The 144,179-nt window shown below is 36.2% G+C and overlaps 1 long non-coding RNA gene across 1 annotated transcript; it reads left to right on the forward strand.

The window, feature by feature from the left end:
• The first annotated feature begins 7,012 nt into the window (after window positions 1-7,012).
• On the forward strand, window positions 7,013-69,678 carry LOC137774996 (uncharacterized). The gene is made up of 6 exons (XR_011075962.1): window positions 7,013-7,179; window positions 7,270-7,343; window positions 42,954-43,028; window positions 47,481-47,605; window positions 48,106-48,211; window positions 69,226-69,678. It is a non-coding gene; the product is annotated as an uncharacterized lncRNA (long non-coding RNA).
• The last annotated feature ends 74,501 nt before the right edge of the window (window positions 69,679-144,179 follow it).

Here is a 144,179-nt window from a genome sequence, read left to right on the forward strand (position 1 = left end):
GGTGAAAGTGGGGTGTTAGACTCCTCTACTATGATTGTGTTACTGTCGATTTCCCCTTTTATGGTTGTTAGTATTTGCCTTATGTATTGAGGTGCTCCTATGTTGCATAAATATTTACAATTGTTATATCTTCTTCTTGGATTGATCACTTGATCATTATGCAGTGTCCTTCTTTGTCTCTTGTAATAGTCTTTGTTTTAAAGTCTATTTTGTCTGATAGGAGAATTGCTACTCCAGCATTCTTTTGGTTTTCATTTGCATGGAATATCTTTTTCCATCCCCTCACTTTCAGTCTGTATGTGTCCCTAGGTCTGAAGTGGGTCTCTTGTAGACAGCATATATACGGGTCTTGTTTTTGTATGCATTCAGCCAGTCTGTGTCTTTTGGTTGGAGCATTTAATCCATTTACATTTAAGGTAATTATCAATATGTATGCTCCTATTACCATTTTCTTAAGTGTTTTCGGGTTATTCTTGTAGGTCTTTTCCTTCTCTTGTGTTTCCTGCCTAGAGAAGTTCCTTTAGCATTTGTTGCAAAGCTGGTTTGGTAGTGCCGAATTCTCTTAGCTTTTGCTTGTCTGTAAAGGTTTTAATTTCTCCCTCAAATCTGAATGAGATCCTTGCGGGTTGAGTAATCTTGGTTGTAGGTTTTTGTCTTTCATCACTTTAAATATGTCCTGTCACTTCCTTCTGGCTTGCAGAGTTTCTGCTGAAAGATAAGCTGTTAACCTTATGGGGATTCCCTTATGTGTTATTTGTTGTTTTTCCCTTGCTTCTTTTAATATTTGTTCTTTGTATTTAATTTTTGATAGTTTGATTAATATGTGTTTTGGTGTGTTTCTCATTGGATTTATCCTGTATGGGACTCTCTGTGCTTCCTGGACTTGATTAACTATTTCCTTTCCCATGTTAGGGAAGTTTTCAACTATAATCTCTTCAGATATTTTCTCAGTCCCTTTCTTTTTCTCTTCTTCTTCTGGGACCCCTATAATTCGAATGTTGGTGCGTTTAATGTTGTCCCAAATGTCTCTGAGACTGTCCTCAATTCTTTTCATTCTTTTTTCTTTATTCTGCTCTGCAGTAGTAATTTCCTTCCAGGTCACTTATTTTGTCTTCCAGGTCACTTATCCTTTCTTCTGCCTCAGTTATTCTGCTATTGATCTCTTGTATAGAATTTTAAATTTCATTTATTGTTTTGTTCATCACTGTTTGTTTGCTCTTTAGTTCTTTTAGGTCCTTGTTAAATGTTTCTTGTATTTTCTCCATTCTATTTCCAAGATTTTGGATCATCTTTACTATCATTATTCTGAATTCTTTTTCAGGTAGACTGCCTATTTCCTCTTCATTTGTTAGGTCTGGTGGGTTTTTGCCTTCCTCCTTCATCTGCTGTGTCCTTCTCTGTCTTCTCATTTTGCTTAACTTACTGTGTTTGGGGTCTCCTTTTCACAGGCTGCAGGTTCGTAGTTCCCATTGTTTTTGGTGTCTGTCCCCAGTGGCTAAGGTTTGTTCAGTGGGTTGTGTAGGCTTCCTGGTGGAGGGGACTAGGGCCTGTGTTCTGGTGAATGAGGCTGGATTTTGTCTTTCTGGTGGGCAGGTTCCTGTGTGGTGGTGTGTTTTGGGGTGTCTGTGGCCTTATTATGGGTTTAGGCAGCCTCTGTGCTAATGGGTAGGGTTGTGTTCCTGTCTTGCTAGTTGTTTGGCATAGGGTGTCCAGCACTGTAGCTTGCTGGTCGTTGAGTGAAGCTGGGTCTTGGTGTTGAGATGGAGATCTCTCGGAGATTTTCGCTGTTTGGTATTACGTGGAGCTGGGAGGTCTCTTGTGGACCAGCGTCCTGAACTTGGCTCTCCCACCTCAGAGGCACAGCCCTGATGCCTGGCTTGAGCACCAAGAGCCTGTCCTCCACACGGCTCAGAATAAAAGGGAGGAAAGAAAGAAAGAAAGAAGATAAAATAAAATAAAGTAAAGTAAAGTAAAATAAAATAAAGTTATTAAAATAAAAATAAAAAATAATTATTAAGAAAAAAATTTTTTAATAAGAAAGAAAAAAGAAAAAAACAACAGACAGACAGAACCCAGGACAAATGGTAAAAGCATAGCTATACAGACAAAATCTCACACAGAAGCATACACATACACACTCACAAAAAGAGAAAAAGGGAAAAATATATATATATCATTGCTCCCAAAGTCCACTTCCTCAGTTTAGGATGATTCGTTGTCTATTCAGGTATTCCACAGATGCAGGCACATCAAGTTGATTGTGGAGATTTAATCCGCTGCTCCTGAGGCTGCTGGGAGAGATTTCCCTTTCTCTTCTTTGTTCGCACAGCTCCTGGGGTTCAGCTTTGGATTTGGACCCGCCTCTGCGTGTAGGTTGCCTGAGGGCGTCTGTTCTTCTTTCAGACAGGATGGGGTTAAAGGAGCAGCTGACTCGGGGGCTCTGGCTCACTCAGGCCGGGGGTGGGAGGGTGGGGTACGGATGCGGGGTGAGCCTGCGGCGGCAGAGGCCGGCGTGACGTTGCACCAGCCTGAGGCACGCCGTGCATTCTCCCAGGGAAGTTGTCCCTGGATCACGGGACCGTGGCAGCGGCGGGTTGCAAAGGCTCCCAGGAGGGGAGGTGTGGAGAGTGACCTGTGCTGCACACAGGCTTCTTGGTGGCGGCAGCAGCAGCCTTAGCATCTCACACCCGTCTCTGGGGTCCACGCTGATAGCCGTGGCTCGCGCCTGTCTCTGGAGCTCGTTTAGGCGGCGCTCTGAATCCCCTCTCCTTGCGCGCCGCGAAACGAAGAGGCAAGAAAAAGTCTCTTGCCTCTTCGGCAGCTCCAGACTTTTTCCCAGACTCCCTCCCGGCTAGCTGTGGTGAGCTAACCCCTTCAGGCTGTGTTCACGCCGCCAACCCCAGTCCTCTCCCTGTGATCCGACCTCCGAAGCCCGAGCTCCCAGCCCCCGCCCGCCCCGGCGGGTGAGCAGACAAGCCTCTCGGGCTGGTGAGTGCTGGTCGGCACTGATCCTCTGTGCGGGAATCTCTCCGCTTTGCCCTCCGCGCCCCTGTGGCTGCGCTCTCCTCCGTGGCTCTGAAGCTTCCCCCTCTGCTACCTGCAGTCTCTGCCCGCGAAGGGGCTTCCTAGTATGTGGAAACCTTTCCTCCTTCATGGCTCCCTCCCACTGGTGCAGGTCCTGTCCCTATTCTTTTGTCTCTGTTTTTCTTTTTTCTTTTGCCCTACCCAGGTATGTGGGGAGTTTCTTGCCTTTTGGGAGGTCTGAGGTCTTCTGCCAGTGTTCAGTGGGTGTTCTGTAGGAGTTGTTTCACATGTATTTCTGATGTATTTGTGGGGAGGAAGGTGATCTCCACGTCTTACTCTTCTGCCATCTTGAAGCTCTCCCCCCCATCTATTTTTTGAATGACCCATGAAGAAGGAATTTTTTTTACATTTTTATATGGTTGAAAAAAAATGAAGAGAAGAATATTTCATGGCACATGAAAATTATATAAAATTCAAATTTCAGTGTTCATAAGTAAAGTTTTATTGGAACACAACCATGCCCATTCATTTGCTGTTGTCAGTGCCTGCTTTCCTTCTGTAATGGCAGAGTTGAGTAATTGAAACAGAGACCATATGGCCACAAAACCTAAAATATTTACTATCTGGGCCTTCACAAGTAAAGTTTGCCAACTCCTGCTCTACAGTAGCATTGTCCAGTAGAAACATAACATGAGCCACTTTGTAGTTTTAAATTTTCTGATAGCCACATTAAAAAAAAGTAAGAAAACGAAAAAGACCTAGGTGAAATTAATTTCAAATATATATTTTATTGAGCCTAATATATCCCAATGATTATTTCAATATGTAATCCATCTTAAAAATTATTAATAAGATATTTTGCATTCCTTTTTTGTACTGAGTCTTCAAAGTCCATTGTGCAGTTTACATTTACAGCACACCTCCATTCAAACATGCCACATTTCAAGTGCTAATAGGCACATGTGGCTAGTGGCTACCATATTAGCCAGTGAAGTTTTAGAGGATGTAGCTAAAAGTTGAGTAATTTATCTTAATTGTAAGTATGGATATAAAGTTATTATAATATTAAAATTCAATAATATCCATGATAAGAATATGGCAGAAGGAAATTATACCTCATAGCTTATAGCACCCCCATTCTCATGTATCAAGGAGGCAAAACATCATGGGCACATGGGAAGTAACATCATAAAAGCTAAGTGTCCAAAGTTCTTGGTCTTCAAGTTTGCATTACAGAGAAATTTTTTTCTAATTTTCTGGAGAGAGCAGCAAAACCTTGATGGGATAGAATTTATTTGCCAGGGGAAAAAAGATGGATTTAGTCTGTGGATTTGATTTTTTTTTTTTTTGAATGCTCTATAGAAATGAATTAAAGGAAAAAAATGAGAGATACAGAGAAACTTCATCTAAAAAGTGCAATTGTAGCTTATTGCGCAGGGTAATCCATTTTAAACAGACCACTGAGGTGACCACCCACTATTAAAAATAACTTGTTTGAATTAGACTCCTTGAAAATAGGACACTGAGGACATTTTTAATATGGGCCACCCTTTCCAATGAGAACTATTTTTACGGTCTCATATAAGGCAGTATGGCTGGCTCTCAAAGTCTGGAATTTCTTTCGTATTTAGCATGCAGAATAGCACCTGACAGCCTTCCAAGTTACTAAAGGAAGGCCTCTGTCTTAGTCCTTGCCTTCACTTACCATCTGTTCTTTTTCAAAACCCCAGTGCCTCAGCTGTGCTGTGGAAATTGACAAAGTTAATGACTTCTAGCTTTGGCTCCTATTTCTGAGCATTAGGTAGCTCCAGTTATCTTCCACTCTCTCAATTTCCCCACCGGTTAAATGGGGATAATGATGATCAAATGATGTGCACAATGTAAGCAGGGGTTAGAAGTGTTCTGTTTTGTCTGTCTGCTTAGATGGAAAGAACATGGTGTTGTTTTAGTGCTGTAGAAAAACCAGAAAATGCCCTTTGCTATTTAGCAAGTCATATGCTTCTCCTGGTTTAAAAGATCCAACTTTCCTTAATTAAGTTTGGCAACAAATGGGCATCTCCTTCAGGTAGAACCTGCTTCATAACAAAAATAAAAGGATTTGACAAGGCATTGGGACAGTTCCCAGTTCAGTGCAGGGCATAGAGGATAATTCAATGATAGGGATATAAGGTCTGAGAAGGCAACGGATGACTCCTAGTTTTAGGAAGCAACAAAGCATGTTTGCAGCAGACAAAAGTGAGCCTCAAACAAGAGGATTCTCCTGAGGAAAAAGCACTCACACCCGGAGAGGGTTCTAAGGTTTAGTGTTTGTTTGAAGTGGCCCTACCCTGTGCTGACAAAAAGCATTTTTGTGTGTGTGTGTTATTCCTTGTGATTCTTCGCTCTTTATGGCCCTGAGCCCTGTAATGATGCATCATTTCTACAGAGGGCAGGGTGTGCATTATGATGAATGAGAGCGCCCACAGTGAGGGAGATTAATCATCTATTACAGTTGAGTTAATTGAAGTGACTCTGCCTGTGGCCAGTTGCCTGAAAGTACCCTTTAAAAAAGAGTCTGGATATGACCTGACATGCACTTTATTTCTGGAATGTGGCTGGCCCTGCCGCAAGAACCTTAGGTAAAAACCTCTAACCAAGTGGTCAACTAAAATGAGAAGCAAAACTATGAGAAGATGACCTGTGACAATTTGGATGGTTGACTCCCTTTAGGAAAAGAGTAAAATGTGAGTCCTAAGAGTGCCCGTTACTACTAACCAGGCTGGAGAGCAGCTGAATACGTCATCAAGAGCCCCATTTGGAAATATCTGAGTTTTATGGCATTATCAATGAGTTTGTCTTCATAGGTCTGAAATATTAGATAATAACAAAGGATATCCCTCAAAGTGTTCTACTTTAGTATGTAAGATGTAAACTTATCTCTTCAACAAAACTTAACAATATTGTAAGCCTAGAAAAAAAGCCTCTAGTTGAACGTTGCATTACTCTATAGCTAGGAAGCCTGGAGAAGTTCATTAGCCTGATCTGGGCCTTTCTTTCCTAAACTTTTATGTGAACGTACATTGAACCTAAAGAGTTCGAAGGCTGCATGGTCCAGTATGGGAGCCACGAGTCATGTGTGGCTATTGAGCTCTTGAAATGTAGTTTTTGCACCTGAAACTAACCTTCAAATTTAATTTTAATTCATTTAAATTCAAATTTCAAACAAATGCAGTATAAATTTAATATTGATTACTTACTGAAATGAAATTAGTTCAATGTTTGCCAACTTTGTGTCATTTGAGGAGAATACATTTTCTAGATTTTGAAAGAATTGAGATATTTGCTTTTTCTTCATCAGCGGGGGAATCTGGGTGTTGCTAGATCTTTAAGAGCAGTGTCTCAACCTTTCCTGCACAGTCCCTGACATTTAAAGGCCAGGGCAATCAAGCCTATCTCAGAGGTGAAAACTGCCAGTTCAAGGTTTCATCTGCCAGCTTCTCGTAGATGCCATATCCGTGGCTAGGGATTTAAGATCAGCAGGCCATAATTCCTGGAAAGACAGCACAAAAGAAAATGCACTTAGATGGTTCCATGTGGGCTGTATCTTTCCTGAACAGCTAAGATTGATACCTAGGCTGACATTGGGCATGCTTGCAAATGGCTATACTTATCAATTCAGATATTATTGAAAATAATATTGCCATATGAAAATACTTTTTGGCTACATAGTAGTTTGCCTTAGGAAAACATCTTTATTGCAGACATCTTGTATTTGATCATCCAGATGGGAAGCTTGTCTCCTGTAGTTCAGAATAATACACTACATTTTTGAGGGTTGAGATGACTTATTTTCTTTGGTATTTTTTCCATGTTTACAAAAACTGGGACTTTAAGTTTTTGTGGCTGCCCTGAACACTGTCTAATCAGCATCCCTCAAATTTCTCTGTTTAGTTTTTTTATCTGGTCTTTGAGTGAGAGAAGTCTGGCTTCTTTTCTGCATACATTTCTTACTTCTAATCATTGTAATTTCAACTAATTTCCTGAAGATCAAGAAATTTCCTTTACCCTAACTGCTTTTGAAGAGCTTCTGAAGGCTTATCACTCAACAGTGAAACAGCATTGTTATAAGTGACTGCTTATATTCATGAATATTTCACTTTTCTGGAAAGAGAAAAGGTAGAAATGGTTCACTGAACTGAGAGTGCTTTCAAACTCCTTTTTCTCCCCTTTCTTAGAATGATAATCACTAAAAATATCTTTTCCTAGGACAAGATGTTTGTGTTTTCCTGGCGTTATGACTCTCCTCCATTTGCTGTCCTGGCTGATGACTTGTGGCTGAGGTACGTGAGCACAGACTATCTCTTCAAGGGGAAATCATTTCTCACAGGCAAGTCAGAACGACAGACCTTGCAAATAAAGATATTGTTTTGGTACGGATGTGAAAACAAAGCATATCCATAGTCGCACTTTAGTTGCCCAGTGTAGCAGGGCATCTACCACGGTCTTCTTGAAGACTAATCATCTGCTAAATAAAGATAGAATGTGAAGATTACGGGTGGCCCAGACCATCTTTTTAAACATAGCATGCAATTAAGGCCTCCACAGTGCAGCACAATTAGAGAAAATATCTCGATATTTTTATTTTCTTAATCTGGTCCAGTTTGCTCTTTTGTTGCCTGGCGTTTTATAAAACCTATTGAGCTGGGAATATCCATCCGTATTTTAGTGTGAAAGAAGATTTCTCTAATTGTAAATCATTCTCAGAAAGTAGATTCTGAAGTTCTTTGTAATATTTTTAAGAGGAAAGGTGATAAAATAAAACATGTTAATTCCCTTCCGAGGCTACCAAGCAGCTTATTGGTATGGCTGTTATCTCTCCTTTCCCTCTCTTCCTCTCTCCCTCTCTCCCTCTCCCTTGCCCCTCCCTTCCTCTCTGTTTTTCAGGATTTCTGATGCTAGTATCATTTCTTGTCCTCATGAATGACTGGGCATATGAAAGGGTTTAAAATTTTAACACCATTAATGCCATGGCACCTAGCACCTCCGTTTAGTTTGGATATGATCTATCAGACATGTTATGTGGCAGAAAATAGAACAAATAATTCTTATAAGTCACAATAAAAGGTCATTAGCAACTACCAGAAACGAAGGGAATACTGAGCTGTTTACACTGTAATATCACTTCTTAGTACCAGCATTTCAAGGACAAAATGAGAAGTGAAGTGGGAAATTTGGGCTTTGGACCAAAGAACATTTCCCTGTGTTTGATTTTTCTCGTTGGACCAGGGAGCAGTGCTTTTTTGTTGTTGTTAGAGAAAAAAAAAAAAAATTAAATGTATGTGCTTCTTACAGAAATGGGAATAATTATATGTGGCTTCACCAGTTATGTTCTTCACTCTTGCTTCTCTGTATGAAAATATTCTAAAAGATGAAAGCTCACATTATTGCAAAGTCATGGATTAAACTTGGGTGTGATAATTTTATTTCATAGAGTTGGATCAAATCAGGTTATCAAAGGGAATTTTTAAAGCAAAACTATCTCTATGTCCTGTTACCACAGTACCAATGATTTGTTCATCTTAAATTAATTCCTTATGATAAATGATCCTATTGAATAAAATTTTTTTGAGGTTCTGATATGTGAATAATGGCGAGTCACTCTGTCAAGACAAATCATCACCTATTTGCAAGGCGTATTGAAGAAGGTATATCAGACAGAATAGTCTAGGTAATTCTGTGGCAACAACAACTATAAAATTTTAGTGGTTTACTAGGAAAAAAAAAGATTTCTTTCTTTTTCATGCTACATGTCCATTTCAAGGCGGCTATGGTTTTACTTCAGACATTATCTTTATTCTAGGGTCCATGATCAAGTTGCCATTTTCTGGAACACAGCCAATTGATTGAGTTGACAAAGGCAATAAAGAAAATGCAAACCATGCACTCACTGTTCAGAAGTGCTGCCTGTCACCCCACTCACATTTCATTGGTCCAAACAAGTCACATGGTCAAATTTGTTAAATAGATGTGGCATCCTCCCACAAAGATAAGCTGTGAAAGGAGGCACCACATACGTGTGAACATAATAAAATCTACATAGAGACTATATATCTTGCTCAGATAGGGAGATAAGAACTAAAACAAGAGTTAATGCCTTTATAGTTTTCCAAACCAATTTCTTTTACTAGTTTTCACCTTAAATACATAATTGCCTCAGCTACACATACCAAAAGGAAATCACCATGTTTCTGTTTTGAAAACCTAAGTCAGAATAAAAGAGTAAGTTATATCTAAATGCTTAGAGTAAGGGAAAATGCAAGTTGAAGTGTGAAGGGAGGGACAGAATCTGATTGTCCCTCCATTAGGATTAAAATTAGGATCAAGTTGTTATTGGCCAATTTACCAAATAAAATCTTGGTACATTTCTGTTCCAGATCAACTAAAAACTAGGTACAACTATTTATTATAACAGAATTTTACTATAGTCCAATATATTTCGAGGTTAAAATAGATTGTTTATTTAATAACATTTATTTTGAAGATAAATACATAGGGAGACAATTTCACAAGAGTTTCTGATACTTTGCCATAAATATTTGGTATAATAATTGTGAAAGGGGCTGGGAAGAATTTACACACTTTTATAGACATTTCTTAATCAGTCACCAGTGTATTTTTACACAGCTATGCCCAACGTTGGGGAAATTTTGGAGAAATTTAATCACATTTGGAGGAACGTCTTCTCATACTTCTCTGTTTCCTTATCTGGAAATCACTTCATGTAATTTGGCATTAATATTCTAGTCCCAAGTAACCTCTATGACTGCTCTCTGGGAAAACGCTCTCTCCAGTTCTGTATTCATAAGTTTTCCTCGTTTCCTTATCTTCATCGGATTGCGCATAATGTTAAAGTTGATCAATTTAGCTCCAATAATATGTTTTTTTTTTACTACTTGGTGGAGTAGGGAGCTTTGTTGTATTTCAAAAATTCAACACTAACAGTAGCTACTATTTTATAATACTTGGTAAATATTAGTGTTTGTAAATACTGGACTTGAAGGTAAGTCAATCCTTAGGTACATGGAAAGAGCTACTGATTGGGGAGAATCTCAGAGGTCCTGAGAATTTGAATCAGAGCCAAAAGATATTGAGGGGCACATGGGAATTGAGACGCTGAGTCACTGTGACTTCATTTTTTTGCTGTGATGTTTGTGTTCCTCTTTATCTTACTATATATTTATGGAGCATGGCTAGCGTGTTTGGTGATTTATAACAACATATATGAAACATGAATCTGTACTCTCAAGAGCTCAGAAACTGAAAATGAATAAATAAGTAAATAAAAAGAATGGCAGGCCTGCAAATAAACAATGTAGTATGAGGAAAAGTGTGCCTCTTTTTATTTACATTTAATTTTTCAAGTCTCTATTAAATCATCCCTGTGCAAAATATACATTGTCATGCTCTCTTTCTGGCTTATCTTAACTGTAGTGTTGTGGAAAGGACAGGTAACTATTTCCTTTCTCCACAGTGTTCAAGGTTATCAAAGCAGGGCTTTGTCTTATTATCCTCAATTTTAGATTTAGAAGTTGACTCTCATTAGACAGTTGTTTCCTACTTTGCATGAAATAAAACTATGATTTTTAAGCCGTGACTGGTTCACAACATTTAATCTGCAATGGCTAATTTGTCTTTAATATAATGGGTGAACATTTTGTGATCTTAAATGTTTTGGTTTAGATTATGTTATTTTATTTATTTATAAACATAAAATCAGATGAGATATCACAGTTGAGGCTTAGGTTTGTTTATTTATTTATTTATTTTTAAATAAATTTATTTATTTTATTTATTTTTGGCTGGCTGTGTTGGGTCTTCGTTGCTGTGCGCGGGCTTTCTCTAGTTGCGGTGAGTGGAGGCTACTCTTCGTTGCAATGCACAGGCTTCTCATTGCAGTGGCTTCTCTTGTTGCAGAGCACAGGCTCTAGGTGCTCAGGCTTCAGTAGTTGTGGCACACGGGCTCAGCAGTTGTGGCTTGCGGGCTCTAGAGCGCAGTCTCAGTAGTTGTGGCACACGGGCTTAGTTGCTCCCCGGCTAGTGGGATCTTCCTGGACCGGGGCTTGAACCCGTGTCCCCTGCATTGACAGGCGGATTCTTAACCACTGTGCCAGCAGGGAAACCTGAGGCTTAGGTTTAAATAATCAAAACAGACTATGTTAAGAGGGAGACTTCACAGCTGAGGATGAGGTGTGGATTTTGGGTTATAAAGCCCAACAAATATTGTGAATATGACTCTAAGTATACAAGAGAGACTTAGAATTTTTATCCCATGGATATTACTATTTTGCTTATCTGTTTGAAACCAAAATTTAATATCAAATTCAGGAAATTAAAGTAAATATCACTGAGTAAGCATGTGAAGCATAATGTGGTATGGACACGGTATAATTTTTTTTTGAAGTACAGTGTATTTATAATATTATATTAGTTCAGGTGTGCAACATAGTGTTTTACATATTTTTATAAATAATACTTCATTTAAAGTTATAAAATATTGGCTATATTCCCTGTGCTGTACAATATATCCTTGTAGTTTATTTACTTTATACATAGTAATTTATACCTCTCAATCCCCTTCCCCTGTCTTGCTCCTCCCCACTCCCCTCTCCTCATTGGTAACTACTAGTATCTGTGAGTCTCTTTCTGTTTTGTTATATTCATTCATTTGTTTTATTTTTTAGATTCCACAGATAGTATTTATCTTTCTCTGTCTGACTTATTTCACTATGCATAGCACACTCCAGGTCCATCTATGTTGTTGCAGATAGTAAAGTTTCATTTTTTTATAGCTGAGTAATAATCTATTGTGTATATATATATACCATACTTCTTTTTATTTTTGGCTGCACCACACAGCATGTGGGATCTTAGCCCCTGACCAGGGATCGAACCTGTACCCCCTGCACTGGAAACGCAGAGTTCCAACCCCTGGACCACCAGGGAAGTCTCACCATGCTTCTTTATCCATTCATCTGTTGAAGGATGCTTAGGTTGCTTCCATATCTTGGCTATTGTAAAGAACGCTGCTATGAGCATTGGGGTGCATGTATCTTTTCGAATTAGTGTTTTAATTTTCTTCAGATAAATACCTAGGAGTAGAATTACTGGATCATAGAGTAATTTTAGGTGTTTTTTTTTTTGAGGAAACTCCATACTCTTTTCCACAGTGGCTGCACCCACTTACATTCTCACCAACAGTATACAAGGGATCCCTTTCCTCCACATCCTTGCTGACATTTGTTATTTGTGGTCTTTTTGATGATAGCCATTCAGACAGATGTGAGTTTAGATATTCCATTATAGTTTTGATTTGCATTTCTCCGATGATTAGCAACGTTGAGCATCTTTTTATGTACCTGTGGGTCATCTGTATGTCTTCTTTGGAAAAATGTTTATTCAGTTCTTCTGTCCATTTTTTAATTGGGTTGTTTGTTTTTTTGATATTGAGTTGTATGAGCTGTATATATATTTTGGATATTAACCCCTTATCAGTCATATCCTTTGCAAATATTTTCTCCCATTCAGTAGGTTATATTTTCATTTTGTCCATAGCTTCCTTTGCTGTGCAAAAGTTTTAAGTTTAAATAGGTCCTATTTGTTTATTTTGCTTTTGTTTCCTTTGCCTTGGGAGACAGATCTAAGAAAATATTGCTACAGTTTATGTCAAAGAATGTTCTTCCTATATTTTCTTCTAGGAGTTTTATGGTTTCCAGGAGTACATTTAGGTCTTTAACAAATTTTTATTAAAAAAATAAATATTCAAATATTTATTATGGGTTCAGTTTTGGGCTCTCTATTCTGTTACATTGATCTGTGTGTCTCTTTTTGTACCAGTACCATGCTGTTTTGATTACTGTAGCTTTGCAGTATGGTCTGCAGAAAGGGAAGGATATACCTCCAGCCTGTTTTTTTTTTCTCAGGGTTGTTTTGGGAATTTGAGGTCTTTTGAGGTTCCATGTAAATTTTAGGATTATTTGTTCTAGTTCTGTGAAAAATGTCATGGTTATTTTGATAAGGATTGCATTAAATCTGTAGGTTCCTTTGGGTAGTATGTCCATTTTAAAAATTTGAATTCTTCCAATCCATGAACATGGAATATCTTTCCATTTCTTTGCATCATCTTTAATTTACTTTATCAGTGTCTTATAGTTTTCAGAGTATAGGTCTTTCAACTCCCTGGTTAATTTTATTCCTAGGTATTTTATTCTTTTTGATGTGATTTTAAATGGGATTATTTTCTTGCTTTTTCTTTCTGATGGTTCATTATTAGTGCATAGAAAATCAACACATTTTTGCATATTAATCTGGTATCCTGCAACTTTACTGAATTCATTTCTTAGTTCTAATAGTTTTTTTGATGGTGACTTTAGAGTTTTCTATATATAGTATGTCATCTGCAAATAGTGACAGTTTTACTTCTTCCCTTCTAATGTGTATGCTTTTATTTCTTTTTTTTTTTGTCTGATTGCTGTGGCTAGGTTGTCCATTACTGTGTTAAATAGAAGTTGTGAGAGTGGGCATCCTTGTCTTGTTCCTGGTTTTAAGAGGAAAAGCTTGCAGCTTTTCACCATTGAGTGTGATGTTGGCTGTGGTTTTGTCATAAATGGCCTTTATTATGTTGAGATATGCTCCCTGTATACCAACTTTGATGAGAGTTTTTATTATGAATGGATGTTGCATTTTGTTGAATGCTTTTTCTGTATCTTTTGAGATGATCATGTGATGTTTATCCTTTGTTTTGTTAATGTGGTGTATCATGTTGATTGATTTGTGGATATTTAACCATCCTTGCATCCCTGGAATAAATCCCACTTGATCATGGCTTATGATCCTTTTTATATATTGTTGAATTTGGTTTGCTAATATTTTGTTGAGGATTTTTACATCTATATTCATCAGAGATATTGGCCTATAATTTTCTTTTTTTGTAGTGTCTTTGTCAGGTTTTGGTAGTATGGTAATCATGGCCTCAGAATAAATTTGGGAGTCTATCCTCCTCATCAGTTTTTTGGAATAGTTTGAGAAGGATAGGTATTAGCTCTTTTTTACATATTTGGTAGAATTCCCCCTTTGAAGCTGTCCTATCCTGGACTTCTGATTGCTGGGAGATTTTTGATTACTAATTCAATATCACTGCTAGTGATCAGTCTGTTCAGATTGTCTATTTCTTCCTGATTCAGTCTTGGAAGATTCTGTGTTTCTAGAAATTTATCCATTTGTACTAGGTTGTGCAATTTGGTGGCATAGAACTGTTCTTAGTATTCTATTATGATTTTTTTGTATCTCTGTGAGATTGGTTGTGTTTTCTCCTTTTTCATTTCTTCTTTTGTTTACTTGGGTTCTCTCTCTTTTTTTCTTGGTGAGCCTAGGTTAAAGCCTGACCCTCAGGGCTTAAAACCCGACCCTCAGGGCTTCTGCTTCAGCACCCTGAGACCTGACCCCACTGCTGATAGGACTGTGGCAGCCACTGAGCACAGGAGAAGCCCCAGCTCACACCTGGCTCTGACTCTAGCCACTCCATCTGCAGTCTCCCCTCCCACCAAGGTGATACCTGCCAGCACACCTATCTGCAGAAACTGACAGAAATATTTTGATTCAGGAAAATATAGCAAAGATTTGACTTTATGCAGATTCAAATGCTTTCTACCCCATAGAAATGTCCAGATGTGTAAATACAGGCATTTACTTTTATATTGCTAATAGAGTGTATATACATTTTCTTGATGAATGTGCTAAAATAATGCAATCACTTCATGATAAATAAAAGAGAAAAAAATTTCCCCAGAGATAAAATTTTAAAAATCTGAAAAAATTAAGTTTTTAATCAAGGAAAAGAAATTAACATGAGTTGACGACTGCCGAGAACTGTTGACTGTTCCCTTGTATTCGGAATAATGGAATTTCATACTCTAGAAAAAAACTGAATTCACATTTGTCTTGTTGTTTTATAAACATCATTTATATGGTCTGTTTTGTCTGATATCTGAATTTCAGACAAGTGCAAATATTTCTCCATATAACTGAAAAGGTATTGTACTTTTACAACCATATATATGGACCAGTAAGTAGCATTTAAGCCAAGATACAGTATTTCTCTTCTGCTTACATAAGATTTTTATTCTGAAGCTTAAGCACTGTTCCATGGGCTAATGTGTTATATGAGAATGGGAAGTTGCTGTTTTACATTGAGAATCACTTCGGTAATAAGCCTTGCTATTATTAGCTAGAAAACACCTCCCAGAAGGCTCCGCTCAAGCATTACCTCTTCATTGCAGTACTCCAGGCCTCTCAGTCATTGTTTCTTCATCTGTGTCTGTGTCTTCCTAGCATTTTATATATGTCTTTATTATATAACTTAACTGTTTATTATGTGTCTTTCTCTTTCATGATACTGGTAGCTCTTATTTTTAACACTTTCCTTTTTAAAATGATTTGTTTGCTTCCCAAATTTAATGCTATGAAGACAGGTTCTTTAAAATGTTTAATGAATCAAATAGTGAATACTGTTTCTATCATTTAGAAATGATAGAAGGAGGGTAATTATTATCCCCATTTTAAGGAAGAAGAATCGGAGAGATTTTTATGAGTTTATTGGAGGTGTGGTTTATCCAGGTTCATACGGTGAGTAAGTATAGATTTGGGACTCAGATTTACATATTTTGTCCCTAAGGCCTTGTCCTCTAAATAGCAGAAACATGAGAATTGATACAAATGTTGATATTTGAATTGGAAGATGTGGGTAAAGGTAAAACAAGAGAGCTTTAGCTAAAACATTAAGACAAATAGAGCAAAAGCTAATGAAACATTCAAGGGACTGAAATGATTGTGGGGTGGTATGGATTAAGATCAAGCTATTGTTTTTATTTTATAAAAGGAACATTTCAAAATTTGGGATGAGATTATTACATTGTTTAGTTAATCATTTAATGTACATACCCCCTTCATAATTCTGTAATAAGAAAAAATAATGACCTTTTTCAATAACTTACTTCCTCAACATTCTCTGATATGTTCTCATTTTGAAATATTACTGGATCATAGAATTAGAAGAAAATGCATTCCTACACTGGGTGATATCTTTGGATAGTGCAAGAGTTTCTAACAGGCAATGAAAATGAGAGTTAGTGAAGACCCTGAAAGTGTAAGAAAGATTTTATACATGTATATGTTTGCATACACATTTTTCTGGGAAGAAGTTTATAGATTTGATGAAATTTTCAAAGTTGTTCATGACCATGTAGAGGAAAGAGCTTTGGAATAAGAATTGCTTGAATCCCATTTACAGACTCCTGTATATAAATTGCTTACCTTATGGGGCTGATGGGGAAATTTAATGATATAGCATAAAAACTGGTTTTGGAAGGTATAAAAATGCATGCAATATATAGTAGTTCTTATCCTCATTCATTGCTTGAGGAATAAAATCCAAATTTTTGGCTTGGCGTTCAAGAACATGGATGAATTTTATCAAGCTGCCTTTTCTGTCTTCTTTTTCCCGTACTCTGTTCTCTAGTCAGACTGTATTATTCACTCTCACAGGATACCCACATTCTCACTCCTCTGGGTTCTTGCTAATGTTATTCACTCTGTCCAAATCCCTACCTGCCAATTCATCTCATCTAAATTTTGCCCAAATGTCAAGGCCCATTTCAACAGCTACTACCCCAATTAAACCTTTGTTAATTTCTCCAGGAAGAACTTTTTCAAAAAACTCCTCTCAATTCATTGCACTTTGTAACCTCTAATGATTTTTAATATATTTTGTTTAACAAAAAGGGTATGTGTGTATCCTATAATTTCTCTCTTAGCCTACATGCTCCTCGAATCAAAGACCACATTTTCCTCAACTTTATATGTGCCTGAAACTCAGAATAAGAACTTACAATAAGTTCTCTGGCATGAATGATACAGAAATTCAAATTCAAGAAATAAAATATTTCCCTTTCTTTCAGAAGAAAATCCAATGGACCTTGCATAGCACCTACGTCAGTGCCTGAGCCTACACATGCACAGTGTCTTAAAATAATTTAAATTTGTGTTTTGTTTTTTTTTAAAGAAAGACATTATAGTATGTTTTATAAAGGTAGTTAACCTTGGCATCAAAGTAATGAAACTTCCACTAATGTCAACTATAGAACCTATAATGTTTTCCTCTGTTTTACTTTTGGCCATTAAAGTGATTCTTTTGTGAAATTACTTTTGTTTCAGAACTGGCTGTCCAGACTGCCTAATCAGATTACCACCCACTCGCTTCCTCACAAAGTACAGCTCCCTGATCTGCTCTGATTTCCAACTCTCTTTGTTTTTCAGTAGCTGAATATTTCAAAAGAAAATGTTCCAGGGAGCACTACTGTAGAATATTAGAAGAAATATCTTGCCAGTGGGAAGTCATTGCTCTTCTACCCCCTCATAATTCCACAGAGAAAGAATGAAAGTTCAAGAATTTTTTTCCCAGTAAAACAGGGGTCTGTAAAAGTATACCCTGTTAACAATCAGTGTTAACAGTGTGTATTGGTTGATGATTTGATACTCTATAGATGCAACAACTTAGGTGTTGACCTTTCACTTCTATAAAGGTCTTCACTCTGTGTAGCTGGAAACTCAACTTTAAGTACATCCCTACTTTCCAGAGGTCAACATTTGGCAAAGAAGCACCTATCACAGTTCTTAATTACCTTTAGTGTAGTTTTTTCTCCTTTCACCTAAAATGTTTCTTGAAGGAGAGAGAGAGATAGAAAGAGAGAGAGAGCCCAAACTATGTTGGGGATAGCACTCAATGAACTTAGGTAGAATAAATTTCTTGCCTGTAATGAAACCAATCAATCTCAGGAACATTGAGAAACTTATTTATCGATCATAAAGAACATTGCAAGGGAAAAGATATGAGGAGAGATTACAGTTATCACAAAATGGCTCTAGAAATTGGCTTCCCTCTCCCAGTGAGTTGCTGCACATTGTCTTTATCTGTTTATCAAAACACTACACTTGCAACAACAGATGAAACTACAGGAAACAGAAAACAAACAGATACACACACACACACACACACACACACACACTACAAGAAAAAATCCCCAACAACCTTTTAGTGGGAAATAAAACATTTTGATGAGAATTCCTACAAATCTTTAGGTTAAAACAAGATTTGTTTAAAAGCAATGAGATTTTAATAGACCTTGATAAAACTTGATTTCACCTGCATTAATCAAGTTGCCTCTGCCTGAGAATGTGACGGCTGCACTAAGGTATTTTTAGAACCGTTTTATTACACATTTCATGCCTTTACAGCATGTAGTTGCTAATTTTCTTAATAAGGTCACCTTTCAGTAAATGGCGTGTGTTTTCAAATTCATGTGGGGTACTTGCCTAAAAATTGGGCCAATTTATGTGAGCTGAGGATCCTTATTTTATCCCTTGTGTCTTTCTCATTAGAGTATACCCAAATCTGAAGAAGAAAATGACATTGGCAGCACTAATTCTTATTCATTTCTGTCTTTCTCCTTACAGTCCAATAAAAGAATGAGTCATGTAGGCATTAACTTCTTCCCTAGGTTCTTCATATTTGGAGATCTTCAAAAGCAGGGATAACTTCCCCCTTTCTTTTGTGCTGATACACAGCACAACAGCACAGTTTCTCCATAGAAAAGAGGCTCAATACACCTTGTTGACTGGGGGCTGGAGTCCCATAATCAAGTGGGGAAAGATGAAAGAAATGTTCAGACGTTCTCACCTCAAGGGAGCGGCAGAGTGAGAAAGTAGATCCTGTAACCCTAGGTGATGAGGGGTTAGGCTTAGGAAGCAAAGGCTCTCTCATTTGGAGAGCTGGCCAAGTGCATTCCTAGCATTTTAACATCAGCTCTGCCCGAATGTATGGACTTGGTTATTTCTCTAAAAAAGCAGGAGGGACTGATGATCACTTCCTCTGAATGTCTTGGCCCAGGTTTTCCTCCACTTGTAATTTTCATCCCCATGTGAGTCCCTTAATAAAAATCCTAAACCTTTTGCCTCTGAACTGTCAAAAAACACATTTCAAGCTGAAGGGTGTTACGATTTCAAAGATAGTTTCCACTAAAGATAATGAGTGTTCTAGAGTGCTAATTGAAACAGCAGGAGAGACTGGTTACTTTCCAGATATCCCAGGGGAGCCCTATGTGCCAAGGTGATGGTATACATAAGCTAGACTAATGGATTTTGGTTTCTTAAGACACAGACCAAATGCAGAAATTTTAAGAAGAAAACTTTTTTATGCCATGAAAATTTGATCAACACCATTTATAAATTAATATAAAAAATCTTTTTAACACAGAAGAAAGGACTCTACCATGTATTAGTACTTCATTTGTTTAGAATCTGTCTGAGGTATAAATACTCTTATTTTGATGTGCAAGTTTTCTTTGATATTAAATCATTACTTAGTGGATTATTTTGATTTAATTCACATCTTTAATATCTGAGTGATACACAGAAACTATTTTGCTTTTAATTAGTTCATTCATGAATTAAATATTTATTGGAAACCTACAAAGAAGACAAAGTGCGGTTGCAAAGGTGAATTATACATGAATCCTGCTCTCAAGAATTTACAAATCAGTCGAGGGTAAAACACATGTATATAAAACTATAGTGAAAGTAGAAAGTGCTAAATACCATATAACAATACAAAGTGCTATTAATTTCAATGTTTTTGGTCAAAAATTTAATGAAAACTCATATCTCCATTTTTTTGACTTGTAAATAAAGCTCGCTAGATATAATTGGCTATTTGAAGTTAGAAAGTCTGCAATTCCCTCATCCTAAATATCAATTCTTATTACACAACAACATAAAAAATAGCAAAAATTGAAATGAGTTAGTTGTAACCTCATAACAATAAACGTAGCAATAATCATCCTGAGAGTAACTGAGCTCTGCTTAGATAACTGAGGTATCTCTGTATTATATGTCGGGTGTTCTAAAATAGTGAATAATACATTTTGCCATTCGATTTTAAGACATAGATTACAACCCACAAGGCTGAGTGATCTTAGTGTTTTGGGGAACTGAATTAATTGTCATTATAAGAACAAAATTATTAATTTTAAATTATTAGAAATAAAAAAGAACTTGCCTGTTATACCACAGATTGCTAGTATTTCCATTGCTTACAAGGAACATGGTCTTTACCAAGGTTAAAAGAAATTGAATTTCCTTCACTAAAGACAATTAACACAGAAGAAATTCAACCCAAATGGAACTGGCACACAGAGGTGACATTGTGATTGAATAGGATTTATGGTTAGGGGGCCTGGGTTCAGCTCCCAGCTCTGTGGATTGGACAAGCCAACCAACAGACTGAAATCTACAAACCCACTTCACAAGGTTGATAACATTAAACAAAAGGGTGTTGGTAAAAGTACATTACAAACATTAGTTGTTTTGTATTTATCATTGTTTTTTCTCTGAAATTCTTGTATCTTACATTTAATATTTATCTTTATACCTAAATGGAGACTTTTTTTTCCACAAACATAATGCCCTCTGATTACTGCTGTCTTTATAGGAGGAGAAATCACCTGTCCTCCTACAGTTTGGTTTATCTTCATTAATTAATTCCAGAAGAGAAAGTATTTTGGGTTCTTATGTATTTTATTAATTTGTTAGGTATATCATAACAAATTACCACAGACCGCATAGCTTAAAAACCAGAAATGTTATTTTCTTCCAGTTCCAGAGGCTGGAAATCCAAGTTATATGCTTTCACTATTTTTGTTTTTCTTACCAGAAACATTGAAATTTTTATATGGCATTTGCCACTTTATAATTTCACTATGGTTTTGTATGTGCATGTGTTACCCTCTGTTGACTTGTAGATTCCTCGAGATCAAGATTCATGTCTACATATAAATGTATGTAAAATACTGGAAAGTATTTCTTACTTGAAGATATTCTGTTTTGTTCTATCTTTTAAAGTGGAATTATTGCCCCAAAGCACAATTTCTTTCAATAAGTCAAGAAAAAGAAGGCATCTATTCAAATAGCAAACAAATCAGCTGGCATCTAATGCCAGTCTAGTGCCCTCTGGAGATGCTCTATATTGGCTAGCAGTCTATTTTCTTCTAACCATATGGTTTCGTGCAGATGATTTAGCACGAAAATAGCCTTCTTCAGTGAATAGTGGTGCCGTGTGCAGAAAGCTTGCCCTTCCTTTTTTAACCTCTCACAGAGGTGTAACCCCGCAGGAAAGGCACCGTCCTCTAGCAGTAGTCAAAAACTGGATGCTATAGATTTGACAACTCACTGAAATGTCACGAAGAATCATTTTCTAAATAGAAATCTGGCATTCCTCTGTATTAAGGTTCAGAACTTCAGCAATGAAACACAAGCTCTCTCTAGATATGTGGGGTTATTATTTCAACACTTTTTAGCATTTTAATATTTGATTCTGCTGGTCCATTAAACCAAGGCAAATGATGTAGCTTGCTATTTTTTTCTCCTTTTTCTTATCTGTTGTTTGTTTAAAGAACGGAGGCTTGTGGCGGATAAATACTGGAAGTATTTATTCACTGTATTGCCACAGAAAGGATACATATAATGCTATACGGTCCTAAATCTCCTTCTGGTTTTATCGCATATTCCTGTGAGACTGGGAGAAAATGAAATCTTTTCAAACCGTAGAATTTATGTTTATAAAATGGAGGCAGGTATAGGAAATTATAGTCAACAGCTAATAAGGAGATTAAATGTTAGAGCCAATGCTAAAAACTATGTCAACTTACAGTGGGCTGATTTCTAAATAGCAGGTCAAAGATCCTGATTAATATGTGTCATAGTATTATTCATTCATCCATTCACCAAATATGTTTTGTGAGGCATTATTCTACACTCTTGGGATAGGGATATACCAATGAATAAAATAAAAACCTTTGCCCTCATAGATTTTATATTTAAATAAGAGGAGATCTGCAACAAAAAAATAAATACAAATACATAAATGCTATAGTTATGTTAGAATGACAAAAAGGAAAGAGGAGAGCCAGTTAAGGTAAATTGGGCATTAATTGGGCCTTGGGCATTGAGCAAGTTAATGCATTGGACATTTGGACTTGAATTTTAAATGAATGGTCAGATAGGGCCTCAAAGGCAGTCGTAGGCCATACCATTTTAATAATAGAATAAATAATGCCTAAAATGAATCATTTTCTTTTTTTTTTTTAAATAATTATGGTTTTTCCATTTCTTTTTTCCAGGGATTGTTTTTTGTTGTTGTTGTTGTTGTTTTTTGGTTTTAAAAAATTAATTAATTAATTAATTAATTAATTTATGGCTGTATTGGGTCTTCGTTTCTGTGCGAGGGCTTTCTCTAGTTGTGGCGAGCGGGGACCACTCTTCATCGCGGTGCGCGGGCCTCTCACTATCGCGGCCTCTCTTGTTGCGGAGCACAGGCTCCAGACGCGCAGGCTCAGTAGTTGTGGCTCACGGGCCTAGTTGCTCCGCGGCATGTGGGATCTTCCCAGACCAGGGCTCGAACCCGTGTCCCCTGCATTGGCAGGCAGACTCTCAACCACTGCGCCACCAGGGAAGCCCAAAATCATTTTCTTATTAATTCTTCTTCCTTAAAAATAAAATCAGTTTTCAGAATCGGGTATGAAAAGTTTAGCAAAACACAGTTAGCATTTAAGATATTTGATTCCATAGCATATTTCTTTGTACATGTGTTTAATAAATGGTGGTGCTTTACTACTGTAGTTTTCCTTTGTCCCTGTCTGAGAAACCTGATTTGAACTAGCTAACTAGTTTCCCATCTCTCTCTCCTAACTTTAAACCTGCCCCTCACAGTTCAGTTCTACATCTTTAGACATGAGAATGTCAGATACTGCAAAAATAAAACAAGACATTTCTTTTTTCTTCCAGGCAACTCTCTGTTGTCTTTGTTCATTTCTGTCTAGATGTCATGTGACATAAAAGGAAAAGAAGGCCAAACTTCAAAATAAAAATTATCAATAGTAATGTGCTATCGAATAATCCCAAGGTGCATATTCTTCCAGGTTAATTTGCTCTTAGCAATGCTGGTGCCACCAATTCAAGTTTTTGTGGCCAGGTCTTAAAAGAAAATCCCTAAGCCTAGGAAATGTTAGCAAAAGGGCAGAATTGTATTTTTAACGAGAGAGGCAAAGCAAGATAAAAAAGCACAAAGGCAGAGAGGGTACTTTGCAAATACATAGTGCTCTATGAAGCTGGCAAAACATTATGAGACATCTAATTTCAGCTGTCAAAGGGGCTCACATTGATTTTTGTGTTCATTGTGTGTACTCTTAGGGTCCTCTAAATGGAGTCTTATTTATTTGGCTCTTCTATAACCTATCTTTCTCAGGGGAAAGTTAATAGTACTTTCTAGTAGGAAAATAGGAGCTTAGTTTAGACTGGAATAGTTGAGAGTCCATTTTGCTTCTGTTTAGAGTCAAGAAAATGAAAAGGCTTAGACTTTGTCAAGGTAAAGAAATCAACAGAAATCCAGGAACCCTAAATCACTGCTCTAAATGCACACGTTTTTGTCCTCCTGCTACATGCTTTTGTTAGTATCTGATCCATCTCTTTTCAGCCTCCCCAACCCCTGATTGCACAAAACTACTTCTGAGAATGAAAGGAATATCATGACTCAGTTAAAAATAGTTCTTTTGTAAGAAAGCATTTAAAAGCTGGCCAAAAATTAAACCCAGACCCTGACCAAAAGAATCTGTTTAGAAAATATAATCTGTACTAGGGATGACTCAGCTCTGTTGTCACAAAATATTCCTTTCCTAAAATACCTTGGCACTAGCTTATTAAAACAAACCATTTTACTATCTTACTTTTACAGTATGACTTAGTTATTCTAATGGTACTTATAAATAGAAAATGTAATTGTTTTCCTTTGGGCATTATATTTTCTTTTGTCATTTTATATTAAGTCTGTTTGTTGCAGACTGCAGGGTTTTGTCTTTAGAGCTCTTGTAATGGGTTTAATGAGTTATTTCAACTTCTGATTTGTGTACAGTGTAATCCCAAATATTACACTTTAGAATCTAATCATGCTTCCACTGGTCTAATTGTCTAAAGATAAGACATGTCAAGTGATATTTTACAGTTTAACTACACCAGGAGGAGAATAATTTTGTAAAGCTCCAAAAATGATTGCTTTTCTGCAATCAACCAAACCTTCAGATTGGTGGGAGTATGAGTAACCATTGTGTTTACTAAGTCAAAATGTTCAATCTGTGAGTACTGATACATATACATATCTGGAACAGGGCAGTTTGGGAGTTTGCATTACATCATTCAGATCCCCAAATGTCTGTTTCACATGCTCTGTAGTATAACCCACTTGAGTGGATTCAGAACAAATTTCATGATGATAGACAATGTAGAGAAATCTCTCAGAATTCCTTCATTGGGTATCCCAGAAATCTTAAAAGGCTGCTAATTTGGGGGAAACATTCCCAATTTCACAGATACAGTAGGACCTGTTTTAAATGCATAACAATTCTAGAATGTCAGAAGAGACATCTTGGGGATGACATGTTGGCCCTTTGAACGCAGCAACTCCTAGGACAAGGGTGATATGCAGAAATCTTGGGAAAGGGAGATAAAATAGATAGTGTGGAAGAAGTAGTAAGTGAAGTCCAGTACTTGATGACTGAAAAAATAAGCCTACTTTTTCCTTAATGAGGCAAACTTCTGCAATCTTTACCTCAAAAACCATACCATACCAGTAGCCAGGCCTAGGAGAGGACAAAGAACTATCAGTAGCATCCAGATGGCTGGACCAATATAAGATATCTTATTCCTTCCTAGCATTTAAAACTGTGAAACTTTGTCATGACAATAAGGATCATTTCATTTGTGCTTTGCAGAGACATTTAAGGAAGAAGGTATGGGAACTGATGCACCTACAATGCATGAGTGCTTTTATATGCATTAACTAATTTCATCCTTAGATTAACTCCCTGAGCTAAGTACGGTTTCCTTTAGGTTAGAAATGAGGAATATGACGCTCAAGATCATGTAAATTGACCAGTGACAGGCCTAAAAACTGCTGCAGCTAATCATAACCCTGGTTATAAAAGCGTACTCCTACCTCAAAATGCTGTACTGTGCTCAGAACTTGGTTTAGATTAAGTTATTTATGTCACACAGCAAGCTGTAACAAAGATATCATGTCTTATTACTCTCCTGTATTAGCCTCATTTTATAGAAGAAGAAACAATTAGAGGTTTAAAGGAGTGGTTCCCCAAACTCACTCACCATCAGAATCGCATGAAAAGTTTTAAAAAATCTTGACTCAAGGGATCTGTGTCTATTCTTTTCTAATCAGTCTTTACCAAAGTCCAGGGGTTTTTAGTTTTGTACAATTCTTCAGGTGACTCTAACATACCATTAGGGTTCAGAAATACTGATCGGTGGACACTTTTAATAGTTGGAAGAGCGGGGGCTTGAACCCTCATCTGTCTATTTTTTCCTACTATGTGAAGCGGGGACATAGGTTAGATTTACATGTTACTATCAATCTATTGACACTAACTTAACTCTTACAATAATGCTCAGTGGTAAATATTTACCTGCTGGTGCTTAATGGCCACACATACAATTACATGTTGTATTATTTATTGTTGCATAACAATTTTACTGCAAACTTATCAGCTTAAAATAACACACATAGGGGCTTTCTACTTCCAGGAAGATAGAGTAGTTGTATATTTTTTCCTATCCCTTCTGCTAAGTAAAAGTAAAATACCTGGACATTTTTATATAAAGCAAACATCAGACTGAAAGGTAGAAGACAGACCAGCTTGGGAACTCAGGTCCTAAAGAATGACATGGTTGTGTGTTTTCTGGGTTTCCTTTTGTTTGTGTGTTTGTTTTTTTAAGATGTCATTGTTTATTTCCCAACATGATAGTTTATAATTTAATCATGTTCTCTTTTTAAAAACAGCTTTATGGAGATATAGTTCACTTGCCATACAATTAACCCATTTAAAATGTGCAATTCAGTAGTTTTTATTATACTCACAGATACGTGCAGCTATCACCACAGTGAATTTTAGAATACTTTCATTGCTACAAAGAGAAACCCCATATCATCTAGCTATTATCCCCTACTTCCTTATCCCCTGAGCCCTAAGAAACCACTATTTTACTTTCCTTCTCTATAGACTTGCCTATTCTGGATATTTCATATGAATGAAATAATATATGTTTTTTGTGACTGGCTTCTTTCACATAGCATAATGTTTCATTCATAGTGTGGCATGTATCAGTACTTCACTCTTTTTTTTTTTTTTTAAATGATTGAAGTGTATTCCCTTGTATAGATACATATGTTTATCCATTCATTTCTTGATTAACATTTAGTTTGTTTACACCTTTGACTAATATGAACAATGCTGCTAGGAAAATTCATGTGCAAGTTTTTGTTGGAACACAATTCTGGTTTCAGTTCTTTGGAGTATATACCTAGGAGTGGAATTACTGGCTCATACGGTAATTCTATTTTTGATTTTTTTTGAGGAACTACCAAATGTTTTCCATGTCACCTGAACCACTTTACATTCTAACTAGCAATGTATGACATTTCCACTTCTCCATATCATCACCAACACTTGTTTTTGTCTATTACTGCTACTACTACTGCTACTACTACTACTACTACTACTACTACTATCCTAGTGGGTGTGAAGTGGTATCTCACTGTGGTTTTGATTTGTATTTCCCTGATGATTAATGATGTTGAGCATTGTTTCATGTGTTTTGTTGGCCATTTGTATATATTTGGAAAACTGTTTATCCAAGTCCTTTACCCATTTTTAAATTGGGTTGTCTGTATTTTTGTTGTTGAGTTGTAAGAGCTCTTCATGTATTTTGAATACTAGCAGTATCTTATGAGACATATAGTTTGGAATCAAACTAGGAATTGATAGGAAAAAATAGGAAAATTCCCAAGTACCTGAAAAACTAAACAGTGCATTTCTAAATAATTTATAGATAAAGGAGAACATCTTAAGAGGAATTTTAAAATATACATTGAGCTGAATGAAATGAAAATACTGCATACTAAAATTTGTGGGATACAGCTAAATCAGTGCTGAGAGGGACATTTGTAGCACTAAATGAATATGTTAGAAAAGAGTAAAAGTCTCATCTATAATCTAACCTTCCCCCCAAAGAACCTAGAAAAAGAGGAGCAAAATAAACCCTAAAGTAAGCATAAGGAAAGAAACAGAGATGAGAGCAAAAATCAGTAAAATTTATTGAAAACAAAAACAATAGAAAAAAAATCTGTTACCCAATTATGCAAAGAACTCTTAAAAATCAACAATAAGAAAACAATCCGGGCTTCCCTGGTGGCGCAGTGGTTGAGAATCTGCCTGCCAATGCAGGGGACACGGGTTCGAGCCCTGGTCTGGGAAGATCCCACATGCCGCGGAGCAACTAGGCCCGTGAGCCACAGCTACTGAGCCTGCGCGTCTGGAGCCTGTGCCTCGCAACAAGAGAGGCCGCGATAGTGAGAGGCCCGCGCCCCGCGATGAAGAGCGGCCCCCGCTTGCCGCAACTAGAGAAAGCCCTCGCACAGAAACGAAGACCAAACACAGCCATAAATAAATAAATAATAAAAAAAAAAAAAAAAAAAAAAAAAGAAAACAATCCAATTACAAATGAGCCAAAGACCCTAAGAGACAGCTCATCAAAGAGGATATACAGATTGCAAATAAGCATATGAAAAGATGTCCAACATCATTTGTTACCAGGGAAATACAAATTAAAACAACATTGAGATACCACCACAAACCTATTAGAATGGTCAAACTCCAGAACACTGGCAATACCCAATGCTGGCAAGGATGTGGAGCAGCATGAACCCTCGTTCATTGCTGGTGGGAAAGCAAAATTGTACAGACTCTTTGGAAGACAGTTCGGCAGTTTCTCATAAATCTAAACATACTCTTACTATGTAATCTAGCAACTGTGTCCCTTGGTATGTACCCAAAGGAGCTGAAAATTTAGGACCACACAGAAACCTGCATATGAATGGTTATGGCAACTTTCTTTACAATTGCAAAAACTTGAAAGCAAACAAGATGTCCTTCAGAAGGTGAAAGGATAAATAAATTGTGGTACATCCAGACAGTGGAATATTATTCAGCACTGAAAAGAAATGAGCTATCAAGCCATGAGGAGACATGGTGGAAACTTAAATGCATATTACTAAGTGAAAGAAGCCAATATGCAAAGGTTGGCTTTTCATATACGGTATGATTCCAACTATATGACATCTGGAAAACTATGATGACAGACAGTAAAAAAGATCAGTAATTGCCAAGAGTTGTCGGGGCGCTGGGGAGTTAATAGGTGGGACACTAAGGATTTTTAGGGAAGTGAAAATACTTTGTATTATACCATAAGGATTGGGAAGTGAAAATACTTTGTATTATACCATAATGATTGATGCATGTCATTAGACATTTGTCCAAATCCATAGAATGCACAATACCAAGACTGAACAGTAATGTATACTATGAATTTTGCATGATTATGACATGTCATTGTAGGTTCAGCAGTTCTAACAGCTGGTGGGGGATGTTGGTAGTGGTGGAGGCTATGCATGAGTGGCAGCAGGGACTATATGGGAAAGCTCTGTACCTTCCCCTCAATTTTGCTGTGAACCTCAAACTGTTCTAAAAAAGGCTTAAAAGAAATGAACCTTGACCTAAGTCTCACACCATCTACAAGATTAACTCAAAATGGATCGTGGGTTTAAAGAAACATAAAACTATATCACTTTGAGAAAAAAACATACGAGGGGATCTTCAGGATACAGGGTTAGGCAGATCATTTTTAGACTTGACACCAAAAGCACAATCCATAAAATGAAAAATAGATAATTTGGACTTCTTCGAAATGAAAAATGCTGTTCTGGGTAAGACTCCATGGCTTGGATTTTCATCCTCTTAAGAGATTGGGAGAAAATATTACGAAACCGTATATCTGACAAAGGCATAGCATCCGGAATATATAAAGAACAATCGACATTCAAACAAGCAAGCAAATTAACCCATAGAAAATTGACAATGGGCAACTGCAAAATGGAAATAAAGAGATATTTCACTGAAGTGGATATACAGATGACAAGGAAGTACATGACAAAATGTTCAACATCATTAGACATTAGGGAAGTAAAACCAAAAAGAAATACCGCTGTTCACCAATCAGACTTTAAAAAAAAATGACCATATTAAACGCTGGTAGGGATGCAGAAAAACCGGATCATGCATACATTGCTGGTGGGAATGTAAAATAGTACAGCCACTCTGGAAAACAATTTGGCAGTTTATTTTTTTAAAAAAACACTAAATATGCAGCTACTATACAACCTAGCAATTGTACTTCTGGGCATCTATCCCCCAAAAATGAAAACTTACGTCCACCAAAGCCTGTGCTGAATGTTTATAGACTCTTTATTTGTAATAGCCAAAAACTGGAAACAATCCAGATGTCCTTCAAGGAGGGATGGTTAAACAAATTGTGGTACTTTCATACCATGAAATCAAGACATGAAACAACCTGAGTGAATCCCCAGGGAATTATGCTGAGTGGAAAAATACAATCCAAAAAGTTTACATAATGTGTGATTCCATTTACATAACATTTTTAAATGACAAAATTATACAAATGGAAAATGTATTAGTGGTTGCCAAGGGTTAAGTAGGGGTTGAAGGTGGAAGGGAAGTGACCGTGGCTGTAATCGGGCAGCATGAGGATTCTACGGTGATGGACAGTTTTGGTACCTTGACTGTGTCATTGTCAGTTTTCTGGTTGAGATACTATACTAGAGCTTTGCAGAAATGTTTACATTAGGGAAAACTGGGCAAAGGGTACAGAGGATCTCTCAGCAGTATTTCATACAACTATAAGGGAATCTATAATTATCTCAACATAAAATTTTAAGTAAATACTCACATTTATTAGCTCACATTTTCTGTGGGTTAGGGGTCCAGGAATAGCTAGCTCAGTCCTCTGCAGGAGGACGAAGTGTCAGGCAGGACTGGGTTCTCATCTCAAAGCCTGACTTGGCATGAATGTGCTTCAAACTCAGGTAGTTACGGCCAGCATCTGCTTTTTGTGAATTGTTAGACTAAGGGCTTCAATTTTTGCTGGCTGTCAGTCAGAGACCACCTTCAGTACCTTGCCAGGTGGGTTTCCCCAACATGGCCATTTGCTTCATCAAAACCAGCAAAGGAGAGAGACTCTTAGCTGGACCGATGTCATAGTCTTACGTAGTCATATAATCATGGGAGTGACATCGCATCACATTTTCCATGTTCTATCGGGTAGTCCCATCACACTCAAGGGGAGGGGTTTCACAAGGTCATGAGTACCAGGAGGCAGGAATGATTGGGACTTTCTGAGTCCTGAACATGTGCTGATACACATTCCTTTCAAAAATCATTGGTTTTTGTTTAATCGGGAGTATGTTTACTGCTTTCTTAAATACTTGGCAGCTGTATAACATGATTTAAAATATTATCAGCTATGTTCTACATTTATAATAGAAATAGAACTGAAAGACGCTAGAACATTTTTACCATAGGAAGTAAGATGTGTTCAAACAGGCTGGGAAATATTACGTCTTATTTACATTAGATATTTTTAGACTATATGTTAAATCTTTTGGACATCTAGAGAACTAGTTATATTGCTGTGCTTGTAACTTAGTAACCTGAAGAGTTAATGTAATATCCCAAAAGGCAACATTATTATTTATGCTTTGGATGAAACTTTTATTGTCTTTTCAGGAAACTTCTTAGTTGCCTTGAAAAGCATAGAAATCTTTTCAAAATAGAAAAAAATATTCCACATGACATCTTTTGTAGAGTGAATCCATTCAAGTTCCCAGTGACCCAGTAAATATATTCAAAGTACAAATCACTAATTAATACTTTTCAGATTTTTTGTAAAAATTTGCATTGTTGACCTCTTTTTATATACTAGAATATTTATTAGAAATATTAAAATATTTCCTTTTTAGAAAATTAGGATATGACACTTTCATTCTTCTTGTACTTCTTTTGTGCCCCAGGGTTTCTTAAATATTCCTTATGGTACTTCTGAAAATAATTTTCAGATTAATGCCGAAATAATGTAGATCATCTGGAAGTAATAATGATGATAAAACCATCATCACCATTATCATCGCATGAATAATATCTGGGTAGCTCTAATCTCTGTAACAAAAAAATATGTGAGATCAGAAATGAACAACTCCCTCTGCTTTCCTGCTCCTCGAAAAAGAAGAAAAAAAATGTTCTCCTCCCTCTAGCATATTTGGAGAGAAAGAGATTTGTCTTATATCTCTGATGAGTCATTCCCCATATGGTCCTTGCTTTCCTGGTCTAACCATGCACACTGAAGCTCAGGCTGCTTTGCTCTGAGCCAAACACTGGCCCCTTTTGCATCATCCCTCATGGCACCACTCAACCAAGACTGCTGATGGGAACCGTCTTGTACTAAAATTTGGGAGATAATAGGGGCATTTGTCACACATTAGTGAACAAAGAATGACTTATAATTGTGATAGTCAGGGTTCTTAAAAGATTTTTAGCTTTCTCTGAGTTGGAGAATGTGTCTTTGACCAGTATTCTTATCTGACCTCTGCCTTTGTCTGACCTATCTATCTCCTGTTCCAGCTGCCTGGAGGAAACTCCCAGATGTGTTTCTTTATTCTTCAGAGCACTCTACTATCCTCCTAGGTCACATCCGTAAGGCCTTGGCTTTCATAATTCTGAAAGCGCCTATCTAGATGTTTTACTGAGTAAGAATAGTTCTCTGTTTAAAAATAATTCTGGTATCTTCCCAAGGCATCTAACTCAAACTCTTGGTAGGTTTAAAAAGAACAACTTTCCATCCAGCTTCGTAATAATAACCACTACCATTCACTGAGACATAAAATACTCATAATTATCATTTATCAAGCTCTTCCAACATGCTATGGACCTTGACCATCCTATGTGTTTTACACTTTACATATTTTGAGTCATTTAATTCTCAAAATAACTCCATTATTGTTCCATTTTACAATATAGTGATTGTGAGAAGAGGCTGTATGTTTTAAAAGCATGTGTATGCTAACAATACTACCAGATAAAAACTTTAATATCCCAAGGTTTCAAGAGTAAGGAACTCCCATATATGGAGTTTTGATAATTTTCCAGCTAAGTGGGAGAGTCAGGTGTTTCTGGCTACAGAATCTCCCAAATTAATCACAAATTAATATACAAATCTGGATTCCTTTGAAGAAAGCTGTACACTTTTGTGATATTATCTGTTGTGGTAGCTAGAATAATGCCCCCACCCCCCGCCCACATATCTACCTCTTAATTCCAGCAGGAACCTATGAGTAAGTTAGATTACACGACAAAGGGAAATTAAGATCATAGATGGAGTTAAGGTTGCTAATCAACTGATCTTAAAATAAGAAGATTATCCTTGATTATTCAATGGGCCCAATGTCATTACAAGGGTCTTTTAAATGTGGAAGAGGGAGAGAGAAGAGTCAGTGTCAGAGTGATTTCATGTAAGCAAGACTTGACTGGCCATTACTGGCTTTGAAGATGGGAGGAGAACTTGAGTCAAGGAACACAGGCAGCCTCAAGAAAGTGGAAAAGGTGAGAAAATAGAATCTTTCCTAGAGCCTCCAGAAAGGAAGACCACCCTGCTGACACCTTAATTTAACCCTATGAGATACAGTTTTGGACTTCAGACTTCCAGAAATATAAGATAATTCATTTGTATTGCTTTAAGCTACTAAATCTGTAATTGATTACAGCAGCAATAGGAAACTAATTCATCTGTTTTGACTTTTTATTATCTCTTAGTCCACTGTTCCCAGCTTGAAAATGATTATGTTTGATTGATGTGTCAGTTGACACATGATACGACACTATCTCTGTTTGACAGTTTTCCTTCCCCTTGACACTTCCAAGTAGCAGAACTTGTATTTTTGTTCCTTCTTGATCCTAACAAATTTCAATGTCCATTTTATTTGTCATTAAAAAACCCAACTCATTCTTCTTTGGAATTTAGGCTTCCATAATTTATTTTAGCCAAGGGAAAAGAAGGTATGGCAACAAGAGGTTCTTTAGATGGACGAAGCCCAGAGGAAGTGAAACATAAAAATTGAGTGAGAGTTTTTTTAGGTAGAAGTTGTCTAAGTAAAGGAGAGGGAGTGGGGGTATAGTCAAGGCAGCCAAGTGCAATAACATGGTCCAAAAAACAAGCACTCAGAGTGGAAGATTACTGGAACAGACACTGTAAATGAGGCAGGGGTGAGAGATGAGATTGGAAAGGATCGTAAGCTAGATTATCAAGGGGTTTGAATATCCTTCTAGGAAATTTGGATTTTCTCTTGGAGGCTGTGGGGGATCTGGGAGAATATTTAACCAGAAAGGAACTTGATCATTGTTGAGTTTGGAAAGTAAAGGGTAGAGACAAGGTAGTGAATGGAATTATGATGCAAGACAAGCCTAGAGGCAGGGAAAGGAGTCAAGAGGATTTGGGGTACACTAGGGAAAGGGTAACAGTAGTTACAACACATAGTGGTGGCCCTGGGGATTGAAAGACGTAGAGAGATTGGAAAGATATCAAGAAGACAGAAACAGTAGTACCTGTTGACTAAATATGGGCTGTGAGAATGCAAAAGAAATTATGTTGGTGCCATAGACAACAAGATGTATGATAAGTATGTTCACCAATCTAGTGAATATAACAGATTTATAGAGATAAAGGTGTCGTGTCTGGTTTTGGTTGAATTTGAGTTGCTCTGAATCATTGTGTTAGAAATGTGAATCACTATCACTTTTTCCTGGATTTTTACTCTGTGTTCCTGTTGGGTCCTGCTGAGTTTTCAGGACCTAGTTCTTGCAAGCTGTTAAATGATCAAAGTCTTCCTTTGGCATGTGTTGTCCTAGCCTCTGCCAAGTGATCTGTGACCATGTGCAGACCTCTTTTATTATTTCAAGTCCACTTTTGTGACTCGTTAGCAAATTAATTAAACAAAATAATTAAACATTGAAACATCATAAAGACATAGTGGGGAACCACTTGGAGACTTGATATTTAATAAAGAAGTAGAGGTACAAAATGAAAGTTTAAGAAATAACAAAATGATACAGCTGAAGCAAATATGATATACAGTGACATCACAAAGGCTGTAAGAGGTCAATTTGACATTTGGGACAATTGCTGAAAAGATTTTATTGACTGCTTCAATATTGTGCTTCAGTCATAACAAAAATCTGTGAACGATTTAATAATGTCAGATCAATGACAATAGAACCTGTTAACCTACTGTTCTGTTTATTGAGTTGAATGGGGCAATTCTTTGCACCTCATAAAGTAAAAATAAATTGTAATTGGAATTGTTCTAGTATTAAAGGCTTCTTGTTAATATTTATTGAGGATTACCTACTAACATCTAGTTCTGTGCTGAATGTGGTGGAAAAATTAAGAAAAGTATAATATGGGATCCCTGTGCCCAGTGAGCTGATATATCTCTTAGGAGAGACTAGATTAACAAGTATAAGAAACCATTAAAATTATTTAAAAAATTAAATAAAATCAATTATCTATGTTTTATATATGAAGAAATCAATAAATGCTAGCTAAATTCACCTCTAGTATTTTTTTGTATTATTATGACAATTCCAGAGAGCAAAATATTATTTACTCTATGGAAATGGTATAACTCCTTGAAAAAATATTTCCTATATATTGCTTGGAAGATTGTAAAGAGTAAGGATTATGTGTTGTTTAGCTAACCAACCAACGTATCAAAAAGGTGCATCTACTAATTGCTGATTGTGACATTTCCAGCATGTAACTTTCGTGTAATTCAGGAATATCCTGTATAAATGAGAGGGACGTGATGCTAATTGAGGTTTGGGGCCTTTGAAAATCTCCCTTTATAAACAACCCCAGAACAATGACTTCCTACAAGGGACAGTCTAGGAGAGCCTGTCTAACATGTTTGTCTCTGCTCTGTAGAGCAAATCCTTTTCATGCCTTAAAAAAGATTGTTTTTTGATATAAAGGCACATTTAATCAGACCTTTGAAAGTTTGAAAAGTGTCTGTGAAGGTTTGCTTCTTAGTGGATTGGAAATCTATTAGTATATAGCCAAGAGGTCACTGAATAGCAGAAATAAGATTTTTCAAGGGTTCCGATGCAAAATCTGATAGGACATACCAAAGTACTGTATTTTTAAAGCATAGCACTGAAGCTCTTCTAACAAAGATAAGACTAACAAAATACATGCTCATGAGCGTATTGCTGTGGTCATGCTTCCTCCATGTTGTAGTGAAAGCTAACCAACCTTGCAGACATTTGAAAAACATCTGGGAACTTATAAAAAAATATTACCATCTAGGAAATATTTTAGTGGCATTGGGCATAATATTTAATGATTCTGGCTTCTTCCAAACCCATTATGAAACAAAGTATGTGCTTTATTGTCTGTCATTTAGTTAAGTTGTATTTCTGTACATTTATAAGCCGTGTTCATAATGATGTTTTACCAGCCCACAAGACACAGTAAGGCCTTTTGTATCTTCTTTCATTTGGTTTGATGCTGCTAATTTCTAAAGTGGTGTCCCTATTTTTTAGTTTAATTCCATTTCCACCAGTTTTCCACTCTGCCATCACAGTAAACTCTTTAAAACGCAAAGCAAATCATGTTACCTACTGCTTCCAGTCCTGCAACCATCACTGTTACCAGGAGGATAAAATCCAACACGAGAAGCTATGAAATGACTAGGGCAAATTACTTGGACAAGCAATCAGTGTATGTACAACAGCTGCCATGCTGGCCACCACACTGGTCCCCCCAACACAGGAGGAGTGGTGCAACCATCAAAGTGAGATAGCAATTGGGAGATGACAGTTTCTAAGGTACATTTATTTTTATGCCAAGAGTCCAGGTTAAGCAAATTCACCCCATAAATAAAATTTTGCCCAATGTCTCATATAATTAGAATATACTTATTTATAATTTGTACTCAAATTCAAGAAGAGTTAAGTTTGCTTATAATAATATATTTTACAAAGAACTGTTAAAATGGAGGTAAAAAGAAAGATGAGAAATCATGTATAATATAAGACAGAGGATATTACTTCAGTTACCTTTTTGTTAATATACCCTGATTCCTCCGTGTTTCTCTAATCCTGGATATTGAGTGCTACAAGTAGATATGTCTTCCTTCTCATTTTCCCTAATTTTATTCTCCAGAAGTGGCATCCCTTTGTACTTAGTTATTCCTGTTTACTTCCAATTTCCTCTGTGCTAACTCCTTCCTTTCAAAACTTGGGGTCCACATTCTTCCATGAATAAGTGTCATTACTCTCCACAGATACTACCTCTTTTGAGCTTCTTTCTTCTCAAAGTCACTAAACCTCACAATATCAGTAAAAAAGTTCAGTATTCTCAAGGGAGAACCTAGGATTTTTTTTTTCTTTAATAAAATTCAGGCACTCTACTTATAGCACTTTCTTTGCTATTTTGAAGTTACCTACCTACTTCCCAGAGAAGGTTTTAATTCTTCTTTCCGCACTGATTTCAACATTTGTTTCATGGTCCTTTATTCTATCCTGTATTTTGACTTTGTATCTGAGACTTCTAATTATCTCCCAATTATGCAGACTCCCAATATGCAGTCTTTACTTCTTCTTTTTAATAAAGAACCTGATTAGATTTACCAGAACACAGTCAGCCAGCCAGAGACTATATATCTCAGCCTTCCTTGCATCTGGTCAGTGGGCTATGAGCGTAAGAGCTGCCCCACTTCCAGATCAGCTGCTTGCCTAAAACTTCCCCTTTGCTTCTTGCAAACTGGTTCATGAACCTGATGGAGAGAGAACTTGGACTATTTGGAAAAGGAAAACACCCTAGGGGATGGTAGAGGAACAAAATAGAGAGAACCTGAATTTCTGGATTACTTTGTGGAGTTAAGCTCCTACCAATACCTGACTGTAAGTTTAGGGAGTAGTATACTTAGTGAGTGTATTTGGGGGCCTGTTGTAAAAGCAGCTTAGCCTGTACCCAACATAACTGACAAAGCATCTTGATGATAGTTCTAAAACCTCTGAGAATATGTTCCTTCTATCCAAAGACTACCATTTGTTTTCCCATCTCAGCCACCCATATATTTTAGTAATCTCTGTACTCCAAGAAGTGAAGTATCAAAATCCCCTCTCCGGTTGTGATCTATGTACCTTAATTGCTATATACTTTAACTCTCTTCTTAGCACCATAATTCTACACTGACTTGCCTCTTTATCTACCTGGATGCTAATTGAGGAGGAATATCAAGAAATAGAGTAGTCAAGGGAGAAAAAGTAAGCATCTGTTTGAAAAAAGAGGGAGGAGGTATTTACCAATATCACATGCTGCTGAAAAGTCAGGTAAAATGAAATGTGCCCATCAGAGGAAGGTTGTAGATGGATGTAGAAAGTTCAGGGATGTGGTGAGTTTAGTAGTTGGATTACTTGGAGGAATAAGTAGATATAGATGATGTCATTAATTCTAGAGATCTGTAAATGAAGGGGAAGAGCAAGTGAAAACTAATAAATCTTACTCTGTATCACATTTCAATCACGGAATTCCCTTACTTTCCTTACTCTTTAACTCCATTTTTGTTTCCCCTGCTTTTTCCTAACACTTATTTTTACCCGGTCGGTGACCTTGTCTCCCACCTGATTCAGAAGACTGGAATGGTCTGTTGGATCAGATTTCACTGCTCTCAATTATTTCCTTCTCCTTCGCTTAGAAATGTTCTCCATGTATGTGTCAACTGAAAAAAATGTTCAACCTAAAAGTTGAGAGTTATGTTTTATTTGGCAGACATTCTTAGGACTTCAAGCCTTAGAGGAAGCATCTCAAGTAACCAGAGAAAACTGCTCTGAAGAGGTGAGAGGAGAGCTAGGAAATATAGGAGTTTTGCAACAAAGGGCAGATAGTTGGAAGGACAAAAGATTATTGTTAATTAAAGAAAACCAAATAAGTTAAGGAATTTAGTGCTTTTCTATGTATAGGAAGATGCAAGAGTCTGGACTCACTGAAATAATTCCTTTGGTATGCACCCTCAGCTATCTGGGGCCAGCATCCTGTGTTTTCACATCCTGAGTTTTCTCAAGCTGCACCCTTGGGGTGGCTGCAGTCTGATGACTGCTAGATGGCAGGTATTCTTTGTTTCCTTCCTAAGTTTCCCCAGGGCTCACCATCAAGTGACTGCAATTGCTGATGCCTGGGACATCTTTTGTTTACTGATATGGCAGACGATATTTTATTTCTCATATGTATAATCTCACTCTTCATTTCCTTTTGCTTTGAAGAAGCCTCCCTCCCTTGTTCGTTCTACAGTCCACAACTGTAAGCATGATTTGTTTTCAACCACTTCCTTAGACTTTGACCTCTCTCCATCCCCAGGCTATCCTTCTATATTGACGCCCTTCTCTTTGCCTGTAGTAAAAAATTCATGTCTCTTCATCCTAAATAAAATTCTTACCTCAACCTTGATCGCTTTCAAGCTGCTTCCCTCTCCTTTCTTTAGTTACCAAACTTGTTGCAAGAAGAGCTATGACTTGTTGCTTCCTTTTCTCTCACTATTCCAGAGTGCCATGTGACCTGGCATCTTTTCTAATGTTCTCTCTCAAAAATTACAGTGATCTCCTAATCATCAAACAGTATCATCTGTCATTATCTGCTTTAGCCATTCTGTACGCTTCTTTCTTTTTGCCTTTTTTGTCCAAATTTTTAAAAATTTAAACTTAATTCCTTTGTCAATAGAAATAATATCTACTTACTGTAAAAAATTTTGTAATATGCATAAAGTCATTAAAGTGACTCATAACATCAAAAATAACCACTGGTAAGGTTATTATAAATGGTTTTGGTTTTCTTTGTAATCTCTGATCTATTTTAAAAAAATGTTTCCATGGTTCTAAAAATTTTTACTGTGTGTTTTTAAGGTAAAAATATATAAACTCAATTCTACCAAGTACATTGTTAAAACACGTTATTCATTTTTATTTAGTATAAGAAATAATGATGTATACTAAATCTGCCAGTGGTATGGTATATCTGTCAGTTACCCTTGAATTAATACAGATATTTTATACATTGTTGTCATTTAATATGAGCATAACATTCATCCCTATTGCCTTCATTTATATTATGGCTTTCATTTATAAAATGTGACTTTATACATTTGATGAATCTTAGATCATACATTGTCTATTATTAATACTGTCACTCCTGATGTTTTAAAATTCTGTTTATGTAGATTTGCCCATAGTTTTAATTCTATTTGCATACCATTTTGTATCATTTCCTTTCATCCACTTATTCATTAATTCCCTCAAATAATATTTATTTTTGTGTCAATGTTGTGTCTTGTACTAATGATATAATGGTGTATAAGACAGGCCCAGTGCTTGCCTTCAGAGAGCTTATAGTCTAGTGGGTGATACAAATAAGTAAACAGATGATTATAGTACAACTGATAAGCATAGTAATGGGGAAATTCTGTGTGCTTTGAAAACATGCAATGTGTCTCTGAGCTAGAATTGAAAGAGTAGGAAAAGGTTTCTAGAATGGGGACAATAGGAAGAACTCAGAGCAACAGGTAGGGAATAGAACAGTAAACACCACACAATACATGATTACCCTCTCAACTGTGTAAAGAAAGTTGGGCTTTATACTAAGGACAAAGAGAAACAAACCATGAATCAAAGCCTTTCTTCAAAGGAATGAAAAGATGAAAGTGGCACTTCAGAGAAGATCATTCTGGTTGCATTGTGGAGAAGACTTGGAGAAATGCAAGATCAGATGCTGGGAAAACTGTAGGAGGCTATTCAAGTAATCTAGAAGGGAAGTAATTATGCCCTAAGCTAAGTGGTGGCTCTGGGAATGGAGAGAACTGAAACATTTGAGAGATATGTAGGAGGAAGAATTTTATCTAAATGAAGATTTTGTTAGTGGTTGAATATATGAGTCTGGAGCTTAGGAAAGAGACCTAAGCAGGAGACCAGGATTTGAGTGTCATAAGCATGTGTGGTCGATATTCATTGGAGCCTTGTGTCTGGATGGATAAGCACATCCAAGGAAAGTGTGTAGAACAGAGGCTCTAAGACAAAATCCCAGGGAGGGGCAACATATAAGGATTTAAGGCAGTGGAACTCAAGGCAGAGAAAGGAGTGGAGGTGGTAAAGCGAGTTGAGGATTCCTAGGGCCAAGAGTATGCCCATGGAAAGAGTGGAGAGTGTATGGCTTAAAACAAAGAGCACAGGGCTTCCCTGGTGGTGCAGTGGTTAAGAATCTGCCTGCTAATGCAGGGGACACGGGTTTGAGTCCTGGTCCGGGAAGATCCCACATGTTGTGGAGCAACTAAGCCCATGCACCACAACTACCGAACCTGCGCTCTAGAGCCCGTGCTCTGCAACAAGAGAAGCCACTGCAATGAGAAGCCCATGCACCGCAACGAGGAGTAGCCCCTGCTCACCGCAACTAGAGAAATCCCGCGTGCAGCAACGAAGACCCAACATAGCCAAAAAAAAAAAAAAAAAAAATGAACAGCACATTATTCCTTTGTTTTGGTTTCTTTCCAGTCATATTTATTTTTGAAATCTCAAGTAACATTTATTATTCTTAAAAATAATAACAAGGAGTAAAATTTTTAGGCTATCCAAAGGAGGTAGGTGGCTTTTTAAGAGGTGAGCAATAGAGTGACCTTGGCCAGAGGACTTTGGAGTAGGGAGTGCAGGACTGAATCATCAATAGGAGATGAAGAAATGTTTGAAGGCAGAATTCAGCTGTGAAGAGAGGAGAGTGGTATTGAGCTAATAGAAAGGGGAAGCAGGATTGAATCGGTGAGTTTCCTTCTTAAAATGGGAAACTAGAGACTGTATAACTAGTGAAAAGGAGGATTCAGAAGAGGGAAATAAAGTATGATCTAGAAAACAAGTCACTTCGAAAGAAAAAAAGGGATGTCAGAGCACATGTGAGCATTGCCTTTAGATAAAAGTTGTAACTCCTCTTCCCTTGAAACTGGAGGGAAGGAAGAATGATTAAGTTATGCATGGGTTTTTGAACTTGGTGAAGCTTAGAAGTAAATTTCACTCTTCTGTTTTATCTTAGAATTCTACCTTTTTATAGAGAAATTTCAATAATTTTCATTGTTTTAAACCTATGGTGTTTTATTAATCTTATTTAGGTATGCATGTGTGTGTATATGTATATGTTTATATATATGTATAAATATGTGTCTGTATGAACATATGTATGTATGAATGCACATATGATTGTGTGTGAATGTGTTTGGTATGAATGTATATATTTTGTTTGCATATGTGCATGTGTGTAGGTTCCAGGGAGCATAATTTGGAGGTTAAGAGTGAGCTCTGACCAGGACCATGTGCTTCTAATCCTGGACTCACCATATACTAGTTGCGTGACCTTGGGCAAGTTACCTCACTTCCTCATACTTTACTTTTCCATCTGTTATGATGAAAATAACAATAGTGTATATTTCATGTGGTAATTTTAAGGGTTAAATGAGATAAGCCACACACAAAGAAAGCAGAGCATATAATAGAATACTTCCTATGTTATAGTTATTATTTAAATTTTTACCCTTTCTCTATTTTACATTTTGATGCTTCCTTTTATTTACTTTTGCTTCCTTTTATATATTTTTGTTTTGTGAAGACGCTGTTGTTTTTTATATTATGTACATATTTTGAAATTAGTATCTTATTTCTAATCCAAATTTTAAAAATAATTTGTCCTATCTATCTGTCCGTCTGTCTATCTACCTACCTACCTTATTTTCCATGTTGAATGAAGATTCTTTAGTACTTTGGAATATAGGAATTTAAAGCTTCTGTGATCTTCAAACTTAGCCTGGTTTTAGGTGATATATTCATTTAAAACAATGTTTAAAATGTCTTTAAATAAGAACTGTGCATGCCTAATATTTTTGCAAACACATTTGCCACATTTTAAATGATTTCTATGTAAATACTTTCTGTATGTTTAACTCTTTTCAATGCCTATCACCAGACTTTCCTCCCACAGTTTGCCATCCTCGCACTTGTTTGTTACATTCATCAATCACTTATGAATCTTTTTAGAGAAACTTTTTCAAAATCATGGTCTATTTTATGACGCTTTATGCAGGTATCACCTTCACATTTGAAGAGCAGCTAGGCAGAATGTAGAAATCATTAGTCTTAATCTTTCCCTTCAACCTCTAGGGATATTGTTCCCTCATGCTTTGGCATTTGTTGTTTGAAAGGAGCGTTGGGCCATCATATTTATTTCTTTTACTGTGTTTGAAGCATTCTTTATGCTTAGAATTTGCCAATGTCATCAGGCTAGTTTGTTGTTGTTGTTGTGTTGCTTTTGTTATTAATTTGCTTGGAACATTGCTAGTCTCTCAATATCAAAACACAGATTTTTAAAAACTGGATGATTTTCTAGGATTTCTCTTTGATTATTGTTTACAGTCTACCTAGTCTGCTTTCTTTTTGGAAATCTCTCTTACGTAAGCTGCATTTGCATTTGTCTTGCCATTTTCCTCATTTTCCCTCTCAGTGTACTCTCTCTGCCCTTTTCCTCTGGATTCCTCAGTTTATTCTAAGTCCTGCCCTGTAAGTCACTAATTAAATTTTCGGCGATGTCAGGCTTGCTAATTATTGATTCAGACTAAAGTGTTTGTTTTTTAATTCAATAAGTGTGCTGTTTATCAACAGTTTTTCCTCATCTTTGTCATCTGTTTCTATTTCATAGAGGCAATGTTTCACTGATTTGTTTTTCTTCTATTTTTTAAGGATAATGTGACTCTACCGAGTCAGACGCTGTTCTTGTATTGAAACGTTTTCTTATATGCTGCTTACTTTTTTTTGGTAAGTATCTTTTAAAAAAAGAGTACATTTCATATAGTTTTTCAATTATTGTAAATTATAGTATTACAATTATATAGTGCTCTGGGTTTTGTCACAAATTGTCACAGTTCTCCATCCACATCCTTCATAGAGCATCCCCTCAAGTTGCCAGTGCTTTAGTCTTCCTCCTGAAAATCTTAACAGTGTCTCACTTCTCACATTCAATTAACATGTCCAACCTAGACTAAGAATCATCATCTTCTTCTGAAGTCCCATAACAGTTATATTATAATTCTGCCAGTCATCCAGGATTAATCAGAGTATCTTTCACTCTTCTTTTTACCCTTTTTAAAAGGCAGAGTTCCCAGTTCCCCAGTGTTCCATGTAGTGTTCCCTTTACATGTATGCCGTTCCTTCTCATGTTATACATTTACTCCATGAACAGCTCCTTGGTCTTGTCCTACTTCAAAGCGACCTGAGTAATATTATCAGGTTGTTCTTCTTAACACTCAACTCCAGTAATGTGTTTCTTCAGAAGCTTTCAGGTACTGAAATAAGCAGTGAGACAGACCACCCTACAGAACAAACAGGAATTGGTCACAAGCCAGGTTTGCAACTCTTAAGCTGGTCAAAAGATTATCCAGAGTACACAAGGTTCACTAAGTGGAGATTGAGAGAGAGTGGAGAGGAAAGCTATAATGTGAACCTCGGTTCCACCTACCATAGGGAAAGTTGGGGATGCTTTTCCTTCACCTAAAGTACAGAAAACGGGGGGGAGTCTTAAGACCACTCCAATATTTTGATAGGCATCTTCTGTAATTTTGGGGAGACAGACAGAGTGGACAGATCGTTGACTCCTACTTTCAAAATTTTAAAAGTGGGAAAAAAATGACTGGATAACTATTCTAATAGCTAGAGCAAAGAAGCTGATTTTGTTGTGGCAAAGAATGATGAATGCTTGAGTGTTTTCCATGAGCCACAGGTAGGTCAGGAATTCAAGGAAGTCCATGAGAATCATCTTAGATCTTGTGTAAAGGGCTGCCTGCAGGAACAAACAGGTGTCAGTTTCTGGAATCTGGATGATGTGGGTGGTGGAGAGAGTAATTGGGTCCTCAGAATAGAGATTCTTTTGTATGGGTTTAGGGAACCACAGTTGAAAGATTGTCAGTGATTGAGCAAATTCCTGAAAGCCAGTGAAAATGCTAATGAGGGTAAGGGTCTGCTCTAGACAGCTGACCAGCCCAGTGAGTGTGGCTCAGGACAGTAAGGTCTGTCTTCTCTTCTCTTCTGCTCTGCCCTTCCTGGGTTTAACTCTACTGTGATCAGAAACTAATATTTTCCAACTGGGAGAGAGAGGAGCTCAACCATCCTCCTTCCCTTACTGTCAGCTCCCTCTTCCTCTCTGCCTCACCTCCCCACAGTGGATCTTTTGGGTGGGAAGAAAGGATACATGTCAGTATTAAATCAAGTTGGACTTCATATTTTACTTATAAAACTATGGTAGTAACTTTCATTTGAAGTGACCATTTTCTTCGAATGACCAAAAGAATCATAAGATTGAGTTTTCATTTGGTAGAAAAGAAACAACTAAATACATTCCAAAAACAATGGGAGACTAAAATAAAATTGTGTTATGATCACATCTTATGAGTCATACTTGTCCAGTGTACAAGTTACGTAAAGAAATTTTAAGAACTTATCTGTATTTGAGAACTATTCTCCACATGCTGAAAGAATAATAATCTGAAGTGGAAGAGATGAGTCAGGAAGACCATCCCTTCCTATCTAAGTCTTCTTTATCATCTTTATCTTCTTCTTTATCAAGGTACCACCTCAGACATTAAGTCACTACTGATTTCCTTCCACTGCCTTTACCATCCAATCAAAGCTGATCACTCATTAATTCATTCAGTAGATATTTATTGGGTACCTAGAGTGTTTCAGCTATTGATCTGATGCTTGGAATGAAACAGATAAAAATCCCTATCCACATGGGGTTTACATTCTAGTTGGTAGAAATGGACAATAAACTGCACACATGATACCCTAGTAACTTTCACAGTACACCAGAAGATAATAAATACAATAGAATAAAGAAAACATTAGAGTAGGGCAAAGGAATTTGAAAAAGGTGGCTTGGAGACAGTATCTCAACTTTGAATAAGGGAGTCATTAGACCTCTTTTGAAGATGAGATTTGAGCCGAGTCTTGAGGGAGGTGAGAGTGTGAGCCATGTGGGTATTTGGAGGAAAGAGAGTTCCAAAGCCTTAGTGTGGGATTGTCTTTGGTGATTTGTGAAACAACAAGCAGTCCTGTGTGGCTTGTTGGAGAGGAAGAAAACTTTCCTCTACTCTTCTAGGTTCTTTGGGCCGGTCTAAGAATTAAATTGACATGAGACAGATTAACAAGAGAAACTCAAGTTTAATTTTGTACATATGGGGACCCCATATACATGAGAGATTAGAGACAGGAAGGTAAAGTGTGGTATATATGCCATCCTGAGCTAAGGAATAGATTAGGGGTGTGGGGCTTCCAAGGGCAGGAGGGTCATTCACAAGAAGATAAGAAAAGCAGATGTTTGGTAATTAGATGTTTGTCCTGATGTATAGATGGGGCCACTTACATACAATTTATCTCAGGTAATTACTCTTTCCTGGGAAAAATCCCCAATTTAAATTTTTCTCTGTAGTTAAGGGAGGAGCAATGGTTTCTCTTGAACCCATAGGGTCTCAGTTGCCTTTATCTCAAAATAATCCTCATGCAAAAGTGACACATTTTGGGAAGGCTTGCTCTGAACCCTTACAGGCTGAGCGGGGTGAGCTAGGGGGAGTAGTATTGGGTTGGCCAAAATGTCCGTTCGGGTTTTTCATAATATCTTAAGAAAAACACGAACGGACTTTTTGGCCAACCCAATAGTAGGAGACGAGGTCAAATATATAATAGCAGCCAAAATGTGTAGAGCCTTGAAGTTCATTGCAAGGACTTTGACATTTATACTGAGTGAGGAAAGAAAGAGCTAAGCAGAGGAGTGACATACTCTGATTCATATTCTAAAAGAATTTTTCCTTTCATCTTCTGCAGCCATTTTTTTTACTAGTCATACCACATTTACCATAGTTGACTTTTTACAGTGTGGTTATTTGTGTATGTTTCCTCTTTTAAATTACAAATTCACAAATGAAAGAGTCTAGAGCTTACTCAACTTTGTATCATGTATAGTGAATAGCCAGTACTTTGCATATAAATAATACTCAACCTGCATTTGTTAGAATATGGCTTTATGTTCCTTTAGGTGAGTGATACTGATGTCGTCTGGCATTCAAAGAGTTGTTTCATCAACTAGAGTAACTGATTATCCTGGGCTCATTATTCTCTTATGCCAAATAGCATAGAATTGCATTTTCTATATAGTTGACTCTAATATGGAAATTTGGCCATTCTACTCTATCCTATTATTCTCTGTAATAGCAGACGGTTCTTTCAGGTCTCAAATCAGAACTGGATCTGATTTTTTTTTTTTTTTTTTTTTTAATTTGTTGTCTTCCTTCTTAATTTTCTGGTTTCCCTATAGGGTCTGAGCTTCCTGAATATCTTGTTCATTGTTGAATCTTTAATGTCTAGTTCACTGTTTGACACATAGTTAAGTAATCCTAGACATTGTTGAATGAATACATAAAAGAATGAAAATAGTGTCACATTATCGTAACATTCTTTACACTATAAAGGACCATCCAATTGAATGTGAATCATCCAAGTTTATTTCCATATGTCTCATGGCTAGAGGCAGACTTCTAGAGTAAATCATGACATTTACATTACTTTGAAAGAAATTAAAAAGAATGAATGAAAGAAGAAAGAAGTAAGGAAGATGAAGGAAGGAAGGGAAGAGAAAAAGAAGGAAAGAAGGGAAGGAAGGAGAAAGGAAAGAGAGATGGAAGGGAGAGAAAGAGGGACAGAGGGAGGGAGGTGAAGGAAAGCAGAATTTGCCACCTCAAAATACGCCTCTTTGGCATAAGGATTATTTTGAGCTGAGTATTTTTTAAAAACAGCAGACTTGGGAGAAGCTCTGAGAATCAAGTAGAAGTTACCCTTTTATAAGAGACATTTACATTTGTAAGGGAAATCTCCCTTTGCAAGGGTGTCTCCCTCTCAGTTCCAGTGAGAGAAGGGCAACTAAATCTCTAGGAGCTCTTATGATGGAGAAGGCACGGACTTCAATCTACGTAACAATCATACCGTTGTTTACTGTGCTTTGCCTGATAACCTCCCATTAACAGACCTTCTCCCACCTCCAACACCCCGCTCCCCAACATCTTTCTTTTGTCATTAGCTGAAGATGATATTTAAGGTGGTGGCTTGGGCCATTTCAGGAGTTAGTCAGCTTTCGTTGGTCTCTCCCTTATAAACAGGAGGTATACATGTAATTGAATTTCTGTTCCTTTTTCTCCTGTTAATATGTCTTTTTATCTCGAGGGGGCTCAGCTAAAACCTAGAAGGGAAGAAGGAAAATTATTTTTCCTTCTCCACGGGAAGGAAGGAAAGAGGAAGGAAGGCAAATTCCTCATTGCTGCTGAGGCTACTTCTCTCTCCATATCCTTGTAAGTTTCTCACCTTGTCCTTTGCATATAATGTGTTCCATATTGTTTTGCATCTCACCATTTTTAATGTTTAAGCAGTGAAAGGTACATTATGAAATAATACTTCTGACTTGCTTGACATTAAGTGATCAAAAAAAAAATCCATTCCTCAGAGGGATTTTTATTCTGTAATAAAGAATAAAAAACTGTGGCTGCTTGTCAAGGAATTGGTGAGATTTACCTAGCCTTTTTTACGTATTAGGCAGCAAGCATGCAGAACACAGCAGCCAAGAACCTAGTGATTAATGTAGCTGACTGTAGAAATCAACTCCAATGAACTCACTTCATTGTAGAATGCTTCTAGAGCAGAACTTAATAGATACTTCCTGTTTTCATCTAGTCAGCCTGCTGTGTGCAAGATGAATGCAGGTTTAGATAGATTCATTATATTATTTGGAATGTTCTGATCTAGAGAGGTACAAATTTAAGATTTGAACAACTCAGCTTCATATGACTTTCAGAGATGGCAAGGCACCAGGGCCATTATTTCGATTGCAGTGGAAAACGCAGGATTTCCAAAAGCATCAAAGAACTGAAATCTTCCCTGCCGACATCTCACACAATCTTGTAAGTGTCAAAAACATGTTATCTGTGGTTCTTTTCTGAATCGCACATGATAAATATAGCATCAGCTTTGTCCAGGAGGTAAGGAAGGAATCCTGCAGCAAGGCATAAGAGAGAGGTAGAAATACAGAGGTGAACAGAACTGCTTTTCCCTGCAAAGTGTAGTTCCGCCTTTTTGAACTAAATTATCCAGACATTCACCATTTTCTCCGTTATGTATACTTTAACATTAAAAAAAGTACATAAAAGGAAAAAAAAAGAAAATAACAAAATGAGCCTTTTACTGAGACTTTATCAGCAATTTTGTTGACATGGATCACAATTTCTTTTCATAATATGATCCAGTTATTGCAAGAAACGTTCTGAATGATTTCTGTCTGTATTTTGCTCAAACTCTATTATTGGCAACACTTACCTGACCATATTAAGACATCAGCTTCTTTTATGTCCTGTCATTGTATCAGATGCCAAGTAGACAGGTTCTCATAGGTTAGAGCATTCATCTTGGAATTAGACAACCTGGATTCCAAGGCTGAGTTAAATTCTGACATGTCCTACCACCCGCTTTTGGTTTGGCTTTGATAAATCATTAATTGTTCTTATCATCAGCTTTGCCATCTATAAAATGAGGATAAGGATAAAACTATCTTTAATGGTTGTTATAAATATTGAAGAGAAAGTGAATAGTTTAAAACACTTTTGAAACTATTAAGAAGACCTGCATATGTGTAGGGTGATACTACTATTACCATGTGGCCAAACCTTAAGCCCATATTATTTGTGATTGTGCAGAGGTTACCATTTTTTTCCCTGTTTACTTTTAAAATAGATCATTGCTGTAGTGGGTTGACTAGGGCCTCCAAAAAAATATATGCCCAAGTCATAATCCCTGGAATTGTGAATGTGACCTTATTTGGAAAAGGGTCTTGAGATGACACCATCCTGGATTTGGGTTAGGCTGTACATACAATGACAGGTGTCCTCGTAAGAGAATGCTAGAGGGAGATTGGAGACACAGAGATACAAAAGGAGAAAACAAAATACGGAGGCAGAGATTGGAGTTACGTAGCCCTAAACTGAGAAGTGCCAAGGATAACTGACAGCCACCAGAAGCTAGAAGAGAGGCAGGGATGAATTTTCCCTCAGAGCCTCAGAAGGAACCAACTCTGCAGACACCTTGATCTCAAACTTCTGGCCTCCAGAATCATGAGAGAATACATTTCTGTTCTTGTCAGCCACCCAGTTTGTGGTGATTTGTTACGTGGCACCCCTAGCAAACTAATACAATTTCCATGACGGTATTGTTACAGTAACCAGCCTGGACTATTTCTGAGCTTAATGAATGTTCTCTGGATTCACAGTTAATTTTAATTAGGAAAAAAAAAAAAAAGACTCCGAGATGCTTTTCAAAGTGCATCCCATTTTACACCAAAGGGTATGAATCTGTTTGAGTAGAATGATTTCATCGTGGAGATTCTGAAATTTGTTCTCTTTCTTTCAAAGGTCAAATAAGCTAAGCTTCAATTCCAAAAGTTACATTTCATGTTTGAAGTACAGAGCTATACTCTGTTGTTGCAGCTTAAGGAAAAATTATTTGAAGATATTTAGGTTCCTTTGGCAACCCCTTCAAGAGTAAACAATCCATATGTCCATAGTTTCATTTTTGGTATGCATAGATATTCCAAACATTATTTTATATACTTGGCATTATTTGCAAAAATAGTTTTTAAAATCACATTCTTCAGATCACATTACCTTAGTAATAGACTTAATTATTAAATGTAATTTGTTAGAGATTTAACATTTAATTTTTAAAATATGTAATGCATATCAATAAGTAAAATATGTGACCCATTCACATTTCTTAATATAATACTTACATTTTTTCATAAAATGAAGGAGAAAAATACTTTCTACATCTTCTATAACAAGCCATGCTCCTGATTCTGTCTTTACTCTTGGAAAAAAAAAAAAAAAATTAACAAGGTGGAAAAAGTAAAGAGGATCAGTTCTACTAATCACATTTTTTTGATTTGTTTTCTTTTTACCTTGTATAATCAGTTCTTGCTGACGTGATCTCATTTACCTTTAGCTCCTTACGAAATTAGGGAGGATAGGGGTGGGAGAGGTTCATAAAGATAGTGTGCAGACATTCAGCAAAAACACTACAAAAGTTCCCTGGTATTCTTCTGGATCAGAGTGGGTCTTGTGAATGAATCACTGTACAGATAAAGAAAGGTTCTCAAAGATTCCTGAAAATGGATCTGTTTGAATCTTGTCAACTGGGAGGAGCTCTAAGGAGAATGCTCAGGCCTGTCCTTGGGCCTTTCTTCTTCTTATGTTTAACAAGAAGCATTAGGCCAGGGGTTCCTAACCTTTTTTGTACCATGTACCCCATTGGCAGTCTGAAGAGGCCTATGGATCCCTCCTCTGAATTACACTTTTTGTTTTAACTTTTTATTTAAAAATAATTGTAGACTCAGAGGAAGTTGCAAAAATAATACAGTCTGTTAATCCTTCACCCCACTTTCCTCAATGGTGACATTGTATGTAACCGCAGCACAATATCAGAACCAGGAAATTGACATTGGTACGATACTGTTAACAAGAGTGCAGAACTTATTTGATTGTCATAGGTTTTACTTGCAGTCATCTGTGTGTCTGTATATGTATTTATCTGTGTATCATATTTTCGTCCCGCATTGTTGAGATTGTTAACTTTGAATTATTGTCTCATGCTTTATTTCTCATATCAGATCTAAATTTATCATCCAGCTACGCTTTCCACTCTATATTGTCATAATATCTTCCTAACATCATCTTTATAATTGTCTCAGATCTATAAATGCTGATAAAAATTTATTGATGAGAAAATGATAAGAGAAAGTAAAAAAAAGTAAAACATAGATCAAATATTCAGCCCACTTGCATGTATAGAACACTTGGTAGGTACAAAGAATTTTTTGCTTAGAAACTGGGAGATTGTCTTCCAAAGAAGAAAAATTCAACTCCCATGGCAAAAGCCATTAGAAATAATTTGTCAAAAAGGAGAGGAGAGTATTAAAAATTTATTGTAAGAATCTTTTATTCTTTTCATGCTATTTAGAAGTTTAGAAGTTAAGGAATATTACTTTGATTGAACACTTGAATTTAAGACCCAATTTTGGCTCTATGGCCTGAGGTAAATCACTTAACCTCTTAGAGTCTCAGCTTATACAGCTGCAAAAGAGGAGACCAGATGCTTTAAAAGTAAATGAACACAAAATAGTTTTTTTTTCCCATAAGCTATGACACGTGTATCTTCAGCAAAACCATAAAATAAGGAATGTTCTCTTTGGGATTCTATGTCCCTTTGCATTGTGCCACTTTGAGTTGGCGCTTTTACTGAACTTCTTTTTTTTCTTTTTTCTTTTGTTGGGGTTTAGTTGATGTACACTATTATGTAAGTTTCAGGTGTACAACATAGTGATTCGCAACTTTTAAAGGTTATATTCCATTTATAGTTATTACAAAATGTTGGCTATATTCCCTGTGTTGGACAATATAGTTCTTGCTGTTCTTACATCCCTCCTTTAAATGTCCTACCATTGTACCCTATTACCTAGTTGGCCTTTTTTTGAAGCATGATATGTCCCAAATAATACTTGACTTCAGACCTCTATACTCCTTTAATGAAAAATTATCACCAAGCCACTTTGGGAAATACTTCCTCAGTCTTTATCCTCTAGCATCAGTATGTTTCTATTTTATGTAAGTATCCCACCAGACCTCCTTTTAGGAGAAGATATCTGTAAACCTATTCATTTTATTCCAATATGGGAGTTGGGGTAATGCTTTTACATACAGCTAACTTATTTGCTTTTTAAAAAATCATAGGCTTCCCAGAGAAAGTGTCTTAATGGAGCAAACTTGTCTTCCATAATTGTATTCTATAAAATATGACCTGCAGGACTTTGGCTATACAAAAAATCTTATTATATAAGAGAGTCTATTTGTAGGCCATCTACGTTATTCTACCACATTTATTTATGCATACTGATCTATTTTTTCATATCATTTTTGTCTTAGAAAACATTTCACTCTCATTTTTGACATTAAAAAAAATCTGATTCCGCTTAATTTTTCAGCTAACAGAAATCTGTTTTCCTGCCTGAGCAGGGGTGGAAAGAGACAAAATCAGACATTTTCGTCATGGCAGTTCTTATTCTCTTTCTTAGCTTTCCCAGGAGCTAGCATTGTCACTGCTTGATTGGTGACACACTTGATTTAGGATTGAGCCTCCCCAACGTTTTACATACCACTTCTGAGTTTTGCATCTGATAGACTGATCTGACATCTATCATAGTGGCCTCCTGTCAGCACCTCTTCTACATTATCACTATAAAATTCTTACACATACTTTATATTCTATCATTCTTACAACTATAATGATCTTCTGAAAATTTGACTTTCCAGCCTCAGCATAGACACTCTGGCTCCTGAGAGAAAGGACTATAATCGTTGTGACAACCAGAATGTACACAAGATCATCATCAACTCTTTAGCTATAAGACTCCCCATATTGATCTGACACTTTTTCTTCCATTATCTCCCCAGTTTCGCAAACCATACGTGGAAGGTAACATTATTCTTTACAACCTCTTGGAGGAATAGAGAAATTAAATGACTCACTTACCACACAGCAAACCTAGAACTAGTCAGTTCTCCTGTGTTCGAAACAAGGAGTTTTAACTGTAATATCTTCTAGTGCCCCATCTCATATGAGACAAGTCATGCTTCACGTATGAGAGTAAATTTCAGCTTCTAAAATACTCATGCCATATCAACGTAGTATCTTCTACAACTCCATCACAAATATGGCTCTACTCAAAATCTAACAATGGGTCCTTATTGTTTTTTCAGATTATTACACTAAACCCTTCCATGATCTGCTCCCTTCTCCCTTAATTTGTACATTGCCTACTACATTTACCCTCAGTCAATCTATGCCTACCCCACCCCCCACCCTGCCTCCTTGATATTTTTCAAACATACTGGGCACATTTCAACCTCAGGGCTATTGTACTGGCTGTTCTCTCTGCCTAAATCTTTCTTCTCCGAGATATTGACCCCTCAGATATTCAGATGTTTCCTTCTCAATGAGTCCTACATTGTTGATTACTACTTTTAAAATTATAACCCCCTCCCCCACTTCAATCCTTCTCACCTTGCTTTATTTTTTCCATTGCAATGATCATCTTGAATATACTGTGTTAGTTACTTATTTGCTATGTTTATTGTCTGTTATCTATATCCCTCAACTAGAAGTTAAACTCCTCAGTGGTAAGGGTTTTTGTTTGTTTTGTTTGCTGGTGTCTCCACAGCACCTAGTAGGGCTCAATAATTGTAGGTTGACTTAAGAAACACGCACTCTGCCAGGTTCTCTATAATAGAGGTTTGCAGATGCCAGCTCCGCTTAGAACTCAGGTTTGGGATACTGTCTATGTTTCCCAAGGTAGAGGGTTAATAATCCTGGGGCTACCTCAGAAGAGATAGTGCCAGAATAACAAACTCACTTTTGCAGCTTGAGGGAAATCCAATTTAAAAAGCCACCGTTTTCTATAATAGGCTATAGCTTGATAAAAGATTTTGAAAATAAATTAAAAGCTTCCTGGTCAGCATTACTTTTATCAGCTGATCTATCTCTATACTGTGGCTCTTATTTTCAGCTTGGAAATTGTAAAATGCTTTTTCTCCCCTGGCTCTAAGTCTGAGGAAAACAGTGTCTAAATGCCATTTCTCTTAAGATGGAGTGAGTAAGCTATGGAGAGACCCACTTGCAGCATTTTAATTTTTACATTTCTCACTAACTCAAGGGATTGTCTAAATTCATGGGATTAGTTTGCAAATATCCAGTGTTCTTCAGTTAGATATGTATGTGTAAATGCCCTTGTCTCCTCTGTGTGTGTGTGTGTGTGTGTGTGTGTGTGTGTGTGTGTGTATTTGGTGAATTTGTCATTTAGGACTTTAGTATTTGTTTCAGTGCCTGGAAGAGCATTTTAATTGTTTTCATCTTGCAAGGGTGCAGTCTCTTCAGAGAGGTGGTGCTTCACTTCTCGTGCAGGATACAATGCTCAAGGTTCACTCACCATCACAGAGCAGCGTTTCCAATCAGCCTAAACAGTGATTACTTGAAAACAAATGGGAAATCTTTTAAGGACTCTTGGCTTCTTCTTTTAAGAGATACATAGGAGAGAAAAGATGGCCAATTAGATGTTATCCTAACAAGCCCCGTCGGAAGGATTCCTCTCCCTTTCATCAATTTACACCTTGCTTTCCTTAAGATGTCGCCCAGAGTCAAAGGGAACTTATTTCAGCTGGATTGCCCAGAGGAGATGCTAATTGAGAGCAGTGGTATTGTGTAGCAATTCACTGGCTCTGTCATCTGTTCAAATTTGTTGATTTACTTGGAAAATGAGAAATGGAAAGGTGCATTTGTGGATAAGCACTTGCATTGCACTTTTTTGCATTTGTGTTGGGCACTGAAAATGGAGGTGAGGAAGTCAAAGAATTACACACACACACACCCAAACAAAAATCACAGGCATATCTCAGGAGAGCTATCTGGTCCAATAAATGACATGCTAATTTTCTCTCTGAGTATTACATTTTTGTTCTCCCTGAAGTTTATCAACAAATAAATGATAACGGCGACTTACTCATTCCAGTGTTTCATGGAGCCTGAGAACAAATACATCTCTTTCTCTCTTTTTTTAGCCAAGCTAAAAAGAAAATTGACTTTCTTTCAAGATGCATATCAAGTGGAGGAACAGTGCACTATTTGGCACAAGCATTAGGTGCTCTTTCAAGCTGTTTCTTAATGTAGCTCATTTTCTTGAAAAGTCAGGTTAAATTAGTTAAATCACAATAAGGAGAATGTCTGCAGTTTTAAAGTCAATTGTAGTGATTCTGAGGCATTTTTACAAGTGGAGCAAATTAGGATCTGGCCCCTGAAACATGACATTATTTTGGAGCATCACACTGATGAGCTGAGCTAACAAAGTCTCCTTCCTGTGTGGTGTCTGGATGCGCAATACGAAGGGACCCCACACTCGGGAGGCGGGGTGCGGTGCGGAGCAGGTAGGGAAGTTTCAGAGAGAGCCATCCTTTCCTATGGGGTGTGAAAATAAAGGTGATCCTTTGTTTTCAAGTAAGGGTGGGCAAACCCTTTCCATAGAGGGTCAGATAGGAAATATTTTAGGCTTGGCTGGCCATAGAGTCTCTCATAATCATTCAACTCTATCAAAACTGTGCTGCGGAGGCTGGGTTCCAACAGAACATTATTTATGGACCTTGAAACATAATTCTTCAAGTGTCATAATATCCTCCCTTTTAATTTTTTTTTCTCCATTCAAAAATGTACAAACTATTCTTAGCTCACTAGTTGTATAAAACCCAGGATTTAGACCAGGAGCTGAGCCCTGGGTTGTTGACACCTGTTCTAAGGCAATAGCTGATGTGTGCAAAGACTAATGATGGAGATCTATACGTTTTTAAACTCAACTGGACATGGGTTGAGATTTTAACAAATTGGATTCAGTATGAACAGTCTATGTTACTGCTAGTCAATCTGGCAAAAGTTAAAATTTTCGGTGGCCCAAAAAATAATAGTAAGAAAGACTTCTTGCCTTTTGTGGATTTCTTTAAGCCCTGATGACCATGAAATCAGCTCTTAATATTCAGAGGAACAGTCCTCAATACATATCAGAAGTTTTAGTTACACATCCCTCTTACAGGAAGTAAAGAGGGTTATAATACAGTCTCCTGCATTCATGCTCCTCGCTTCAAATATAATCTCTTTCTCCACCTCTGTAACAGCAGTTTTCATTATCATTTAGTGACTACAATGTGCTAGGCATTGTAGTAAACACTTCAGAGATGTCATCTTATTTAATCCTCACAACCCTTATGAATGTTTATAATTCTCTCTCTAAAAGTGATGAAACTGAGTCTTATATAGGTTACATAAAGTGCTGGAAACCACAGTGCTAGCACAGTGTGGATCTGGATTATGAAATAGGACTTTCTACTTCCAAAACCCAATTTAATGCTATTTTTTCCCCTATAGCTATCAGCACAATATTAGTATATCTATAAGTCTCTAAGGACTCTTCAGATCCTCAGACTGTGAAAGTCTAAAGACGCGTTTCATTTTTAAAGAATGATTAACTAATGTATTAATTTATTTTATTTATTTAATTTTTTAATAAATTTATTTTTATTTATTTTTGGTCTTTGTTGCTGCACGTGGGCTTTTTCTAGTTGCCGCGAGCGGGGGCTACTCTTCGTTGCAGTGCATGGGCTTCTCGTTGTGGTGGCTTCTCTTGTTGTGGAGCACGGGCTCTAGGCGTGCGGGCTTCAGCAGTTATGGCACGCAGGCTCAGTAGTTGTGGCTCACGGACTCTAGAGCGCAGGCTCAGTAGTTGTGGCGCACGGGCTTAGTTGCTCCATGGCATGTGGGATCTTCCCGGACCAGGGCTCGAACCCGTGTCCCCTGCACTGACAGGCAAATTCTTAACCACTGTGCCACCAGGGAAGCCCACTAATGTATTAATTTAAAATTTTGATTTCTACTATGTGATAGATACTAGGGCTGATCAGGTAAATAAATTATGATCCCTGTCCCAAAGGATTGATTATTTTAGCAGAAGAGACAGAGAAATATAATTCTCTATTCCAGCAAAGGTAGGTATAGAAAGTAGATACAGAAACGTAGATTCATGAGTGATTAATTTAACTGAGAAGAATGGAGGGCTCTGGGGACGCTTCCCTGAGTTAATGAGATTGATCAAGACCTTGTAAGAATGGAGCATGAAGGAATGATTTCTGCCCACTAGATTGACTTATTTATAGCTGTAGTTTCTAATATTCCATAGTTAAGGCAGCACTTGGACCTGTAATATTTGTTTCAATACTTCTGTAAGAATTGGATTATTTTCCAGGTGTGCGTTTTATCTAAATAAGATAAAACACCAAAAGCTTTCCAAACCAGATCAAATATTAACTCTCTTTGGCAGATATCAATTAGAACATCAAGTGAGTAATCACTTATACTTCTGAAAAGTGCCATAAGCTATAATGGAAAGAATAAGAAGGCTAAAAATAAAGTCCAGTGATACTTTCTTCATACATTTGATCATTTATTCAGCCAAATACTTATCATAGTAAGTGCCTGTTGGATGCTCATGACAGTTTTGGGTGATGAAGATATAGTGGTGAATAAAAAGAAAATTCCCTGATTACAAGAGCTTACATTCTAGGATAAGCTAAATAACAATATGTAAAACATGAAATAAGAATTTAAAGAATAAAAAGTATTCTAAAACATTTTTTTAAAAACCCAAAAAATTATGGTAATGAGATAGAGAGTGAACTAGAAGGAGAGGGGCACTTTTGATAGGATGGCCAGAGAAGGCTGTTCTGAGAAAATGATATTTCAGCTGAGATTTCAATGGATTTAAGAACTCAAGTATGGGAAGCCTGGACCAAGGTTATGTCAAATACAAGGGAAGGAGCTTAGTGATGTCTTCCAGAATCAGAGAGAAGGACTGCTTAGTAGAATATACTTACTAAAAGCAAGGGAAATGTTTATGAACTAAGGTGGAAGGTGATATTAATCTTTACCATTATGTTAAGCAGTTTTGGTTTTATTTTAATTGCACTAGGAAGTTATTGAAAGGTTTCATGAAGTGATGTGATATATGATTTATAATTTATTAACTTTGCTGTTGAATGGAAAAATGAAATGTAGTTGAGCAAATGTAGAAGTCTATTGTAGGTGACTATTAATTTGCACTATGGGTGGAAATACTTTGTACCAATTGTCTGCAGTAATAATATAATAATTTTTATGCTCCTAAATCAATCAAAATGTTTTCTTGAAATGTGGGGTAAAGAGAATTGGCCAATTTGCAAATAAATTTGCCTATTGGCAAATGGACCAATTTGCACATAAGGGCTATTAACATTTACAAGAAGATGGACCTACATCTATCATAACTGAAACCTCATTGATATGTTTATTGAAGACAATTATCAAGATTCTAGTCAAAATCTGATTTAAAAATATTTGTTGGATATCTTATTTGGACAAAACACTTTGTTTGGGCCAGGAAGAATATGAAACTTCTTACTATGTAATCCCTATCTTTAAGAGCATGGTGCTTTTGTCCACGTTGCTTGCAAATTTTCCAATTCCTTTCTTGGTAAATGAAATGTTTTAGCTGGTCAGCTCTAATTAATGGTCCATTTCCAATAGCATCTTTTGCTGTGATGAGTGTCACTTTAGTGCACTCTCTCAAGACCCTTCACTCGTCACAGTTAAAGTTGTTTTGACAGTCCTTTATTGACACAATTCAGGATTCTTCATAAGTCCTGGTCTTACAGTGTCTACTAGCTAAGTGCCTGGTGCATAATTGGTGATCAGGAAGTGTGGAAATGAATGATACCAGAGGTTATATAATAACAGCTGATATGTATTGTGTGCTTATTAAAAGTCCAACACTGTCCTAAATGCTTTTGCAACTCTTTATTTCATACTTCTTATAGATGAGGAAACTGAGACACAGTAAATATAAGTAGCTTTCCCAAGTTCTCCCAACTAGTAATCGGAGCAGATATTGAACCCTGGCAACCTGACCCAGTAGGCTGTACAGAGCTGGGTCTTCTGTCCTTTGTCTCTGAAGTCCTGAATTGGGAAGATTTCCTGTCCTTTGAGTTACCAGGGCAAAGGGAAACCTGCCCTTGACTACCTCTCTGGCCACACCATTTGTTATATACCCTTTGCACTCCAGGCTCCCTCATAGCTGGGCCATGCCAAGTTCCCTGGACGCACCCGTGGCTCATGCTTTTGTGCCTTAGAACCAGGGCATGCTTTGCGAGCACACTACCTGTGCAGTTGTATGGGGTCCCACACATAAGAGGGACCGTGCTTGGTGGAATGCTGTGCTGTAGTGCTCTCAAAAGTCTTAATAATGTTATTTTTGAAAGTGTGTTTTATTAGTGAAGTTCAGAGACAAGGGAGCATGAACATGAGTGGAGAGAATTAATACAATATGTGTATCTGACTTTGCCTGTTGCTCTGTTAGCCCGTAGGATTTGAGATGTCCCATGAGTGCAGGATTCTGGTGGACCCACAGTGTGTCAAAGTTCAGCACAACTCCAAGTAAATTACTTGTATTAAGTCTACAACTGAGTCACCAGGGACACAGATAGCCTGAGAGACCACACTTTCCTGTTGAAACACAATTTGCTTTAAACACAAAAGGAAGACAATGGCATTGTGAGAAACTCGGAATAACAAGGGATCCTATCATGTCCTTTGTTACTTGTGTTACTTCCCAGCATTAGCCAACTATTTATGCTAAAAATGATGACATAGAAGAAAAGGGAAAGATAGAACAACCCACAGTTCCTTTTTTTCCCCAATCCTTCTCCTTCCTTCAGTAAGTCTGAGAGTGTCGGTAGACTGTGTGCATATCAAAGAATGACATAAAAACGGTTGAGTTAGATTTTTGCAGCACTTGCATTGTTCTGGTAAGAACAAAATATGTATGCACATGCAAGCTACGGAATACAAATTGTGTAATCCAGTGATTCAGCACAGGACTTAAATGCTCTTACATTTTCATTTAAAACTGATATTACAAAAAATAAAGATGAATGGTACAACTAATGTTCATAATTTAAAATTTTGATTTTACTTAGAATGACATGAAATAGCAAATAATAAACATGATGGCCAGTGGAAGAAAGACTATGGAAGAAAGGAAAAGCTTTATATTTTAGTATCTTTAACACTTCCCTCCCTGCTTTTCCAACAAAGGGTCTGATGCTATATTTTCATTTTTTACTAGGTCCCACAAATTATGTAGCTCTACTTAACACATACTGTTCCTATAGTCAGCAAGCCAGCCTTCCCTAGCCTACCTGGCAAATAGCTAAACAAACTTCAGATCTATCTCAGATGATACCTCCTCAGTGATTCCTTCTCCATTTATGTGACAAAATTAGGTGTTTCATTTTCTGTGAACTCACAATAACGGGTACCTCCTAACTCATTCATATTAATTCATTCCACAAATATGTGGTGCCTACTATGTGCCAGGCACTGTTCTGCGTGCTTTTTGTATCTTTCTTAGTGGCAGTGTCCTTCTGTTGTGTTTGCTTTTTAATCTTCCGGCTAAATATAATGCACTTGTAGATAAAGACTGTGTTTTGCAGTCGTCAATTTGTTTATTCATTGAAAACACTGTTGAGTGCCTACTAAATATCAGCCACTGGGCTTCATCCATATATATATATTTTTTATCCCCTGGCACAGCAGTGTGTGAACAGAAATTGATAATAAATAAATATTTTGTAGGAAACGAAATGGATGAAATAAATAGGAGCCATAAATGTAGCTGAATAAAACTCAATCATCATGGGCTTGAGTGGAAAAAATAAACCTAAAGTAAAGAAATGTATTTGTCCATGATGATTTTATCAGTTATCTTTCATCTACATTTCTTAGTTCAATGCCAGTGACTTCAAATAGGCTTCTGACGAGTTCCATCAGTTACCGCTGAGTCATCAAATGGCAAACTTGGAACAGCAGTGGCAGAATCCTGGATGACAGTGCCTATCAGCAGAGAAGCCTGTCCTGCTGCCCTTGAATGTCACTGAACTGGATGTGGGCAAAGGGCAGATAACAGCAAGATACCCAAGAAATTATTAATACATAAGAAGGGAACAATTTTTTTTTTAATTTAAAAAATGTCCTTAGGACATCCTGGAGCATAATTTCAGTCAAGAGAGCATAGCTGTGAAATGTTGTGGTGGAGAGCAGCAGTGTACACAGTAAGTCAATATGCACCATCAGCACAAGAACAATTTTTTTTTCTTTTCTTTGATCCAGCAATGGATGAAAAGAGGCAGGACCACAGGCATCAAGTTGCCTTGAATTCAGGCACTGTAATAACAACCCAGAGAGATTTTTTTTACTTTCTTCATGGGAAAACTATTTAGGGAGGAAAAAAGCAAAGTGAAGCAAAGTGAGGTGAAATGTGGAGAGGAATGGATGATGGAAGGTGAGTCTAAAGAGTTATGCTGATGTCAGACCGTTGAGCCTCTTACATGGTGTTGCTAAAAATATTTACTTGTATTCTGAAGTCAGGGAAGGAGTTAGCAGAGGGTTTTACATACAGTAGTTCCCCTAGATACGAACCTTCGAGTTGCAGACTTCCAAAGATGCAAACATGCATTCCATCAATGTCAGGCGTGAGCGAAATTGCAGCTCGCCTTCTGTCTCCTATTGCTGACGATCCTTCAGCTCTACCATCTCCCACCTCCTCTCCCTCCTCCAGTCAGTAACTCTTCTTGCCTGTTCACTTGATGTCAGCCCCTGTATGCCAGCTGTTGTACTGTACTACTGTGCTTTTCAAGATACTGCACTGTAAGATTAAAGATGATTTCTTTATTTTTGTGTTTATTTTTTATGTATTATTTGTGTGAAAATATTACAAACCTTTTACAGTACAGTACTATACAGCCGATTGTGTTAGTTGGGTACCTAGGCTAACTTTGTTGGACTTACAAATGATTTGGACTTACAAACGTGTTCTTGGAACAGAACTTGTTCATAGGTAGGGGACTTACTGTAGTCGAATTAAGTGACTATGTTAGCAGAAGGGCAGAGTGATGGAGTACAGTTTTAGAGCTGAATGAGTTTTAAGTGAGCCAAGTAGATATTTTGGGACTAGCATTTCAAGCAGAGGGAACAGTAAGTACAGCTAAGAAACTGCAGGGTGGGTGAAGTAGCTGAAATGGAGTCATTAAAGGGGAGATTTGTAAAAATAAAATATAAAAATTTGTAAAATATGAAAATCATGGAGGCGGTCCAGAGGAACCAGATCACAAAAGAGCTCATAAGTTGTGGTTGGGTCTTTGATGTTTATTCTAATTTTATTCTAACTCATTGGAGTGTTCTGAATGGTTGAATGGCATATCTGTTTTCTATGTAAGGAGAATCAGTTTGACTCTCCCGCATAGACTCAAAAGTAGTAACAGAGAAATTGGTGAGATGATAAGAGACAATAATGGCTTGTTATCAAGATTTTCATGACAGAAAGTGGTGGTAAGTAGTAAGATGTTTTTTACCTGTTAAGTTTGAAATACATGTTAGACAACCCAGTAGAGATTCAACTGGGCAGCTGTATGTGATTTGCATTGGAGATGAAACTATAGACAAAGGAGATCTATTAGAGAATGTTATGGGAAAAGAACACATGCAAACACATATGCACACAACAGGAAGATAAGGTATTTTAAGTCTGTTAGGTACCAGAATGGACTTCTACTTAAACTGTATTATTTAATCCCCATCATAACCCTGTAGGGGAAAGTAGTATCCCCATGTTACAGACAGGGAAACTGAGATGCAGGGAGGTTAAAACTATCAAGTGGTAGAATTTTTATTCTAAAACCTGTGTTTCTATCATGACACCTAATTACCTTCTCAACAATGAAGGAATAAGCAGTTATGGTATACAGCTGGGGGTAAAATGAAACGTGACAACCAAAAAGAACGAACAAGTTACAAGTTTTGGAAACACCCATTCTCACGGGACTGTATTCAGAGTATGAAACTATGCAGGGGTACGTGGAATAAAGATGGGTCATTCCTGGATTTTCCCTATAAATGTTTGCCCTGACCGAAGTCAGTACTTTCCATCTTCGTAAAGGTGCTTTACTTTCAAGAATAGAGCAATAATTAGCGTAGACAAAAAAAAAAAAAAAAAAGAAGGGCATAACATAGATTATGTGGCTCAAAATTAGGTCCTTTATCTCTTCATAGAAGTCTGCCCATTTAATAATTGGATATCTGTGATATTACTTGATTAATCTCTGCCTCTTCCATCATAACTTAAGTTGTCTGAGGACAGACTTCTTTGCTTTAACCACAATTATAACCCCAGGCTGCAGCACAGTGTCTGATACATTATAAACACTTATGCAATGTTCACTGAATGAACTAGTGAGGAAATAAAAGACTGTGGCAAAATTCACTTAGATTTCATGGTGCAGCCTGACTCTGCCTTTCTCTGGGATTGTCCTTCCTTATGACAGAAGACCAGGCATGATTCCGTTTCCAATATTCTACTATGAAATTCAAGGCAGTGACCAGAAGAAAACTGAGGATAAATTTTAATTTGGTGATTGTGAATGATACTGTTTCTAGAAACATATTTAATAAGCTCTTTATGCATATTTTTTTCTTCGTTTACCACCATATGCTTGACTTCTTCATTTCATATTCCCCTTTCCTAAAAGAGAGCTTGGTTCAACTAAGATTATCCCAGGATAATCTTAGTAAACATATGTTAAATGAATGAGTAAACCCTGATAGGATTATGTACTGATTTAAAGCTCTGGAAAGCACAAAAGCTGCAGTGATATAACAGGTTAAAGTAAATGCAGCTGCTATAATGGGGTATATGTTAGTTTTTATACTGTTCTTTACCTTGTAATGACAATCTGAGGGCCTAGATATTCAGGGACTTCTTTTGACCTGCCTAAACCTTCTTTGATGTGTGAAATTCTTGGAGCTATAACATAAAGCAAAAGTTTGAATATAAGTTATTCAAAGAAAGAATGTAACTGTGATAGGACAGCATGGGCCTTGCAGAATTTTTTAGTGAAGTGAAAAAAGGCTTTTCAAAGCCCAGCAGTCGCTACTATGTATCTCACCCAGTGTTTCAGCCTGCAATTTCAGATGTTGTGCAAACTCGGGTAGAATATACCACCACCAAAAGAACAGTGGTGAACCTTGCGCCACTGAACAAGAACTGAACCTTGCCTCTTGCTGATAAAATATAAAGTGTAAAATAGCAAAGAAAATTTTAGGCCAAGACTTCATCTTCAAAAGACAAAACATGTGGGTTGCTTCTTAGCAGGAGTGAAACATATACATTTCAATGGGAAAACGGGAAGTCAGAGGTCACAACTGCTGTGGAACACATTTCAAGGTGGAATCAATATCAAAATGATCATTGAAGGTACCATGGAGGGTACAGAGGGCCAGAGCAATAATGTTTCAGGACTGTGAAAGAAGAGGTGGGAGAGGAAAAGCTTTCTGTCTGCCAGGTAAATGTGCTTTTATTTTTTAAAGAGTTTATCCTCAAATATAAAGCACCATACTCTAACAGTTTCAAAAATGTTTTTTAATAAAAATTCCTAAAAGGGGTATAGAAATACAAATATCCCTTCTCTTATCGAGTAGTATGATCCTAACACATATTCACTAGGGCACAGTCATGATTGATGAGGTTGATTTCATGTGGGGCATTGGAGAGTCAGGAGGAGGAATTAAGTATGTCAGGCAAGACTCTGACTTCCGCAACTGGTTAATTGGTGATGCCATTCGCTGAATTAGGCAAGGCAGGCCTAAGACAGAATTGATTCTGGTGAAAGATGAGGCTTTATTTTGGACATGGTCTGGTTGGGGTATTTGTTTTGTTCCCTACTAAATTACCAATGCTTAGCAGAGACCTGACACCTAGCAGTTGCTACATAAATATTTGTCCAATGAATGAATGAATGGCATAAATGGAACTGTTAAAGATAGAGTTGGAGAGATTTGGGTTGGAGACTTAGATCTGGGGATCATCAGTACTTACGTGGTAATTCATGGGAATTTAAAAAGAATGAGCATAGACGGAAGTTATAAGAGTGAACGACAGTCTTTTAAACTAACCTGTGTTTTCTTACGGGCAACAGATTACTTATCTGTAGTCCCTCGAGTGGGGTAGACACCTTTTAGGCTTTCATCCAGGTATAGGACTTTTTGGAAATGGTGCCATTGAGAACAAGAGAATGTGCTTGGAGTCAGTCTTGTGCCCTGAATGAAGGGCAGGGATTAGGAAGAAGCAAGAGAACAAGATAAACATTTGGAGCTCCTGTTGATATTGTGCTGTTACAGCTTTCACAGCCAAATCATTTAATCATCATATCAACTTTGTGGGGGGGGAAGGAGGGCAGATATTAAGCTGGCATTCACCATCTATGCCTATCTGTTCTAATTGTCTATTGTTCTGTGGTGATTGGTTGGAACTTGTACTTTACTAATTGCTAACTATTTTGACCATCACCCTTGAAGGTAGGCATTGCCAGTCATATTTCACAAACAAGAAAAATGAGGCTTGGGGTCTGAAAGTCCAAGGTCATAGGGCTTACAATTATTTCAGCTGAGATGCAAATCTGCTGGACATTTATACAATTGAAGCCCAAAAGCTTCCCTCAGTTTCTTTCCTGGAGCTTCCAGCTCCCTGTTTCTCCCATCCCCAGTGGTAGAGAAGAAACTTGTGTGCTGAGGGCCCAGAACTCTGTCCACATGGACTGTGGTCTCTGTCATGCTTGCCTCCTAGATGAAGATGTACTTAACGGGCCAATGGTTGTTTCTAGCTGGAACTCCCCATGAAATAACGAGGGGTATTGCCTGTTTCTGTGCAGATTTGGGGAGTCTTCCTTCATCCTGGCTGGTCCGCCTTCTTACTTGCGCTTTTAAGTCATTGAATCTAAAGAACGTGACTAAAGCTCTCCTCCTTTGTTCTGCTTTATCCTGCCTTCTTGTGGTTGCCCTCAAACCAACACAAAACACATTTTAAACACCGTTTCCTCACACGACAGAATAGATCTTACGTAACAAATCACTACAAAGGAGACTCTTGTTGTCTGTGCTCTTTGAATGGAGTCTAGATGTAATACGTTTTAAGTGTGTAGACAATCATGAAAGTGGTGTGTCAGTAAAATACTGAGTAGCATAGTTAAATGGGGTCTGGAATTACTCTGACAGGGAATGTTCAGAAACAGATGACAGGTACTTAAAGGGATTCACTTAGATAATTTAAATTGCTTGCATATTGTGTATAAAACATTCTATCTTCTTTAATAATGAGCAAAAAGTTGAAAGACTAATGGAGTAGGTAAGACTGAAAAAACCCATTTCCAAAGAATCCTTTGATAAACTTCATCTAAAATTTACATTTTATATTTATTATTCTTAAAAATAAACAAGCAGGTAGAGTTTTTGAATTATTTTTGTTCTAACAATTCCAATTTGTTTAAAATACCTTTCGCTGAAACTTCTTTCAAGCTGTAATTAAGGGTATTTTTTAAACAGTTAAGATCAAATAACAGAAACCCTTTAGATAGAGATATTCTTCTCAAGGGCTCATAGGAATAACTTTTAAAAAAGTTTCTGCTGAAAAATCAGCCGTAATGGCAACAACAGTATCACAAATTCACAATTTTAATTTACATTACATTAATTAGCAGCACATAGATTAAAATCCAAGAAAATGTATACCTGTGTGTTTATGTGAGGGGGTATTACTGCAGGTTTGTCAGTGTTTTCATTATTTCGGAGAGATTTAGCATTTACTCATTTGGATCTTATGAGCCTAGAGATTATCTGGGGAAAGTGTGAGTTATAAACTGAAAATATTTCTAACATCAGGCCCAATTGTGCATATAAATGCTAATTTTAGGGGCAGTGGAAGGTAGGATCTCCAGAGTTAGTGTCACCTCCTCTGTCTCCCTCCCCTTCCACACCCAATCCTTTAGATGACCAGTAGATTCTACTAAGTAAATGATTTTGCCTTTACTTCTCCTCATGAACTCTATCAGTTTAATTCAGGCTATAATCTTTTGCCTTGACTCCGTTTTCCATCTCTCCTCACCCCGATTCTTCAGTCTGCTACCAGACTTCCTTCTGTTGTCTCTGTTTTGTTTGTCTTCGATGCTCAGCCTTCAATTCCCCATTTTTTGGCCTTTTCGATGAGGGCACCAAATTCCCCTAACCACTGGATTGTTTTTAGGTGGGCATTTGGCCTGTCTCGATCAGTCATCCTCTCTCTGCTGTCCCCTCTCAACACGCAGCACAGTGATTTGTTCAGGGATGGGACTGTAAACCAAGATGGTACAATCAGATTGACTCTTGGATGTGCAGTATAAGCTACAGAAGAAATACTCTCATTCTGCTCAGGGTAGATCCTGGGAGGATGAGACTCTGGAGTGGTTGGTAGCAGTCTGGCCACTTGAAAGAACCTTGAGATCTGGAGGAGAGCTAAGGTGAATTAACACTGTTTCCTTTTGGATTAGTACCTGGAAAGAATATCGCCCCAACTCTCTGACAGTTTTCTTGCCACCAGGTGGCGCCTGAGATAAAAGCGGCATGGAGGAAAGCAGAGATGTCAGAGTCTTGGGAGCACAGTTTAAACGCCTGGTTCAACCAGCTATGGAAGCTACTCCCGTGAGACAGTTTTCTTTGAGATTTCTATCCCTTGCAACCAAATATTCCTAGCTGATCCGCCTTTAGACTAAGAATAAAGCACTTAGCAGGGCATTCAAATCCCTTTACAATGAGGCTTCAATCGTTCTTTCGGTATCATCTTTCTCTGCTCAATAGCTACACAATCCACTGCCTAGGCAGGCTGCACGTCTCACCAGTTTTCCATCCTTTAGTATTTGTCTTTGTGTACTTGGTGAACTCCTTATTTTCTGACCAGCTCAAATATCACCTTTTCCAATAGCATTTTCCCAAACTCCCCAAGGAGAAATTACTCTCTTCTTTTGATTCCCAAAGTTCTGGCTCATAGTTCTATTATTGTGCTTAAAACTCATCTGTTTCTTGTTATTCTCTTCTACTTATAGCTCCATTATTGCAAAGGTAACACCTTATTTATTTTCATATCTATACTGCCTAGTACAGTAACTGGGGAAGCTCAGTATGGTGTTCTAAATGTGGGTGGTGAATAAGTAAAAAAAAAAAAAAAAAATGTCCAGAATATTTGAAATTGCCAGCTTACTTTTGGAATTTTGCCATTGAATGCCCTGTTAAAATGCAAGTGAGATCTTGAAGAGTATACGTTTAGCAATTCATAGCCTTTTGGATTTATTTTAAAAATTTGTCATCTGTTTTAGCTGATTGATCTCTGGTCCTCCCCAAACTTGATTATCAGAATCACCAGGGATTCTGGTAATCATTCTGAATCATTTGGATTCAGCACATCTAGGATGGGGCCAGATCTGTGTATATTTTTAAAAAATACCTAGGTGATTCTGATTCTCAGACGTGTTGATGAAATACCATGCTGACACATTTAGAAAATGGCATTTAAATTGGGAAGCTTAAACGATGGAGTAGAGAGGATCAAGAAAATCTTGAGACATAAATTGACTTAGAGTGGGGGAGGGATGCAGGGAGTCAGCACTTGGCACTTAGAGGAAAAGGAGGAGCAATGGGGGGCAGGAAGAGAAAAACAAGATGGAATTAGTGTCAAAGACAAGAGTTTTACTTATTTCTCATTTTCCCCCCTTAAATCGTTTTTGATTTTGCAAAGAATAGTCTTTTTCATGTATTTTCAAAAAATGAAATCATTAATCTGTGGTTGAGTTTAGAGAAGTCACTTATTTATAATTTTACTTAACTTGCTTACCATTGTCTCATATATATTATATACTAAGCTGATCGTGTATTTGATCAATAGAACACTTGAGGTTGGTTTTTGTTTTTTATTATATTTGTAAACTGGAATCTCTGTATTATAAAAGACCCTGGAGATTATAGCAGTGCTATCAGAGTAGTGAGAAGAAAAGTCACTGAGTCTCTAATAATCTGTTGATAGCTTTGACCTGAGAATGTTTTGTAAATTAGGTTAAATATGCTAACATTTGGAAAAAACTGGAGGATTAATTTTTAAGCTCATTAGTTCTGCAAATGGCTAAGAAGTAATGCCCAGCTGCTAAAAATAGATCAATTTCTTTTTCCTGAAGGCTTCAAATGGCATGTTTATTATGTCTGCACTTAGAACTTTTCTTCCTTTGATTTTCATTTATGTTTCCTCTTGCCTCTTTAAAACCTTCCTGAAATTATCTGAACAACTCTATTTTATTTTATTTATTTATTTGTTTGTTTGTTTATTCATTTATTTATTTAGGCTGCACTGCACAGCTTGCAGGAACGGGATCTTAGTTCCCCAACCAGGGATTGAACCCAGGCCCTTGGCAGTGAAAGCACGGAGTCTTAACCACTGGACGGCCAGGGAATTCCCCTGAACAACTCATAGAAATACTAGCAAAAACAAATGTGAACGCTCACATCTGTAGTCTCCTATCTTTGAAAGCAATATTAAAATTGTATTCATGTTTGACTTAGTTATCTTTTGGGGGAAAATAATTATTCTTCCTAAATTTATAAAATTTCCCATGACTAAGAGCTTGGCAGAATTAAAAGACAAAAATTTAAGCAATTAATTGGCAGACTATGTGCATTTTGACTTCTGAAGTTCACAACTGAGAATGAGTTGGCATGTTGAATAAACTTATAAAAAAGTGTAGGCTGTTCAGGGAAATAAATGCCATATACAAGCTCATTTTCACTTATACTGAGAGTTACACCCATTTAAGTAATTTTTAGATCAATATTTTGTTATAAAAGTGTTAGACTAATTGAAAACTATTTAACTATCAAGGTTGCTAACATAATACTTTCTGAAGCTAGAATTACTTATTTATGATATATATTTAAGTAGCAGGAAAACTTCTAAATTGCAAACTAAGCCAGTTTTGACCCAGCATTTCCTTACCCCACGTTACAGTTATTTGGTATAATTTTCTTTTGTTCCCCAACTTTACTGAGATATAATTGACATTTAACATTCTGTAAGTTTAAGGTGTACAACATGATGATTTGAAGTACATATAGAATGTGAAGTGATTACCCCAAGTAAGTTAGTTACATCCATCACCTTACATAGCGATTTGTGTGTGTGTGTGTGTGTGTGTGTGTGTGTGAGAACAATTGAGATCTACTCTCCTAGTAAATTCCATGAATACAATATAGCATTGTTAACTATGGTCACCATGCTGTACATTAGGTCCCCAGAACTTATTAATATTATAACTGAAAGTTTATACCCTTTGACCAATATCCCCCCATTTTTCCTACCCCCCAGCTCCTGGCAACCACCAATCTACTCTTTGTTTCTATGAATTTGGCCTTTTTAGATTCCATATATAGTAAGGTTGTATAGTACTTGTCTTTCTCTCACTTATCACACCTAGCGTAATGTCTTCAAGTTCCATCCATGCTGTTGCAAATGGCGGAATTTCCTTCTATTTCATGACTGAGTAGTATTCTGTTATATATATATATACCACATTTTCTTTATCCATTCATCCACTCAACACTTAGGTTGTTCCCATGTCTTGGCTATTTTAAATAATGCTGCAACAACAATGGGGGTGCAGATCTCTCTTCAACAGAGTGATTTCATTTCCTCCAGATATATGCTCAGAAGTGGAGCTGTTGGATCATATGGTAGGTTCTCTTTTTTAATTTGTTGAAGACTCTCCGTACTGTGTTCCGTAACATTTGTACCAATTGACATTCCCATCTGTAGTGCACAAGTGTTCCCCTTTCTCCATATCCTCACCAATACTTGTAATCTCTTGTATCTTTGATAACAGCCAATCTAAATAACAGGTTTGAAGTGATATCTCATTGCAGTTTTGATTTGCATTTCCCTGATGATTAATGATGTTGAGCACCTTTTCTTGTATCTATTGGGCATTTGTATGTTTTATTTTAAAATGTCTATTTAGGGCTTCACTGGTGGCACAGTGGTTAAGAATATGCCTGCTGGACTTGCCTGTTAGCGCAGCGGTTAAGAATCCGCCTGCCAATGCAGGAGACATGGGTTTGAGCCCTGGTCTGGGAAGATCCCACATGCCACGGAGCAGCTAAGCCCATGAGCCACAACTATTAAAAAAAAAAAAAAAGAATCTGCCTGCCAATGCAGGGGACACGGGTTTGATCCCTGGTCTGGGAAGATCCCACATGCCGCGGAGCAACTAAGCCTGTGCACCGCAACTACTGAGCCTGAAAGCCACAACTACTGAGCCCACGTGCCACAGCTACTGAAGCCTGCACGCCTAGAGCCCGTGTTCCACAACAAAAGAAGCCACTGCAATGAGAAGCCCACACACCTCAACAAAGAGTAGTCCCTGCTCGCCGCAACTAGAGAAAGCCCGCATGCAACAATGAAGACACAACACAGCCAAAAATAAAATAAATAAAATAAATAAATTTTTAAAAATGTCTATTTAGGTCCTTTGCCCATTTTTGATCAGATTATTTGGGTTTTTTTTTTTTTGCTGTTAAGTTGTATGCATTCTTTATATATTTTGGATATTAACCCATATCAGGTATATGATTTGCAAATATTTCTGTGGTATCATTTATGTCTCTTCTTTCACTTATAATTTTTTAATTTGAGTTATTGCTCTTTCTCCTTGGTTTGTCTAGCTAAAGTTTTGTCAATTTTGTTTATCTTTTCAAAAAATCCAACTCTATGTTTCTTTTTTTTTTTTTGTCTTTTCTAGTCTACATTTCATTTAATCTTCTCTGATCTTTATTATTTCCTTCTTTCTACTATCTTTGGACTTAGTTTGTTCTTCTTTTTCTAGTTCCTTGAGGTGTAAAGTTAGAATGTTTATTTGAGAACTTTTTCTTACCATAGGCATTTATCGCTATAAACTTTCCTCTTAAAACTGCTTTTGTAGTATTCCATAAGCTTTAGTATGTTGTGTTTCTATTTTCATTTGTCTCAATGTACTTTCTGATTTACTTTTTGATTTCTTCTTTGACCTATTGATTAATCATTCAGGAGTGTATTGTTTAATTTCCACGTATTTGTGAATTTTCCTCCTGTTCTTGATTTCTAATTTTATACCATCGTGTTCATCGTGATATGCAGTCAGTCTTCTTAAATTTGTTGACTTTCTTTGTGGCCCAACATTTGATCTATCCTGGAGAATGTCCCATATGTGCTTGAGAAGAATGTGTATTCTGGTTCTGTTGAATGGAGAATATGTCCATTAAGTCTATTTGGTATGTAGAGTTATTCAAGTCCATTGTTTCTTTATTGATTTTCTGTCTGGATGATCTTTCCAATGTTAAAAGTGGGGTAATGGTTCCCCTACTATTATTGTGTTGCTGTTTATTTCTCCCTTTAGTTCTATTAATATTTGCTTTAAATGAAGCTGTTGTTGGGTCTGCAGTGGGATCAGTGGTTAGCAGGCTTGTTACAAGGGGTTTGGGATCACCTGGATCCTGTATGGTCCCTAGATGAATGGGACTATCTCTAGGACCTTGTTCAGTAGGGTGACACGGGGACAAGGATTCACTTCTGGGTCTGAAGTTGGATCCTTAGACTGCAGGCCTTTTACCAGGTGCATAGACAGGTGGTATCCTGATGAGTAGCTGGGAGGGTTCCTTGTCAGGTCACTGGGTATGTTCCTGAGTAGGCAAGACTGGATCCAGATTATGGTTGAGAGGGCCTGGAACTGAGTCCCAGGGCTACTTTAGGTCCACAGCCAGGGTTGAGGTCTACACACCTTGCTATGGAGGCACAGATGGGCTCATCTTCTGCCAGGTCCTTGGACAGGCAGCAGTGCACCCTGACCATGACTGGGAGAGACTGCAGCCAGGTTAGAGGGCTGTTTTAGGATCTGTAGTTGGACTGAGGTTGGCAGGCTTACTTCCAGAGGCACAGGCCAGCACGTCTCCTGGTGGGTCTGTGAAAGCCTGACTAAAGGTGGACTGCTTGTGAACCACAGCTGGGAGAGGTTGAAGCTGGGTCATAGGTCCATTTTAGGAGCTGCTATTAGACTGAAGTTAGCTGCCCTGCCTCAGAGGTCACTAACAGGCATGTTTCCCAGGTTACTCTGGGCCAGCAGGACTGTTTATGAATGGGGGCTGGAGCACAATATAGGGTAATTTCAGGATCTCTAGGGGCCCACCAGGTTTCCCACCAGGTCCCTGTGCCAGTGGGACTGCTCATGGACTGAGGCATATAACTTTCAATCATATTCTCTGCTTCCACAAAATAATACTTTGCTAAACTAAATATAGTATTACTGAAATAGTAATACTTGAGAGCCAGTGCCAAATTGAAATAATGAGTTTTCTCTCTCTTTTCCCTATACATTTACCATGCTACAAGCAGGCCTGTATAATCCAGTTAAGTTTGAAGAGGGAGTCTAAATCTTTATTTTCTAGTTAAATGGATGGTGTTTCTAGTTAAGTGGATGAATAAATGAGTGCATAAATGCATGAATGAAATGAAGCCTACACAACAATGATGGAAATATTGCTGGCTGCTCGTTTATGACAGTCCATAAAAGGACTAGAGTGCTGATCAATGGAGCTCTTAAATTGCTCTTCTGGTAAAGCAAAAATTTAACCCTGGTGCTGAAAGCCTAACAGAAGGTGTTTCTCTTGGACTTTGCCTTTGATATCAAGCCTGTTTGGTCCACATGATGAACTTAAATTGATTGCATCTAAGATGGTATATGTTAAATCATGAAAACACTGGCCTTCAGAGAATATTATGAATTATTTTTAGGATAGAAATCAGGTTATTTGAGAAGGAGAGAATGAGAGAAAAAGAAAACAAGAGAATAAGAGAGGGAGAGAGCACTTCAGTTGAGCAAAGTCCTTTGGAAAAGTACATTAAGAAAAAAATATATATAACTAGGTCCATCATAGCTCTATAGCCATAATGGTGGTTATATCTGTGTTTCAGATAGTTTTATTTTCTTCCTTTTTGTTTTTGTATTTAATTAGTTTTCTGTTTTGCTTTTGCAATCCATGATAAACAAAATTGAATCAAAAATATTTTGAATGAAAAATATCTGATGTTTGGTAAATCGTTAAGAGTAAAGGCCTGATGGGTTGACAAGTTCTGTTCTGTATTTAGTACACCTTCTCTTTTAATTTTAACTACAGAAATGACAATAGGCATTGGAAAGAAAAATATCATTTGAGGCACTTCACCTGAAGAATGATTGCACGCCCTTACTCTTTATATAAACGAAATATAAATGGTCGATGTAAAGTATTTCCCACTTAGTTGTGACTTTAGGAAATAAAGGTTATGGGAAATATTTCCTAAATTGTGTTCAATGGGACATTAATATCCTGAAAATTTGCTAATAGACGTTCCTTAGAACAAGGGTTTTATAATCAAATGAATTTGCGAAACTTGAAGTTAAACAAAATTAAACAGGCCAGTAGTTTCTCAGAGCCATTTCATGTAATAATATGCTTTGTGATTCTCCAGGAAGAGATACAATGTATAATGTTTCCTAAACTTTCACCAAGAATGCCCGTTAATGCTTGTTATAATACAGTTTAGGGAAAAATATGATGGAAGATTTCTGCAAATACATTCAAGCAGGATGTAATATTTTGCAGTGGTTGGTTATCTCTAATTTTACTTTTAAATTGTTTTGGTTCACCTTTTAAAATTCATTTATATCCTCAAACATAAAATTATCTTCCATTGCTTTCTTTTTATTGAAAATTATTTTTTATTTTTAAGTTTTTTCTTATTTTTTTTACAGAGCAAGTTAAAATTATTTTATTTGTGTCTTTCCAAGTATTGCTACATATCTGTAAAAGTGTATTTAAAAAAAATTTTTTTAGTGAAATAAAAAAATTGCTAAAATGAAAAATCTTCCTGATGAATAACATACTTTATGAAATTAATTAAAAAATCTGATTAGAACTATTAACATGTGATAATTGGTGATAGGAAATTACAACTCAAAATTTAACTTTAGAAATACATCATTATAAAAGCACAGTGCAGGGTTATAGAAAAAATAGTGAGATAGAAGAGGTGAGAGGTAGTTGTAAAGGAGTTGAGGGCTGGTTGAAACCTTACTGTCTCTTGTTTATTTATTCTTTTTTTATTTTTAAATTGAAGTATAGTTGATTTACAATATTGCATTAGTTTTAGGTGTACATTAAAGTGAAACGGTTGTGTATATACATTTTTTTCAGGTCATTTTCCATTAAAGTTTATTATAAGATATTGAATATAGTTCCCTGTGCTATACAGTAAATCCTTGTTGCTTATCTATTTTATATATAGTAGTTTGTATCTGTTAATCCCATACTTCTAATTTATCCCTCCACCATACTTTTCCCCTGTGGTAACCATAAATTTGTTTTCTATATCTGTGAGTATGTTTCTGTTTTGTATATACATTCATTTGTATTATTTTTTAGATTCCACATATAATTGGTATCATATAATATTTGTCTTCATTTGACTTACTTCATTTAGTATGATATTCTCTAGGTCCATCCATGTTGCTGCAAATGGCAATATTTTATTCTTTTTATGGCTGAGTAACATTCCACTGGGTGTGTGGCAGATATTTTTGTGTCGTTTGTAGTTCCATATAAATTTTAGAATTATTTGTTTTAGTTTAGTGAAAAATGTCATGGGTATTTTGATAGGGATCACATTAAATGTGTAGATTGCTTTGGGTAGTATTGCCATTTTAATAATATTAATTCTTCCAATCCAAGAGCATAGGATATATTTCCATTTTTTGAATCATCTTCAATTTCCTTTACCAGTAGTTTTTAGCATATAGGTTTTTCACCTCCTTGGTTAAATTTATTCCTAGGTATTTTATTTTATTTTTTGATGTGATTTTAAATGGGATTGTTACGTTTTACTTTCTGATATTTTATTGTTAGTGTAAAGAAATGCAACAGATTTCTGTATATTAATCCTGTATATTGCTACCTTGCTGAGTTAATTTATTCTAATAGTTTTTGTGTGGAGTCTTTAGGATTCTCTATATAAAGTATCGTGTCATCTGCAAATAACGACAGTTTTACCTCTTCCCTTCCAATTTGAGTACTTTTTATTTCTTTTTCTTGTCTGATTTATTGGGCTAGGACTTCCAATACTATGTTGAATAGAAGTGGTGAGAGTGGGCTTCTTTGTCTTGTTCCAGGATTTAGCAGGAAGGCTTTCAACTTTTCAGTGTTGAGTATTATGTTGGCTGTGGGTTTGTCATAAATGGCTTTTATTATGTTGATATATTACCTCTGTGCCCACTTTGGCAAGAGTTTTTATCATGAGTGGATGTTGAATTTTGTCACATGCTTCTTCCGCGTCTTTTGAGATAATCATGTGTTTTTTGTCTTTCCTTTTTTAAATGTGGTGTAACACATTGATTGATTTGCATATTTTGAACCATCTTTGTGGCCCTCAATTAATCCAGCTTGATTATGGTGTATGATCCTTTTCATGTATGCTTGGATTCAGTTTGCTAATATTTTATTGAGGCTTTTTGCATCTATATTCATCAAATATATTGGCCTGTTATTTTCGTTTTTTTGTAACGTCTATCTTGCTTTTGTATCTTGGCGATGTTGGCTTCACAGAATGAATTTGGGAGGGTTCCCTTCTCTTCAGTCTTCTGGAAGAATTTGAGAAGGATAGGTACAAGTTCTTCTTTGTATGTTTGGTAGAATTCCCCAGTGAAGCCATCTGGTCCTGGACTTTTGTTTGAAGAGAGTTTTTTAAATTACAGATTCTATTTCCCTTCTAGGATCAGTCTCTTCAAATTATCTGTTTATTCTTTACTCAATTTTGTCAGGCTTTATATTTCTAGAAACCTGTCCATTTCTTCTAGGTTGTCCAATTTGTTGGTATATAACTGTTCATAGTGTTCTCTTATGATTTTTTGTATTTCTCCAGTATCAGTTGTTATTTCTCCTCTTTCATTTCTTATTTTGTTTATTTGAGTCCTCTCTCTGTTCTTGGTGAGCCTGGCTATGGGTTTGTCGATTTTGTTTATCCTTTCAAAAAACCAGCAGTTGGTTTTATTGATCTTTACTTTTTTATCTCTTATTTAATATTTCTTCTCTGATCTTTATTATTTCCTTCCTATGGCTGACTTTGAGTTTTGTTTGGGAGGGAACAAATTTTTCTAATTCTTTTAGGTTATAGGTTAGGTTGTTTGAGATTTTTCTTGTTTCTTGAGGAAGGCCTGTATTGCTATGAACTCCCCTCTTTGAATTGCTTTTGCTGCATCCCATAGATTTTGTATGGTTGTGTTTTCATTGTTGTTTGTCTTGGGGTATTTTTAAAATTTCCTCTTTGATTTCATCATTGACTCATTGGGGTTTTAGTAACATGTTGTTTAGTCTCCATGTGTTCATTTTCCCCCCATTTTTCTCTGTGGTTGATTCCTAGTTTCATGCCATTCTGATCAGAAAAGATGCTTGAAATAATTTCTATACTCTTAAATTTGTTGAGGTTTGTTTCATGACTTAGTATGTGGTCTATCCTAGAGAGTGTTCCATGTGTGCTTGAAAGCATGTGTATTCTTATTATTTTTGGATGTGGTGTCCTGTAGATAGATGGTCTACTGTGTCATATAGGAACTCTGTTGCCTTATTGATTTTCTGTATGGAAGATCTGTCCATTGATGTCAGTGGGATGACAGTGGGGGTCTCCTACTGTTATTGTATTCCTATCAATTTCTCCCTTTATGCCTGTTAGTGTTTGTTTTATGTATTTAGGTGCCTCTATATTGGGTGTATATATTTTAACAAATGTAATATCCTCTCCTTGTACTGATCCCTTTATCATTGTATAATGCCCTTCTTTGTTTTTCTTTATGGACTTTGTTTTAAAGTCTATTTTGTCTGATATGAGTATTGTTACTCTAGCTTTTTTGTCATTTCCATTTGCTTGAAATATCTTTTTCTCCCCTCACTTTCAACCTGTGTGTGTCTTTCAACCTGAAGTGAGTCTCTTGTAGGCAGCATATTGTAGGTTTTTGTTTTTTTAATCCAATCTGCTACTCTATGTCTTTTGATTTGAGCATTTAGTCCATTGACATTTAAAGTAAGTATTGATATTTATATACTTATTGCCATTTTAAATCTTGTTTTCCAGTTGATTTTTTAATTCGTTTTTGTTCCTTTCTTCTTTTTGTTTTTCCTTTTTTGGTTTGATGTTTTTCTTTTGTATTATGCTTGAGTTCCTTTCTTTTTGGTTTTTGTAAATCTATACATTATATATATATATGGTTTTTGATTTGTGGTTACCCTGATTTTCAAGTATGTTGACCCACAGCTATATCTACTTACTTTAGACTGATAGTCATATAAGTTCAAGCACATTCTAAAAAATTTACACTTTTTACTCCCCTCTGCCACATTTTGTTTTTATGATGTCCTATTTTACATCTTCATGGTTATCCTTTTGTTCTTCATTGTACTTATAACGGGTTTATTTTTTATTTTTTAATCTATATACTAGCTTATTTAAGTGATCTTCAATCCTTTTATATATTTGCTTTTCCTATTGTGATTTTCCCTTTCCTATAGATAATTCCTTCTTTTCTGATTAGAGGTGGCCTTTCAGTATTTCTCTTCAGCCCTTTTGGGGGTGAAGTCTTCTCCCCAGTTGTTGGAGTAGAGCCCTGAGGGTCAGGTTTGACAAGCCTCCATTGCCCTTGAGTACATGCTCTATCCCAAAGGAGGTGAGCACTGAAGCAAGTGAGGCCCCTGTGGTCACAGTGAACCTATGTGCTGCCGGTGCAGGCATACGGGTTCTGCCCAGAAGCAGCCCAAGGTTGCATCCCTTTCTTTATTGTGTTTGTGCCAGACCTAGTGCTAGGCTGTGTTGTCAAGTGGGCTGATGCTGGATTCTGGGGTTCTGTGGCTGCAGGAATTGAGGTGGTTTTGCTGCCAACAGGCACCTTGGCTGCCTCTGTGTCAGGCCTTTCCCAGGACCTGTCTGCCCCAGAGCTGGCTCCAAGCTGTGGTGTGAGGTGGGTGGAACTGGAGTACTCCTGCCAGGAATGAACAACTGAGTACTCCTTCCCAGGAGTTGTCTGCCTGAGACATGTGTTTCTGTGGTGTCATCCAGTACGTACGCCAACCAAGTGTGCTGCTGTTGGACCTGTCCCTGCTCTGTGAGTGCTGACAATGGGCTCTGAGGTTTGACCCAGACTACAGCCCAGGACTTTTGGGTTGTCTCCATGCAGCTAGATCAAGTCCTCTCCCAGGGCCCATCTGCTGGAGCTTCAGTGCCTAGTCAGTGCATGTACTAGTAGCCCGATCCGGTCTGTGTTTCGGGCTGGGTAGTGCAGCAAGGTGGCAGACATCAGCACCAGTCTAGCTCCCTGATTGCTAGCAAGCCAGCATGTGTGCACTCTCATGAGCAGAGTCCAGGCTCCTCCAGCCCCTCTCTCTGTCCCAGCAGACCTCTCAGCAGACAAGGGGGTTCCCCAGGGTGAGGGCCTGCCCCTGTGGACCTTGCCTCCTTCACACATTCCTCCCAGGGGTGCCAGTCCCATCCAGATGCCTATTTTTTCTGTACTATGCGGTTACATGGAGATCTTTTATGCAGCTCTGGTTGCAAAAGAGATCTTCTGCCAGTTTCCAGCTGGTTTTTGGTGAGAATTTTTCCTCATGTAGATGTATTTTTGATTTGTTTGTGGGGGGATGTGAGTTCCATGTCCTCCTACTCCGCCATCTTGATCCTCCTCCACATTCTTGTTATTTTTGAGAAATTGAACGATTATATCCTTTATACAAGAAAGATAGCTTGTTACAAACTGTATTTTCTCACAGTAAGAAATATACAGAACAGTTATTTATTTTTTAGCTTATTTTTGATTATAAAATTCCCAGGCATATGAAATGACATAAAAATAATATAATGAATACCTGTGAAAATACTAGCTTTAAGAGATAAAATATTACAATAAAGCTGAGTTTCCCTAGTCCCCCCTACTCCTCATAATATCTCCAAGAGGTGACATCTCTTAAATTCCAAAACTTCACGTACAGGTTTTTGTATTTTACTATATGAATGTTTTATGTGAATGGTACGATTTTGCATGTGTTCATCTGTACTCCCATTTTCCCCCTCAATAGTTTGCTTGTGAGTTCTATGTTAATGCTTTCAAGGCCACCATGATAAAAAATACTTGGGGTGAGTGGCAAACTCATAACTTCCTAATGTGGGAGTCTTTATATTGGTTAAGACTTAGTTTGTAGCTTAATATGTGATAAATTATCATAAATGTCCCCTTTGTTCCTGAAACATCTGTATTCTGCAATTTTGAATGCTGCTCTATGTATATGATACATGGGCATATGTTTTTTTCCTATTGGTTCAATCTTCTATACACTCACACATTTATTTTGTCTATTGATCTATTAACTCCTAAGAAAAATATTTAAAAATGTTCTGCATCCAAGTATGTACAGTTTCCTCATTTTAACTTAGCTTTGTTAATTTCTCTTAGTAATTTTTTCACTTTGTGCTTTCTGTCCTTTTTAGTTTGTATTATTAAGTACAAAGTGATTTAGAATTCTTATATTATGTATTCCTGATTAATTAAACTATTTAATTGTTATATTGCATCATGCTATTTTATCTTTAGCGGTGTCTTGCTTTTTTTTTAAGTTTAAGTCTATTTTGCTTGATCATAGTGTAGCTATACCAAATTTTCACAGACTTGATTGTTAGTGTTTATGGGCCCTTTTGTTTTATATTTCTCTTTAAACAATATAGCTAGGAAAATTTAGCACAACCTGAAAATACATATTTTTAACTAATAAATTGGATTACTTTATATTTATTGCATTTATGAATATATTTGTACTTATTTTTAATAGATGCATTTAGCTTTCAGTTTATCTTGCTTTTTCTTTTTTTTTCATATTAGAGAGACTTCTTTTGGAATGTTTGAGGTATTTTTAAAGTATATGTTTTCCTATACTGATTTGGAAGTTGTACCTTGATTCTATTCTTTAATAGTCACTCTTAAACATTTAATGTGCATATTTAACAAAAACCAAAGTTAATCAATATCCCTGTGTTCCTTCTGAATAATATAGTATTTACGGGCCATTATAGAATGCTTTGACTTCCATTACTTTCTTTCAATTTCCGTGGAACTGTTTTCCAGTGTTCTAATTCCACAAGAGCAATTTTGATTTTTATCTTTCAAATTATCATTAATTTTATTGCATTATGTGGTTATTGTTTGCTTAGATTTACCTACACATTTATGATTTTCTTTGATCACTATTACTTCTTGCATCTCGCTTTTTCCTTTTTGGTTCAGTTTCCTTCCAAAAGTTCCTTTATTGAAGGTCTATCAGTGGTTAATGCCCAGGTTTTGTTTTTCTGAAATGTCTTGATTTTACCTCCTTTCAGGATTAACAGTTATTTTCATTCAGAACTGTGTAGCACTATTCCATTCTCTTCTAGCTTCTATTCTTACTCTTGAAAAGTTTGCTTCAGTCTACTTGCTGTTTCTATGATGTATCTAGAGAGTGACAGAGAAAATTAACCATTGGGTCCCTGAGTCATCTTGCACTCAAGAAGCTGTGACTCATGCCCAATTCTCTGTCTATTATACAGAAGTCATTGCTACCTCATTCCCCTGAAAGCCTGTTGATTTAAAAGTGATTTAACCCCATGGGTACTGGGAAATTTTATTAGTAGTCCTTCTCAGTTTCAGCTTTACCTCTTGCTTCCCACACCACCCCCTTCACTGACAGTGAGAGAGTTAAACATCTTTAGATCAAAAAGCTCAGAACAGTTCAGATGTAGTCTCTCCATTGGCCATTAGATTGGGAGCAAGCATCCCTCTGAAAATCTGACAATTAGGCCACAAAGGTGCCTTGGTTTTTTGGCTACTAGAGGAGCCTGGAAAATAACCCATCTTTTTTGCTTACAGTGAGATTCGCTAACTATTTTAAGAGAAGACTCAGCTGGACTAAAATGACTCTTGAGCCATTTGAAAGAGCTGGATATGCAATAGTGAGGTTTGAGAATCATATAAGGGAATTGATTGGGCTTCTCTATGTGCAATATATTGATGAATTAGGCGTTTACTTTCTGAGTCATTAGGGCATGTTAGATTTGGTGCAGGTTAGAGAACACAGTAATGCTGCAGTTTCTCATGACTACCAAAGTGGGTAAAGAGTACATACTTAAATTAATAACAAGACTATTTTGAACCTAGACCCTTCAAAATTTCTACTGTTGTTTTTAAAACAATGTGTATAAAGGGGGGACAGGCATGCAGATGACTTGAGGCATCTCACAACTTCTCATTTCTGTCCTTTATCTTCTCTGGCTCTTAAGTGGTTAAATTGACACTTGGATTCTTTTCTCAATAACTCACATGCTATTCATGTAATCCATATGGTTTCCAAGGAAATCATATGCTACCTGAAATAGTAGGTGCTGTTATTACCACTGCAACTACACTTAGATCCAGGGTAACACTGCCTCAGACGGAAGGCTCTCCTTCTTGAAAGGGGAGCTAGTCACCAGGAGGGAGTCTCCACAGACCAGTTAACTTTATGTAGGTTAGTTACAGTCTGCTTCCTACTGCTGCCATTAACCTCATTCTCTCATGGAAGTGGTAGTTCTGGTCATCAGTCACACTGTCCAAGCAAGACCTTTCTTCAGCATCACTCAGCCCTGGCCAACCACAATCTCTTACATATCTTTTCTCCTCCCCTCACTGGCACAAAAGACACCAGCTTTACATTTCTAAGTAAGGCCTTTATCTGTTTCTTGGGTTCCCTGTGTGTTGCTTTTCTTTAACGTGGGCCTTTGTCTAAACTGAGCAACCATTTTTTTTCCCATTACCTGGACCAGATTTTATCATGTATTGACCAGTCGCTTTTTCCTCCCCAGACTCCTGTCATTTTCACATGTCCAGTCAGAATTCTCCAATCTCCATCACCTCATAGTTTTTTCATTGCTTGCCTTTGTTTGTTTGTTTATTGAATTGTTTGGGGAGGGGGAAGAAGGGAGTGACTCAATAATTTCTATAATCAAAATCATTTTTGTTTGATCTCCATGATGTTTGCCATTTGTGTTATTGTTATCTGAAACATTTGATTCTTTAAGTTTTCATCAGTGGTTTAAATAAACAGAATCATTCTCTGAGAGAGACTTCTTTAACACTAAGCTACATGAAATGACATTGAAAAATGACCTGCCAGCTCTCTGAATAGGGTGAATACATAAGAGTTTTATCATGAACATCAAGAAGGAGGAATGGAATTTAGGCTTGATGTCAAATCAGTGTCAAGGTCAATTAAAGCAGTTGATTAAATGGAGGCATTTTATAGAACCTATATCAATAAATATAATAGGTATTGATGTAGACTTAAGAGACTTGAAATGGAATTGTTGAGGATTTAAAAATACCTCTTGAAGCATTTCTTTTTTTTCCCCCTTAGAGCACCCAATTGAAATTTTGTGGCACATTTGCAAAGTAAAAACGGAATTGCATGAATTATGCACAGTGTTCTTAACTGCACATAGTCTCTGTCACTGGAACCATCGTCACCTACCCCCACATCTTGTCTCTCCATCCAAAAAAGAGACTATTCGCACTATTAGACATGCCATATTGAATTATAGGGAAGAAATATGCAGAATATCCAGCTCCCTACATCCTAAACTGAAGCACTAAAATTGCACATTGAAGGTGTTGTTCAGACAAAACCCACTAACTTCCCTTTGATTTTTACGGTAGTTTATGCTGTCTGGAAATTATGGGCTGGCATTTCAAAGTAACATTTTAGAAGAGGAAAATGGATATTTTAGAAGAATATTTCTTTTGACATACACTGTGTCAGAATGAATATTTTTTTTCCACTGGTGAAGATCCCTGTGTTCTGGGTTTTATCTTTGAAGGCAGAAGAGATGGAAAATAGTATGTGACTTAAATACATCTTTCTGTATCTTAACTTCCAACTGTTTCTTCATAGAATGGACTGTGAAAGATTAATTTTACAGCTACTTAAAACTGTCTGAAGATGAGAAGTGGTTTCAGTAAGAAAAGTAGAGAGTAAATAAAGCTAACATGCCAAACGTGAATGCCATGAAAACTGAACAGAACACGACATGGATTAACTGATTTGTTCCACTCCATTAGGTTACATTGAAGTTGGAGAAGTTTGTAGGACTTTGATGTACATGGAGGTAAAAGTGGTATGTGTTCTTATCAAACTGAATACTGATTGTTCAAAGCTCTGAAGGTGAATAATGGTAGTGCAGCAGAGTAGTTAGAAGAGTGTGAGCTTCTCATCCCAACTCTGTTATTTACTAGTTAAGTGCAGGCAAGTGACTTAATCTAAGTCTTATTTCCCAATCTATCTGTCACAGGGTAACTGTTTATTATATGAAGAATGAGAAGTAAATAAATCATTATCAGAACTAAACAAAATGAAAGAACTCAGCACAATGCCTGGCATCCATATATTAAGTTCTCAGTAAATGCTACTTCTTATTATTTTCATTTATTATTATTATATGACAAAAAGATGATCATACAAGCAATAGCCAAATCCTTATTTTAAACTTTTCCAAATTTTTATAGTAAATTAATTCTCATCATAACTTCATAGATGAAAGTTACCACAAACTTGAAGAAACTGTGGAAAAATTATTTTTTGACATTTTTATATTTTCTCAACTCTGCTGTATCCAGTTCCCTGATTATTCATAAGCTGTGTGCATTTCTTCCGAAAGTAAGTACTTGTCAGTCCTCCTAATGGCCTCCAAGGAGGGAGATGTCAAGTAATTTATCTGAAGCCTATTTTGGTGTTTAAACCTGCTGAGCCCATGTCTCTACAATTTGACATTCAGTGGAAGCAATAAATGATGATCATATCATTAGGAAATCAGATCCACTTCTCAAAACATTCCACTGATCCATTCCTTTCATATTCCTGTATGAGGAAATTTATATACTCACAATGGATGTGTGTGTGTGTGTGTGTGTGTGTGTGTGTATTCATGTACATTCAGGATGCCAAGTCCGAATCTTTCAGTGGTCTGAAGTGGAATCTTCTCATGGAGTAGCCATGTGTTTGTAGAATTTTAGCCAAATAACATAATGCATTTTATCTATGTCTTACCACATCCAACACGTCCAGTACTTTGCCTTATTTGATTATATATTAATATGGAGAGACATCTGAAAGGCCTGTTTTTTTTTTGGGAGCTTTTGACTTGTAAGAATATGTTATTATACACTTAATTTGTTGAACATGCTGCTTAACTTTTTATTTATCTCCATTATACCCACTAAGATATATGTATATATTTATAAAATATAATTATCACTTGCTAAATACCAGGCACCCTTCTAAGTGCTTTATGTATGCTAACTCATTTCATTAATTCCTATCACAACCTTATGATTTAAGTACCAACTGCTGTTTTACAGAAGGGGAAATTTTAGCACAGAGAGATTAAGCAATTTACTCAAAGACACATAGCTAGATTTAAAAAATAGATAGACAACAAGGATATACTGTATAGCACAGAGAAATACAGCCACCATCTTATAATAACCCACAATGGAGTATAATCTGCAAAAGTACTGAATCACTGTGCTGTACAGCGGAAAACAACACAACCTTGCAAATCAGATATACTTCAATTAAAAAAAAAGTATACATAGCTAGTAAGTGGTTGAGACAGGAATCAAACACAGGCTGCATGTCAGAAAGGCATACCTTTAATTGAATAAAAAGTTCTACTATTCTAGATTTTCAACTCTCCCTAGATTCAGGGCTTCTGATGACATGTGTGAGAGACCAACTTCAACAAGATTAAGAATAGAAGAAATTTATGATAAGAAAGTACAGGACAGAAATTCCTCATGAACCCGAAGGTAGGGTTCAAGTCTCAAAAAGAAGGATTACAATTAGGAATTGGCTGACCTTTAGAAATCTTATAGTTTATCTCTGTATACCTGTTGTATTATTTCACACTCAATGGTGAACTACTTCGATTTCTTGGCCTCTGTGGTTTGTGGAAGATGGCTGGCTTACATTTGCATAACCACATTTAAAGGATTGAAAAAAATCTGCTAACTTTGAACTTATTTTACAAGTCTATAGTCTCAGGGGAGAGAAATTCAGAGAGAGAAGGTTGAGTCAAATATATAATAAGAGTTAAATAAAGTTTGGACATAGAGGTAAGGTTATGTACTGTAAACATGATTCCCTAGTTGCTTCCCTTTCATGTTTTTGAGGAGTTAAATTAAAGGGTCATAATGAGTTAGGCTGATACCATGGTGGAAGTCTCCTACTCTCCCTTCACATGCCAATGTCTCAAGGAAAGCTCTGTGTCTCAGACATTACAGGAGATGCAGCACTTATTTCATATCCACTCTGACCTCCCCTGTCTCAAGTTTTCCTCACTGTATTTATGCCTTAATCTTTTGTCATAGTCATTTTCTGAAATTTTTTTTGATCCCTTCCGGAATCAACTGTGATTACTTTGAATCATATTTCTGCATTCTGTTAATATTACATTTATACCTGAATATGCTGCTATTTATAATTTTAGTAAGGTACTATTTATTCTAATATTTACAAGATTCATAAATACTATCCTTGGCTCAGCTTTTAGAATATTACTCAGTATATTGTCCTGAATAGATATACATATACTGAAGCTATAACTCACCAGGTGGTACCTCTTAAACTTATCAAACAAAAGCTGAGACATAATGAAAATCAGTGTGTGTTTAAGTGTGTGTTTTTGTCTTTAGTGGGAGATTAAAGGGGCATAGTGATTTGTGGGAGCTATCAAGCATGGAAGAAATGTCTCTTTCTTCAAGTATATGTACTGCTGACAGAAATGGGGGGAAATAGAACCTGTACTCACATCTCTTAGGATCTTGAGGATTCTGCATAGGTTTTAAAACGTATAAGAATCAACTGAAATGAACGCAATCATCTATTGCAATGTCTATTTGAGCACAGTTTTAGAAGTTTGAGGTTTTCATGCCTAGAGTTCTATTAATTTGCTTGACACACTATTTTCCCAGACTGTGAAAATGTTCCTACTGTCTACTTCTGTCAGCTCCCTATTTAATAGGAGCTGGCAGTCAACGTGCAGCTTGAGCTAGTGAGACTCCTCAGAGGACTCTTGAGGACATCTGTTGCTAATCTCCATTCCCTCAATTTCCTGAAGATTCAGTCCCCTTCCCCACCTCTCTCACTCTTAGCAAATGATTTTACTTACAGCTTTCCTGAGGAGATGAAACTTATCTGACATGGATTGCATCATCTTTAGTTTGTGTTCTCACTCTCATTATTTCCTACATCTACTGAGACATCACTCTATCAAATATTCTAAGCTTCAATCTTTTTTTCCTTTTGCCAATTAACATGAATAGACTCCCTCTGTTCTAAAAGATATCCCCTAATATCTTTGTATGGTGACATACCTTAACTAGACTTATTGTGGTTATCAATTTGAAATGTATAGAAGTATCAAATCACTATGTTGTTTAACAGGAACTAATGTAGTGTTGTAGGTCGATTATACTTCAAAAACAAACAAACTCCTAGAGAAAGAGATCAGATTTGTATTACCAGAAGCAGGGGTGGGGTGGAGGGGCCATGAGGGGAGGGGGAATTGGGTGATTGGATGAAGACAGTCAAAAGATACAAACTTCCAGCTGTAAGATAAATAAGTACTAGGGATATAATGTACAACATGATAAATATAATTAGAACTGCTCTATGTTACATATGACATAAATATCTACACTTGCTACACTTGCTAACATAAATATCTACACTTGCTGCCCCCACTTCCTCACTACTGGCATTTTAATTGGGCCCTTACAATCCACCTTTTACACACTCTACTTTTCTTAACTTGTTTTTACCAGGTAATGAACTACTCTCATAATTTTCCAGTGCTTAGGGAATATATAAGATGCATCTCAATTTTACAAGAATTTAGTTTTAGAAAAAAATAACTACTTTTCATCAAGGTAATTTAAAAATGTGTTGAGAATAAAATTATTAACTTAATTACAATATATTGTAAATAAAACCCAATAAGAAATAAAAATTCCTGCCTAAATTGTAAGTCTATTATCACAAGAAACAATTATAAATACAAATAACTGAAAACAAATATAATGAAAGGAAATAATATTGGTACACAGCAGGGCTGTAATACATAAATTGAAAAAGACCTGGAAGGATTAAAAAATTTCCACTCTGTCCCTTGCATGCCTTTGTTACCTGCAGCTGTTCCTCCCAACCCCCTGTTGAACTTAATCTTATTAATTGTTTCTTTCACCTTCTTGATAAATCAAATTGCCAAAACCATGGCTGTTAAAGTACAAGAACAATTCCTCCCTCTTTAAAACAAATTTTGACCCACTATTTCTTAAATTAGCTGAAATTTAGATAAATCCCTTGCTAAAAAGCTATAAAAAATTCTGCCTTTTTTTTCCCAAAGATAATCACTGGTCTTCTGAATAAAGTCTTGTAATTAATGGTGATCTGTATGATTTTTTCCCCGCACAAACTGTGAGTTGTTTTATGACATCTTCTGTGTAGTCATAGCAGAGAGAGGTGGGAAGAAAGCCTGTGTTTTTGGTGTCATATCCAAGAAATCATTGCCCAGACCAATGTCAAGAAGATTTTCTTTTATATTTTCTTCTAGAAGTCTTACAGTTTCAGATCTTACATTTAACGCTTTAATCCATTTTGAGTTGATTTTTGTGTAAAATGAGCATTTAATTTAAATTTTTTGGATGTGGATATCCAGTTTTTCCAACACCATTTATTGAAGAGACCATCCTTTCCCCATTGTGTATTCTTGGTACCCTTGTCCAAATTCGACTGATCATATATGCATGTGTTTGTTTCTGGTCTCTCTCTATTATGTTCCATTGGTCTATATGTCTTTTTTAAATGCCAATACCATACTATTTTAATTACTTTAGCTTGGTAATATATTTTGAAATTAGGAAATATGATGCCTCCAACTTTGTTCTTCTTACTCAAAAGTACTTTGGCTATTCATGATATTTGTGGTTCCATATGAATTTTAGGATTCTTTTCTCTGTTTCTGTAAAAATATGCCATTGGGATTCTGATAGTAATTGTATTGAATCTGTAGATTCCTTTGGGTAGTATCAACATTTTAACAATATTACTTCTTCCAATCCATGAACACTGAATGTTTATTTATTTGTATCCGCTTTATTTTCTTTCATCAGTGTTTTATAGTTTTCAGTGTACAAATCTTTCACCTCCTTATTTAAACTTATTCCTAAGTACTCTATCTTTTGATTGTTTATATAATTTTCTTTTTGGATAGTTCGTTGTTAGTATATAGAAATGCAGCTGATTTTTGCATGCTGATTTTGTATCCTGCAACTTTTCTGAATCTATTTATTAGTTCTGGTGGTTTTTTGGTAGGAGTATTTGACTTTTTCTACACATAAAATTATTTCGTCTTAAAACAGACAGATATAAGTTAACTTCTTCCTTTCTGATTTGGGTGCCTCTTATTTCTTCTTCTTGCCTAATTGCTCTAGATAGGACTTCCAATATTACGTTGAAAGAAGTGGCAAGAGTGGACATCTTGTCTTGTTACAGATCTAAGAGGAAAACCTTTGTTTTTGACTACTGGGTATGATGCTAACTGTGGGCTTTTAATATATAGGGCTTTTAATAATTTATTGTGTTGAAGTAAGTTCCTTCTATACCTAATTTGAGAGGTTTTTTTTTTATCATGAATGGGTGTTGAATTTTGTCAGTTGATTTTTCTGCATCTATTGATATGGCAAGTGATTTTTATTCTTCATTCTGTTCATGTGGTGTATCACATCAATTAATTGGTGTATGTTGAACTATCCTTGCATCACAGGGACAAATCCCGTTTGATCATTATGTATGATCTTTTTAATGTGCTGTTGAATTAAGTTTGCTAATATTTTGTTGATGATATTTACAGCTCTGTTCATCAGGGATATTGGCCTATAGTTTTCTTTTCTTGTGTTGACTTTGTATGGTTTTGGTATCAGGGTGATACTGGCCTCATAAAATAAGTTTGAATGTTTTCCCTCTTATATTTTTTGGAGGAGTTTAAGAAGGGTTGGTATTAATTCTTCTTTAAATGTTTGATAGAATTCACTTGTGATGCCATCTGGTCCTGGTCATTTCATTTTTGAGAGTTTTTTGATTACTGATTCAGTCTCCTTATTGGTCATATTGGTTAATGGTCTGTTTAAGCTTTCTATATCTTCTTGATTTAGACTTGATAGTTTGTATGTTTCTAGAAATTTATCCATTTCTTCTAAGTCATTTGGAATATAATTGTCCATAATAGTCCCTTGTATTTTTTACTTCTGTGGAATCAGTTGCAATATATCCTCTTCCATTTCTGATACTATTTATTTATCTTATCTCTTTTTTTCTTAGTTAATTCAGCTAAAGGTTTGTTGATTTTATTTTTTCCAAGAACCAGCTTGTAGTTTTGTCAATTTTTTTCTTGTTTTTCTATTCTCACTTGATTTCAGCTCTAATCTGTATTATTTACTTCCTTCTGCTAACTTCAGATTTAATTTGTCCTTCTTTTTCTAGTTTTTTGAGGTGTAAATATATGTTGTTTGAGATCTTTCTTCTTTTTTTAAATGTAGGCTTTTATCATTATAAACTTCCTTCTTAGTACTGTTTTTACTGCATCATCTAAGTTTTATTATGTTGTGTTTGCACTGTTAATTTGTTTTGTGTTATTTTCGAATTGCCCTTTGGACTTTTCTCTTTGACCTAATGGTTGTTCAAGAATGTGCTATTTAATTTCCATGTATTTGTGAATTTTTCCTTTTTTTATAATTAATTTTTAGATTCATCCCATTGTGGTCAAAACTGTTACTTGGAATAATTTCACTCTTCTTAAATTTGTAAAGACTTGTTCTGTGACCTAGCATGAGCTCCATCTGGAGAAAGTTCTGTGTGCATTTGAAAATGATGTATATTCTACTACTTTTGGATGTTCTGTATATGTCTGTTAGATCCACTATACAATGATGTATAGTGTTTTTCGGGTCTCACTTCCCTTATTGATTTTCTATCTGGATCATCTATTTATTTTGGAAAGTGGAATATTAGAGTCTTCTACTGTTACTATATTGCTCCCCATTTCTCCCTTTACATCTGTCAGTGTTTGTTTTATATATTTAGGTGCTCTGATATTGGGTACATATATATTGTAATTGTTCTGTCTTCCTGTGGAACTGACCCTTTTATCAGTATGTAATTACAAACTTTGTCTCTTGTGACAGTTTTTGACTTAAAAATCTATTTTGCCCAATACAAGTGTAGCCACCTTTGCTCTCTTTCAGTTGTTATTTGCATGCAAAATTTTTTCCATCGTTTCCCTTTTAGCCTATGTATGTCCTTAAATCTAAAGTGAGGACTTCCCTGGTGGCACAGTGGTTAAGAATCTGCCTGTGGGGAGATTGGTTCAAGATGGCAGAGTAGGAGGACATGCTCTCACTCCCTCTTGTGAGAGCACCAGAATCACAATTAACTGCTGAACAATCATTGACAGGAAGACAATGGAACTCACCAAAAAAGATACACCACATTGAAAGACAAAGGAGAATCCACAATGAGATGGTAGGTGGAGCGTGATCACAATAAAATCAAATCCCATAACTGCTGGGTGGGTGACTCACAAACTGGAGAACACTTATACCACAGAAGTCCACGCACTGGAGTGAAGGCTATGAGCCCCACGTCAGGCTTCCCAACCTGGGGCTCTGGCAATTGGAGGAGGAATTCCTAGAGAATCAGACATTGAAGTCTAGCGGGATTTGATTGCAGGACTTCGACAGGACTGGGGGAAACAGAGACTCCACTCTTGGAGGGCACACACAAAGTAGTGTGTGCATCGGGACCCAGGGGAAGGAGTGGTGACCTCATAAAAGACTGAACCAGACCTACCTGCTGGTGAAGGAGGGTCTTCTGCAGAGGCGGGGGGTGACAGTGGCTCACTGTGAGGACAAGGACCCTGGCAGCAGAAGTTCTGGGAAGTACTCCTTGGCGTGAGCCCTCCCAGAGTCCACCATTATTCCCACCAAAGAGCCCAGGTATGCTCCAGTGTTGGGTTGCCTCAGGCCAAACAACCAACAGGGAGGGAACCCACCCCCACCCATCAGCAGACAAGCAGATTAAAGTTTTACTGAGCTCTGCCACCAGAGCAACACCCATCTCTATCCACCACCATCCCTCCCATCAGGAAACATGCACAAGTCTCTTAGATAGCCTCATCCACCAGAGGGCAGAAAGCAGAAGCAAGAAGAACTACAATCCTGCAGCCTCTGGAACAAAAACCATATTCACGGAAAGAGAGACAAGATGAAAAGTCAGAGGGCTATGTACCACATGAAGGAACAAGATAAAACCCCAGAAAAACAACTAAATGAAGTGGAGATAGGCAACCTTCCAGAAAAATAATTCATAATAATGATAGTGAAGATGATCCAGGACCTTGGAAAAAGAATGGAGGCAAAGATTGAGAAGATGCAAGAAATGGTTAACAAAGACTAGTAGAATTAAAGAACAAACACCTAGAAGAATTAAAGAACAAACAAACAGATGAAAAATACAATAACTGAAATGAAAACTACACTAGAAGGAATCAATAGCAGAATAACTGAGTCAGAAGAACGGGTAATTGACCTGGAAGACAGAATGGTGGAATTTACTGCCGTGGAAAACGATAAAGAAAAAAAGAATGAAAAGAAATGAAGACAGCCCAAGAGACCTCTTGGCCACCATTAAATGCAACAACATTCGCATTATAAGGGTCCCAGAAGGAGAAGAGAGAGAGAAATGACCGAGAAAATGTTTGAAGAGATTATAGTCAAAAACTTCCCTACATGGGAAAGGAAAGAGCCACCCAAGTCCAGGAAGCACAGAGAGTCCAAGGAAGGATAAATCCAAGGAGTAACATTCAGAGACACATAGTAATCAAACAGACAAAAATTAGAGACAAAGAAAAATTATTGAAAGCAACAAAGGAAAAATGACAAATAACATACAAGGGAATTCCCATGAGGTTAACAGCTGATTTCTCAGCAGAAACTCTACAAGCCAGAAGGGAGTGGCATGATATATTTAAAGTGATGAAAGCGAAGAACTTACAACCAAGATTCCTCTACCTGGCAGGGATCTCATTCAGATTTGACAGAGAAATCAAAAGCTTTAGAGACAGGCAAAAGCTAAGAAAATTCAGCACCACCAAACCAGCTTTACAGCAAATGCTAAAGGAAATTCTCTAAGTGGGAAACACAAGAGAAGAAAAGGACCTACAAAAACAAACCCATTACAATTAAGAAAATGGTCATAGGAACATATATATTGATAATTACCTTAAACATGAATAGATTAAATGCTCCAAAGAAAAGACACAGGCTTGCTGAATGGATACAAAAACAAGACCCATATATATGCTGTCTACAAGAGACCCACTTCAGACCTAGGGACACATACAGACTGAAAGTGAGGAGATGGAAAAAGATATTCCATGCAAATGGAAATCAAAAGAAAGCTGGAGTAACAATACTCATATCAGATAAGTAGACTTTAAAGAATGTTACAAGAGACAAGGATAGATACTACATAATGATCAAGGGATCAATCCAAGAAGAAGATATAACAAATATAAATATACACGCACCCAACATAGGAGCACCTCAATATGTAAGGCAACTGCTAACAGCTCTAAAAGAGGAAATCGACAGTAACACAATAATAGTGGGGGACTTTAACACTTCACTTACACCAATGGAGAGATCATCCAAACAGACAATTAATAAGGAAACACAAGCTTTAAATGACACAATAGACCAGATATATTTAATTGATCTTTAGAGGACATTCCATCCTAAAACAGCAGATTACACTTTCTTCTCAAGTCCGCATGGAACATTCTCCAGGATAGATCACATCTTGGGTCACAAATCAAGCCTCAGTAAATTTAAGAAAATTGAAGTCATATCAAGCATCTTTTCCGACCACAGCACTATGAGATTAGAAGTCAATTACAGGGAAAAAAATGTAAAAAACACAAACACATGGAGGCTAAACAATACGTTATTGAATAACCAAGAGATCACTGAGGAAATCAAAGAGGAAATCAAAAAATACTTAGAGACAAATGACACTGAAAACACGACGATTCAAAACCTATGAGATGCAGCAAAAGCAGTTCTAAGAGGGAAATTTATAGCAATACAAGCCTACCTCAAGAAACAAGAAAAATCTCAAATAAAAAATCTAACCTTACACCTAAAGGAACTAGAGAAAGAAGAACAAACAAAACCCTAAGTAAACAGAAGGAAACCAATCATAAAGATCAGAGCAGAAATAAATGAAATAAAAACAAAGAAAACAATAGCAAAGATCAATGAAACTAAAAGCTGGTTCTTTGAGAAGATAAACAAAATTGATAAACCATTAGCCACACTCATCAAGAAAAAGAGGGAGATGACTCAAATCAGTAAAATTAGAAATGAAGATGGAGACGTTACAACAGACACCACAAAAATACAAAGCATTCTGAGACTACTACAAGCAACTCTATGCCAATAAAATGGACAACCTGGAAGAAATGGACAAATTCTTAGAAAGGTATAACCTTCCAAGACTGAACCAGGAAGAAATAGAAAATAAGAACATACCAATCACAAGTAATGAAATTGAAACTGTGATTAAAAATCTTCCAAAAAACAAAACTCCAGGACCAGACGGCTTCACAGGTGAATTCTATCAAACATTTAGAGAAGAGCTAACACCCATCCTTCTCAAACTCTTCCAAAAATTGCAGAGGAAGGAACACCCCCAAACTCATTCTATGAGGCCACCATCACCCTGATACCAAAACCAGACAAAAACACTACAAAAAAAAAGTAAATTACAGACCAATATCACTGATGAATATAGATGCAAAAATCCTCAACAAATTACTAGCAAACAGAATCCAACAGCACATTAAAGGGATCATACACCATGATCAAGTGGGATTCATCCCAGGGGTGCAAGGGATTCTTCAGTATATGCAAATCAATCAATGTGATATACCATATTAACAAACTGAAGGATAAATACCATATGATCATTTCAATAGATGCAGAAAAATCTTTTGACAAAATTCAACACCCATTTATGATAAAAACTCTCCAGAAAGTGGGCATGCAGGGAACCTACCTCAACATATAAAAGGCCATATAAGACAAACCCACAGCAAACATCATTCTCAATGGTGAAAAACTGAAAGCATTTTCTCTAAGATCAGGAACAAGACAAGGATGTCCACTCTTGCCACTATTCTTCAACATAGTTTTGGAAGTCCTAGCCACTGCAATCAGAGAAGAAAATGAAATAAAAGGAATCCAAATTGGAAAAGAAGAAGTAAAACTGTCCCTGTTTGCAGATGCCATGATACTGTACATAGAGTATCCTAAAGATGCCACCAGAAAACTATTAGAGCTAATCAATGAATTTGGTAAAGTTGCAGGATACAAAATTAATGCACAGAAATCTCTTGCATCCCTATACACTAATGACGAAAAATCTGAAAGAGAAATTAAGGAAACACTCCCATTTACCATTGCAACAAAAAGAATAAAATACCTAGGAATTAACCTACCTAGGGAGACAAAAGACCTGTATGCAGAAAACTATAAGACACTGATGAAAGATGATACAAACAGATGGAGAGATATACCATGTTCTTGGATTGGAAGAATCAATATTGTGAAAATGACTATAGTACCCAAAGCAATCTACAGATTCAATGCAATCCCTATCAAATTACCAATGGCATTTTTTACGGAAGTAGAACAAAAAATTTTAAAATTTGTATGGAGACACAAAAGACCCTGAATAGCAAAAGCAGTCTTGAGGGAAGAAAAGGGAGCTGGAGAAATCAGACTCCCTGACCTCAGACTATACTACAAAGCTACAGTAATCAAGACACTGGCACAAAAACAGAAATGTAGATCAATGGAACAGGATAGAAAGCCCAGAGATAAACCCACGCACTTATGGTCAACTAATCTATGACAAAGGAGGCAAGGATATACAATGGAGAAAAGACGGTCTCTTCAATAAGTGGTGCTGGGAAAACTGGACAGCTACATGTGAAAGAATGAAATTAGAACACTCCCTAACACCATACAGAAAAATAAACTCAAAATGTATTAGAGACCTAAATGTAAGACCGGACACTATAAAGCTCTTAGAGGAAAACCTAGGAAGAGCACTCTTCGACATAAATCACAGCAAGATCTTTTCTGATCCACCTCCTAGAGTAATGGAAATAAAAACAGAAATAAACAAATTGGACCTAAGGAAAATTAAAAGCTTTTGCAAAGCAAAGGAAGCTACAAACAAGATGAAAAGACAACCCTCAGAATGGGAGAAAATATTTGCAAACAAATCAACAGACAAAGGATTAATCTCCAAAATACATAAACAGCTCATGCAGCTCAATATTAAAAAAACAAACAACCCAATCCAAAAATGAGCAGAAGACCTAAATAGATATTTCTCCAAAGAAGACATACAGATGGCCAAGAAGCACATGAAAAGCTGCTCAACATCACTAATTATTAGAGAAATCCAAATCAAAACTACAATGAGGTACCACCTCACACCAGTTAGAATGGGCATCATCAGAAAATCTACAAACGATAAATGCTGGAGAGGGTGTGGAGAAAAGGGAACCCTCTTGCACTGTTGGTCATTGATACAGCCACTATGGAGAACAGTATGGAGGTTCCTTAAAAAACTAAAAATAGAATTACCATATGACCCAGCAATCCCACTACTGGGCATATACCCAGAGAAAACCACAATTGAAAAAGACACATGCACCCCAATGTTCATTGAAGTGCTATTTACAATAGCCAGGTCATGGAAGCACACTAAATTCTCATCGACAGACAAATAGATAAAGTAGCTTTGGTACATATATACAATGGAATATTACTCAGCCATAAAAAGGAAGGAAACTGGGTCATTTGTAGAGACGTGGATGGATCTAGAGACTGTCATACAGACTGAAGTAAGTCAGAAAAGGAAAAGCAAGTATCGTATATCAACGCATATATGTGGAACCTAGAAAAATGGTACAGATTAACTGTTTTGCAAGGCAGAAATTGAGACACAGATGTAAAGAACAAACGTATGGACACCAAGGGGGGAGACTGGTGGTGGTGGGGGTGGTGGTGTGATGAATTGGGAGATTGGGATTGACATATATACACTAATATGTATAAAACGGATAACTAACAAGAATCTGCTGTATAATTAAAATAAATTTCAAAAAAAAAGAACCTGCCTGCCAATGCATGGGACACAGGTTCGATCCCTGGTCCAGGAAGATCCCACATGCAACGGAGCAACTAAGCCCTTGCACCACAACTACTCAGCCTGAGCTCTAGAGCCTGTGAGCCACATCTACTGAGCCCATGTGCAACAACTACTGAAGCCCGTGTGCCTAGAGCCAGTGCTTCGCAACAAGAAAAGCCCGCGCACTGCAACGAAGAGTAGTCCTCGCTCGCCACAACTAGAGAATGATCATGTGCAGCAAAGAAAACCCAATGCAGCCAAAAATAAATAAACAAATAAATACATTTATTAAGAAAAAAATAAAGTGAGTCTTGTAGAGAGTGTATAGTTCAATCTTGTATTTTTAATATGCATTCATCTACTCCAAATCTTTTGATTGGTGAGTTTAATCTATTTACGTATATAGTAATTATTAATAGGTGAGAGCTTACTACTGCCATTTTGTTGTTTTCTCTTTTGCATTTCTTTTGTTCCTCTCTTTCTCTGTTGCTGTCTTCTTTTGTGACTTACTGTGGTTTTTCCCGTAGTGATATACTTCTTTTCTATTTACCTTTTTTGTATCTACTATCATTTGTATGTGTATGTGTGTGTGTGTTTTTGTGGTTACCATAAGGCTTGCATAAAACTTCCTATAATTATAAGTCTATTTTAGGGTGATAACAAGTTCAGTTGCATACAAAAACTTTATACTTTCACTCTCCCCTACACTTTATTAGTGCCAGAATTTACTTACTTTTATACTGTATATCAAAACATAATTCTTTGTGGTTATAGTTACTCTTAGTATCTGTCTTTTAACTTTTATACTAGGGTTAAAAGTGACTTATGCAATACCAGTACAATATTTTTTCTCTCTATGTCTATATGTTTATCTTTATTAATGAATTCATACTTTCATGCACTTTTGTGTTGCTGTTTAGTGTTCTTTCATTTCAACTTGAAGAGCTACCTGTAGAATGTCTTGTAGAGCAAGTCTAGTGGTAAAGAACTCCCTCAGTTTTTGTTTTTCTGGGAAAGATTTCTCTCTTCTTTATTTTTAAAAGATAGTTTTGCTGGAGCTAGTAGTCTTCATTGGCACTTTTCTTCCTTCAGCACATTGAGCGTATTATCCCAATCTTTCCTGGCTTGAAAGATTTCCGCTGAAAATTCTACTTATGGTCTTATGAGGTCCCCTTGTATGTGATGAATCACTTTTTTTCTCACTACCTTCCAAACTCTCTCTTTGTCTTTGATTTTGACAATTTAATTATATTTTGTTTTGATGTAGAACTCTTTAGATTCAACATTTTTGGAGTTGTGTGGGTTTCATGAATCTGGATGTCCATTTTCCTCCCTAGATTTGGGAAGTTTTCAGTCATTATTTTTTTAAATAAACTTTTCACCCCTTTGTCTTTCTTTACTGCTTCTGAGACTCCCATGATTTGGTTCTCTTTGATGGTATCTCATAAGTTCTGTGGGCTTTCTTTATTATTTTTCTTTCTTGTTCTTTATGTCTCTCTGAATAGATAATTTCAAATGACTTGTCTTTGAGTTTGCTGTTTCTTTCTTCTGGTTGATAGAGTCTGCTGCTACTGATCTCTAGTGAATATTTCAGTTGTAGTCATTGTATTCTTCAGATCTAGAATTTCTGTTTCATTCTTTTTTATGGTTGCTGTCTCTTTGTTGAACGGCTCATTTTTTTTTAAAGTATTGATTTTCTGATTTCATTTAGTATCTATTTGTGTTTTTTGTGTTCATTAAGCTTCATTAAGATGACTATTTGAATTTTTATCAGGCAATCTGATCTTTATTTCTTTAGGGTCAGTTACTCGAGCTTTATTTTGTTTCTTTGGCAGTGACATGTTTCTCTGGCTTTTCATGATCCTTGTAGCTTGCAATGGCATTTGTACATTTGAGGAAGTGCTCACCTCTTTTAGTGTTTACAGACTGGGTTTGGCAGATAAATTTCTTCATCAGTCAGCCCAGTGTGAGATTTTTGGCAGGTCAACTGGTGGAGTCCGTGAGTGCATGGGCCTGGTGCCAGGGCCCATGAGCAGGTGAGCTAGAGGTTTTTATATCTTGAAGTGTACTAACTGCCTTTTATTTTACTCTATTACTTATCTTGGGGTCCCTTTCTGAGAGTATGAAGTATCTACAATATTTTCCCTATGTGAAGGTAGTGGAAATGGAATATAATTTATTCTTAAATTATTTTTATTATGCAATATTTGATACATACAAAAGAATATATTCTATTAAAGATATTATCTACTCAGGTACATAGGGAAAATAAAATGTGTTGATCAATTTTGAATACAACCTCACAAGTTACTTGGTATTCCTTTATGGGCATGTACAAATCTGAGTTCTAAGAATCAGACACATTAAAAAATAGATTTCATGAATCTTGGCTACTTTTGACTCTGTGCAATTATAAAATAAGGCAAATGCTTAGGAATTTTGTATATCACTAAATTCATTTAATTTTTTGAATGTAACAACTCTACCTATCAAATTGTATGGACAACTCCTGATCTTTCTTGGCATCCAGCAGGCTTTTTTTAAATTCCTATTTCTAAAGTGTTCTGAAAAATCGTCAGTGCCTTTGTGGGCCAGTAGCACAAAGGATGTATTGGAATGTGTTTTTGCCTGAACTTTAATAAAGGCTTTAGGAGATGTCCGATGCATCCCAAAAGAATGCAGAGAAATCTTTTGCATGTGTCTGTTGATAAAATGAAACGTGGTCCCCTGTACGCTGTAGGGAGCAGTAAAAAAGTAGTCATAAAATGTTGTTTTTCTTCCTTCACAGATACATTTTTAATTTAAGTTCTTTGTTGATTTTCATTATATTTGTATGTAATTTGTTGGGGGTTTCTTTGCCAGCCTATTTCTATACATTTAAAGTTTTACAAGAAAATGAATTCCAATACAATACAATTCCAATATTTTAAAATACAGTTATGTACTCTGTTATATTAGTAATACATTTATTTATTGCAGAGTTACTCAAATCCAATTCAATAACAAATATTTTATTGCTCAGGTAACAGAAAATGTCTGTATTAATAAGATTGTCAATCTTACACTAGGAGAAAATATATTGGTAATGCTGTTATTTCACTGTTAATTGTTAATTAGGTGGGGGCAATGAGAACCTTTGGGTAAATCCTAGAGCCCTGTAAGTCCCCATAAGTTATAGAAGACAAAAGAAAGGGGAAAAATGAAGTTCCTGGCTTCCATTTTTCCTCTAACGCTTTGGAATACCCAGCTCCAATTATTATCTCTTTGGGGAAAAAATTGAATCAAAACTCAACTTCCTCAATTTTAAGGTGAGAATAAAAGAGTCCTGAATACTAATAGGAAGTTTTTCCATCTTCCAACTAACTATTTTGCTTTGACTTGTTTTAGATAGTATGTGCACATTATAGATATTAAGTAAATAAGTATTGATTTGAACTTTATTATATTCTCTACTTTTAAATTTTTTTGAGAAGAAAATTGGGATTGACATATATACACTAATATGTATAAAATGGATCACTAATAAGAACCTGCTGTATAAAAAATAACTAAAATTCTAAAAAAAAAAAAAAAAAAGAAGGAAAGACATTTTCTTCTTTTGCTTCCTGAAGGAACTTATCTTCCTGTAATCCTTGGGACAACCTCTGGAAGCTCACCACTTTTGCTTCCTTACCATTTATCTCCAGTTGAGGCAAAACCTTACATTTCATCACTGCTTGCTTCCTGGTTAAATTTGGGACAATCTAACTATTCATGGTTTCTTCATTTCAAAGGAGAAGCTTTCTTTTCAGTGCATAGGTATCATCCTTTAAAAAATCAATCAGGTAAATGTGGGTGAAATATAAACATTAAACTCCATGGGTCATGCATTCCAAGTTGAAAAGCTATGTGCTTCAGTTGGATCTGCTGGGGATAACTATTTCATATGCATCTTCTGTATACAATTAGCCCTTGAACAACAGGGGTTTGAACTGTGCAGGTCCACTTATGTGCAGGGTTTTTTTTTTCCCCCAATGTATAGGTATTACAGTACTACCCGATCTGTGGCTGGTTGAATCTGTGGATGCAGAACCGAGGGTCAAAGCATAAAGTTATAGTTAGATTTTTGCATGGGGGTTGGCGCCACTAACCCTTGTGTTGCTCAAGGGTCGATTGTACTTCACACTAGACATGGAACAGATTGTTTTACTTGGTATAGAACTACACAAAGTTTTTTCTTTCTCCAACAGGAAAGAAAGAGTTCATTAAAATTTTCATAACAAGTTGGTTCAATTTAATTGATTAATATGGTTTACAACTTAACTTCTATCCTTGTTGTATTAATCATAAAGTTCTTATTAAACTCCACAAGGGAATAATATAAATTTTAATATTTATATGAAACATGAACTTAATAAACAAGATTTTGGCTTTCCTGCATTCAAGTAATCATTTTCTTAATGTAAATAAATGACAATCATTTCTATAGATCTTAAAGAATAAAAGTCATTACAGATCATCCTTGATGATCTTAGTACAAAACTTTCTAAGTTGCTTCCCTAAAATACTTCCCACAGAGTATCGTTCTTTCACATCCTAGTCGTAGGTCAAACCAACATACTCCTTTTGGAATAAAGACTAGGATTTCTTGGACATCTGGGGAATTATTATTAAGATAAATATACTATTTATGTAGAGGAAACTATGAGCAACTTTATATAATTATATAAAAAAATGAATGTTGCATTGGACCTTAACATTATGCACAAACTGGTTTTACTTTTTAAAAAATATATAAAGAATGGTAGTTGAATGACAATGGTCAAATTGTGTGGAGGCAGCTCTAACCCAAGCAGAAATTAAATAGGGCACAGTACAAAGGTTTACATTTTTGTAAGAAGAAAGAGAGGATTCCTCCCTTTTCAACATGTAAATGTGTTTGGCCCAAGGCAAGGCAAGAGAATTACACACTTGGACTTTTTCCTCATAAACAAAGGTGTTGCTGTTTCGGCTCTGTAGCAATTTTCTAGGCTATGTTTTTTTACTATTTTTGATATGGAAAAGAAAGACTTCTGATGTAGCTCTGAAAGCTGGACAATCATTTTTTGCCACAAGCATACTATATTATCAATTTGGTGCAAGGCTTGGAGAAACTGAGGTGGTCACTTCTTAGTGCAGATGGGAGAAAGTTTTCCTAAGTCTGCACCAATAAACACTGTTTTCAGCATTTTTAGAGATCATCAATAATTCATAAATCTTCAGGAAATATTTGAATCAAGAATGGATGTTTCATCTTTTTCTATTATGTTAATTTAGTTGGATATTTTTGGAATGGTTCATTTTATTAACTCTCTATTCATCAAATCCTTGTCCTTAGGAAGCTTTCCTCTAATAGAAATGTCACTTTGTTTTTCTATTCCATGAGATGAATAGTCTTCGCAGCTAATCAGCAAGCAACTATTGTGTGTCTGTTCTACACCACATGAACTCTAGGTATGAATCCCAAACAATACCATTTTAATATACAAGGGAGACAATACAAAAGATCCTGAAGAAACTGGCAAAAATGTAAGATAGTCTATGTAAATTGTGCAAGTTCTGTCTATTTTTAAGGGCTATATTATGTGATATAAATGTATGACCATATGTTACAAAATCAAAATTAGGACCCATGTTCCAATAAATTATTTTTGCTTTATTATTCGGTCATAGAAGCTCTCTGAGAGAGGTAGTGTTAAGTGCTTAGTAATGGAATTTTCAGGATATTTTAACGGCTTATGGGGATAACAGATATTTGCAATTAGATTTGTCCCTAAAAACCTGATATATAAACATACTTTGGATTTTCAAATATAACAAAGAATAATGAAAATCAGAACCTTACTATTCAGGTCTTTATATTCATGGGCCATCATAAAAGATGCTTTTCTCATTTGTGTTAGTGAAAAATTTATCGTGGATCAGTGTTTGAGAAGCTGGTGTTGGAAGTAATCCAATAAGACTTTATAGACACAATGAGCTGGATTTCTCAAGCAAAATGGATTTCGGTAAACAGAGGAAGGATCAGAAGACATTTCAGGACAGAGGGATGAAATGTTTGAAGAAAGAGAGTCCAGGAAGAATCTAGCTCTTTTGTAGAACTATGATAAAGGTGGGACCATTTAAGTAAAAAGTACATGTTGTTGGTTAGTAAACATGAGGAATCATCAATGAAGTAAATCAGGATTATGGAAGGCTTAGAAAACCAAAGTCTAGGCATGGTGGACTACCTGGGTTATTTATACATTCCTGTTGCAGTACAGCATAGAATCAAATATAAGATGATTATGATGACTTTATCTTCCTTTAAAAGTTATGTTAATGATGGATTGGTGTATTTCATGATGACTATACTTTGATACTGTTCTAAAATTTGAGTTCCTTTTTTTTCCTGATCATTTAAAACACATAGAAACAACTTCTCCTCTTCCTTCTCCTCTTTCTCCTGCTCCTGTTCATCCTCCTCTCCTATCCCTGTCTCTCTGTTTATCTCTCTCTCTACACACACATGCATACATATACACATATACAGTAATCAGATAAACTTGACTGACTATAAGAAGACCAGTTGCTTACTTTCACAGTGTTTCTTTTGATTTTCCTATGATGCTGTAATTTTCACCCTTGCTCTTATGTCCGAAGTATGTTTTTGAATAATAGAACAAAAACAAATCCCGCCCTAATTATTGGAAGGTGGTGGAAGGAAGCTAATATGTGTGAAGCGAAAGCTACTTGATAATCACTAATCTGGTTGCCTTACCTGCACACATCGATTTAATCTTCTAATCAACCACAGTAAGGACAAATAATCTCCATATTACAGATAAGAATATTAAAAATCAAAGAGATTAGTCAATTTGCCCAAGAGTACTCAGTAGGTATATGTCAGAGGCTGGACTTGAACCCAGATCTTTCTGGCTCCAAAACCCTTGTTCACTTCTCTGTACAACTCTTTGCTCAAACAAAATACTACCACCATATAGGGTCCGTGATCTATAAGATTAAAATTTCATTAATCTGTTTGAAGTGATTCAGTGAAGTGCGTTTTTGTTTTACATCTTAATTATGGGCCATGAAACAGTCACTTGTCAGTTGTTTTAATGAAAAAAAAATCCACAGTAACTGATTAGAGTCTTTATTTGTCTGTAAGAAGCTGTAAGATAAGTCAGGAACCATGGCACACATGACTTCTGTTTGTAGTTAACAGAGAAAATAAACTACAGGCAGTTTTCCTGATAATAAAAAGTGAAAGCAAGGGTCTAGCAGAAAAAAAGAGTTAGCAAAATAGTATTGTCCCTCTTCTCTTTATGACCCTCTTCTATCCATATTGTTACTTCTAATTCTGTTGTTATCTGAACAGAGGAAGGTACGAACAGAAAAATCACAGTCTAATCACATGCTGAACTTTAACTATGGTACCCTGATCAGTGAATTTCCTGTATAATCAATGCCTCCCTCATCTACTTTATCTCTATGTATCAGGCCCTCCTAACTACCTGATAGTTTATTAAGGAAAAGAAAAAAACTAAGCTTTTCACAGTTCTTTTGTTCTATGCAGTAATTATCATTCTTGCCTCATTCACCAACCCCAATTACTTCCATTGCTTTTCTTAGAGAAATAATATCTGCTAGCATTTGTTCGACCCTTAACTACATGTGAGGCCCTACTTGAAGTACATTACAGGTGATGGCTTACTTATTCCTCATACTTAACACTACAAGGCTCATGTTCTTTTGTCATTCCAGTTTTATAGATGTAGAACCTGAGGCATAAACTGGTTATGGAGTAGGGATTTGAACCTGGGCACTCTGACTACAGAGGCCAAACAAACCCTACATTGCACTTTTCAATCTTAGTAAAAAACTTAACCTGTCTCACTTCCATTATTGGTGATTTGTGTACAGTATTTCCTAACTTGCAGAATTGTCAAGATTAAATTAGATAACTTATTAAGATTATTATCATAGTGCCTGACACAAAGCATTTATTATATATTTAATTTATTTATGCTATTATACTTATATAATTATATATTAGGCTTAATTATATATTAAATATAAGTAAAATATGACTAGTATATTTATTATCTTCATTATCATTGTGACATGCCTGTTCCCTTCTATTACAGGTACAGGATAGAATTTGTTGCTTACTTTTGTGCTCAAGGTACATAGTCCAGTATCTAAAATATACCAGCTAGTTAAAACATGTTTGTTGAACCAATTAGAAAAGTACAAATTACTTAATTAGTGTCATGTGTTTTTTTTTTTTTTTTCTTTAAAAGTTTCTTTCTTTTCTCTACGTCTTTATTGGAGTATAATTACTTTACAATGTTGTGTTAGTTTCTGCTGTATAACAAAGTGAATCAGCTATATGTATACGTACATCCCCATATCCCCTCCCTCTTGCGTCTCCCTCCCACCCTCCCTAACCCACCCCTCTAGGTGGTCACAAAGCACTGAGCTGATCTCCCCGTGCAATGTGTGTCATGTGTTTTTAAAGCTAGTTTCAAAATTACTTTATAATTTCCATATTATGAACGCTTGTGGAATGAAAGAATTTGATGCCCCTTAAATTTCTTAAGATGGGATATACAATATGTCCTTTAATGAAGGGTAGAGAATAGTAAATTTGGGTTGTTAAATTAATTGATAAATACTAAACATTGGAGAGTATATAAAAATGTTCCTGGTGATGTTTTCTATAATAGCTGTCCTAACAGTGCAACCTTCAGAAGCTCTCACAGATATAAAGCCTAGATATTTATTTCACAGTGGTTGCAAAGTGAGATTTTTTTTGTCCACTTGAAGTAAATAGCAGTAATGTACTTCCTGAGAGTATTTTAATTTAAGGGGAAGGTATTGTCAGATGATGGAATATATTTTTTAAACTGATATATTGGTAGCTTAACATTTAGCATCTATAAATACAAATGTCAAATAATGGCAGTATTGTAACTATCTTATAGTATCATATATTACTGATAATTTTTTAAAGAAGTGACAGTCTTATCAGCCGGTAGATCTAAAGCAAAATCAGTGAAAAAGGTCTGGGGCCTATGAAAAGAGGTCAGTGTGGTGGCACAGTATTGAAAGTAGTAAGTGAATTCAGAAGCACCTGACTTTTTTCCTCTTTTTCCTCATTCACAGTCTCATTCAAGTGTGGAATTTCCCTTTAATTATTATCCTCTTTCCTCCCATAACGCATGTGTTTTCATAATTCTGTTGCTCTCTCCAGTGTTCTTGTGTGGAAATGGCATTTATACATTTGAACAGTTACTTAACAAATGTTTATTTAGTGCCCACGATATGGATGGATTTTGGGTTGAGACATTCATGGGTTCAAATCCTGACTGGACAACAGAGCAGCTGAGTGATTTTTCTTTTCAATTATCTAATTACCAATTTCCTAATCTCTGTAATGGGTATAGTGATACCAAACCCCCAAGATTGTTGTGAGAAATAAAATGTTGCCACATATGGGTGTGGGGTGTGTGTGTGTGTGTGTGTGTGTGTATATGAATGATGAATATTACTCAGCCATAAAAAAGAATGAAATAATGCCATTTGCAGCAACATGTATGGACCTAGAGATTATCATGCTAAATGAAGTAAGTCAGACAGAGAAAGACAAATATCATATCACTTATAAGTGGAATCTTAAATATGACACAAGTGAAATTATTTACAAAACAGAAATAGACCCACAGACATAGAAAACAAACTTATGGTTACCAAAGGGGAAGCAGGGGGGAAGGATAGATTAGGATTTTGAGATTAATGTATACATACTACTATGTATAAAATCAACAAGGACCTACTGTATAGCACAGGGAACTATACTCAATAATTAGTAATAACCTATAAGGGAAAAGAATCTGAAAAAGAAAATATATATATATATATATATATATATATATATAAACTGAATCACTTTGCTGTACACCTGAAACTAACACAACATCATTGTAAATCAACTACATTTCAATAAAAAAAATGTTGCCAAATGTGAAGAAGGCCACTTGAAGTCAACCTTGGAAACAGGCATAAAACACACAAATAAAACAAATAGAAGTGGAAGAATGAATTTTATAAACTGTACAGAACAATTCAAATCTTTGAAGAAAGAGAAGTAGAGGTATCTACCCATTTTCCAGGGATATGTGGCATTTCCTACTTCAAATCACCGTTGACAGTCTAGGTCAGAGATTACATAAGCAGTGAGAATCCTAAGAAATAAAATTAAGGAGCAAATTTGCTAGTGAAAATTAAATTATTTACAGTAATCAGAGTATGCCAGTCAGGATTTAGGGAAAGAAACATCATGGAATAGGGTAAAAATAGGTTTCTTATACAAGGGGAATTAGAATGAACACAGCATTATAGTCAGTATGGAATGTGTTCCTACATTTCCAGTGCTAAATCTCATGACTCCTCTTGATTTAGTTCAATTAATCCATTTCATATTTGTGTGAAAGGTGGACTTTAGCAGGATTACAATGGGATCGTAAGGAGAGGGAGGCTTTAATTATAAAGTGCACAAGAACATCTAGGATTGAAATAATTCCTCAAATTTAAAAATGATTACTAATGTTGATTATTATTTACCTTATATTGTTAAATAATATTCAGTGTCCATTTTATAATGGACCTCACAGACACCTTTTATGAAAAATAGTTATCACAAACATGCCTGACTCTTTCTTCCTTCTCTCAACTCTCTGCCCTCTCTCTCTCTCAAATATTTTGTCATGAACACTGGCATGTACAACAAGCAATAATTCTATAGAGGATATCTGAACAATTTGTACTTTGAACAAAACAGTATGGTGTATACTCTTCTTTCTTAGAAGTAAACTTTCAAGAATGTACACAACCCCAGGAAACATACATAGAGACTCAATTTCACAGCTATTGAACATGTATTTATAGTTAATGACATCTTTTAATGTGAATCCCTGTATTTGTCTGAAGGCACAAGAGTCTGTCAGAGCATACTAATAAATCCTTGATGCCCGAAAAAATTTTATATTTTTATTTTTTCTCTTAAACTGTGTTTAGACTGATTAGGAATATATGATTCATGCATCCTTAGCATGCCGTTTTTACCAACAGGGACAGCATCTTCAGATATGTAGGAAAAATATGCTTATTAAGAACACATGGTGGAGTGGACACCACAAATATAGAGTCAGGGGAACAGGGGAAGAGATTATAACTCTGCAACACGACTTTGGTTCTTACAGCTTCTAGTACAAGGACTGGTTTTTGTATCCCATTAGGCTTTTCAAAGAATATAAGAATTCTAGAAACCCATAGAGAAAACACCACTGATCAGATGGCTTAATGTGAACATGAAAGATACTCCCTTCACAGAAATAAGAAAAACAGATCTTTTCTAGAATGATCTGGAAATATCAAGAAAAGAATGGAGGAGGATGTAGAAACAAATTTCCATGATACTAGCAGGTCTGCATAAAATGTGAAAGAAGAGGTACTGGAGTCACAGAATCAGTGGAATGACATGGCAGGAATTCTGGCCATAGCATTGCCTGTAAGTCTTCCTATCTTCTCTTGAGTTAAGAAATCTTCCCCACTCTACCTTATGCCACCTACTGTTCAGTGCTTGCCTACACATCCTTGTAGTCAGGGTAAGCACAAATAAAATGGTCCACAATACAAACCTGAGGGGCAGCTAGAAAAGTTCCTCTGACTTAAAATCCTTCTGCTGTAATACTGTCTCAGAGATCCAGTACTTTGGGTTATTAAGCAAACTCCTTTAACCTGCAATACTGTTGGGAAGAACATGTAATAATAATAAGGTAGATTCATATTGGTGTAGCTTTCCAGTTTACAAAAAGCACTTCCTCATTTTCAAATTATTTAATGCAACAGTTCTGGCTTATTATTTTCACTTTGTAGATGAGGCAAGAGACAAGAATGATTAAATAACTTCTCCAAAGTCACACCAGGAACACATAGTAGAACCAAGACAAAAATACAGGATATATATTGTTAAAGGGATTTGTCCTTTTATCAGTTCATTCAAGAAATGCTTGTTTAATATCAACCACTAGGCCTTGTGCTAGACACTGGGATACCATAGAAAACAGGATGTTCATAGTATACTAAAAAGTCATACAGCCATATAGTAGGGAAAAATATGTGTTAAAGCAAAAGCTATTTTTCTCATCAGAGGAAGAAAGAAAAAAAAAAGAAAGGAGGGGAGGCAGGGAGGGTGGAAAGTAAAGGAAAGTTGAGTTTCATCAATTATCAGGAAGAAAAGGAAATTAAGAAGGTAAAACTAGATTTTGAACATAAAGGTTTTTGAAAAATATTCAGCATCCTGCCTCTTCTCCTTGTTGAAACCCTAGGTCAAAGTGATAGAAATCCCAGAGAAGATTAGGGAGTTCACAGAATAAAACAGACTCTACCTGGTTTCCCAGGGAGTAGCCCAAAAGACAACAAACCTTGTAGAGAAACACTAGACCTACTTGGGGCCTGAAAATAGAGGTATCCCTGCTGATGGAAGAGTGACATACTCCCGATTTCACTAACGTGTGGAGTCTTTAAAAACAGACACCAAATAGCTCTAGATCGAGACAAAGAGGATCTTGAGACTATGGGCCATATTGAAACAGTATAGTAGCAATAGGTTGTGTCTCGTAATAATATTGACCAGAAGAGATGATTTGTGCTTTAATGGAAACCAGGAAATACAGATGCCAGCATTTGGGTCAGATTTCTCCCCTAACCATGGTTCACATCAAGATGATGAGTTGCCTTTATTTAGCACAATTAACTCTTCCATAGTATTTTGTACTATGGAATTCAAGAGTTGTATTTAAAAGGGATAAAAAATTATGTTTTATTTTTGCTCATCTAATTAAACCACTATATTAAAATTGATAATGAATATCAAACATCACTATACTTAATGTTGAAACACTAAAAAACATTTTTCAACACTTTCAGCAAAAAGACAAGGATATCTGCTATCACTAAAATTATTCAGTACTGTTCTGGAAGTTTATAAAATGCCATAAAAATGCAATAGAAATGATACCCCCCTTTATCACTGCAGATAAAACAACTTTCTCATAGAAAACCAAAAATAATTAACTGAAAAGCTTTTAGAAATTGTAAAACAGTCCCCAAACTGGCTGGTTACAAAGTATACATAGAAAGATCAATATATGTCACAGTACTCAAAAGAATATGATTAAAGACTTAAATATAAATAGCAAAGCTAAAACAATTAGGTGACATTGGAGAAAAAAATTCTTTATGAGTTTTAGTAGATAAATCCTAAAATGAAACTATTTATATTTTTCTTTGGACATTTATTATGTTTTTATTTAATTGTATATTTTAATCATATGTATCAATCTGTCTAATTATATATATGTTGATTTTAGACTGATATATGACTAAATTAAAATGGACACACATATATAATTATGTATATTGATATATATGATTAAATAAAAACAATGTTCAAGCACAAATATACTGGGAGAAAATGTTTGTGGTACACATAACAAAGTATTGGTATTCAGAACATATAAAGAACTTTGCATATAGTAGAGTAGATGAGTGTGCAAACCCTGGAGCCACCCAGTTCGACTAAGTACCAGCTGTGTGACTTTAGAAAAGTCCTTCAGCCTCTCTAGGCTCAGTCTCCTCATTTTGTAAAATGGGAATAAAAATAGTACCTACCTCGTCGACTTGGTATAAAGGTTTATTAAGTTCATATTTATGAAGTCCTTAGAACAGTATCTGGCACATAGTAATTACCATATGTGTTTGTTAAATAAATTAAATGGCTAATAAAATGATGAAGAGCTCACTAAAAAATGACAAATCACTTCTTAGAAAAGGTCATATGAATAGCTAATAAAAATATAAAAAGATACTTGACTTCAACCAGTAATAAGAAAAATGCAAGGCAAAAATCCATCAGACTGACAAAAGATTTAAAATGTGTGATTATTCAAAGTCTCAAATGAAGAAAAATAATAATTTGGAAGCAATTTTTGAAGTTTCCATTTAAATTTAAAATAATATAATATATTTCTATTAAAGGAAATATTGATGCAGTAAAAAAAAAATGTACAAAGATACCCATAGCACTACAAACTATAAGGGCAAAAAAAGTGACTTAAATGTTCAGTGGCAAAATGTAAAATGGTATAGCCATGATATGACATACTATGCAAGGGTTACAAAAGAATAAAGGAAAAAATATTATAATATATGTAATTATATATAATGTATCCTAGGAAAAGCAGGTCATAAAAATGCTTAAATTATCTAAAAGAAAAAACTCAACAAACAATACTATGAGCTTTCTATGACAATTTTAATATTTTAATATGCAGAAAAAATAGGTAAATGATAATAATACTTATTTCTGGGGAGATGCTATTCATAATATCAATAACATTAGGAATTGAATTTATGAGAAAAAAATCAAGTAAAAAACCCTGTACAACTTCACAGATTAAAGCAAAAGAAGACTTGAATACATTAAGAGACATACTGTGATTTTGGATTGAAGACTCAGTAGTGAAAATAGACTTTCCCCCTAAATTAATTAATGCTATCTTAGAATAGCAATGTTAATTTTGACTTTGCAAAATATTTATAAAGTTCATGTGTAAGAATTAGGAAGAAAAATCACCAAGAAAAACATTTCAGAGGAAAATATGGCTAGAGAGCTTATATTGCCAGATATTAAGGTATATAATAAATATATAATAATTGAAACGTGTGCACCACAAATGTAAAAGGGAGTATTGTATTGTCTATAAAAGTCTGTATTAGTTTTCTATTGCTGCTGTAACAAATTACCACATACTTAGTGGCTTAAAAAAACACAAATTTATTATCCAACTGGTTTAGAAGTCTAGTTTTGCTGGACTAAAATCAAGATATTGGCCTACTGGGTTCCTTCTGGAGAATCTAGGGGAGAATTTATTTCCTTGTCTTTTCCAGCTCCTGATGTCTATCTGCATTCCTTGGCTCCTGGCCCCTTCCTACATCTTCAAAGCAAGCCACTTCAAAGCTAACATCTTCAAATCCACGTGACATCACTATGGCACTCTGCTTTCATCCTTATAGCTTCTCTGACTTTAAGGAATTTTATAATTACATTGGACCCACCTGGATAATCCAGGATAATAGTCCATCTCAGTGTCTATTGCTTTACCTAATCACATATGCAAAGTCCTTTTTGCCTTGTCTGAGATTCCAAGGATGAGGTTATGGACTTTGGGGGGCCGTTATTCTGCCTACCAAAAGCCCATGACAATTTATGTAAAAATAAACAGAAACATGATTATAAAATTTATGTTTAATGTGAAACAAATGGAATATGTATTTGCCACCACCTCTGTGAAGATAAGGAACATTTATCTCACCCCCAAAAGTCTGTTATATACCATTTTAGTCACTCCTCTTTCCCTCCACAGGCAATCACTGATATTCTGTCTGTCACTATAGATTTGGTCTGCCTTTTCTAGAATTTCATATAAATGGAATCGTAGAGCTTGTACCCTTTTTTTACATCTGGTCTCTTTCATTGCGCATAATGTTTTCTATAGTTTAATCGTTGTATGCATCAGTAGTCTGTTCTTTTTTATTGCTGAGTAGTATTTCATGATAGGGATTTACCATTTGGTTTAGTTAAAGATACAGGCATAATTCTAAGAATGTCTCCCAATGACCCTCACTCTTGTATAATCAGCCCCAATCTGAGTGTGGGTGGAACATGTGTATATGATGAGGTATCACTCCTACAATTATATTACATTATATGACAGAAGGGGATTATTCCTGGTAAGCTGAAATGAAGCATGGGAGCCTTTTAAAAGAAGAGGATTTTCTCTGGCTGGTTGCAGAACAGAATTTAGAGATTCAAAACATGAGAAGGTTTTACTTACCATTTCCGGCTTTAAAGATGGAATGGGTACATACCATGGAATGTGGGTAGCCCTTAGGAATTGAGAGGGACCCTGCATCAACAGCTCGCTGATGAAAACTTCAGTCTTAGAACTACAAGAAACTGAGTTTTGTTAAAAAACAGAATGATCTTGCAAGAAAATTCTTACCCAGGGCCTTCAGATAAGAACTCAGTCTGGCCATCACCTTGATTTTGGCCTTCTGCAAATAATTTACTGGCATCTGCCTGGACTTGTGACCTACAGAGCTATAAGCCAACACAGAGGTGTTGTTTTAAACCACTGAATTTGTTGTAATTTGTTACGATAGAAAATTAATATCCATTCGCCTGTTAATGAACGTTTGAGTTGCTCTCAGTTTGGGCTATTATGAACAAAGCTACAATGAATAATCATGTAAAAATCTTTGTGTAGATGTGTGTTTCCATTTGTCTTGCAAACATGCGTGGAAATGGGATTGCTAGGTCAGTTGGTAGTGTATGTTTTTCTTTTTAATAAAAAACTGCCGACTGTTTTCAAAAGTGGTTGTACTATTTTATATCCCGATCTGGAATGTAGGAGAGTTCCAGTTGTTCCACATCTTTGACAACACTGTGTATTGTCAATGTTTTTAACTTTAGACTTTTTTGGTGGGTGTGTAGTAGGATCATCATGAAATCATTGCTATAAATCATTATTCTGAGTATCTTTTCATGTTCTTATTAGACATTTGTTCTTATATTATTGTCATGAGTTCTTTATATAGTCTGAATATAAGACCTTTGTCAGACATATAATTTGAATATAATTTTCCAACCTGTAGCTTGCCTTTTCATTTTTCTAAATATATCTCTCAAAAAGCAGAATTTTAAAATGTTATTAAAATTTAATTTTTTATTTTTTAAATTTAAAGTTGGTTAGTGTTTTAGGGTGTCCTGCCTTAGAAACCTTTACTACCCTGATATTGGGAAGATTTTCTCTAATGTTTTCTTCAAGAAGTTTATAGTTTTAGATTTTATGTCTAAAATCTGATACATTTTGGGCAGAATTTTATATTTTCTGTCTGGTATGGTAGGCCAGATTCTAAGATGTCCCCCAAGTTTTCACATCCTTCTGGAATACACCCTGCATAATCCTTGGATCTGTGAATTTGATCTCCTTTACTCTTATTATTATGTCTTTTTAAAATTACTTTTTATTGGAGTATAGTTGATTTACAATGTTGTGTTAGTTTCTACTGTGCAGCAAAGTGAATCAGTTATACATATACATCTATCCACTCTTTTTTAGATTCTATTCCCATGTAGGTCATTACAGAGTACTGAGTAGAGTTCCCTGTGCTATACAGTAGGTTCCTATTAGTTATCTATTTTATGTATAGTAGTGTGTATATGTCAATCCCAGTCTCCCAATTTATGCCTCCCCCCCTTCCCCCTTTGTAACCATAAGTTTGCTTTTTACATTGGTGACTCTATTTCTGTTTTATAAATAAGTTCATTTGTACCATTTTTAAGATTCCACATATAAGCAATATCAATGATATTTGTCTTTCTCTGTCTGACTTAACTTACTCAGTATGACAATCTCTAGGTCCATCCATGTTGCTGCAAATGGCATTATTTCATTCTTTTTTATGGCTGAGTAATATTCCATTGTATATATACATGCCACATCTTCTTTATCCATTCCTCTGTCGATGGACATTTAGGTTGCTTCCATGTCCTGGCTATTGTAAATAGTGCTGCAGTGAACATTGGGGTGTATGTATCTTTTCAAATTATGGTTTTCTCTGGATATGTGTATTAAGTTATGTATATGGCACAGTTGACTTGAAAACAGAGAAATTATCCATTGACCCTAGCCTAATCACATGAGTTCTTTAAAAGCAGAGAGTTTTCTCTCGTGGAAGATGAGGAAGGCAGGGATATTCACAGTGTGTGAGGGATTTGACCTGAGGCAGGTTCTCCTTTACTGAGTTGGAAGGGCCTGTAAGGCAAGAACTGGAGACTGGCCTTTAGGAGCTGAGGCTATTAGCTTCCTTCTACTTCTCAAACAAAGAAACTGAAACTCCAGAGATTCGGCTGGCGCAGAGCTATTAAGAATACTGATTCAGAACTCAAAATCCTTTATCTCTGACTCTAAATATTGAAAGAATGCCTTTCCGTGTTGCCACACTGACTTCCAAATGTTTAATCTCTCAACTCTGATGTATAAAATGTGATAATCAAGGTGTAAACATTCCTAAATTATAAGATCAGACTGTCACACGATGCAACAATATACGAAATTAGTACTGGTATACTTAAGAAAGAGGAATAAGAAGAGCCTAGAAGCTCTTCGTTTCCCAAATTTCAACCCCCCACATTACCGCCACCATCTGATGCTACGCATTTCTCCACTGGTTCTGAGTTTCCTGTCAGAAAGGGATAACCAAAGCATTTGAGGCTAGTTACATAGTAATTGATACTCTTTGTACTTTTATGTCTATATGGATAACCTGGAGGTTTTTTTAAATTATAGATTTGGGTTCAGTAATTTGGGAATGGGCCCAGGAGTCTGCATTTCTAACAAGCTCTTTGGTACTACTACTGTTCCACAGAACACATTGAATGTTGAGGAGTTAAGAGTGTTTTTTAAAAATCACAGTAGGGAACTTGAATTCGACAGAGTGTAGGTGCATTCCAGCAGAAGTAGAGCCATTTCATGCTCCCAGTGATACTAATATATTCATATATGAATAGCTCCCAAATTTTCAAATAATTTATTCAAATAGATCTTTGAAACTCACCTATTTATTATGTGTAAGAATCAGTAACACTAGAATGAAGTGAGTGGTGGCAAAAGTCATATTTATAGTTCACTGAGATGGTTAGGACTTAGGTTCATATGAAACATTATAAAATTAACCTTCAGGAAAAGTGATATCTTGTCTCTTATGAATTTCATTTTATTTCTTCTTTTATGTTAAAAAACCCAAAATAGTTGTTCATCTGTTTTATGGCTGATTTTTAATGACAGAGAAAATATATTGCTAATTTGTGATATAATTAATGTATTTATTTTTGTGTGTGTGTGTGATTAGTCAAAAATTAATTTAGAGGGAGTTTATTAGGCTTTGGTAATAAGCTCAATCTCTGGCTCATGCTTTGGTTTTGAAATGTCGGTGACACATTGTGATCTATCATTCAGTCAATTGGAAAAAAAATCAGCCACACTTGAATACTCTGAGTACCTTTTTGTTTGTTTTTTAGACAAAAGGGTATTTGAACTGATGCACAAAACATTCTTAAAAGTCACAGATTTGTATAATGGAATATATTCCTGCTTTTGTTGATATATTTCTTGGAGTATATAGGTTTTATGGACAATGTCCTATGATGTAAGAATATTTTTTAAATAACGTCTTCAATAACAACTTCTTAAAGATTCAGTGGACATGAACCACAATATTAATTACACTTGCAAACACAAATTTATAAATTTTTCTAATGAAAGTCAGATTTTGAGTGTCACAAATTGATGCAGTTTGATTAGTCTCTTTGGGAACCAAAAGAGTATATATATATTATGGGCTTAGGTCATGCTGGGACAGGAAGTCTCTCTGGGGAGAAAATTAGTTTGACTTAACATGGAAAAGTTCATAAATGTGAACTTGTTATTCAAATGAAGATTTTGTCTATAAGCAGTACTTCATAAAACCAAAAAGAGAGTTGTTTACCAAGAAATGAAATTTTAAGAGCTAGTTTATGATGTTTATGAAGTAAACAAAGTTATGTAGTTTCATTATTTCACTTTTCTCTTTTGCTGTGTTACCTGATTTTCTATTTATATTGATAAAAGAATCAAGTCCAACAATGCAATTAGATTGCCAGGGACAAAAATATGTTTTTAAATTAAATTTAAACTTTTGGTCCATTTTATTCTCTTAGGATCTGAATAATCAGCATTCCTTTTTTTTTTTTTTTTTAATCACAATTCACTTGTGCCATGACAGCTGCCATGACTAAAACATGCCAGTAGTTTTTTCCAAGTCCTTTGGGAGTTTTCAAGTCTATGTAAGAGATTATTTCTCTTATCATCAATGAGAGGCAAGAGAGGCCCTAATGGCAGTTTTTCATTAGCCTTATCTTTGGCTTATCAGTGCAGTGCAATTCAAACATCAACAGCTTGAAAGTCAGATTTTTCTGTGTCCCATTTACTAGCTGCATGGACTCAGATGATTCTCAACTACTCAGTTTTCTCAGTCAGCAATAATAATAATAATACCTTTCTCTTGGAGCTATGAGGGTGATGAAAAAGAACATATATAGAGTACCTAGCACGATTTCTGACCCATAATGCTATCAATAAACATATTTATATTCTTCCTTTTTTTCTGTTTCCTTTTCTTTCCCTCTCCAACTTATGAAGTCCTTAACAAAATAAATTGTATTAATTGTCAGTATTCTGTACTTGGCAGAAAACTTGGTAGATGTCTTCTCCAGCTCCTTGGAAAGCACTTTCCATTCTATATTGGAAGAGAAAAGAAACCTGATCCAATTGTGAATGATGTTGAAAGAAAATTGTTTCATGTTCATATGAGTGAGGCTAAATTCATAAACTTCCTAAAAAAGCATATGTTTTACTTCTGAACATAATTTTAAAATATTTAATAGCTTTCTACTTTCAATCAATTTTATTGAGTAAATGCTTCCTAGTTGTTTTGATGTCAACTCACTTCAAATTTTTTCCTGCCACTTATTTTGATCTAATAGTGGACTTGTCTGAATAATGTGTTTATTTGGAGTACTAAGCATTTAATAATGCTATTTTAATGATAATAAGACATTTTTATATAGACCATTGGTAGGTAGGCATGAGGACATTCAGGAGAGCATCTGTATAATAATAGCAAAGTATTTTAGCACAGGAAAAGCAGGATAGTGATACGGATTTTCCTCCAATTAGGGCAAATTAGTGGAAGGGAGGGGAATCTCCTACATTTACATTTAAGATTCACTTGATCTAAGTTCCTGGGCTCACCTAAAGGCCAAGGAATCTGGAGAAAAAATGAGGAAACTATTCTAGCATACTTCTATTTAAAAATGCCAGTAGGACCAATCTCTTCATAGAATCTCTAGAAGGACAAAGACAGATTAACTTATTCTGTTAATTCATTCACTCAAAAATATTTACTGAGCCCCAACCATGTGCCTGACCCTTTTGTGATACATCAATATGCCAAATAGAGTACAATCCCTGGCCCTGTGGAACTTACATTTCAGAGGAAGATTTAGTTAGACAAGCAAAAAGTATTAAATATAATAAATATAAACTTTGCTTAAAGGTGATTAGTGCTTTGAAAAAGAAAGAAGAGCAGGTAAGAGGGCATTCAAATATTATGAAAGAGGGTGACCCATGGATGATGATTTTAAGATTATACTAAACAATGGACTGGGAAGTTTCAAACACAATGAGAAAATGGTTGCTTAGTGTGTCAGTCAAAGTTCTCCGGGGAAAACAAGACAGAAATTTATTAAAGTTTATTAGGTCAGCCAAAGTATCTTCCAGAGAGACAAAGACTAGCCAGGAAGAATCCCCAACTATGCCACATGAACGGTGGTAGAAATCACTGTCGTCCCCAGCCCGCACAAATAGCATAGTTCTGAGTCCACATGGTCTGTACCTACGGTGTTAATACCGTCAAGACCACAGACTGCCACTGCCGCTGCTCTCGAAAGGTCTTACTCCTTGACCCCATGACTCACTGAAGGATGGCCTCTGCACATGTCTACTTCTTGTTTTTCCCTGCTTGTCTCATAAACAGTCCTCTTGTTTCTGCTGGTTGCCTCACACAGGTGTGTCTAACCGACAGAATCTAGGTCACCTGCCTATGTCCTAGCAGCGAGGAAGGCTGGCACAGTGAGTCCTGGGATAGTCCTTGAGAAGGATAGAACTCACAATGTGAGAAATCACCACCTCCCCAAAAGTCATTCAAATGATTTGGGGCTAAGCAAACATGACAAATACACACGACCTCTAGGAATCATTGATTAATTTCTAAGCCATATCATCTTACTTTTATGTTTTACCTTATTCTTAATTATTGATTTTTTTTTTTTTTTCTCTCAAACAGATTCATGAGAGTGTAGCTCTGTGTCTTTTAATTAGCTGGGTTTTGGAACATTTTAGTGTTTCAAGCAACATGGATTTTTCTTTCATGTAGGATAAAGACAGAAAATTGGTTGATATTGATGATGATAATGGTTTTCATGGTGATTATATTTGAATATCTAGTAAACGGTGAGAGAAGTTTTCTTAAAGATTACAAACCAGTTGTAGTTTTAAACACAAAACTCTAGATTTTGATATGCTATGGGAAGTAGGTACTCTAATTTAGCAATCTCTCTTTTAATATATTTATTTCTCCCTAGAGACAATAAAAAATATATTCCCCTCTCCTTCACACCTGGTAAGATTAGAGGATAATAGAGTTCAGTTATGTGTAAAGAAATAAATTAATTAAAAAGAAAAAGTATATGCAACTATTGAAAATAACAGTTGTAGAATTATATACTATGAACATCAATGTAGGCATTTTAGTTATGATTTATGAACTATATATTTTCATTTATGGATGATAATATTTTGCTGCTTAGCTTTTCTCCTCCTTTCATTAACTTAAATCTAATCTTAATAGTTCTCCTCTATAAAGTATTTACAAAGAGTTCTTAAATACATACATTATTCATTTAAATACTTTACATATATTTATAAAGAAATCAAGTGCACATAAATAACGGGTTGTTTCATAATTTTTTTTTACCTCATTTAAGTAAAATGGAACTGAGCCAAAAACTGTTGTGAAATATCTTTCCTGAAGAAAGATATTCAGAAGAGAGTTTTCATTATTTAGGTCATCGTTAATGAAAGGCAGGGAGTGAGACTAAAGTCATGAGTCAGAATTAGAAGCGTGGTTCGTGTGAATATGTTGAGGAACTACAGGTAAATTGCATTGGAGAGAGGAAGATCATTAAAGAAGAAACTGTTTGGCATAAAGTGAATACACTGAAGGATGGAGTGCACATTTATTGGAGACAAATTCTTCCTTTGATATCATGTCCAGACCCAAGCTATTTCGGGGCTGCCAGTGTTCCCTACAGAGTCACCCCTTTACTCTCGGGGTGATTTAGTCCATATACCTGACTGTGATGGAAGGAAGCATTCTTTTTTTTTTTTTTTTTTTTTTTTTAACACAGAAGGCTGTTTTTTTTTTTTTTTTAATTTTTATTTATTTATTTATATATATTTTTTGGCTGTGTTGGGTCTTCGTTTCTGTGCGAGGGCTTTCTCTAGTTGTGGCGAGCGGGGGCCACTCTTCATCGCGGTACGCGGGCCTCTCACTATTGTGGCCTCTGTTGTTGCGGAGTGCAAGCTCCAGACGCGCAGGCTCAGTAGTTGTGGCTCACGGGCCCAGTTGCTCCGCGGCATGTGGGATCTTCCCAGACCAGGGCTTGAACCCGTGTCCCCTGCATTGGCAGGCAGATTCTCAACCACTGCGCCACCAGGGAAGCCCGGAAGGGAGCATTCTAATTGTGGCCTTTGTGAGACTGTAAAGCAAATGGTCCTTACTTCCATGGGCTTATTACTAGATGTTTCTCTGCACCGCTGGCAGAAAATTGGGCGATGCATGAGTTCCTCTTGAATTAGTCAACCAGACTACAACTTAACCACAATTGAAAAGACTTTGTAACAGTTGCCAAGGATGTTTGGACAAGCCAGATTTCCACAGTTCCCACAGGGGAATCCTGACACACTTGTCACTTCCCCAATCAATCAGTGGCCTTGTTGTTTTGCTAAGTTTCCCAATGGCTGGACTGCTCTCCCCAGAGATTCTGAGAGCCTGGCCAAGGGGGGCTGGGCAGTCTGCAGAAATATGTACCACAGCCAGGATTGTCAAGCTGCATGAGTTCTCCCTTGAGCTAAGAAACTTCAAACACTATCACAATGCAATGCCCAGGACTATAAGCAAAGGAATTTTCAGCATAAAGCCTCTCCGTATGCTTGGCAGTGTAACAGATGCCACATGCAGAGAGATTAATCTGATCGTTATCCAAAGAAGGAAACAGAAGGGAGAGCCTGGCCCGGCACGCCTTTAACTACGTCAAACACAACAACAAAGTAAAACAACAACATTCTCTTTGGAACATACTTACTTTATCCTTCTCAGTACTTTCTCACATGTATTAGCTCATTTGACTGTAACGACCTCACACGACTTGAGACAATGTGGTAAGTGGCTGAGCCCAGGATTGGGAATGCTAAAACGTGGAGCCAAGCCACCATTAAACCTGTGTGTCGTTAGCGTCTGAGTGGCATTGTGCCCAAGGTAACGTGAGGATAAATGAGATGATGAATGAGCCAGTGCTTTGTAAACGGTCTGCAGATATAAGGCAATGATATTATCGTTGAAGTGGACCATACCCTGGTAAGAAAGGCTGTATATTATTATTCATCTGACCTAGGGCATCTGTGAAGATTCCCAGAAATGTATGAAGAAGGAAACCCAGTCAAAACCCAGAACCCTCTAGTTAATCAGGGTGAGGATTTGAACTCTCCTTACTTGGGCTTTAAAGGAAAAGATGACCCTTGAAACCTGGAGAAATCTAGGACATATGGGTTATGTAAGCAATTCTGAAATGCAGCAATTATTTTTGGTCAGGTAACACTGCAGCAAAGTTTTTGTAATTCTGTTGTATGTGAAATAAACAGTACCTGTTCAGGTACTGGAAGTTGAATGACGGTGCTTATCTGTAGAAGCAGCAGCTATGATGTAGCAGTTTTGACATGACTATGAAGCTATGGACATAAGGAGAGAGAGAGAGAGATTATTATCCAACAGACAGTAATTTTATTTTCAGACTCCAGAGCAGTTTAGTTTCAATTTCCCACGATGTATTAAATGTGTGTACATGCATATGCATACACATCACAAATGCAAAAAAAAAAAAATGCTTACTATAGGGCAAGGCTCAGGAATTTGGATGAAATTGTGAACAGCACTATTGAAGCTGCTCTAATTTTATTTTATTTTATTTTATTTTTTGCTCTAATTTTAAATTCCCTCTTGCAGCTGCACCATCCTGCCCTATTCTCTATGAATACAACACATTGATTTAAATAAAAATAGTTATCTGCATCATGCTTCCCTGTACCAGCTGCAGAACTCTTATAAACCTTTGATTTACTCTCTATTAGTGGTATAGAAATAAAGCCATTTAAGATGAAAATAGTAATGCCTCCTATTCCAGTTCCCAGATCCTGTCAAGTTTAACCTAATGTCAATTAATGTGACTGGTTTTATATATTCAGCATCTTGTAATAATTTATAATGAAAAAGAATATATATGTGAATATGTATATATGTATGTATATATATATATGAATCACTTTGTTGTACACCAGAAACTAACACATTGTAAACCAACTATACTTCAAAAAAATTTTTTTTTAATTTTAAAAATGTAACTCGTTTTATATTTAACAAAGGAATAAATCTGGTTCTTTCTGTGAAGTAGAGAGGAACCTTTTTGAACTCTTCTCCCGTGTTCACAGGTTTTGTCCTAGAGTTGATTGTAGAGTTGACGTCCTTTAAAGCAGTTCCTGAACACCTCCACATGTTTTTACTTTCTCCTTGTCCTGGTAAAGCTTCTCTTTCTCCTATTCACCACTGGAAAAATCCGTCTTGACAATACTTTTTATCTCCCCCCTACCCCCTGCCATAGATAGTACACAGAGACAGAAATCTCCTTAGGTGCCCCTCCTTTCTGTTTCCAAGCGCTATAAGCTATACTATACTCTAGAGTAACACACAGCTTCATTAAAGCTCCATATGAGCAGAGGCCATACCTTCATTTCCCCCATTGTGTGTCCCTAGCCCACATGACTTGGTAGACCCTTAATAAAAATAATTGAACAGATGGAAGACAGGAATGAGTGTATTGCCTGTGTTCTTGCCTAATACCCTGCCTAGTACAAAGCAAGTGCTTAGTAAGAAATATATGTTGAAGAAGCAAACCCAGCGTGTTAGAGTGGTTTTTCTTATCTGTGTTGACCATAAATGGAAGAGAACAGTGAGGGCAAGAGAGAAGATATTCCCTTCATTGTTCTCACTGGCACTAGAATAAACTTAATAGTACCTATGGTAGTTAACAGCCATCTTGGTTCAAACCTTGCTCACCTATCCCACTGCATCTCTTGCCCCTCACCAGACTTCCACTGCCCACTGCACAGCTGCAGACCTAATGTATCCCGCTCTCCCTTTGCCAGGTCATTGCATGTTTTCCCTTCTATGAGAAATGTCCTTCGTAATCTCTCCACCTTGCTTCCTCAGCCGTCAGGCCTTAGGATCAAAGCCACTTTCTCAGAAGGTCATTTCCTGATACACCAGGTTGATATTAGGTGAGTTTTTCTGTGTTCCTTTTGCATATTGAGCTCACCTTGCTTTCATAGCCATATTTTGTTATAAATTGTGAGATTTCTGGTCCTTTAGACGCTTTTCTACTGGATGACTTAGAGCGTCATTTCATTTAAGATAAAGCCCAAGATTCGTAAGTGTGGAACGCAAGGTTCTAGGGGATCAAACCACTCTTTGCCATTCCAGCCTCATTTCAGCCTTAGGATCTTTGGCCATAATGTTCCTTCAGGTTGAAAAATTCTTCTCCTTTCCCTGAAAATTCCTTTTCATCTTTTAGTCTTCTCTCAAAGCCTCTTCTATTAACCCGGTAACTAGTTAATTCCTAGTTCTAAATAGTCATTGCAAAAATAACTTATCACTGTGCAGCTAACTATAGTGACCAACACAAATAAGATGTAAGCATATCATATTTTAGTTAAATCTATAATGCTTTTACAAAATATTCAGTAACTCTATGCTTTAATAAAAAGGTCTAATACTCTGCGGATGCATCTCAGATTTATGTGGACAGATTTTTACTTCTCTCTTCCTTCTCATTAGGCTGTATAACAGTTCAGACCCAGAGGGTTGTTGTGTTGTTCTTGTCTCCTTATATTAATGAAATCCTTCAACAAGGATATCAAGGTATTTAGAAGGGAAAATGTTGTTTAGCCCTCTGCAGTTGAGAGTGCCCGAGTTTAACGCCCACATCAATAAATAATCACTGCAAGGTTATATTATTCATCTGGACAAATTGTATAAACTAGATACTCATTGTTTTAATTAAGCTCCAGAGCTATTCCAATTAAGACAGCTGTAGAAAAGTGTGAAGGGAGAGAAAAATGGAAGTAGGGCATTTGAGTTTCTGAGCAAGGAGAAAATGATGGGGGAACCGAACAATCAATTCTATATTATATAACAAGTCAATTTGAGAAGTCAAATTGCAGGAACTGGTTATCTCGATTTTCTATACAGCATCTTGCATACTCTTTGCCTTAATGATCTGAGTCCTCCCTGTGCCCAGAAACCTATATAGGAAGGAATCAGAGCAGCTTAATAAGCCTGCTGTGCCGATACATGAAATGTTAGAGATAGGAATTAAAATGTTGCACAGAAGGCACTGGTGAGTCAGTAAAGGGATTTAAAAGAGAAGAATAATGTGTGATTATTTTATTTGAGGTTTAAGCTGATTGAAGTCAGGGGTAATTAATAATACCTCAAAAAAAGATTTAGAAGTATCATGGACTTTGTCTCCTACAGATGTAAGAAATGATAACATTAACTATTCAGATCAACCACATATTAAGCTCCTGCTATATGTCAGTTGTTCAACTATAACCTTTCTATATTTTATCTCTAAGCTTCCCATAACTCTATGAGATTCACATCGGTATTATTATTACCATTTCAAATGTTAGGAAATTAGTAACTGCCCTCGTGTCATATACACATCAGATGTCAGAGCTAGGATTTGAACCCAGGACAGTTGCACACCCCAAACCAGGCAATTTCTTAGCCACTTAGCACATATTATTTAATTTATTTATTCTTGGCAACAATCCTGTTGAGACAGCATCATTATCCTCATTTTGTAGATGATAAAGTTGAAACCCAGAAGAGTTCAATAACTAACATAAGGCCATATCCTCAGTCAAGGGTGGAGCTCGGATTTGAACCCGACACAGTTTATTTCAATCCTGTGCACAGTCTTTTTTTCTACTAGATTAGCTTTGATGTGCTAATCCTATGCCATACTCTAGTGACTCTGTGGGTGAGGAAGCTAAGAATCATTTTACTTTTATATAAGAGAGTCATTTTCAAATGGGTAGGTAAACAGGTCCTTGGAAATTGTGGCTACACATAATAGGGATTTCTTAAAATCAGGCTCACTCACACAGGCTTACATTTCAATATGATTTGCTGTTTCCAAATTATTTCAATTTAATATCTATGCAGAGGAGATAAGTTGATGCCAAGGACTTTTGGATCAAGTTGCTGAAATTCGGAATTGATTTATTAATTAATTTACTATAGCAAAATCTAGCCTCTCCTGACTAAAAAAATATCTGCCTTCTTCATAATTCTGTCACTTTCTTGCCAGGTAACAGTGGGAAAGTTCTTTCATTTTTCCATATTTCAGTACCCTTGTCTGCAAAAAGGAGGTAATGATAATGCCAATCTTATAGGAGAATTGTGGAATTAAACTAGTTAATATACTTATAGTTCTTAGACTAGTGTCAGTACAAAGTAAAAATTCTTCTTTGGCTTCAATCCCCCATTATCTCAGATGCTTATAGATAAAAAAGATGAAACACTTTGTATGGTCTAAGAAGTTAACCAGGATCTTCAAAGTAGTCATTTCAAAGCCTCTGCTGAATTTTTGGACATGTAAAGGGAAGACCTAACCAGAGTTGACAGCAGGGACAATGAAGAGCTCAATTGCTCTGCATTAGGAAATGGAGCTTAGTGTCATTATTGTGCTTATGTCTGTAGGTTTTTGCTTTTGTCATGAAAGAGATGAGAAAGGAGGAATGGGTTACGTGGAATCACTAAATCTCATAGTGGCCCAAGGACAAGAAATAATAATCAATTTAAAGATGTTTTTGTCCCTCTGATGTAAAACCATATTCATCTCCTCCAAACTTTCAGTCACATAGACACCTTAGTAAATATTGTTTTCTTTGTTTCATTGTTTTAGTGTTTGCCTTTGATTTTTATTTTATGGTTGCAATCGTTTTTTGAAGTCAAAGAATGGAGTTGACAATAGTGCCATAGCAGAGGTAAAGGAGAGTAAATGGTAGTCACAAATAGGAGCCAGAGAAAAATGCTGTAGAATGTCATCTGTAGCCTAACTCTGATATATTCATAGTTGATTGCAGTGTTATCCACTAATATCCTGTGAAATCATTATTGGAAACTATAAAAAAGTTTGTTTATTGGATAAGAGATCAAAAAAGGAAATGATACCAATGGCATCATGCACCTAGACTCTCCATTCCTCCATCCTTCACCCAGGGGTAGAAGACGCTCATGAGTCTGGTATGCTTCCCCTAGGGATGGATAAAGCTTCTAGACCATGGCTCAGTCTTGGAGGTTTCCATATTTCTACTCAAGAGGTAGCAGACCTTCAGTGGGTCATGAGAATGGAATGAATATATGGTCAACCCAAGAAACTCCTGTCTGTGATTGTTCAGAATTTTCATTGACCCCCTTCCCACTTTCAACCCAAACACCACCTGTCTCTCCTTCCATCAGATGCTAATGATGAAATTAGATCACTTCACTGTAGGTAAAGTGGAAAGAATTTAAAGTCAGACAACTCAAATGTGAACACAGATTATTCCTGAACTACCAGTGTTTTCCAAGGCTCATTCTCTGAGATTTTGAGGTATTACTTCATTTCTCAGGGATCTCTCCCCTCAAAAGTTGGAGTACTGATTATCTTCCCTTTTTTTTTCTTTCATAAATCTTGTTACTGCTAAGATCCTAAATGAGCTAATATTGATGTCAAATCTTGCTTCATGACTATACTTTTGCTGCTTGAAGTGATATAAAGTTCTACTTTAACTAGGAAGCAGGGGAAGAAAAGTCATTTTGCCCTCACATAAAATTCATATTTAAGGGGCTTCCCTGGTGGCGCAGTGGTTGAGAATCTGCCTGCTAATGCAGGGGACACGGGTTCGAGCCCTGGTCTGGGAAGATCCCACATGCCACGGAGCAGCTGGGCCCGTGAGCCACAACTACTGAGCCTGCGCGTCTGGAGCCTGTGCCCCGCAACGGGAGGGGCCGCGATGGTGAAAGGCCCGCGCACCGCGATGAAGAGCGGTCCGCGCACCGCGATGAAGAGCGGTCCCCGCACCGCGATGAAGAGTGGCCCCCGCTTGCCGCAACTGGAGAAAGCCCTCGCACGAACCGAAGACCCAACACAGCCAAAAATAAATAAATAAATAAATAAATAAATAAATAAATAAATAAATAAATAAATAAATAAAGTAGCTATTAAAAAAAAAAAAAATTCATATTTAATATGGAAATACCAAGAATCCACTATTGTAAGGATGAATCAAATGTCCTCTCTTAAAGGAGTTTTCATTACTGTAGGTGAGATAGGTGCACAAAATAATGATAAAATTGATTTGGGTATATTGATAAAATAATGGTAAAACTGATGAGTATAATTTAGAAATTAAAAAAATGTTATTGGAATACAGAGAAGAGATTGCTGACTTCTAAAGGCGTGGAATGTGATGGAAAGTAAGAAAAACTGTTCTGAGGACATAGTATTTCAGCACGTTTCATGGGTTTTGGATTAATGATGGATCTGCAGGAAGGGCATTACTAGCACAAGACATGAGCAGATCACAGAAGCAATAAATCAAAGGATCAGAAGCAATATTTTGCTGTAACTGGGAAATGAGGTGTATAAAGGGAAGTAATGGGAATAAAATTGAAAAAAATTAATTTGGGAAATGTTGAATACCAGGCAAAGACATTTGGGTCTGTTTAGTATTCAATGGAGAGCTATTGGAAATTTTGAACAAAAGACTTACAAGGTCAGAATGGAGATTCAATAATATTAATCTGACAATAAGATCTAGCGTGGATTGGAATGGGGGAGATTTTGAAGGAGACAAGTTGGGAAACCAAGACAACATTTTGGGGGAATGGTAAAGATAATCTAAGTAAGTGCAGAATATGAGAAGGAAATGAGCCTCAGAATCAGATCCAGTAGGACTTGGTCACTAATTAGAATTTGAAGGTAAAGAGAAGAAGGAGTTGAAGATGACTTAATCCTAGAATCAGTAGTAGAATTAAGGAAGCCAGAAAAATAAACAGGATTGGGGAAAGGGAACTGAGCTTGCAAAATACTGAATCTGAAGCTTAAGTAGAATATCCAAGTGAAAAAAATCTATGAGAAATTGGAAATACAGTTTGGACTATGAATTTCTTTGGGGAAGTAAACAGAATATTCTCTTTTGAGAGGTTTAAAAAAATTATTTTTAGATAAGCCTGCAGTTGCAGTTCAACATAAGCTAGGAATAGGAATGTTTAGGATGGGGAAGGAACAGTATTGCTTTAAAATTATTGTATTAGATAGCCGATAAATCTGATTGGAAAATACCTTAGAGATGCTTACAATGCATGTTCTCTATTCCTAAGTCAGAGACATCTACTCTCTTAAATATCTCTTGGAAGACAATTTCAATTTATGTTTAAAATTGGAATGGTCAAGAAACGACCATTGTAACTCTTATAATCTAAATCTCATCTGTTGTAACTTAAGACTATTTACACTCATTTTTAGAGACATTTTCTATTGTTAAATTGCATCTTTTACTCAAATCTTATTCATTACTTACTATGATTTTAGATCCGTTTTTGCATTAATCACCTTCATATTTATATTTGCATTAATCACCTTCAAATTTACTGAGATGTATTGCCAGGACTTTCCTATTATTCCTTGACATGTTTAAAAGATTTAAATTCTTCTCTGTTTCATTGTATTTATAGTGTACTTTAGCATAGCATTACCTTGATGTCTGGTTGAAATAAGTTAATGTTTCAGAAATTTAATGAAGGTATTAATGACAGAACACAGAAAATTTCTTTTAACTTTTTGTAGTCTCAAAGATTTGAAGGCAGAAATTAAGGATTACTTTGGAACAACTGCATTTTGGGAATGTTTTCTTTTTGTTTAAGTCTGACCTTAGGCGTATATAAGTCTTTTAAGTCTTTAGTGTACCAGGATCCTCCTACTCTACATGTAGTTTTATGATGTAAATATTTTTCTGCATTAGGCAAATAATGTGGCCATTTTATCTGGATATTAACTGTGAAATATATCTATGTATAAAGGAAATCTAATCCCTTCGAAATATGTTAATAATTTACTTTCCTTTAGTCATAACATAGATGCATATCTGTAGCATGCAGGAAAATGTAAAATTTTATGTCCTGTTCTCTTGACATCATTTGAAACAGTGCTCTCTGTCCTTTCCCTTTTTAATGGACTTTTTTTTTCCACTTAACTTCAGTGACATTGAATACTAATGGTTTTTTTAATATCACTCTGAACTTCCTGATGAACATCTGGTTGACCTTCTCTTTTCACTGTACATAGCACTCAAAGAAAGTTTATCAATTCCCATGGCTTCATCTACCTTTGCTAGTGATTCCCTAATTTTCTGCCTGGTACAGAAATTACCTAGCCATCTTTGACTCTTTTATATGGACATATCCTGTCCATTCTATACCATAAATACTCTCTGTGCACTCCCCACTGACCCCATTGCTGCTACTATTATAGACTGTGATGTTATCATCATTCTGTGGATTGTTGAAATCAACTTCTAATTGACCCTCTTACCCTGTCTCTCATTATCTACCTTGCTATGCTGAAGAATCTAAGACATACCTTTAGCATGCACCCTATTTCCTCCAGAACTTTATTAACATGCCAGTCAAGGCTCTGAACGTGCTTGCCACAAACTTTTTTCAGAGCCAACTCAAATCCTCTCCCCACCTATAAATATTACTCTTGATTGAAGAGAGTGTACCTTGGGCCTCTTGCCTCTATTCCTTTTCTTATGATCTTCCGTAGTCCCAAGATATACTCCCACTCCCTTCTCTGCTTTACAAGTTCTTACCCATTTTTAAAGGCTTAGCACAAATATCACCTCCTGTAGTTTTCCTTGACTCTTCTGTCAGAATAACTTTATCTTCATCTGAGTTTCCATAGACCTGTGTATGAACCTCCATTATAGAACTCAGCACTGGAGGGAATAGTTTTCATACCTGGCTGATTATAGTAGACTGAGAGCTTCTTGCAGGTAGATGTGCCTTATTTCCCTAGTCCCCAATGCCAAGTATAGTTTCAGAAATTAGCAGGTTCTCAATAATTGCTTGAATCACTATTTCATCATATGGAGAGGCATAGAAGAAACAACTGTCTCAAAGAAAGGGTGGAGAAACAGACCCAAGAGGATTAAAAGCAATTGAACTTGAATTTTTCTCACAAAAGTATTACTATAATCAAGACAAATGTCATTAACGGGGTACAGAGAGTGAAGCGGCAGCCCTTTGGAGTGCAAGCTGAACTTGGGGAGGTGGTTCTATTGCTACATGGTGGGGGAAGTGGGTTTGGTGAACAGCTAGCTAGACTGGGCAAGTGAAGGTAGGAGTGAGAGCAGCACATGAGTATTAGCAACAGAAGATGGCCTCTAAATTAAGGGTCTAATTATAAAACAGCTTTACCGAGATTCAGACATACAGACTGCCCTTAGCCACGCACTGGACAAGGTCAAGCCTTTTTGTACTCACATCTCTCTTCCCTGTAATATCTGTTCTCTTATTATTTGTTCTTCCTTTCTTGTTCACATTCTTCCTCCAGATTAAAAAAAAAAAATGTGTATGGGGTAGGGAGGGAGTAAGACTAGGGAAAACAACTGATAAGAAATAGTTTCTTAAGGTTTATAAATGCTGTTCTTGATGCACGCTTTCTTCCTTTGTAAGCTACTTCTCCACACATCATACATACTTAAACACAGTATTATAGGATTTCATGTTTCTTTGTTTCATCTTCGCAACAGATCAGCAGTATGATTCAGGATTCATGTCAGTGGACCAGTGTCCTGTGTGCTCCAGAAATGAAAGACTCTGTCCCTCTAAGTGGACTTCTTCATGCCTTTAGTGTTTGTGATTCTCTCTGCATTCAATATGTCAACTTCAAGTTAAATTGTACCCTAAGTAGCACAGTAATTGCATTTGATGCCTGGAGATGTGAACATCAATTAGTTACAAGTGTTCAAAAGGCTTCTGACTGGCAGGTTACATTATTCTTGTATGAGGATTTCATATTGCTTTGAAGGCGTTTTCAGTAACCTCAACAGGTGGCAAAACTTTTAAAGAATTTCACCACTTATCTTTGCCACCATTCCCTTAGAGCCCTAGATTGATCTACAGTGTCTAACAAGGCCTGATACTGGCCTTTGTGGATTCAAAGTTTTCTTTCTTTCTTTTCCCTCTGTTTCAATTTTTGCCAAAATTGATAATATAACCATGTGGAGGAAAGAGCTTTAATCATTTACAAGGAAGGGCTCAAAAAGTCAAAGTGATTTACAGCAGCTTCTCAAATTTTCATGTACCTACAGATCACCTGGGGTTTTTGTGAAAATGCACATTATGATTCAATCAGTCTGGGGATCACCTTAGGTTCTACATTTCTGAAAAAGTCCCAGGTAATGCTGATGTTGCAGATCTATGGATCAAAATTGGAGTGACAAGAAATAGTATTTCAGTGGTCTGCAAAGCTAAAGGTTAGTCACAGGCTAGGACAGATCCACAAATTTAGGTGTCTCATTTTCTGATTAGTAGAATGAAGTCTAGTATATTGTTTAAAAATATAAATGTTGTTAGATATCCCTGGGTCCACTAGTAGCTACTCATAATTGCTCCACCTTAACCCTTGGCAATGAACAAATTCTAGTGGGAAGAGCCAGCACTCCTGGGATCTGGCCTGAGGAGCCTTGCTCTTAAGTTCTGGAGAACAAATGGAGCAAACACGAAATTTGACATAATAATTTGCTTCATAGTTGTCTTATTGCATAGCCTCAAAGAAATGTGGACCTATGGGAACGTCCCTGGTATATAGCAGAGTGTCTGCCATTTGTTTACTTCTCAATCAATGTTGAAGGAATAAAAGAGTGAAATAATCTCTAATTGTTAAAAGATGTTGATAACCCATGGCCTACATAGGTTTGAATAGGTTAATCTTCCCGCTAGACATATTTTCTTCTATATAAGTGTATTAAATAAAAGATGTGCTCTCCCCCCAGATAATATGAATGGGCTTGTTGAAAGACTCTCACTATACAAACATATTAGAAATGATGTGGGTTCAGGAAGTAATACAAAAAAGAAATCACCAAATGGAAGATAGGATAACTCAACTAGTAATAATAAGTAAACAAATGGAAAAAGGTAACACAGACAGTGAAGCAATAAGAAGAAATTCCATCTAATTAAAAAATAGGTAAAAAACATTGTATCTAACACCAACTATGCATGGAATGTGTTAAAGAGTGAATGGATAAAGAAACAGTTATTATTCTTTCCCACACCCCCAAACTGAATGCATGTTTTTAGGGAAGAAATGCATATTTCTACAATAGAGAAAGCAAAAACTTTTAACGCTAGAAATAATACATGTAGTGTCATGTCTGTTATCTCAGTGCTGAAAATTAGAAATTATGCAGCCACAAGTAGTGTAAAAGGGAAACTTTCACTTACAGTAGCATTTGTCTAGGGCTGTCACCTGATGGTCAGAGGAGGCAGGGTGTTTGGTAGGTGATTAGGTCATAAGGGCAGAGCTGTCATGAATGGGATTAGTGTCCTTATAAAAGAGACCACTGGCGAGCTCCCTCACTCCTTCCACCATGTGAGAGGTCAGCAGTTTGCAACCAGAAGTGAGCTCTCACTAGGAACCTGACCATCCTGGCACTCTGCTCTTGGACTTCCTAGCCTCTAAAACTGTGAGGAACAAATTTCTATTGTATGTAAACCACATAGTCTATGGTATTCTGTTATAGTAGCCCGAACAGACTAAGACACTAGCTACTTTTAAAGCTCTGATGGTCTTTGTTTTATTCTTTACCAGTCACTGAATGGGTCTATTTCCAGGAGGTTGTATATTTGTTAAGGAGGAAAACATGTTTCAAGTATCAGTTAAGTTGACAGTAGTCAGATAGTCTCCTTCTATCCCCAACACAAGATGAATGATGTGATTAGGACAAATCTAGGAGATATTTTAAGGGTTGTAAAGATGTAAACTCAACTTGAATGGCAAGAATGCACAGCAAATGTTTCCCCATTTTCTCCCAGTTAAACTATGAACTCTGGTAGAAAGAGGACATGGGAAATAAACAGCAAACAATGTGCATGGTGCCAGATGACATACCTACATATTCTGGATATGATGGACTTTGTCTTGACTATGCCATATATATGAAAATATGTTTCCAGATAAAATTGAAACATCATACATTGTGGGAGATGTTAGATTAGATATATCTATCCATTCATGTATCCATTCATTCATTCAAGAAACATTTATTGAGTGCCTATTGTGTATCAAGCAGTATTCTATTATTCTTAGGAAATAGTAAACAAAAGTGAAAATCCTTGCACTCTGTGTTTGTGTATAAATAGAAATTTATAAAAATAAGTAAATTGTAGTGTCATATAGTATGATATAGTGAATATAGTCTATGGAGAAAATGCCATCAGAAACGGGGAATGAGAAGTGCTGGGAATGTGGGTTGGGAGAGTTGCAATTATAAATGGGGTAGTCATAGAAGGTTTGGTTGAGGAGGGGTCACTGAAGAAGGTGAGGGAATGAGCCATATGCAAATCCGAGATCAGAGGTCCAGGTAGATGAAACTGCAAAGAGTTATAAGGTATGAACGTGCCTCGGGTATTGAGGAAAGGGCAGTGTGGCTGTAGCAGAGTGAGCTAAAGGAAAACTAATAGGAGATGTGGTCAGAGAGGTAAGGTTGGAGGGTGAGGAGAAGATCCTGAAGAAAAACGAATCAGAGATGGGGCATGGGGAGTGCTTTATGTGTGTGCATATGTATGGTGGTGCAATTATAAATCAGGTGGTGATTATATGTAATTTTTGAAATATTGGCTTTAAATTTGAGTAAAGTGGGAAGTTTTGGAAGGGTTTTGAGCAGAGGAAAGACATGACCTCATGCTATGGCAGAATCAATCTGGTCATTGTGTTGGGAATAAATTGAAATGGAGTGATTGTAGAAATAGAGACCAGACTATGAAAAAAATCCAGGTGAGAGAAAACTGTGACTTAAACTAAGGGGTTAACAGTGGAGATGGTGAGAGGCAGTTGGATTCTGGATATATTTTGAAGGTAGAAATGGAGATATTTGCTGACGGATCTAATGAGGTATATGAAAAAGATGAAAGAAGTTAATTAAAACTTCAAGATTTGGAGGCTTAGGAAATGGAAGGTCCAGGATGGAGATATAAATTTGGAAGTCATCAGCTTATAGAGACAGTGTTTAAAGCCAGGAGACTAGATAAAAATAATCTTGATATGAAAGAGAAGAGGCTAAAATTCTGAGTTCTGCAATGCTTCTATATCAATAAGTAGTTGGAGAAATGAGCAGGAACCAGCAAAGGAACCTAGGAGGGAGGGGCTAGTAAGGTAGAAGAATGAATTATTATAGTAATATTCTCAGTGATAAATAACTCCCAGTCATATACAGAAGAAACCTCCAGTAATTCAAAAGTGACAATAATGTTTTCAGAACTCTATGTATCAATATACAAATAGAAAAGAAAGATGGAAAGAAATGTTTTCAGAACTCTATGTATCAATATACAGAATATAGAGAAGAACAGTTAGAAATGTGGTGAGATCCCATCATCATCATTGTTATTAACAATGAAAATGACAAAACAAGTACCATTTAAGTTACAAACTTTATTTAATCTTCATAAAATTGTGATTGAATTATTCACACTTTTTTTGGAAAATGAAGATGAGAAAGGCAAGTAACATTATCAAGGTCATTCAGGTACAAAGGACTCAAGAGGAGATGGGAGTTACAACTGGAATTCAGGCACCAAGTGGAGTAGAAGGCTGTAACTTTGAACTTAGAACATGCATTTTAATTAATTTACAGTTGTTCGAGTAGCACACATTCAGCAGAGTGTTAAATATAAGTACAGTTTAAAGAATGATTATAAGGCCAATATTAGTATAACCACCACCAAAAGCATAAAATTGAATATTGTCAGAATTCTGGAAACTTTGCCCCTTCCAGGTCAATACCTTTCTACTCATCCCAGTGGTAGTCACCACCCTGGTTTCTTTATTGTTCTAACTAATTCTTTGTTGTTCTAAGTAATTCTGCGAACTACGAATGAACACTTAAACTATATAATTATTTTGCTTACTTTTGAACATTATATAAAGAGTGTCACACTCTTTTTAGTATTTTGGGTTGAGAACTGCAACAAACTGCATCAAACATAGCTATTAGGACTAAGAAGTAAGTGTTGTCAACCTGACTTGGTTGTTTGTTCCAGGAAATCTTTGCTTAAAAAAGATAAAACTATGAACCAATGAATAGCACCACTGCTTGCTTAAGAAAATTTGTGCCAAAAAATATGAGACAACTGCTTTAAGACGATTCAAGACCATCACTTTGCTGTGTCTACTAGTCTGGAAGTTTGATGTCACACACTTTGCAAAATCCAGTCAGTTTCCTTACTGGAAAACCTCACTTTAAATTACTTGTGCCAAGACCTCAAGATCCTAGAAATAGCCCTCTTCTGACTCTCACCTTCTCAGTCACTGCTAAGACGTTGCTGAGATAATGTTTTCCCTTACTGCAGTGACTCTGGTAAATTTAGCTTTTCTTTATTAACAGGTTGTCTGATGATGCTTTAGGGAGTTCAGCAAACTTGGGGAACTTTTGGGGGAGTCCCATTGAGATCAATTCAAGACTTCCTCCTTGGCATGTTCCAAGAGGCTTGATTCAGAAATAGTGTGCTTCTCAGAGGTCCTTTGAGCCTCCCACTCAGAGATCTGTGGAATTAGTCTCACAGTGGATCTCAGCCCTGATCTCTTTTCTTTGAGCTCCAAATGTGAGGTTTATTTTGTATCCCAGAAGGTAAGATCATTTAGGGGAGGCTTTTGGTTTCTTGATCAGATTTGAAATCTCTTTCTTTTGGTGGAAACATATCTTGTGACTGCAAACACTACTGTGTGTTTTGTCTGTCCTTTTCAATTTAGATTGTAAATCTGTAAGAAACATACTATAGGGAGAATATGGACATAAGCTGAATAAGTCTGTCCTCAAAACAAATTCTGAAAGGCTCTTCAGGCGTCCCTTGGGCACACTTTGCCTTGGGTCAGGTTTTCAGAACCTTATAAGCACCTTCCTCAATTGTTTTTGTAACTGACCTGTTTAGTTCTATCTATTTGGATCTGAGAAATTTATTGGGCCCCTGGTGGGTGATAGACAATCTGTTGACTAATTTCTTTATGTATGGGCACCACTCTTAATGACTGTTGCAATTCTCATGGGCTATTCACCTTTAGGTCTTTAATCCACAAGGAACTGGTTTTTCTGTAAAGTGTGAAGTAAATATTTAATTTCATTCTTCTTCCATATGTATGCATAATTTCCCAGGACATTTATAGACAAGTCTGTCTTTTCCCACTGATCTGCAATGACATTTCTGTCATATAGTGTGTCACTGTATGTGTAGGTCAGTTTCTTGGCTTCCTATCATGTTCCTTTTTTCTATTTGTCTAGCACAGGATTATCAACCCACTGTTCCAAATATTTTTATAATAAGTCTTGATATATGTTAGTGCAATTCATCCCAATTGGTTGTTCTCCTTTGTGAATGCCTTGGCTGTTTAGATCTCTTTCACTATTTAATGCAGTAAAGAATAACCCTGTCAACTTTGAACCAAAAAATAATAATAATAATAAGGAATTTGTTTGGGATGGCATTGAATCCATAAAATAATATGGGGAGAAGTGACAGTTTTTCATTATTGGGTATTCCTGCCATGAACATGGTATATCTCTATTTTTTTAGGTCTTTCAAAATATCTCTCAATTAAATTTTATAATTTTATTTACCAAAATATTATATATATTTGTAGATATACTCACAGGTATTTTGCACTTCTGATTACAAGTGGTATATCTAAAAATTTTGTGTTTTAAATACTTGTTGATGATTTATAGAAAAGCCATAAGTATTTATATTTTTACTTTCTTCCTATCAACCTAATTTCTTTTATTAATTCTAATAATTTACTTGTAAATTCTTTTGATAATACAGATCACAACCACAAAATACAGATACCATCACTAAACAATGAGAGTTTTGTTTTTTCCTTTTCAATCTTTAGTCTATTTGTTTATCCTTTTTGCCCTGCTGTGTAGTGAGGACCTCTCAGGTAAATGCTGAATGAAAATGTTGCTGATAGAATTAATTTCTAGTCATCATATAAAGGGAAAGCTCTCAGCATTTCACTGTTAAGTATGATATTTGCTCTAATTACAGTGAAGGTACTATTTAGCAGATTAAGGGATGTTCTTTTTATTCAAGTTTGCTAAGAGCATTATTTGAAAAGTCGTGAATATAAACTTTTACTGATGAATTTTCTCTTCATAATTACACACACACACACACACCCCTTGGTATCAGCCTCCCTGCTCTTCTTCTGATTCTACAATCAGTCTATCTATTGGTGTCTACCTTCAAAATGTCCAGAATTTGACTACATCTCACCATCCTCAGTGCCACTACCCTTGTTCAAGCTGTTATCATCTATCACTTGGTTATTTAAATAGTCTCCAACCTAATTGAACTCTTTGTCTCCACCCTTGTGCAGTCAGGGCAATATTTTGAATATATAAATTAATCAGACCACATGACTTTGTGACTCAAAACCATCCAATCGCTATCCTGCTCACTCAGGATAAGAGCTAGAGTCCTGACCGGGACCATCAAGTCTCTTCAGATCTCCTCCCACGTCTGCCCCGTGTGTAACCTCTCTTACTTTATTCTCTGTCCTCTTCCCTGGTTCTCTAGACTGCAGCACAGTAGCGTTGTTTCTGTTCCATGGATATGCCAGGCCTGTTCTTACGTCAGCACTTTGCAGTCATTGGTATACTACTCAGAACACTCTAATCTATCTGCATGCCTGATGTCTTCATTTCCTTGAAGTCTTAACTCACACGTCATGTTTTTATTGATGACATTTCTTTATTGATGACCTTTCTAAACACTGTAACTTAAAACTATGCATGTGGCCCATTCATACCTTTCCCCTTATTTTTTCCTTAGCACTTATCAACATGCATCATACCATAAATTTGACATATTTTTTACCTCCCTCCCTGCAAACTAGAATGGAGTCTGCACAAGGGCAAGGCTTTTCATCCGTTTTACCCAATGCTATATTTTCCAAGCATAGAACAATGCCTGGGATGTACCGTGGTGGAATGAATTAGTTAATTATTGTATTTTTAAAAATTTCTGAAAATCTACTTTAAGAAATATGAAATGTCACTCTGTACAGTTTCCTATTCTCTGCACATACTTTCACATTTTATTTCTTCAATCTAGTAAGCGTACTATACTTTAATCTGTGTCTGATAATTCCAACATCTAAAATCTTTCTGAGACTTTTAGCTCTTTTATTTCTATTGGTTCTCAAAGAAAGTGTCGTTTCCTTGTGTCCTTAGTTTTGACAGGGAGTTACCCCAGAGAGTATTTGCATTTCCTTCTGACAAGCACCTACAACACAATTTCTCTGTACTTCATTAAACTCAATGTGTAACATTAGGGTTTTTGTTGTTGTTGTTCTTGTTTGAGTACATACATGATCTCATTTTGTCATAGAGATCCACAGAGCACCATTTGAGGATTTTTTTTTTTCCCTTTCGGCTTTGCTTGAAGCCAAGGTGATTTTTCATGCAGTCTCTTGGGGTGGAGGTGGGGGAACGTTTATTTATGACTTGCTCTTTCACTAAAGTATAGACATTTGGAATTCCAGCGTTCTCTTCTGTTGGACTTCCAAGCTTGGCCAGTGATTGTGTTTGATTTTGTCCCCCATTCTCCAGCAGGCTATCAGAAGGAAAACTCAATTTTGCTAGTTTGGTGAATGCTCTCAAGGTAAATGTGGTTTCATTGATATGCTTACCTCTCTTAGTTTCTACCTTCTCTTTGATTTACTATCTTGCCACATATTTAAAACTTTAAAAAGGATTTTTAAAACAATGTGAAAAGCACTTCAGTTGTTTTCAGCAGAAGGGATAGTCGAAATAGCTTAGCTCATCATATTACTGGAAATAGGATTTAAATATTTCTTTTCAATTGTTTTATAAAAGTAGCATAAAAATATTATGAAAGATTTAGAAATTTAAGAAAAGGAAACAAATCATCTAACAATGTACCATACTAATACTAACCGAATTGGCATTTTAATTAGTGTAATATAATTTTTAATTCATAGTTTAAAATATGGTTTTTGAACTTTATGCATGATTTTGCATTGTTTTAATAATTTAATGTCATATCAAGAAGTAGTAAATCTTGTTGCAGCATTAATAAGTAGTTTTTATGTTATAGTGTTGATTAAGAACTCAAAACTTGGAGTCAGATTGCTTATTTCTACTTTTTCACTTTTACTGTCATCTAGAGTAGGCCATTTAAACTCTGTTTCTCAGTTTTCTTGTCTCAAATTTGGTTATCTTCCTAGAGTTTCTGTGAGGAAATTAAATGAAATGAGTGATACATTTAAATATCCAGGAACAATATTTGTCACACAGTAGGGCCTTAGTAAATGTTTATTTTTATAATCAATTTTCATATTTTAATAGCTATATTTAATCTATGCATCAAAATAAAATCCAACTCATAATTTTTTAAATTTTATTGAAGTATAGTTGATTTATAATGTGTTAATTTCTGCTGTACAGCAAAATGATTCAGTTATACATGTATACGTTACCATATTCTTTTCCATTAAGGTTTATCATGGGATATTGACTATAGTTCCCTGTGCTATACAGTAGGACCTTGTTGTTTATCCATTCTGTATATAATAGTTTGCACTTGTTAATCCCAAACTCCCAATTCATCCCTTCCCACCCCTGCCCCTGCCACCGTGGCAACCAAAGTCTGTTCTCTGTCTGTGAGTCTGTTTCTATTTCGAAGATGAGTTCATTTATGTAATATTTTAGATTCCACATGTAAGTGATATCCTGTAGTATTTGTCTTTCTTTTTTTGACTTACTTCACTTAGTATGATAATCACTAGGTCCATCCATGTTGCTGCAAATGGCATTATTTCATTCTTTTTTATGGTGAGTAGTATTCCATTTTATATATATATATATACCATTTCTTCTTATCCATTCATCTGTTGATGGACATTTAGGTTGTTTCCATGTCTTGGCTATTGTAAATAGTGCTGCTATGAACATTGTGGTACACGTATCTTTTTGAATTATAATTTTGTCCAGATATATGCCCAGGAGTGGGATTGCTGGATTACATGGAAACTCTATTTTTAGTTTTTTGAGGAACCTCCATACTGTTTTCCATAGTGGCTGCACCAATAGACATTTCTACCAATAGTGTAGGAGGGTTCCCTTTTCTCCACACCCTCTCCAGCATTTGTTACTTGTAGACTTTTTAATGATGGCCATTCTGACAAGTGTGAGGTGGTACCTCATTGTAATTTTGATTTGCATTTCTCTAATAATTAGCAATGTTGAGCATCTTTTCTTGTGCCTATTGGCCACCTGTATGTCTTCTTTGGAGAAATGTCTATTTAGGTCTTCTGCCCATTTTTTTACTTTTTTTTTTAATTTTTGGTTTTGTTTTTGTTATTGAGTTGTATGAACTGTTTGTACAGTTTGGAAATTAAGCTCTTGCTTGTCACATCATTTGCAAATATTTTCTCCCAGTCTGTAGGTTGTCTTTTCATTTTGTTTATGGTTTCCTTTGCTGTACAAAAGCTTGTGAGTTTGATTAGGTCCCATTTGTTTATTTTTATTCTTATTTCTGTTGCCTTGGGAGACTTGACCTAAGAAAACATTGGTATGATTTATGTCAGAGAATGTTTTGCCTATGTTCTCTTCTAGGAGTTTTATGGTGTCATGTCTTATATTTAAGTCTTTAAGCCATTTTGAGTTTATTTTTGTGTATGGTGTGAGGGTGTGTTCTAACTTTATTGATTTACATGCAGCTGTCCAACTTTCCCAACACCACTTGCTGAAGAGACTGTCTTTTCTCCATTGTATATTTTTGCTTCTTTTGTTGAAGATTAATTAACTGTAGGTGTGTGGGTTTTTTTCTGGGCTCTCTATTCTGGTCCATTGACCCATATGTCTGTTTTTGTGCCAATACCGTGCTGTTTTGATTACTGTAGCTTTGTAGTATTGCCTGAAGTCTGGGAGGGTTATGCCCCCAGCCTTGTTCTTTTTTCTCTGGATTGCTTTGACAATTCTGGGTCTTTCATGGTTCCATATAAATTTTAGGATTGTTTTTTCTAGCTCGGTGAAAAACGTCATGGGTAATTTGATAGGGATCACATTAAATCCGTAGACTGCTTTGGATAGTATGGCCATTTTAACAATATTAATTCTTCCAGTTCATGAGCATGGTATATATCTTTCCATTTCTTTGAATCACCTTCAGTTTCCTTTATTAATGTTTTATAGTTCTCAGCATATAAGTCTTTCACCTCCTTGGTCAGGTTTATTCCTAAGTATTTTAGTTTTTTGGTGCAGTTTTAAAAGGGATATTTCATTGTCAGCATAAGAAAATGCAACCAATTTCTATATGTTAATCTCGTGTCCTACTACCTTGCTAAATTTATTTATCAGTTCTAGTTGTTTTTATGTGGAGTCTTTAGGGTTTTCTATATATAGTATCATATCATATAATTATTTTTTATGCTGGTTTATTTTGGATTTTTTTAATTGGTTTAACTAATATAAGTAATACTATGATGGGCACCACTGAATATCACTTTTCCCCATATTTAAATTATTTCCTTAGGAAAATCTCAAAAAAGAGTTATTTTGCCACTACATGCATATGTTTATTGTTTTAGTACGTAGTGCCAAATACAAATTCAAAAGGATTACACTAATGTACAATAAAAGCTTTGCCAAGCTTAAGTTTTCTAATGTTTAATTATTACTAATAGAAAAACATTTTTTTTTGTTATTTTGATTTATGTTGATTACTGGTATGAATGAACGTTTTCTCAAATGTTTGTTTAGTATTTGTATTTCTGCTTTTGGAAAGTATCTATTTATTTGCCTGTTTGCCTTTTAAGTTTTTTCCTATGTATTTTATGAGTTTTTTTAGATAATAAAGAGATTAACCTTTGCTCTGTCATATTTCCTGCCACTATTTTACGATGTTGTTTGGCTTTTAATTCTAGTTTCTGTTTTTGCATGCTTTTATCATACAAGTATACTTTTAATATATTTGCATCTGTAGACACTTTCCTTTGGACTCTCTCCTCTTGCTTCTAGATTAAGAAGTTTCTTACCCTGAAGATATTTAATAGACAGTATTTTTTCTTGTCTGGCTGAAGTTTAGAGTTTACATTAGGCTGTTTTGTTAAAAGTCAGTTTTTTTGGTGTATGATGCTGTGTAGAGAACCAAACTAAATCTTTTTTAGATTGCTAACTATGTATTCCAAATCCATTCATTAAATAACTGCCACTCCTTTGATCTGGGATGCTTCTTTTATATTAATTTAGTAGCTGTGTTAAGATTTTTAATGTGATTTTCATTTTTTTCTTCAGTGTAAACCAATATATTTATGGTCCCTGGACTATCTTTATAATAGGTACATTATATTTTGAGATAGGGAAGGAGTCTCTATTAAATTACAAATTTTCAGTAAACAGATTTTGAGGTTATCAATTATGTACCTTTGTGCTGAAGGATAGGTATCCTCATTCATTAATAGCTGCTGAGTGGAAACGAGATCAAATCATTTAATTTATCTTTAAAACTATAGTAAGTTGGATTGGCACATAAAGAAAAACTCTCTCAGTATTAGAGCTTTTCAAATGGAATTGACCACTTCAGGACGCAATGAGTTCCCCATCACCGACTATAGTTAAAGAAGATGGTTAAATAAGAGCTCATTACCAATTGGAGGATTTTCATAAAGACTCCTTGTTATTTAATACTGGAGGGCTCCAAGGTCCATTTCAGCTTTAAGATTCCATGTTTCTTTAATCTACCTATGAATAAATATTTTTCACAATGTAGGACTTAGAGGACAGGAGTATTTTTGATTAACTTTTGAGTAGCTCCTAAACCACAGAACAAATAAATTGTTTCATTTAATTCTATTGGAATTGCCAAATTTGCATAAATTCTCATCAAGTTTAATACCTATACTTCCTCTTTTTTTTTCTCAATAATAGACAATAAAGTTCCAGGGAATAGGTCCATACCTAAGAGAAACACAAGCCTGTTTTAGAAGTTCCCTAGGTAGTTTTAGAAGTTGAATAAAATAATTAACTGGATTTACCCAACAGGAAAACCCAACAGGGGCTTCATGTCATTACTGAAAGGGGAGATAGATGTTACCAGACTTTAAGGAGGATAATGATGATGAATCCGTAAAACCATACATAAGTTTCATTAAAAGCAAAGTTATATCTCATCTATTTAGATAATTGAGGAAAAATACAATACTGGATTATAGGATATTTTAAATAAAAATTTATAAAGCAATAAATCAAAAATTTAATAAAATATGACCATTATAGAAGAAAAAGTACATTTGTTCTGTAAAATAAATTGTTTCAACAAACAGATGAGTGTAAAGTATAATTAATA

Source organism: Eschrichtius robustus, chromosome 13, assembly GCF_028021215.1.
Source record: "Eschrichtius robustus isolate mEscRob2 chromosome 13, mEscRob2.pri, whole genome shotgun sequence".
NCBI lineage: Eukaryota > Metazoa > Chordata > Mammalia > Artiodactyla > Eschrichtiidae > Eschrichtius > Eschrichtius robustus.